Source organism: Pyrus communis, chromosome 11 (genome assembly GCF_041283825.1).
Source record: "Pyrus communis isolate YQ-2024b chromosome 11, ASM4128382v1, whole genome shotgun sequence".
In the NCBI taxonomy this organism is placed as follows: domain Eukaryota; kingdom Viridiplantae; phylum Streptophyta; class Magnoliopsida; order Rosales; family Rosaceae; genus Pyrus; species Pyrus communis.
The window spans coordinates 31,435,210-31,561,372 of record NC_142575.1 but is presented as its reverse complement, the minus strand read 5'-3'; the positions used below and the strand labels follow the sequence as shown (position 1 = coordinate 31,561,372).

The window sequence follows — 126,163 nt, the reverse complement described above, 5'->3', positions numbered from 1 at the left end:
TGATCCTTACATACTTCCCTTTCACTACTAATTAACTATTTACTAGCTAACTCACTTATGCTATTTAATGTTTGGTGTAACAAAATGAAAAGCAAATAACAAGGAAAGAAAGGGTGGTGTTATATACACACACCTCTTTTTATCTCTCACACAACCCTATTAATTTATATCATTTGATCTACTTCAATTCATTTGATCCGTCAGTCAAAAATTTAGAGGTGTGTGTGGAAAGTAAAAATAGTGTATGGATGAAAAGAGTTTGACTCCTTAAGGTTAAGGCGGAGTTCATCTTCAAAATACTTTGTGGCCTATTTATAGAACTCTAAACAACATTTACAGAACTCTATGTTTAGATTGAAACTGTTCATATTATAAATTACTATATATGCAAAGATAATCTCTACAAAAAAAATCAATTAAAAATAAGATTGTTTAGTTAATAAATTGTAGCAAAATGAATAGATAGTTTGTAAAGCTTTTATTGAACATGTCAATTGATTTTTATGAAGTTCGATGACTAAAAGATTTTAATTTTAATTGATTTTAGTAGAGGTAATCTTTACGTAGTGATTTATAATATAAAAAGTTTCGATTATAAGCATAAAATATTGTGAGTGGACCACAAGGTATTACAAAAAGGGTTTCTCAATCCTTGAGGACGCAAGTCTTTCTTGTATGGGAGAGATTTTTCAACGTGACTGGTATACGGGGTGCATGGTACACCACATGTCACTATACAAAAGGTGAGATATGTATGCTAAAAAGTTAATAGTTTAAAAAATAAACCCATCATTCATATTAAAACATATGATGTACCACTTGTGTTCCTGTCACAACTAAAAATTTATCCTTGGATATATAGCACCACCCCAAAGAAATCACTCTCAAAATATAGTACTTTATAACTCTGCTGTACGATTTGAAGAAGTAAGAAATTGCAAACCAACCACATCAAATTTCAACTTTTCCCTTGGCACGTTCTATCCCCAACAATCCATGCAGACACTGAATATTCTACTAACTGTAGGAGGTAAAAGCAGATCCAAAGCCAAAACCTGCCCTTCCTTCAACAAACCAAACCCTAAACCTACACTGTCAAAAGTAAAAGTCAATTATTATCTGTGTTTTTTTCTTCATATATGTGGGATTTTCCATATCCCTTTTGATGGAGAAGTAGTGTTTGTTATCTTGGTAACTTTCTGCTTCACCTGCCTTCTTCTGGTGTTATTTTCTTCAACACAGTTATCCACTTTTACCACATCAACTCTTACTATATGATGATCTGATGTTCCTTTGGAAGAAAACACTGAGTATGATCCAGGAACAAATTTGTAACGTGAATTTGCAGATGCCAATATATAATCGACTCTCGTTCCGTACTTGCATGTTCCCTGCACGCCTGCGTCAAAGTACAAATTTAGGCATTTAGAAAAACAGTAGTGCTGAAGTGCAAACCAGTTAATAAGTTAATGTTAGGGTTTCGGGTTGGTTTACTTTGGCCTTTGGCAATCATCACTACTGACTCATATTCTCCTTCAAAGTCCTTAGCATCTGTGTATTGCTTGCTCTTCAAGTATCTCATTACTTCAACCTTAGGCCTTGGTTTCCCCATATCCTCATAATACTGCAGCCAAAACAAATTAAAGGGTTGTTAAGTATATAATTTGTACAGTTCTTCTCTCAACATGACTTTTTTTTTCCTTTTTTTAAAAGGACGAATTGCTGAAAATATTGATAGATTAGATGTCAATAACAAAACGGATAGACATGTTATCCATACAAAATCGATCTTTTTGATAAAAGCCGGATGTCCTGCACAGAGAATTTCTGATAATTTGGAAGTGTAATCATTTCTCACCTTTACAATATCTGTCCATCTTTCTTGAGAATAGTCTGACTCATCCAAAGAATTGAGGCCTCCAGCCAAGATATGGGGCTCATTGCTTGATTGGATTATAGCATTGATCTGCCTCATCCTCCAGCTCTCATCAAGATGATCGAGGTGGGTGCAATGGAAGTTTACTTCTCCAGCTTCAGGAACATCAATGGTGGCCTTCAGGACATTCCTGTGTGTCGTTTTCATCAAGCACCCAAAATTCAATTAATCTTTTTGCCTTACACGATAATATTCTAAACTACTTCACTTTATAGAAATGAGACTCCAACTCAAATGTAAGGAGTTTGACACATTGTCTTAACTAACTGACCTAACCTAAATCAACATATTTTTTAATTACAAAGCATATTCTAAATTATGATCATTTAAGTGAAGACTCGAACATATATAGATGCAAGAGAGCGACCATCCTAGAGTAACCTACTTTCATCTTTATGCCTGATTTTCACTTTTCACTTAAATGATTTAACTTGGCACTAATCATGATGTTCTTTGCTAACAGAAAAAAATGAGTATAATTTTCTTCTCTTCTAGTCCTATTTTATTTGAACGGTCACGATTAATCTACGTAAACATCTGACATTGATTTTTTAATTAAAAAAATAATTAAAAAAAAGAAAAAGGAGAAGGAGAGGAGCGACTGGTGGGAAAGAAGAAAATCTTACTCCGAAAAAATAAATCACAAATAGTTAAGGGGAATGCTGCCCTTTCAATCATGCAAATTATTTAATTAATATAATCCACCTATATCGCAGACTTGCAGGGACGCCAATGCACTCCTTAGTCCTTACCTAACATTTACTTTTATAATACTTGTTAACAGAGATATTTCGCTTTCATTAAAAGGGGGCTTAAGATTAGCTAAGTAGGATTAAGGCCTTCTGAAATGATTTTCCCATCATTTCAAACCTTTCCCAAAAGAAACCTCATCAGATAATAATGCAAGCAATTCTCTCTCTGGTTCCAAGTTCCAATCCATCAAGTACAATCTCAACTAACTTCTCAGCCAACAGTTACATCTGTGAACTCGAAATTTTAGGTACAAACGTGAGTTCGGTCAGTTAAAATTGAATGAATGAATGTGGAAGTCATGAGAAAAATCAGAAGATAATATTAAAAATTTACAAATTTGGTTGACAACTCTGCAGAACACAGCTGTTAGTGAGATAATTACAGACCCAGTAAAACACCAAAAGTTTCTACCTAATACATAAAATACGTAAAGACAACCCAGACAGGCAATTCAAGCACATAAACAGATAGACCATCGAATTTATTTAAAAAACTGGTATCAATTCTGAGTGAAACATTTCAGTCTGCCAAAAGTACGGTTCAGTATATTGTCATAATAAAAGTAGTTCAATTTTTATTTTCAAGTATATAATACATTGTATTATGATATTTGTGTACCGTATTATGTTCTCGGCAATAAAAAAAATGAAACTTTAATGAAAAGCTCTCGGTACTATTCATTTTAACGAAAAATCACATTTTTACTCTAAAAAGTCAATCCTAGTACTATTCACTTACAACACATTTTTTTTATTTTCGTTAAAACTCAAAGTTTTCAAGCCATTTTCATTAGTTTTCCTTAAAAAAAATTTCTCCAATTCTGATATGGGCAAATATGCCCTGGCCTTTGAAAAGTTACCCAAATAATTTTAGACTGTAATTTGTAGTAAAGTTTGGAATTTTATAATAATTGATGACCTTATGAAAGAAAGGAAGAGATAAAAACAAGTGAAAATGTCTTTAAATTTGTTTTTGTAAAGTTTGGGACCATAAACTTTGCATTCAAATGAAAGATATTTGCTTTGGAATTAGACCACTTTAATTAGTCAACATAAAAGCAGTATAATTATCATCCCTATCAAAAGACACAGGATTTTAATGAGAAATTAATAATCCGACTACAAAACGGACGTTCGTAATTTAATAAACTGTTAATATATGGAGAATTTTACTTGGTCAAGTTAATAGTTCGGCTATGGAATAAAGATTCATATTTTGACAAATGGACGTTATGCGCAGAGAATTTCTAACCTGAAATCGGTGTCGTCGAAGATTTTGACGATCTTGGACCGCTTAATTGGCCATTTCGACAAAATAGCGTTGCCGTACTCCGGCGCCCAGCTCTCGGCAAAAACATAATTCATTCCCAAGGCCGCCGCCAAGTCAGACAGCGGCTTCATATCCTTCTCCTCCTCCGCCTTCACATCCTGCAGCGCCAAAACATCAGCATCCATCTCTCTCAAAACTTCAAGAACCGTCCGATGACTTGTGTACAAATCTCCATCCGCCGCAGCCCCACTTCTTAAAACTCCAGAAAATCCCAAACTCGACGATCTAAGAGTCGATTTTCCGGTGACCAGAGAAAAAGCATCTTCCTTTGCTCTGCCTTCCGAAAAGCTCAACTGCCGGTTTTTTAGCAGCGAAATCTCGTTATCCGGCAGATTGATCGAAACCCTTAACTTAGATTTCGAAAACTTCTGCTGTTTCGTGAGATTATCCGAATTGTTCATTGGATTCGGATGCAGGGGACTCTGTTTCAGAATGCTCTTCGGACGTTCGCTTCCCGAAGACTTTGTTCGACTAACGTGCTTATGAAGCTTCAAGCTACTACCTCCATTTTCGCCGTCCAAGTTCCCGAATTTCTCGGCTTTCGGAACCGCCGGCGCCATTGAGAAGAGAGCGGCGTTGAAAGTCGCCACCCGAATCGGCCGCTCTGGTTTTGAGTCGGTATTGGGGTGTACTGCCGCCAACGCATGAGTGGCATTGGTTTCATTTTCGGGTTGGGATTTTCTGGAGCTTGTTTTTCCGAACTTTTTTATGACGACTTTAGGGCGGGAACGGCGGCGGGCCGGCCAGCGGAGGTGGGAGCAGAGGCGGAGGAGCTTCTTGTTGAGGATTTTGAGCATTGTGGTGGAGTTTTTGTTGGTGGGAGTTTGTGAGAGCATGGGGATTTTTAAAGGGAGGAATTGGAGAGAAGGGAAGGTGCAGAGTTGTTTTCTACTGTGGCTCTGTGAGGGTTGTTTTGGTGTGAGATGAAAATGTTTGAACTTTGAAGGAGTCTTCTGAGAAATGGGTTGGTGACACTTGGCAGTCAACCATAGCCATGGTGATTTTAGCCTAAGTTAGTCACACCAATACGCTTTCGTCTTTGCACTTAAGTTTGAATCATTTATCAGCACTTAAGAACATGTTTATTTACAAAAAATAAAAATTAGAATTATTTTGATTTTTTTAAGTTTCTTGCGTTTACTGAAATATAAGTAACGAAATTACTTGACAATTTTAACTTTTTTTTGCGTTTACCTATACGTAGGAAATCGAAAAAGTGTAAATTTTCTTTTGAAATTCGTAATCAAATACCTAATAAATGAAGAGAATTGTTATTAGCACTCCAAAAATCTCATTCTACACTCTAAACTTTCTATATTAGGAAAGAAAAATACGCTTGTGAGAAGTGTAAAATGAGATTTTTGGAGTGTCAATAATACTTTCCTAATTAAAAATTAAATTAATTAGGGGACTAGTTGATATGATTCCCTTTTCTTACTTCTCTTATGTTTAAACTTTCTGATTGTTTCCTCTTTCCATATTTGTTAAGTAAAAGAGCCCTTAGTTTAATTTATAACACGTTTATACTTACTGATGTTAGAAATCAAAATGATTTTGATTTTCAGTTTCCTGCGTACGTTAAAATACGGGTATTGAAATCATTCCAATTTCTAACTTCTCTTCGCATATGGAATTGACGGGATCTAACTTGAAATCCATAATCAAATACTTGAAAAATTAAGAATCAAATCAACTATGAGGACTATAGTTCGAATCACATTACTTTTTCCCTTAACTAATTCATGACTTCCATCAGACCAAGTAAATAAACATATAGTGTAGACTACTGCTCAAGTCGTTGTACTAAAGATTCGAGCCATAGAATTATGTCGAACTAAAATACAATAACGAGTTATAACTAAGTCACGCATTATAAAATGTGTGGATTAAGTTATGCATGTGTAAGCATGAAAAAAATCAAATAGTGAAACTGTGAATGACTCATTAAATTAGTTATAGTTTGTTTAATGGTATTTGCTATCCGGATAACCGTAGTAATTCTAGAGTTAATGTATACATAAACCCCAACTTTTGAAAGAGATGCATTTATTAGATAAAAGGTCAACACTGGCTCTACCCGTTGTTCTAATGATTCATGATAACTCGACGGATCGCACATCCATTGTGCTAGCAATGCCTCATTCAAAATTTGCCCTATCAACTTTCGTGGTAGGATAGTGGCCTACCATGGTGGTGACGGGGGATGGGGAATTAGGGGTTCGTTTTCGGAGAGGAAGCCTGAGAAACAGCTAACACATCTAAGGAACATAGCAAGCACACAAATTACCTAATCTTGACACGAGGAGGCATTGAAACAAAAATAACAATATCGGGCTTTATAAGTCTGGTAATTGGAATGAGTACAATCTAAATCCCTTAACGAGGATCCATTGAAGAGCAAGTACTAGCCAGCAACTGCGATAATTCCGGCTTCAATAACTGATATTTAAGTTGCTGCAGTTAAAAAGCTCGTAGTTGGACCTTAGGTTGGGTCAACTGGTCCGCCTTTTGTGTCCACCTGTTGGCTCATCCCTTCTACCGTCGATATGCTTTTGGCCTTAGTTGGCCAAGTTGTGTCTCCGATGTTGTTACTTTGAAGAAATTAGAGTGCTAAGCAAGATCCCTTATTTTTTTTTTTTTGTTGAAAAGATGTTTTTATTCAAATAGAAACCTAAAAAGCAAAATTAAATTGGCTCTAAGCTTTGTAAAAACCAAAATAACCACCACTATAAAAGATTTAATGCATACTTTAAAATGAGATACATTAACTCTATCATTCTTTCATGTATTAATATGTGACATATTGTACCACGTGATTATATTTAATTCCAATTCCATACAATCCTATTCCCAACTGCTCCAGGAAAAGAAAGAAATGGTGATGCAATTTTTACCATTTGTATATAGCCTGCCTAATTGTTTATTGGACTCCAGAGCAATGTCGTTTTTGGGATTTTGATTAAGATAATGTTAATTATTTTTCAAGTAACGACGTCCAATAATAAACATGGAAAAATAAATGTAAATAATTATTATTTGAAAGAGGGAAGAAAAAATTAATATGAAAATGGAGAACCGTACAACCACAGACCATGCATGCAATGCAAGTAGGATTCTTATTGCGAAAGCCACGTCACCTGAAATTCCGCGTTTCCTACTCTCCTGTGCTAGCTTAATGAAAGAGATTTTTTAATATACTGGAAACACAGCTCGACATACCAACTGTAATAATACAAATGGTTAAAAACTTAAAAAAAAAAATATTCAACAATTTATTTTATAACACTTATTGTATTAAACCATATTCCCAACATATTGAAAAATTTCTCGCGTAATAGGAGCTGGACTGCTCCAAGTGGAGCCCAATGTTTTGAGAATGAGGTGTGTGTATCGCCTGTGGGCTCTCTTCTCATCATCCTAAAATCTGAAAAGGGGCCCATTATTCTAGAAGTATACGCATACGAAAAGAACATCACCCTCTTGTTAAAACATATTATTATGCTGTCAAATTATTAACTTAAGTTATGCCAATTCTCTTGTTTTAATATTTGGTGTCAGGTTAATGGATCTGACAAAGTAACACGTCAAATATTTGAAATGGTACATACAACTATAAGGATCTTGGTCTGACTAAGGGCTTGTTTGTAAGTACTTTTAAAACGACCAAACATTATTTTGAAGAAAAATATTTCTAGGTTCTAAAAGCACTTAAAGTGCTTCTTGTAAGAAGTATCAATTATGTGTTTCTTGTAAGAAGCACTTCAAATGCTCTTCCAAGATCCACTTTAAGTGCTTACACAAGATTCACTTACATTTTTACTAAATATTGATTTTAAAAATATTTTTACAAAAATCAATTTCAGCCATTTTAAAAGCAGTTTCAAAAGAAGTATAAGTCTCTTAAAGTGAAATTCCTTTTATATATATGTAAGTGTCACCTCGTCAGCAATTGACAAATGGGGCAATACCTGAAAACGAGAAGAACTTAAGTACAGCTTAGATGCCTTTGTCGATACGTGAAAAAGTTAATTCATAATAATACTTAGTTGATTGCTTAAGATACCGTCACAAAATATCCCCGAATAGAGTCCCCTCCTCCACAAGACGCTCCATTGACTAAGACCGGTATCATCCTGCAATACAGATAAAATGGTGACAATATATCAGAAAAGCCAAGGGTGCTGGACAACAAATGTTGACAAAAATGGAATCCGCATTCTCTGAAAGATGGAAGAATTATTAAATGGGGGCAGGGAGGCACAGATAATTACATATTAATTTATGAATTAATGGGGTGGGTCTAGCCGGATTTGATGCATCAAGAAAGATGCCGATTGCATGGCCATGGACACTGTAAGCACTTATAGTTACGCACCTATGTTTTCAGCAAATTGACAGCTCTTTTCTGATGTCCCCACGTATAATTCTCATCATTCATATCATTCTTTTCCATTTAGATACACTGAAACATAACAGCATTTTCGATCGTGCAATATCAAACAACGTTTTGAAAAGCAAAGATGAAGCCAAGGCATTTCATGAATACCCTGCCTAGGAGAAAGGCTTAAGGTATGAGGCAAAATCTTACGGAACCTAAAATTATTAATATATATTATAAATATTTATAATATAATCAATAATAGTGTCGAAATCAAACATTATGGTAGAATAATCAACAATCAAATAAAAAATTTCTTCACCGTCGGAGAGAAACCTAACCTTCAAAAAAAAAAAAAAAAAACGTAACAGCATTTTTGATTGTTCAATATCAAACAACGTTTTAAAAGGCAAAGATGAAGCCATTTTAAGAATACCCTGCTTAGGAGAAAGGCTTAAGATGTGAGGCAAAATCTCACGGAACCTAAAATTATTAATATATATAAGGAAAACTAATGAAAATTGTTTGAAGACTTTAAGTTTTAACGATAAGGACAAAATAAAGGGTAAAGTGAATAGTACAAGGATTAACTTTTTAGTATAAAAATGTGGTTTTTCGTTAAAATGAACAGTACATGAAGTTTTTCGTTAAAGTTCCCATATATATTTATATTATAATTAATAATAGAGTCGAAATCAAACATTATGGTAGAATAATCAACAATCAAATAAAAAATTTCTTCACCGTCGGAGAGAAACCTAACCTTGAAAAAAAAAAAAAAAAGAGGCCCCAACTAATGCCTCATGCGTCTAGCGAGAGTAGGGCAAGTTTAAGCCTACTCTCGCTAGGCAGAGGCGTCTTTTCACTACCCCTCCCCGAAGGCCGGCTAGCTAGGCGCGCCTCAAAGGCTTGATTTTAAACACTGATATCAAATAATGCAGTTTTAGTATTTTCGCTTTTGAAAGACGGAAACGAGCAGTGAGAATATATATAAGTGCCTCTCCTTGTCCTTGTCTCTCCTACGTATAGAGAGAGAGAGAGAGAGAGAGAGAGAGAGAGAGAGATCCGTGAGTGTGGAATTATTAAAGATGTTCTTGTTGTCTGCTAGAGATCATGGGAAGTAGGGTTTTTCAGTTTTGGTTTTTAGCGGAAGGTCAGCTGGCTACTGGTCTTTCTAACATGCATGTAGGGTTTACTTTCTGGGCACAATTTCATCATGCATATGACATAGCATTGAAGGTGCTATAGTGCTTTGGTGCCAAACGTTTGGGGTCCGAATACTCCTGGCTCTTTTGAGTTTTGGCATATTTTTTTATGACTTCGGCCGGTTATGTTGCACCGACAGCTATCGATTTTGAAAACCGGTTCGACGTCCAACTAGATCAATTCAGTTACAAAACCGAACGAAATTAGGCAATTATACTGAATTTGTGGCAAACCAAGCGGGTCAATCTGGTCGGTTTGGGCTTTAGGGTTTCTTTCGACGATTTAATATTCTAAATTATTTTATTTTTATGATATATGAGTTTAATTAAGAGGAATGAACAAACTATTCTGATCAACTGATCGAATTCGGATCTGCTTAAAATATTTAGGTTAAACTATAATGAAATTGGCATGATGACAAAATGCATCTTAGTGTCAGATCAAGAAATATATTCGATATTCTTGTGTAAGAGAATAAATATTGATTGGCACTGTATCATGCTATGCAATTAGGAATCTGGATCCTCTTTTGAGAATCCGGAGGATTCGTGAATCGTGTCCGTTCATCATACATCGTGCGGTCAGAAATTATTTTCAATATTTTTATTTAAAATTAAACACAAACTATACATGATAAAAATTGATCGCTTGATTACGATGAACGAACACAATTCACAAATTTTCAGGATCCTCTCCAAAAGGATCCGGAAAGGATCCTGTTGGTGCAAATAGTAGGTGGCTTTTTATGAGACAATGAACCAATCATTGGCCTATTTATGGCCAGAGCTTTCAATGGTGTATGGATTTGTTTTTCCCACCTTTAATTTGATGGGTATTTTTAGAAGCCTAATTCACATGGCCAGATGCCCCAAAGATTTGCATTAAACATTGAGTGGTGCGAAAAATGAATGGTTAAGGTTGAAAATAAAAGATTTAATAGTTGTGGAAATTAAATCTAATGACTAAAACTGTCACATCCCGGCCCGGGACGGATCACTTCCTGGCCCGGGACGGATCACTTCCCGGGCCCACTCCACTACCGTAGCACGATATTGTCCGCTTTGAGCTTACCATTCCCTCACGGTTTTGTTTTTGGGAACTCACGAGCAACTTCCTAGTGGGTCACCCATCATGGGATTGCTCTAGCCCTCTTCTCGCTTAACTTCGGAGTTCCTACGGAACCCAAAGCCAATGAGCTCCCAAAAGGCCTCGTGCTAGGTAGGGATGGAAATATACATATAAGGATCATTCCCCTGGGCGATGTGGGATGTTACAATCCTCCCCCCTTAGGGACCCGACGTCCTCGTCGGCACACATGCGACCAAGGTTAGGCTCTGATACCAAATTGTCACATTCGGGCCCGGGGCGGATCACTTCCCGGGCCCGCTCCACCACCGTAGCACGATATTGTCCACTTTGGGCTTACCATTCCCTCACGGTTTTGTTTTTGGGAACTCACGAGCAACTTCCCAGTGGGTCACCCATCATGGGATTGCTCTAGCCCTCTTCTCGCTTAACTTCGGAGTTCCTACGGAACCCGAAGCCAGTGAGCTCCCAAAAGACCTCGTGCTAGGTAGGGATGAAAATATACATATAAGGATCACTCCCCTGGACGATGTGGGATGTTACAAAAACACATGTAGCATTAACAAAGTTCTAAAAGGTGCTAGACGTTAGTCGGGCAGTGGATAAGGGTCTAGTGCCTAGGTGGTTTTTTTAATTTAAATTAAATTTATTATATAACATATAAATAAATGTCTACTTATATTTTAAAAAATACATAATTGTATTGAATATATAAATTGCAAAATAAAATGTCAAGAATTATTAAGTATTAGAACATATGGAAAACATGAGGAACAAATATATAATGAGTGTTCATCCAAGTATTAAACAATTCTTTTACAATTTGTTAAAAAAATAAATTGCGAAATGAAAATTATCTATTTCCTGTCTACGTGAGAGTCGCGACCTAGGTGAGCTCGATGGGCGCCTAAGCAGATCTAGACACATTTTCTTAATTTTCAAACGCCTAGGGTTTAATCAGGACGGTGGTCAGTCGTTTAGTGCCTAGGTGGGGCATAAGTCGCGCAAGACAGAGACTTTTATTGACTCACAGAGGCATTTCAGCCTTCCCCTGGCCACAAGTCTGGCTTTCACATCAGTAGCGGGTTTCAAACCTGAGACCTCCAGTTTTTAGTTTGAAGGAAACCTCGCAATCCGCTCTTTATCACTGGATCACCAGCTCATGGTTGTAGTGTTATTGATCGATGAGTTATAATATTGGTGATCTTACAACGACCGATAGAAGTTAGTTTCAACTTTTTTGGATGAATCTTCTGCATTTGCTTTCAAATAGTGCAGGTTAAAAAGTGTGGGTGGATGCTTGTGGAGTTGTCTTCTCCTTTGATACGAGCGTTATTTTTCTGTAAGTAAATAATTTCATAAGAAGGAATTATTAACTTGCTGATATGAAATTTTGAGGCTTTGAAATATGTAAAGCAGAATTAAACCAAAATTAAAAATTAAAAAATTAAAAATAAAAAGGAAGTCGTCGACAGCAGGGTTCGAACCTGCGCGGGCGAAGCCCAACAGATTTCAAGTCTGTCTCCTTAACCACTCGGACATATCGACTTCGGGTTAATTGTTTTCTAATTATTTAAAATATGTTAAAAGACCATATAAATTACAACCACATGGCATCACAAAAATCTGCGGTCAAAGATAGAGGTGAATGATATATTTTTTTTTCCATTGCAGGAATAGAAATTCATATTGTAGTTCATCCTGAAAAAAAAATTTCTTTATTTCTTCCTTCAACGTAAATGAAATTCACGGTAAACTATCCAATCCAACCCAATTCCGGGCACCAAACGAGACGAAAACTGTAACAATTAAGTTCTTTTTATTTTGTTTTAGGTCAGAAAAATCAGGTTGAAAAGAAACAGAATGAAGGGGCACTGCAGAAGGCAAATTTCATAAAACGAAAAAACCAACTTCCTACCCTTTACAAACTCTTCTGTATCTGTATCTTTTTGGAGCTAAACTATTTGAACAGTGACCCAGAAAAAAAGGAGGACAGATTCCACCATATAGCAGGAATGAGTTTAGCACTGTCTCCTCCATTGATCCAGTCACCGTTCTCGCTAGAAAGTTTACACGCTAAGGATGAGCATACCGCACATTGATCCTCCGCTGAATCGGGGTCCTACAAGAAGGGCAATCCTTCATTCCTTGTTTCTTGTGAAGCTCATTGCAATCTGCACAAACAACCTGATGTGCACACGGAAGGAACACCACCGACATCTCCTCAGATAGGCACATCACACACTCGCGGTCCTGTCTCAAATCCGGGGAATTCCTTACCTTCTTGGAGCTTGCAGCGTTTTGGTTTCCCTTTGTTGCCAGCCCACCTTTTCTGTCTGACGGGGAACCTCCAAAGCTTCCGGCAGCGCCCCTTCTTAGTGCTGCAATTCTTGAGGAGTCGGACTTCAACTTAAGTTCTGATAACTTGCTCTCAACTTTTCTAATGTCTTCCATATACTCCCGCATATCATATTCTGCGCTCAGTTTGATCCCGTCCTCCTCCAATTTTGTCAAAGCTTCACATTGTTCTCTTTCTTTTCTTATGGAGTCAGCCTGCGCAAGTATTTTCTCCTTTTCTATCTTCTCCCTTTTCCATCTAGCCTGTAAAATTTAGTAATACTAGTGAGAAATAACAACCAGAACAGCAATGTATATTACCAAATATGCAACGGGCCATAAAATTATACCAGCACAAAATTGACTAGAAGAAAGCTAGTATTACACGTGTGTTTGCCTCTCTACTAAATTTTCTTTATTTCTTCATTCTGAAAAACTAGCTTCCTTATTAATTATTATGCTCAGTGAGAACAACTGTTGACTTAGCAGCACGGCAAGCAAACAATTTTCTGAAAAACAAGGCCCCACGATTCTTATCATGAATTTATGCCCTTGTTCACCTGTTCACAAAACATAATCTTGAAAGGTAACTGTTATATCTACACGTTGAAGTTGCATACCTCGATTTGATGATGGACATTTTTTGCCTTGCCTAAATCCTGTTGCAGTTGAGCCACCTTCTTCTTTCCTGTCTCAAGCTCTTCCTGCAATGCGCTCCTCAGCCCCTCCCATACCTGGGCCCTTTTTAGTTCCTTCTGCTCCCTCTCTAATGCTTCCTGGTTACGTGCAACGGACTCTACAGCCATTCTTTTGGCAGCACTCAATTCCTCTTTCAGAGTGGAATTCTCCAACTCAAGCCTACAGATTTTAGAGGTAGCTTTCTCAACCTGGTCAGTTGCATTACTTAATGCATTCTTTAACTCAGAGATTCTCTTCACCGTGTTCTCCTCCAACATTTGTTTCTCCTTTTTAAATTTCTCTGCTTCTGCCTTCTCTTGCTTCAGTATTTTAAGTTCAGGTCGTTCTTTACCAAGCCTATGCGAAACCTGCATGACCTTCTCATTGGCCCAATTAGTCCAGCTTTCTAGTTCATTGTGCAGCTCCTCCAGCCGAGGAACTAGATTCAAAATCAGCTCATCCCTTTCATCTTGCGCGACATACTTTCCTAGGGACTTATCATATGGGATGCCAGCACAGTAATCAAGAGGAACAAGATCCTTCAGCTGAGGAACTGACTTCAAAAACAGCTCATCAATCTCATCTCTTGGGATATCCTTTCCTAGAGACTTGTCATCACATGGCAAGCCAGCACAGCAATCATGATTCTTGGGGGATGCCGGGGTCTTAGCCTTAGGTCCAGATTTCTTTTCCAAACAAGACTTCTGCGAAAGCTTGGGATCTGTGGGTCGCAAGTAAGATATAGGTAATGTTACTGTGCCACCTGTTGCTAGCGAAGCAGATGAAATCTTGGTTGAAGCATGATGTCTTCCATCAGAAGAAGGGATGGTGGCTCCAGCTTTGGCACTTGACTTTGAGGATGAAACTGTTGCTTGTTCCTCGGGAATTTCAGGAGGAGGCTTTAGCCTCTTCTCTAGAACAAAACCACCAATCGTGACTTTCCCTGATTTGAAGCCTCCTCTTTTCTCATAAGCGCTGTAATTTCGATCCATATGGACGGACTTCTTCCGAAGTGCTGCTAATTCTTTCTTGGTGCGCCCCTTTAGAGCTCCTGACTTTTCTTCAGAGGTAGATGTCTGAGATATTGATTGGACATTTTCACCAGTGAATCCTAAGCATTTTTCCAGACTATCTAGCATAGATGACAAACTATCTTTCTCAGAAGTTACCTCTTCGGGTGCATGAGAATGTTTACGGAAACTTCCAAATTTGAGTGCTTCAGGAGGATTCTTTTGAGCATGGGCAGGTGGTGGCTTTGAGGAATTTGCTTCGTCTGCCTTTGAGCTTAATTGGGGAGAAGAAGAATCAGAGGATTCTTCAAAACCAAGAGCACTAAATGGATCACCTTCCGATGTACAGGCTAGCAAAATGTTCAAGTCACATATCAGCAGCCACCACATTGCTTCTGCAACTGATAACGATGGCCTGACCTCCCTAACCACACTGATCATTTCTAGCATTGTGTATTCCACCAGGTGCTGCAAATTAAAAAACTGATCATTTGAGGCATCAATATCTTTCTCTTTCTTAAGAACCTCCAGAGTATCACTAACAATATTTTCTAGAGGGTCTTTACCACCAATGTAAAGGCCGCCTCTTGAAACAGCCTTTTCAGCAACCTCCTCACTGTACCCATGTTCAGCTACCTGCTTAATTGCACTCCGGAAAATTGCTTGCAAATAAGACAGCAATAGTTCTTCAAGCTGGCACACAATTGGGTCATCCCAATCTGCACACTCAAAATCTCCCACTTCCACTTCTTCTTTGGGCTGAACCACCCCAGCCTCCGCTGACTCATTGTCACTCAATTTTTGGCATTCCTCCAAAGGTAATTCACTCCGAGGGGTTACAGTTAGGGGTGAACCGGGTTTAGTTGCATTCTCTGGAGAAGGGTCAGCTAATTTTCTCTTGTTCTTACTTCCTTTTCCAAAGGATGCCCCTCGGCCTTTCCGGGTACCACTGTTGACCATTTTTTTCTTACTACGAACAACAAGAACTAACTCCTCAGTATTTTCACCGGTCCCTTCTAAATCAATTAACCCTACACGACCCAACCAACAAAACAAGTAAATAAACAAAAACTGAGAATCTTGACCAAAAACAATAATAAATAATTTGTCAAAAGAGAAATGTGCAATCATATTCTAAAAAATTTCACAATTAATCCCTACAATTTAAATTCTTCGATTTATCAAATAAATAATCACAAGCAAGATATGCATTCCTCCTTCTTCAAGTTCAATTAAAAATTAACACGAAATACTATCAAATTTCATACCTCTCAGCTACTAAGACAGAACAAATAGGTACAGGAAGCACTTCACCTAAAAGCACTTAAATCGTACGAAAGTTGGAGAACAAACAGATTAACCGCACAACCCAGCAGAAATCAAACAACGCATGCAGCCACACAAGTCCAACTACTGAAATACCAAAACATCACCGACAACCCATTTCTCCAAAAGCATCAGAAACTCGATGCCCAATTCACAAAACCCACCAAAATTTGATCCCGGTGGGTGCAAAATCTCTAACGTACACAGCAAAAGTAAGAACCCATATGAAAAAAAAATTGGAACTTTATACCCAAAATCGAAGAGGCGTACCGGGCGAGCGCTGCGGTTTTTAGGTCGCCTGAAAAAAGCAGCAGCGTAACGATAAAGACGAGGAGAAAGTTGGGGGCGAGTGGCGAGGAGAGAGAGAGAGAGAGAGTGAGAGAGAGAATGAGCTTCTGTTGTGAACAAGCGTTTGGGGTTTTGGGGTTTTTTACTTTTTTTGGTCAAACGGAGTTGGTTTGGCATGGAGTATGTAGGAGTCACATAACCAAATAAAATTTGATCCTTTGCTTTTGCACATGGCATCTTTAGGCCCAATTTTTGCTTTTTATATGGAATAAGTTATAAAATACAAATACAGACCCTATGTTAATTAGGGTAGCGATTTTTACACACACATTTTTTTTTTTATTTTGCACATTCGTTTTTGTGCGTTAATTTTCTTTTGATTGTCAAATACCAACTTACATATGTCAATTAATTCAACTCAATCATTTCCCTTCATAATAGTTCGCTTCATGCGTTATTTTAATCAATCAATTCATGTATTTTAATATGTAAATTATTGATTTCCTCTACAATTATTACAACTTGTAATTTAATATATGAAATTCATAAATATATTAATTAAGGGGTAGTTGAGATCGTATTGGTTTCTTCTCTTTTTTATTTGTAACTTTTTTATTCATGACGTTACGAATTAAATTGTATTAATATAAACAAATATGTTAATGGATGACTTGGACTTTCACTAACTTGTTGAATGGGAAAACCACATTCAATGTCAATTTTATAATTAGGTACATGCACTAGTAACATTTTATAATTAAGTATAGGCAATGAGTTTTGGTTGCTTCATAAGTAACATGGATTCATAAAACATTTTGAAACAAATATGAAAGCCAACACTAAATTTTGGATAATCAAATCATGATTAGTTTACAGTTCTTTTATTCATCCTAATATAATAAAACGAAATGCTAAATTCAAAGTCGAGAATTTCTATTGTACATAAAAGATCCATTTAGTTAAACGAGACCCATTTAAGTGTGGATATGTGTTCATTGTGGTAGTGAGTAATGTTTGTGATTGTGGTGGCGACAATGATGATATATGGAGTATTCATGGGCACCAATCTTCAAAATTTTAGATTTTGAGGGACCAAATGAACTTAATTTACAGTAAGCATAAGCAAAACACACAAATTTCGAAAGTTAACATTTTTGGTAAATGTTAGGTTTCGAGGGACCAAATGAACTTAATTTAGAGTAAGCATAAACAAAAACACAAATTTGGAGAGTTAACATTTTTGCTAATTTTTCGCATCCATGTATATCAAGATACAAATTTGGAAAAATTAAATGCTATGGAGGTTAAATTTTAAATTATATTTCGCAAATTAAATGATGTGATTGTTTATGATTAGATTATTACTTAAGTGTTGAATAATGTGTTTATTTCAAATTAGTGACATGTTATTTAGTTCGCAAATTTGATGTACATGGCATTACCCGAATAATTAAAGGGAATCCCCATTATACACTTTTGGATAATGATCATTTAAGGATAGTAATTGCTGGTTTTTACTTTTTGACTTATTTTGTGTATTGTTTTAATTGTCGAGATTAAAAAAATAATTGATTTTTTTTTTAATTTGATTTAAAAATAATAATTTCTTGCAATTATGATTTTGGAAAATAATCTCTATTAAGTCCAAATGAAGCAAATCTCTATTAATAATCTCTATTAATTTCTTGCAATTTTGATGTGGGTGCATTTACAAAAGAAATGAATTATTGCATGTAGTCTAATATGCTAGTGAATAGAATGTTTAATTTATACTCATGCGTACCGGATTCAAAAAAAAAAAAGATTGTTATCCTCTAAAAATCAAATTGACACACTGTTTGATACAAGTTAACATTTGTTTTTTAATAAATGATATTATTTAAACTAAGAGGATGGGAAAGCGGATTAAACCTTGTAATTAACTAATAACAATGTGATTTAAATTCGCATTTAGTGAGAATCAAACCTAATACCTTTCACTTACAAATGAAAAATATCACGAAACCGTACTACGTAGCACGGGCAACGTTTCTTATGTCATAATTCATTCAATTATTATTATTTTTAATTTTTAATACAAGAGGTAGACATTTAAAGGGTAAAACCGTCATTCTGGTCCAAATATAAACGGAGGAACCGAATTGAGCACATATGGTGTCATCCTCCTCCTCCGGCTGTTCGGCAAGATTCGGAAAAGGGGAGAATTTTTCAGCGGCCGGCGAAGCACGAAATGGACGGCCGAGAAACGACTAAAACGTCGTCGTCCAAGGTATGAATAGAATCCTCGATCCAATATTTTCACCCTCGTCAATATCTCATCTGATTTTCGTTCGCTGCCGGTGAAATTTTAAAATCGTGATCTGTTTGGTTGCCGAGAAAACGCGGGAAAATGAAAGAAACTGAGAAGAAAATAAAAGGTCTTTTGTTTTTTCATTTATATTAGTAATTTGGGAGCTGAAAGAACATAAATTTAAACTGATTCCAGCTCAATGTGATTGCATTTCCAGATTAGTTTGTGCTTGAATTTTCTTTTCATCGGAACCCAGATGGAAAATCTCTCGAAATCGAGCTCGAAAAGGCTCTGCATGTCATTGGGAATTGCTCATCGGAATTGGGTTTCTGAGTTTTTGAAGAATAATTAACTGAGGATTTAGTGCTAATTGACCCAATTCACATTAATTTTTTAATGTCAGTAAAATGTTAAAATTTAGCAAAAGATAGAATTATGGAACTTTTGTTAAGGGGGATGGATTATCATATAAGCTTAGATCTTAAAATAAATTTTGAAACTTTTTTGAAGCATGCGCGTAATTTATGTGTTAAATGTGCTTCTTCAATTTACTGGTAAGTGATGAGCAATCTGTTGTTGTTTTTGCTGAATAAATGTTGTTGAAAGTGTTTAGCTCAGAGAGTCGGCGAGATTCTTAAGAAGTTCAGTTTGGAGTAACTGTGATTATTGCACAATAAGATGGATTATATCTACACTCATGCCAGGGAGCCTTTAGCAATTAGCGTAGCATGAAAGTGGGGTTGGTGTAGGAGTAACTACGATTATTGCACGATGACATGAATTATAGATGAATGCTCATATCGAGAAGCCTTAGGGCTCGTTTGGAAGTCATTTTAAATTGACTGAAAGCGCTTTTAGAGAAATGTTATTGGGTTACAAAAGTACCAAGTGCTTTCTGCAAGAAGTATCAATTATGTGCTTCTTTCAGGAAGCACTTTTAAGTGCTTTTCCGGGATTACTTTCATTTTTACTGAGGATTGGTTCCAAAAACATTTTTACCAAAAGCGCTTTCAGCTATTTTAAAAGCATTTTCAAATGAGCTCTGGCATAACATTGAACTGGGGTTGGGATACATTGCACACTTTCTATTGTGTTCTTATAATTGTATGCTATTTGGTACATATGCTTCTTTTAGGATTTTGAATTTCATTTCAATGAGTAGTTTGATGAAATGCTATTGTTGGGTTTTGCATTCGGTAGTGATTTGGAGGACTAAATCTTTGAATGTGCTAAATCCATTTGGATTCTCTTGACAGAAACCAAATATAGCGACAAGTTCGATTGATGTATATGCTGCACAATGTGCAGAATGCAAGAAATGGAGAGTGATTCATTCAGAAGAAGAGTTTGAGGAAATCAGGAGCAAAATCAGTACGCAACCCTTTTATTGCAACAAGAAATCTGGTGTGACTTGTGACGATGTTGCCGATATTGAGTACAACGCTACTAGGACCTGGGTCATTGATAAGCCTGACCTTCCGAAGACCCCAGAAGGTTTCAAGAGACACTTGGTGGTTAGAAAAGATTATTCCAAACTGGATGCGTATTATATTACACCCACGGGGAAAAGATTGAGATCACAAAATCAGGTGGCAGCGTTTTTAAAAGAAAACCCCATGTTTGAAGGCATATCCGCTTCAGATTTCGACTTTGCAGCCCCAAAGGTAATGGAAGACACCGTTCCTGAGATTTTTGGTAAAAAGGGTTCTGATAGCAGCCGCAAAAAAATTAAAACGAAAAAGAATGAGGATCAAAGTGCTGATATCGCTGGTGAAGAAGATGTTGAGTAGCTCATGTTGAAAGATCACCGGAGAAAATTTTGTTGGGAGGTTTTGCTTTGTGCAGAAATGATGTCTCTTGTCCGTCCTGATAGCGCGTTGAAATTTTGATACACTCCAGCCCCGCTCATGCTGGAATTCTGTTGTACTTCAGCTGCTAGGTTATTCGGATAAATGTCTTCGGTCTATTTCTGAAAAGGATCCGAAAATGATACTCGCGGAGTTGTATTTCTTGGGTTTCCATCGTGTTTTGTTACTTTGGTACTGTTTTATGTAGGAAAATTAGTCGAAATGCCCCTATTCGGCTTTTAGATTTTTCGTGTATTCCTTCTCGTTTCAAGAGATTCAAGTGATATATAGTCTTTGTGTTACAAGGAGAACAAAAGTTTACTGGAAAATCTTGTTCTGGAAATACTGTCCACTATGCCCTCTGCGATTAGGCGAACCTGTGCTAAAAGTGAAGAACAAGCACGACTGCCGGCGTTTTCCACGGCCGGACTGCCGGCGTTTACCATGGCCGGTTTTCGTGTATTCGAGAAGCATGTGTGGTGACCTGTAAATCTTCACCAGTGTAGTACAGGACCTCTTCAACTCGGAGCTCACCCTCTGCTCCTGCAGCATATGTATCACAAATGGTTATCAACCTATGGTCCTATGCACCAAAAAGTATCATACAAAACCCATGGCGGACAAACCCGCCATGTGAGGGCTGTTCGAAAGTGCTTTTATAATGGTTAAAAGCGCTTGTAAAAGTGATTCTAGGTTATTAAAGATTTCAAAATGCTTCTAGTAAAATCGCTTCTAATAAAAGGAAGGATAAGTTTTAATAGAAAAGTATACTTGGCCCGGTTCTCTTAGCGATTTGATTCACATTCCTCTTCTATACAAAATCAGAATTTGACATGTACGTAGATCTTTTTCATTTTGTGTAAATTGTTATGTGTATAACGTTTTAGACTTAATTTATGAGTTAATCAAGAATTAGCCAATCAATGTTTATTTTTAAGGAAAACTAATGAAAATGACTTGAAAATTTTGAGTTTTAATGGTAAGGACAAAATAAAGGGTAAAGTGAATAGTACCAAGATTGACTTTTTAGTGTAAAAATGTAGTTTTTCATTAAAATGAATAGTAGTGTAAACTTTTCGTTAAACAAATATTGTGTGCTTGAACGTATGCGAACCGCACCCAGGCATACCCAATGTATTATTGTGCACGTGCCAATATACTTGCTCACTAGACTTTTTTCGTAATTTTATTTAAAAAATATATATATGTTGTACGTCTTTTCTCCATGTAATTTCAATGGAGAGAAATAAAAAAAAAATAAAAGAAGATGTTTTGTTTTGAATAATATATGACATACATTTCGGATATTTATGTCCGGAGTTTATAGATTGAGTGATCCAAACCGTTTAAGAGAGAAATAGATTCAGACCGTTTAAGTTTTTAAGTTTTTGTGAAGTGAGTTAGTGTCATAGTAAGATGAGTTAATGAGAACCGTATGATTGAAATTGAGTGGTTTGAATCTTTCAATCTGCAAGCTCCAGACACAGATCCGAAGCGAAGCTCAATCACTCTGTACCAATAGCAAATGGTCCATTCTATACAATTGATTTAGGGTAGCCCTATTCACACATCATTTTTATTTTTCACACATCCTTATTTATTTTTGTTCATTGATATTTTTCAATTCATTCGATCAAACGGCTTGAGAGGAGTGTTTGAGAGGTAAAAATGAGTGTATGGATTACACCACCCTTGATTTAATACTGTGATCAATTATTAGTATAATGCTCAAATGTTATCTTAACATCTCATCCCCAGCTAACTATTATTTTTGAATTAAAACCTCGGGAGGTGTTTGTGTGATTTTATAAACCTAAAACGGTTTTATGAAAACACGACAAACCTCAACTAGGCGGGGGGAGATGTTAGTGTAATTAACCAAAAATCTTATTCTTGAAATACAGTTCTATGGTTTTTTTTTTTAATTTTTATCAAACTTGTATTGAACTATATATACAAAGACTACATGACAGATCAAAATCACTCTTGAAATAATACATTGTGTACATGTAAACCACTAATCCCTCTGCGATTAGGCAAATCCTGTGCTAAAAATGAAGAACAAGCATGAATGCCGGCGTTTCCGATGGCCGGAAAAAGAATTTGTGTTGCATTCCTCCAACCATAAAGGGTGTTAGTGAAGCCTAATGTCAGCAAGTTAAACCGAGAGGATAACTAATCCGGTTTCGTGTATTCGAGCAGCATGTGTGGTGACCGGTAAATCTTCACCAGTGTCCAGTATAAGACCTCTTCAACTCCAAGCTCACCCTCTGCTCTTGCAGCATATATATCCTCACAAATGGCTATCAACCTATACACCAAGAAAAAACATACAGAACCCATGTCAAACAAACCGACCATGTAAGGGCCTGTTCGGAAGTGTTTTTAGATAAGCAAAAGCACTTGTAAAAGTGATTCTGGCTTATTAAAGATATCAACGTGATTCTAACAAAAACGCTTCTGATAAAAGGACCACTTTTTATGAAGTTGTGTTTACCTATCACAGGAAGGAAGGTTCTCGTAGGGGATTCTCATTCGTAAGTCGGAACATTGAAGTCTGATGAAGCGGCCGACGGCAAGAACAAATGTTATGTAGAGACCCCAAATGCTGAACTTGCTAAGGGTGTCACCAAGAATACCCTCTGAATTGGACACCCGAAAATGAGGAATAAAAGCAATTTTAGCCGAAAATGAGTTAGTATGCCAGAAAAAGAACATATGAAATGACATTTTGGTAAACTTACGTGGCGGTGTTTCCTCAGATACGATGATGGCCATCGGTCCTGTCAAACCTCCACATCCATTGACATCTGATGAATTGATGTCGCGGAAGGACCACCACTCATAATTTGCACGATTCAGAACAAGGTCCGCGCTAATGAAATTATCCTGTAAATTAATCATAATTCAGTAGTTTTAACAAAGAACTGCTATAAAGATTACTGCAGAAACACAACAGCAAGAAGCAGATATGAAGTACTCAAATTAGTAAGACATGCACTCGCGAGAAAGGGTACCTCTAGTTCCAATGGTCTGACATCACCAGAACCAGTGACACGGAAGTATCTTGGATAAATGTTGTACATCCTAAAGCTGTTAATGGAGCCGTTGAGAACTTTTTGGACATCTGATTGTTTCGGAAGATCCTGAGACTCCAAACTTCTTTCATATTTCACAGTTTCCTTGCCTTTGGGTCTGTCCCTGGAAAGTACCCAAGTGAAAGATATATCCATGTTGGGATCCCAAAGGGACCGAATGAATCTGGTTTGGACTACATCGGGGATAAGCCACAAAGTACTAGCATCAGATTCGCAACATATCAACTGGACATCTTTCTTATTATAGGTATCCAGGTAACCTTCAGGATCGAGATTAACATCAGAGCTGAGTTTGTCCCATTGGAGCTTTTCACAGAGGGTGGTTTGATACAGGGTCAGTCTTCCACTCGCTGTCTTAATGTCAACCTGAACAATGGCATCTTTGATGGGATTTTCAATGTTTGTCGGGTTACCACTGCTGTACATCTGCGAGGAGCAAAGGAGTTTTTGATGCATGATTCAGAAAAGCAACCAACTGTTTCTTCTACTCGATGGTAAACTTAAAATTAAAGCACATGTGGGCTTGTCTACTTGTTTGTGTGTGCCTGATCGCCTAAGACTCAGCAAAACCAATTACTTTATTAACTTATGATTATGATAAAAATATCATTTGGTAATCAGTATTTGAGTGGCGTACGTTACTTACCAGCATTGGAGCCCAAATAACACAAATCAATATGAAAAACAGACATATCCCGTTGCAACATTTGGTCATTTTCGTTTGCTTTTCTCCTTGTTTGTGCGTTGCTCTGTTCAAGACTGCGTCACATTTGACAAGGTACAAGCTTGCATGTATGTCCTCCAGCTAAACAGAAAGCCATTTTTAGTTACAAGAACACAGTAATGATAACTGATGGTACTCCACTGATAATTCAGTGCATAGTTCTCAACAGTTGAAGTTTTATGCACGATTAAGTATGATGAAATGTTGCAGATAGATTAAGAAACTTACTTTCAGCCAATCATACATGGTCAAAGATGTGGTTGTGCATGACCAATCAAGTGCACATCTCAATTCATAAAGGAAAGGCAGAGCACGATATAGTCGATATCCGAAATAATTAATTCTTGAAATCTCACTAGTCAAAAACTGCCGGTACAAAGTGTTTTTATGAGGAATTCCATGTCGGAGTTGTATAGCCTGCAGTGCTAAAGAAACTGCTTTCGCAAGAAATATAGCACGGAGTGCTAATCCTCCAGCATGTTGGTGGGAAGGTTCCATGTTCCAAGCATACTCTGTTACTGAATACGTGAAGAGGATGAGATTGAAAAGGTAGAAAATCACTTTTCCGGTGGCAAATGAACAGAGATAGATTATACGGTCAAGCACAATCAAGAAAAAGATAATCTGCATGAAAAATCATTTAACCTTTTAGCAATTTAGATAATATTATACATTTCAGTCTTATTAACCATAAAATGAAATAAATTCATGGACCGAAAAAGAAACAGTGTAACGAATTCCTCTACCATAGTTTCGGTATAGTGAGCCAAGAACAAAAGATGAGTTATTTAACTTCAAACTTGTAACTCCATGCTTTTTGCAATAGATCTTAAAGTACTTGATTTTTCACTACTTAAAGCATGACAGAAAATGATGAAAAATAACTAACCATTAGGATGAATACAAACTCTTTCGGAAACTGATCTTCAAGCTGATACACGTCAAGAAATTCACTGTTATTTTTTATGACGGATTGGTAGAATATGGCGACTAAAAAGAAAAAAGTCAGATCGGCACCAAATACATATGCATACAGATCAATGTCCCTCTTGCCTCCTCCAATTACAGAGAGTATGGGGTATGGGAATCCTATTTCTTCAACAAACCCAGCATCTTGTGCTTTAAGAATTTCCTTCGCGACATCAGCTGCTGGAGTAAGTGACTTGTACCATTCTATCGAATCACCACACTCTGTCATGGGAGAGGCATATACCACCTCAAAAACAGCCAAGGCTACATTTTCATTTTCTTGACTCCTTTCTATGCTTTGGACATGCACCCTGCTAGCGAAAGGGCAGAGATTAGGGTTTTTCTCCTTGCACCTTTCATCATGAATGATTTTAAGCAATTGATTTACTCCAGACTCGATCTTTTCTGGCTGAATCCCGTCCTCTGGCCATGAGCGCACATCCATAGACACCTGAACAAAGTAAGGAGGGGAATCTGCTCCCTGTGTCAGTGAATTCCAGTACCTGAAGAAGCTTCTGACTACCGATTTTACTGCATTTTCCATTATTTGCAGTAACTTCTTTGTTTTCTGACTCCAGCTATAACTGACAGGAATCTCTTTTCCATGCAAAGCACTCCTCCTATAGAAGTCGAAGTCTGTAGACGACATCCACTCACCATCTTTTGCGGTTATAGAGCTCTGTAAGAGGGTAAATAAGTAGACAAGAAAGAGAGGTAATGAACTGACCACAAAAGAAGATGTGATTTTATGTTCAGGAAATCCCCACTCACGAAGCAAGTCTGAAGCAACACTAAAAGCCCAGTGCTGGATCATAATCTGGTACAGATACTGAAGCAAAATATAGACTTCTGTGTAAATCAGCATAACAACCCAGAAGATGTAACTTGGACCGGAATTTACACATAGTGCGTACAAGAATAAAGCTGCCAGATACACCATAGAAAGCAAACTGAAGTTCCACAAAAAGACAAGGATAAAACAACAATAACACACAATATCATTGTTGGATCGCATTTGGGACCATATGTGACGGAGGATCCTTCCTAACTGCAGACTTGTTGCATCAGAACTCGTGTCAGACTGCAGGGAAGATGAACGGTCAAAGGACACTTTAACTTTCTGGCTCTCCATCTCATCATACACCCCATCCTCAACAGAAGAGTGCTCATTGACATCAAACTCATGATCAATGTTGAAAAAGCTTACAAGGTTGTTAACTGCCTGATTTCCAATCGACTGTACCTGGGAAACACCATCACCTAGCAGAGATATTAGTGGGCTTTCCTTTGCTTTCCCTTTAACTTTGTCCTTTTCTGAAGAAGTGAAAAATATGCCATCAGCAACATCATCTTCAACTTCAGTGATCTCACAGTTAAGAGATTCTATTGAATCTCTTGCACACTCCATCGCTGTTGGATTTTCCATATTCACTGGTGCAGGAGATTCATGCAATTCACTAGGATATAATGAATCCACTCTAAGTATCTGCTCCTTTTTCAGTTGTAATCCTTCTTTATCAGAGGTCCCCCAATCGTTGTTCGAGTTAAGAGAAGTATTCCTCCTCCTTCTCAGGCCTTCACTGACAGAAGGAGAGTCACCGCAATTAGTAACCGAGTTCGTGCTGTGGAGTTGGGTTTGCAGGTTGAGCATCTCTGACTTCATTTTCTCCACTTGCAGGTTACGCTGGTGTTTCTTCTCCTCAGATTCACGAATATGTTTTAACTGTGCAGTTTTCCATGCAGCTTTCTTTTCTTGCTCACGCACAATGGCACCAATTTGCTCGGCTTCAAGATACCGAGAAACATAATCAAACTCTGGGGAGGAGAACATATAGGACTGAAGTGATACCAGCATAAAAATGATAATCTCAACAAGAGCCGATCTTGCAGTAATCCGAAATCCATAGTCATACTTATAAAATCCAATCATCTCAAATACGTAATCTACTGTCTCACACTTTCCAGCACAAGACTCCCCCACAAAAGGAGATTGATATGCAAGAGAAAGAACAATAAGAGCAAAATTGTATATGCGCAAGAACTTGAATATCTTATTCCTCTTCTTTAAGATTTTAAGTCTCACCCGAAAGAAAACCAGCGCAAAAGCAAGATAACCAAGGTGCAGAATGTCATACTCAATTGTTCCAGTAATCAAAACCAATGCTAGCACAAGATCCAATAGATGACAATAGCAGTAAAGCCTCAGGTAGTCAAAGAAGGTCCACATGCTTTTGGTTTCAAAAGAGAGGTCTCTCCACACAAACAAATTTTTACTTTGAGATACCATTTGTCGGTAAGTAGATGACACCGAGAATCCGGACAATTGATCAGCACGAAGTTTGAAACAAGCAAGCATGAAGACAGCAAAATAGCTGATAAGCATACGCGGATCATCGACAATAAGTCCTAGCATAAGTGGTACACATTGTTATAGTTTAAGGAATAAATTGATCTACATAACAACTGAAACATAAAAGAAAACAAGATATAAGGTCAGAGAAAGAAAAACTAATTCGTCTTAAAACTTGTCTAACAATGGGCCAATAATCCATATCAATTTTCTGCAACACTCTCCAATTCAGCAAAGAAACTAAAGAAATTTAGTATGCACGTGTATGTTTCTGTGTGTACACGTGCACACCTGTGTGTGTATGCATCAGATGGCTAAGAGAGTAATACCTAACCAGCAGTACTTGCAGTAACTGAAATACATGGTTGAGCTTTGCCAGCAATCATGGCACTGTGTATTCGTCTCATCAGGTTGATTTCGAGTCCACACACACCTCCAGATGGCAAAATACTCAAGGATGAGAATGGATGCAAACAGGAAAACTAATACGGGCCATAGTTTACGTATACTCTGCCGATTCATAATAATGCAAGTAGCAAGTAACGCAATGTATACCATAGATATGGCATTCAATAAAGCAAAGCTTGCAAGAAGCAATGCAATCATGTTTATCTCAAGACCAAAGAGGTTAAACATATTCTCCATCCAGAATTTCAAATAGATTTTTGCGATAAGCTTCTGTGTGTCAAATCTCTCCTTTCTCAAGGCAAGAATCCGCTTCTTGTTCCACTTATGACTCTCTTTGGTGCTGCCCCAAATGTACCCAAATGAATATTTATTACTGCTACCCTCAGAACCTCCTGCTCTAGGGGACACATGGTTAGGTGATTGCGATGAACCAGGGGGAAAAAAGGGCCATGATTGGCTCCTAACCCCTTCTCGTTTCACTGAAATGGCTTCAGAATCTGTCGATGGCTTGTTATCCTCCCTTGGGATGGAACCATTGATATTGGCATCTTCTGTTGAGACAAACAATGGACAAGGCTCTTCCCACTTTCCATTGTTTAGGATAGTACTTGGCATCTTTTCCAACCAGCGAAAAACATTATATTGAAGAGTGCATGCAGCAATCACCAGAACTTTTCCTCTCAAGCCAGATTCTAGACTACAAAAGCCCGGTTTAAATACACGGAAACCCAAAAAAAGGGAAATATAAGAGTGCTTTTGTCCAGGAAACATTGCAGCCTGTCTACCCCACATCTGAAAAAGGTACTCAGACGTTACTAGGAGTCCTGTGTAAACCAAGAATGATTTAGATGGGAAATGTGAAGCTTTAGGTAAAGTTGAACACAGGACAAGGCCAAGTAGATAAAAGAAGCCAAAGGCACTTATTGGAGATAAAGATGCATAGAATACTGCAATAAACAAGATCTTGTTGCTGTGCCAAATGACAAACCGCCTTACAAACCCAAGCACTCCAAATTCTAACACATGGACATCATCTGACCTGTTATAACTGCTCTGTCTTCTCTCGTAGCTATAAAGTTGCATCACAATCAACACTGCAAGGGATTCCCAAATATTTTTCAAATATGAAGCTTCTGAGTTATAGCCTAGATAAAAATAAAGGTCTATGAACTTAGACAACCAAATCTCAATGCTCGGGAAACTGCTCAAGCTATAGATAAAGATAAACACCACAATTGCATATGCTTTCAATGGGAACCAAAGGCGTTTTTTTGTTCTCTCCACAAGTTGTCTTCCAATGATCCAAACAAGGAGAAGGAATATGTATCCAAATGATACATAATTGGGTCTCACCAAGTATACAGTAAGGAGAATCGTTAGAAAGGCAATGTAGGTTCCACATGATCTGTACACAGATAAAAACTTCTGCCCAATTGCACTGAGGAATAATGCGATTCTTCTCTCTGGAAAGAGAGAACACATCAGAAAATATAAATGTCAACAGTAATTAAAGGAGAGTACCAGCGGTAGCAGAAAAAGGTCTGCATTGGGTCAACATCAAGCATATATGGTCCTAAAATACAAGGTTGATTGTAGACACCTTGATTCATAAAACCAAAAACATATAATTTGGAGAAGGAAACCTACAATATCTAGTTTCGATTAGTTTTATTGGATCTGTTTCCAATTCATCAAATATTCATTGCATACTTCACCACATGCCTTTGTAGCATTCCAAAGTATATTATCAAATAACTAGGTAACTAGGCATTCACTAGATTATCACTCGGGACAAATTGAGAAGGTTCAGACCAAATTTCAAATTCTGCAATCATCAGAGACCAGATTGGCCCAATTCACGAAAATAATAAATAAATATAGCAAGGATGAATATACCATAAGAAGGATTATCATGTCTGTACTGAATGGCTGAGGACGCATACACTGACAACAAAACTGATTTATTCAGACCAGCTTTCAAAATGCTAAATCCAAATGGACGGCTAGGTGTATGCTGCACAATTGCTGAGAACGAAAATAGCATTTCAAAGCCATGGTTATGAATTGCACAGAAGCAAGCGAGCAAAGCTATTTGCAAAAAGTCCCACGAGCTTTCATGTTGAAGAAGACCTGCACCATTTACAGAAAAGATAAATCACTAGACATTTAATTTTTCCTTTGACAGCGGTTTCTGACAGTTGCATACCTAATTGTGATAAGATTTCTGCACTCAAAGAGCCTTTTTGCTCCAAAGTATCAGAGATCGGATTAATCTGAATGATATACAATAGCGCAAAGTGAACCTCACATAGGAGAATCAAAGACTTCCGCATCTTTCTGTTAATGTTGTGGCTCAAAAGATATATCAAAAAGAATATCACTGAATCACAGGTCAAAAATAAAACTAATTAGAAAATTGTGCTACGGTGTAAATTAAGCATTAATTTCATCATTACAAGATAAAAAAATATAAGAATGAACAAGGGGCAGCTTGCTAAGTTTGTCAATTTCATGAGTTAAATTTTAGACACATACCATATACAGCATGGATGAAACCAGGTTTCATGGCAATGAGCAATATCAGTGCCAGCATGATAGCTCGAGAGCTTTTGCGCAGTCCCCAAGCAATTGTGGCCACTATCAATACTTTGGTCTCTCCCTCACCTATGATAAAGGATATAACAGTATTACATCGATGAAGGAAGATAGAATCAGAAATGGCCTAAGTATATACGCAAATTAAAATCAATGGTACAAATCTGCACAAGCGTGGAGAAAAAGACTAGGCAAACATATAACTGAACCCCCCACCACCACGAAAAGGAAACAACGAGAGTTACCAGTTATTCAATCAATTGGTTTGATATTGTGTATCTCAATACCTTCTGCGGTACTCTTGTCATTTGAAGATTGTCCATCCTCATCAGACAACCAAAGGAAAACCGATTTGTTCACAAGATTACCCAAGGCAACCAATATACCAAGACAAAATTGTGCAAGCAGAAAGAATCCAGGTATGGGATAATGCCACAACCCAATCATCTCCCATATGTCCATGTTCTGAACATGTAACCAAAACAGTCAACTTCCAACCATTTTCTGTTAAATGCAGATATGAAACATCACTGGAAAGAGAGTACTACCTTCCCGATTTTCCGATTCAAGAATGCGAATGCTACATTGAAAATATATGTGCTAGCAGCCCACAGGAGAATGAAGACAAGAAGCAGCCCATTCAGTCGATGCAAACGGAATAAGGAAGGGAAGACATATATGATGTAGCCAACATATGCAAGTAGCCCAAATGCGCAAATACTTGCAAAATGAAAACTCCAAAAAGAAAGAGCAAACAAGGAAACCTGCCAAATTCACCACAAATACCAATTAATATAACTAAACTGAAAAGAATATAGATCTTGGAACAACAATTTCAGCCAGATGCAAGTAAACGAAAAACTGGAAGCTCATAAGTCAAAAATGTCACAACCCAGTGTTCCTCCACTCACTTTACATGGATCTTCAAAACGTTATTATACAAACCCTAAACAAGTCACCCACCAACTCAAACTAAAGAACTCAAGCATTCAATAACATTGACAAAAGATATATGAAATAATTGCAAAACTACAAAATACCAATTGGTTCAAATTTCCTCTAAACTCAGTTTTATTTTTCAGTTTCTAGATTTGCGTGCATGAAAAAGACGCCAATACTTTATTTGTATCATCATCAGTTCATCATCGTACTTGCCTTTGTCCTATTCGTATGAGGTTACACAATATCTCCTATTAAGTCAATGTGCTTTAATATTTTTGTGCTACTTCTGTCCAGTCACCAGTGTTAGCCACCTAATTTCCAACCTGACCACTTTATCTACCTAAACTTTTTAAATTTCCAGTAAATCTTAATTAATGCAACAAATACTTTATCTAAAGTTTCCAAGTCCAAAATTTTTAAGAGAAAAAGGAGCATATCCATATTATTACAATGAGTTTGTTTTTGGAAACCAAAAAATAGCAACAAGAAATTTTTTCTCACTGGATTGGAAAAACATGAAAACTAAAAGAACACTTCGGTATGGCAAGTAAGATTCCTACACGATGGTTTGAACTAAATAGATAACTAATGCCCCATGCATTAAATTCAAGCACTGAAATTCACAACTACCTCATCTTCTCCTTCAAAAAGATGGCATGAATGGGTCAATTCAGCCTCAATAAACATCATAATGTTGTTCAGTCAAGAAGAAGAAAGTAGAGGAATACATACCGGGAAACCATATGTGAAGAAGTTGATACTAAAGGTCCGGAAAACCGCTCCCTTCAATAAAACATTGGTATGCCTTACACCAGATCTGAATACAATAAACAATTACTTAAGCTGCACGCATATACACTGATAATGATACAGGCTCCAACGGAGAGAAGTAGCCAGTTACACTGGATACACCAAACAAACTGTAGTTATGCAATAATTGAAGGTAATACAAAACATCAGAACAGATAAGAAGATATTGTTTGTTTGGATGCAAAGCATTTTATGCTGGCATATACATAGAGTGTCTGTGAAAGTTGGCCTCAATGATCAACTAAAGCTATATCTAGATACTAATCCACTATGTGACTGATGGGTTATCATCACACTCTCTCTGACAATCCCAATCTTTGTTCTTTTTCACAAGAAAAAATTGAAAGCAGTTGGTAGGCTTGATGAAGAGTCCCCCTGCAGTCTACTAAAGCTTTTATCTTGACATTTTTTAATGTGCTACCAGAAAACTACAGGCTCTTTTTCTTTTACTTACAAGGGGAAGATTCTAAGAAACTGAACTCTAAGAGTTTGTTGGGTTGGATTACTCTAATTTCATCCACCATGTTCTTTAAAAATTTCTAGCCTCTGATATGGGGTTGCAGCTTTAGTACGATTGGCTCCAAACTTTCTATATGTTGTTAAATGATCCCAACATTATCATGTTCTAATCTTATATCGAACAAATGGTTTTACTTTTACACGTACTTATCCTGCTACATATCATGTTCTATTCGAAACTTTGATTCAGCAAGATCAAAGATATGGACTTAGACTAGGATGACAGAGGTCTTCCTCCCTCTGTGATAGAACTTAGAACAAAATCAAATAGTAAACTTATACGCATTGAAGGCAATGATTAAAGGAGACAGCATACTGTAAACCAGTGGAAAAGATGTTACAACATCCAAGAATATTACCTAGATTCACGAATAAAAAATGAATGCTTCGAGGGAAGAAGTTGCTCCATCAAGTTGTTTTCTTTCATGGATAAAATAAAATCCATTTCCTCTAGATCACATTTAACACAGGATAGCTGCATTAGAAGGAAGAGAATGTAAAGAGAAACCACAAGTACGCACTGAAGCACTTGGGTTATAAAGTACAATGGATGACATATACGTTTGATAAGTAATATGGGATTGGTGCACCTATCACACATTTTAGCCGTATGACAACTTTGAACTATAGTTTACACTTTCAAACACAAATTATTTCATTATAAACCTGCAGAACCTACACTGTAGATAAGCTGAAATCACTGGTTTTCAAGTATCCTACCACATAAACTGTGTTGAACTTGTAGAAGACATAAAACAAAGGGGAGTGCTAGCAACCTTCTCACTTCTACTCATGCCACGTGTATTCCACTAGCACAAAACTAAAATTTTAATTACTTTTTGGTTGACAAACTAAAAATTTAATTACTTTATGGTTGACAAACTAAAATCTTAATAATACTAACAAAGGAAGAAAAATAGTGGGAGACCGTGGCATGAGAAGAAGTGAGAAGGTTGAAATGAGAAGGTAAGTGAGAAGGTTGCTCGCATACATATCATGATGTAGAAAGTAAAAGAGAGTACGTACCATGGTGTAGAAAAGTAAAAGAGAGCAGCTCGAACAAACTTCAGTCCAGTCAGAATGTAAAGTTATTTTGAACAGACCAATGAACTTAGCTACCCATTGTAACATATCCGGAAACTCCACAGGGAGCTGATACACATAAAGCAAGACAATGTTGAAGCCTGCATACAAGTGAAAAGGCTTCCACCACCTTCAAACCCATAGGTGCAACCATGAGCAACAGAAGCAAAACTAACTACAGCAGATGTGTACATGGATACATAGATAGATATATGGACAGTAAGAGAGAGTGTGTGTATGAGAGAGACGGAGACAGAGACAGAGAGAGAGGCAACAATATCATCGAGTAACAAATGATGGATTGCAAGGAAATCACCTGAAAAGTCCTAGAAAATTGCTTGTCAGAGACCAATCTACAAGACCAATGCAGCTCCCAATAAAAAAGGGTAGAGAAACCCATGAAGGACGGCTAATTCCGACAACCAACTGAATGGCAGGCAACAGCAACAAGGCAGCAACCCTAAGATGAGAACCTTCCAGAAGGAACAACGAAATAATTCCAAATCAGTTGTTACTTTTGTATGATTAATTCTGGTATCTTCAACTTAACCAACTCATAACTAAGATTGCACACAGGCATGTATATGTCATTTTAACATCTGATTAATAAGGTGAATAAATCAACTGCTAAAAGCATCTTTAAAAATTTGCAAGAACATCATCCCAAGAGAAAATCAAATGCATAACAAGAACTGTATCCAAGATTTATACATTAGAATTGGATTCTTTATGTATATAATGTTATATGGCTTGATAGGAGAAATCATAGAAAAAAAACCGAAGAGACAAAAAAAATCAGGCAATTAATTACTTACAAATTGGTCGTTCAATGGCTGATGAGAAACAACCCCAACATGAATCGCATGATGAAACAAGACCAAATCTGTTTCCATACAAATCAACTAATACAACAGCAACTACTGATAGTTGTAAGAGTAAAAAATATAGCACGAAAGGAGATTTCCATGACTGCAATCTGCAAAAGCACACACAAAACGCTGTATAAATGTATGCGTATAAAATAAAGCGATGTGAGATTAAATAGAAACAAAGCAAATTCTTACATCATGAATCCAATAAGATTTGCCCACCAAGCATCTACTCCGCTCCATTTATTTCCCTCAATAGCCCATATAACAAGATATATCACTTGAGAAAAAATAACAAATAAAGAAAATATAACAATGATCCATGACAATAAAAGCTGCCTTCCGAGATGAAATCCTACAAAAAGAAAAACACTGTCAGAAGTAGTAAGGTTCAATTATATAAGTAATTCCAGCATTTAGGATAATAAGAAGCAGCATATAAAATACCAAAATCATTTTTCTTTTCTCTCATAAATTGCAATGATAACACCAAATTCTGCATGAATCCAATAAAACCCAAGGTTCGACATTGAGTGAGATCTTACATAAAACTCGAGTGGATCTCCAAAAATTCATGTTCTTTTGTTGTTTAAAAGAAGTTCACACCACTTATGCATAAACTTGGCATCTAAGTGGGTGGACATAGCTACTCAGGAAAACCAAATCTGAGCACTCATAGATGCATAGCTAAAGGAATCATGACAATTATATTATAAACAGTAGTCGAGCTTAACTAAGCGATTGTGATCATCTCACAATTAACATTGTTTTCGGGGAAAATCAAAGAACTTTAGCTACTCTCTTGTACACAGCCATAACAAGAAAACCCTTTGCATATGAGACATTACATGTCAACCCGCTAACAAGAAAGTAGTAATCCATAAGCACATCTTGCACATAGTTTCCTAGTATCTCACAAATACATTTTCACTTGGTACCATGTCTACCTAAATTCATTCGAAACGTCGAAACCAAGCTTGAAAATTCACAGAGCAGCTAGCTTACCTAGTTTTGGTGCATTAAATAGAATAAGAAGAAACGCTATCAAATCGACAAGAGAGAGCACGCTCCAGTTGATAACAGCAGCTGCAAGAAAAAAGATGGTAACTTTTAAGAGTTGCAATTTGATTTTCTAAGAAAACACTGGCAAAAGACAAAGGCATTTGCTTTTGAATTTGAATACCAGTTAGCAGCAGCAGAGGCAACACGAAACCGCCAAGAAGTCTCCCCATTAGAGGCCCTTAAAACCCCAAACCAATCACTTCAACTTCAAGAATCCATCAATGGGTTTTCGATCAGAATCAAATTCACGAAAACCCATTTCCCAAAACCTTCAAATTTCCTCAGAAAACTCCCAATTTCCTCAGAAACTCCCAATTCGAATAGAAAAAGGAGAAACTTAGCTGTTGCTTTCTTCTTTGTTTGGCACACGATAACGGAACGAAACAAAAAATAGGTACGTTGGTCCTCCAAAATTCGCGGCAACTCAAACAACCGTAAACAATCGTTCAAACTCCAAAGTAATAATTAATCAGAAGTACTAGTCTCTGGAGCTCCGATAACTACCAGTCTCCTAAGTCGGAGCTGCAAGTCGCACACATTTTATGAGATTGGCAAACAAGCAAGAAGCTTTCAGAAGGAAAAAAATAAATAAAATATATATAATAAATAAATAACATTTATTATATTGCAAAGCCTGCAAGTGATTAGAATGGTTGGTGGAATTCGCGCGGAAATAAGTAGAGTCGTACAAGTGTTCGTTTTCTGTTTGGGCTCTACTCTGTATTATCTGGGAAGTTATTGATTGGCCCCACTTATGTTGGCCCACAAACCGATGAATAAGGACAATATCTAGTTATTAATGGATCTTCACCGTACACATTAATTAAAATGGTTCATTGATTCTCTTTGGCTTCGGGTTGTGCTCCCGTTCTTCACAAAAAATAAATAAATAAAACTAATAAAAAAGATTTTAAAATTTTGAGTTTTAATTAAAAATTGTATTATAATTTTATTTAATTATAAAGACAATAAAAAGAAAAGAAAAAAAACCTAACTAAAGAAGCGTGAAAAGAGCATCCAATCAATCATTCAGTTGCATAACCCTTTGATATAATCTAAACATATTTCATCCCTCTAAAATTAAAATTTCAAATTGAAGTAAGTTCTGTTCGATTCAGAACCACATCTGGGACGGTATGGTTGGGGAGGAGTCAGTCAGGTGTGGGCGATGACGTTGATCTCTTTTATTTTTTTATTTTTATCTTTTAGTCATGCATAATTTTAACGACGTAGACGTTAATCTCTATCATTTTTTTTTAATCTTTTTATTGCATTATAGTAAAAGAACTTGAAAATTTGGGACAAGCATCTACTGTTAAATTTCATAAACAGTGTAGTACTATTAAGTTTCATAAACAGTGTAGCACCATTAAGTTTCACAAACAGTTTGTGTGAGGGGCGCACAGGTTCGCACGTCAGTTTTTTTTTTTTTTTTTTAATATTAAAATTATGTTTTTCATTAAAATTTAAGTTTTTTGTCCTTTTTATTAAAATTTAAGAGTTTTTCATTAAAACTTAAGTTTTTTTCATTAAATAAAGTTATAGCATGAATTTTTATTAAAATAAACTTAGTCCAAGCGCTTTTCATAAAAGTTTCAAAAAAAAAAAAATGGTTCATTAATATCACCATGTATTACTGTATAATATTATTCCTCTTCGCTTGTACTCAAATGTCTCAAATTCGATTCTTACCAAAAAAGAATTTAAACCATATTATTATGGTTACTCCAATGTAAGGGTTAGCGTAGTCCCCCATTCCTAGTGTATATAATATTATTTATTAAAAAATAAAAATAAAAGACTCAAGCAAAAGACGGTTATGTATATGTACCCAACAAATTGACAGCAAACACTTTGACTATTTTTTTAGGATAGTGCTATTTATGCATTTATTTTTACTTTTTACATACTTTTCTTCATTTTTATCATTCATCTTCTCGATTCATTTGATCAGACAACCGAAAACTGTGAACATCACTGCTCTTTTCAATAGAAATAAATTTTAAATAGTGATTTGCTAATTAGTTATTACACTTAAGTGAATAAAGAGGTGTACCTTTGTAATTCTTGAGTTCGATAGCTAGAGCCTAGACTAGGTGGGCTGTCCGATTGATCTGCCTACAAAGAAATAGGCCCCTTTGTATTTGTATTTAAATGTAACTTTGATGTGTAGGAACTTGCATACAAATATACTTACACCATATTGTTCCGTGCTAGTGACACAATAGCGATATACTCGTGTCATATATGTTGCTGGTACGACGTGCACCTAGTTGTTCAATGATGATTGAATAGCGTGGGCTCAAAACCCTAGGATTTCATACCGTTTTACTCTCTTTCAAATAGTATTTCAACCTTTTTAGCTCGTGCTAGTGCCCCCAGGAGAAGTTCAGTCCGTATTCGATGTGGGCGTTAGAACAATGCGAGGACCTTTCCTTAGTATAAGCGGACCGGGAAGAATGCATCTCTGGTGTACCAGTTATCGTATACACGGAGTCAATGATATTGGTCGGGGACATTTCCTTAGTGCAAGAGGACTACAAAGAATGCACCTATGGTGTACCAATTATCGTACGCATAGAGTCAATGATATTGGACGAGGACGTTTCCTTAGTACAAGAGGACCGAGAAGAATGCAACTCTGATGTACCAGTTATCGTAAGCACAGAGTCAATGATATTGGGCCAGAAAATTCTCCATTTAAGTGAAGCCCAAATGCTGTCCCCGTCCAACACATCTTCTTCCCTACCTCATATTTCTTATCTCCCTCTGTTTTTCCTCTGTTTCCTTTCTGTTCTTGAATTCTCAGTGAAAATCTTATCAGCGGAGAGAGAAAGTGTTCAACCATGAACTCCTTAACTTCAACCTCTCTCTGCAACTTCCAATATCCTTTCACCGTTTCGAACCCGAGAAACGTTTCACCCTGCAATTCTCCGTTTCCCACCAAATTTTTTTTCAGACTTTATGCCAATGCCAATGAGCTGGATGCTCCGGCAGCAGTGGAGGAACCAAAGCCAGAGCTAGAAGAAGCCGAGCCACCGGAAGCCAGAAAGTCCACCACTTTCTCTGCTGCTGCTGCTGCTGCTTCTCCACTCGACAAGGACCTCAAAAAGGTTGGATTTTTATACCTTTTTTTGTTCATATGGGTGTCCTGAATTGCAATTTATAAAGACTTTGTTTGTAAATTTTATTGTGAATTGTGAAATTGGGTAGTGAAAACGGAATCATTATGTTAGTGGGTTGTTGAGAGTGTGAATCCCGCAACGAGAAAAAGCTTATGCTCATATTCTAATGCGGTGTCAGAGCAGGCTATTCAGTACATATTTTTTCGTTTGAGTTGAAGAATGTAAAGTCACATGTCCGAAACTTAAAAAAAAAAGATACGGCATACAATTAGCGCTACTAATGACATCGAAGCCTTTTGCATAAAACCCCACACCTTATAGAGTCGAGTCACTGGCAATTTGCAAAAAGTTATATTAGAGTTAGTTTGTGTGCTTTAGTGAGCCTAATGTGGGCTAATGTATTGGATGAAACTTAAGCCAAAAATCAACATCGATTTCTACCCGGAAAAGCATTTCACTTGTATCTGACTACCAAAAACATGAACAAAGAAATAAACTAGTTGAAGAAGCTAATAGAATTGTATCGACGTCTCTTTAACATCAAATCTGTAATGAAAGTAATCTACATTGAGAATAGTCCGATTTCGGCTATGTTTCCAAACATAGTTTACCTAACGGGATGGATGTTGAGAGTATGAATCCCACATCGGTGAAAGAAGGGACCTCGCATGTGAGTTGGTATGATCGCATCCTCACACGCCCCAACTTTCTTCAACCGGATGGATTCCTTTTTGTTTAGCATATCCACCCCGTGTAGTGATAGATTGTTTTTCTCCGATAGAAAACTGTCATGTAATCAATTTCTCACAACGCTATGCTTCCATGTTTTTTGCAACAGGTGGTTCAGAAGACTGCTGCAACCTTTGCACCAAGGGCTTCGACAGCTTCCAAAAACCCCGCTGTGCCCGGTAGTACTCTCTACACTGTTTTTGAGGTTCAAGCCTATGCCTCCATGCTGCTAGGTGGATTTCTGTCCTTCAATCTCATCTTCCCATCGAACGAACCAGACATATGGAGGTTAATGGGAATGTGGTCCATTTGGATGTTTAGTAAGTTATCCCCCTCTAAATGTACCTCCAAAGTTTCCTCTTGTAGCAAAGATATAATGAACAAAGAATTTAACTTTCTAATTTTGCAGCAATTCCTTCACTGCGTGCACGAGACTGCTCGAAAAATGAGAAGGAAGCTCTAAACTATCTCTTCCTCCTCGTCCCGTTACTCAATGTTACAATCCCATTCTTTGTGAAGTCCTTTGCTGTCGTTTGGTCTGCTGATACTGTAGCCTTTTTCGCCATGTATGCGTGGAAGGTATGCGATCACAGATTCAGATGTTTGAATTAGGCATTCCTTTTTATAATTTGTGATATTTCTCTGCTAATATAGCAAGTAACATACGTTCTGTTTCTACAGCTTGGGTGGCTAGAAAGAAAAGACTAGGAATTGAAGTTGCTTGCTCGTTTCAAATCAATGGATAGGCACATGATTTATACCAAGTTTCTAGATGCTGATGGCTTGAAAGTACAACAAGAGCTTGTACGTTTACACGAAAAAATGGTGCTTGCCTCACTTGCAGTCTGCAGGAGCCAAAACCATTGTCGATTTTTGGGAAATGTCGAGAGAAGGGATGCATTCGATCATGTTCAGGCGATCTTGTTTATATAGGATGAATATTGACAAGTGAAAATATAGTTGAACAAAGTAATGCAGTGATACATTTGTACATAAAAATACCGAATCGTTTCCCTGTTGTTCTTACTTCTATTTGTGATACCTTTTTTACTCTCCCTTGATTTCTCTTTAATTTCGTTCTACGTTTCTGGAATCTCAATGGTTACTGCATCAATTCGCTCCCTCATCCTCACTAGAAATGTGTTCCGCTTGAGTTCACGGTCAAAATCAAGATGAATTTGCTGTTTAAATAGAGACTCATAAATTTACCTGATCAACAACGAAAATCCATGGCTGAACTAACAAAATGCCCAATCAATGGACCAAAATTTCAGTACAAAATTTGAATCATCATTGATTTGTTTGTTTTACAAAATTAGAACAAAAATTTCGGTAGTTGATTACATGAAGATCATTCTATACATAATCTTCATCGCTGTCATCATCGTATTCAGAACCTGAATCGTCGCTCCTTGGTTCTGTGAGCGTATTCATATCAAACGATGGCAATGATTCCATCTCCTCCATGTCAATGGTGTCGTAGTCCATCCGTTGTGCAAACTTTTCATCAGAGCAATTGAGAAGCCATCCAAGGGAGCATTTCAACGCTTTCTTTGAAACCATCTTATGTCTTGGTTTTATAGTCGATTCCAGACCATAAGTAAAGAATGCTGGGAAAGCAACCAAGTCATCCAAAGGCCTTTGCATCTCTGTTTGAAAGAAATCAAAGCTGAGTTTCATGATGTCCAGATTCAAGGCAAGCAACTGGGGACACCCGACGACCATCTTCCTCACTTGCTCCAAGGAAAATCCACAATTCTTAAGGAAATCGACATGCTTCATCATAGGTCTATCACTGAGGCTAACAACTTGAGGCATCTTCTCAACAACTCTGCCAAAGTCCTCGGGATCCAAATCTATTACTGACTTGAGTGAACTTTGTTGACTGAGAAGCTTAGGCTTGAGATCAATTCCTATGATCTCAGGATACTGTGCCACTACAGAAGCAAGTGATTCTTCTCGAACACAAAACTCCAAAAGGGATTGAATATTCGGTTTCACCCTCTCCTCCAATCCAAACCCAAGGATGTGAGGACGCTTCTCTATCAGTCTAGCCACTCCCAGTCTAGGAATACCCAGCTTTTCGAGATACTCAACAAAAGGCTTGATCACCCTACCTACACGCATCCCTAAAATCTCAGGGTATCTAGTTAAAACTCCTCCAATCTCCCTTCTTGCAACCCCAATTCCAACTAAATAAGCCACCGAAGTGCTCATGGTCCCCTCGAGCTTGAATCCCAGCACTTCTGGATATTTCTCAAGAACCCGAGGAATGTCATCCGGTTTGATATCCATTCCTTGAAGATACTTGACCACTGGTGAAAGGTCAATAACAACACTAGCATGCAGGACTTGTGGATATCTTCTCAAGAACTCTGCGAATGTGGATTTCCTAACACCCAACTTCCCAAGATAATCGAGCACAGGAATCATGTTTTTCTTCACACTACAGCCTAGAACAAGTGGATAGTTGTTAATGTCTTCGACTGTAAGTCCCAGATTGTGAAGAAAATCCACACGTTCCCTCATAACTTCGACTGTAACAGGAAGCTCCAATCCATCAAGCTCATCAGGAATAATACCAATTCCTCGCAAGAAATCATAAACCCGGGCACGAATTTCCATCCTTTCATTCTTCATCTCTAAGAGACTAGGACGACTATATAAGGATGAAGAACCTCTATCTCTCCTACCTGCACGACTGGTGTTTGTATTTGAAACCGATGAATCCTTATAACTGGTTGCTGACCTTCTACCAGAAACAGAATACTGACACCTTGTCATCAACCCTATCAACTTCTCTCGATTGCAAAGCGTGGATATAGAAGTGAATTGGGGCTTAAGAGATGTAAGTACCGGTAACTCTGAATGCACAAGCAAAAAGCTGGGTTTCGTAATACCAGTATAGCATCTGATCTTCATACTTCCAGATTCAAAACTACCAACGCGCCTGCGAAAAACGAAGGGCTCAACTCAAATACATAGTAGTACCAATGCAGAGAACAACATGATAATCTTGTTCATCAAGGCACATCTACTAATACAAGAAGATAATAACAGTGAGTTATCATAGGCAAAAATTACTCAAATCTACTAATCCAACATGATTTTCTTACTTTCGAATGACGGACTAACAAACAAGATTCTAAAAGACGCTAGGTGCTAGTTAAACAGTGGGCTAGGGCTTAGCGTCTAGACGGATTTAAGTAAATCTATTATATTTTGTGTAAATAAGTGTTTCTTTATACTTAGAATATATATAATTTTATCATAAACTACAAAATAAATTACAAAATAATATAACATATATAATATGAAGTACTGGAACATAATGAAAATATGGAGAATAATCATATAATGTGTGGTTAATTAAGTATTTAACATGTTTCTTACAATTTATTGAAAAAAATAAAATGCAAATGAAAGATATCTATTTTCTGTCTAAATGAGTCGCAAGAGGGTATGGGCGGACTAGACGGACGCCTAGGTGATCTAGGCGTCTCGGCAGATTTAGGTGCCATTTCTTAATTTTTAAACATTTAGGCATTAACCAGGCCGGTAACCAGCTGCCTGGTAATTTTTAGAACAGAGCTCACAAATTCTAATGAAATACAGCAGCCAAAAGACGGTTAATTTTCATTTCTGAGACAAATTTCTACAAAAATACATAAAAGAATACAAATTTCATATCTTAGGCACCAAAGAAAATTTGGGTTCTACCATTTACATCCAAACATACATAAACCGAAGAATTTAGCTTTTTTTTCAGTAGGAAAAGCCGAACTGCAGAAAGTTTAGCTTCTTTCAAAAGCAGATAGTAAAAAGCCACTCATTACACAAAGTTGCAGAGAAGGAAGAAGAGAAAACTCAATTATCCATTTCTCGTATTTTCTCCATTTCGTCGGTGAAATGCTTGTTAACTTGAACAAAGTTGCAGAAAAGAAGAAGAAGAAGAAGAAAGAAGAAGCTGACCTGTTCGTGGAGTTGGCTCAGGCTGAGAATTGCTTAAGCTGCTTATCCAGAGAGCCGCTAAGATCAACCCATCAATGGCAGACAGCTCGAGCAGCAGCTGGGCAAACACTCTCGTCTCCTCATCCGGCTAAAGCTTAAACCTTTTGCAAGAGGATTTGGTCTTGGACTCTTGTATGCCTCATCCCTCATAAAAGTGATTTTGGGCCTAAAAGTGCTTTTGGGCCTGCTGCAACCCAACAATAAATTAAAGAATAAAGTTACTCGGCGTTCCTCATGAAAGAATCAGAGAAAGTGGAAGTTGTGGAAGGAGCGAGAAAATGGCAGGGCCTTCTTCGCTTACTATCTTCTTCTTCAGCTTGCTGTTCTTCTCTGCAGTATCTGAAGCTTCCAAATGCTCACTCAAAGGTAACAGGTCCTTCTTAATCTTTCATGAATTTACACAAATCGTGCTTCAAATCTTTTTTTTTTTTTTCATCAAAGAGTGTTAGTAGTTGTTTTCTTGATCATTGGTTTATGGTTAATGATCGTTTGATTCATGATTAATGTCTCTAATGGTGTTTGATTCTGTATTTTCTGGGAATTTTGAGACTGCCCAAGTGGTGAAATCTTCCATCTTCATATATCCTTCGGATTGTGGGTAATATGCTTGTTAATGATATAGATTAAGCTAATTAACTATTAATTGCTAGTGTATATGAGTTTGTTTGGAAGTGCATTTAGAATGGGTGAAAGCGTTTTTGGCGAAAATGTTTCTGGACTCAAATCTTAATAAAAATGCAATTGTTTTGGAATCCAAAAACATTTTCTTTAAAAGCGCTTTCAATCATTTTAAAAGCACTTCCAAATGAGCATTTGATTCATAATTAATGTCTCTAATGGTGTTTGGTTCTGTTTTCTTCCCTTCTTGAACTTGATGTTTTGGTTGTTTCCTGGGAATTTTGTGCTTGCCCACATTGTGAAATCTTCGACTCTCTTATATCCTTCGGGTTGTGGGTAATATGCTTAATAATGTTGTGGATTAAGATAATTAATTAACTATTATATTGCTTAAAATCTATATGTTGGATGCAGGATTACCTCTAGTAAGAAATATAAGTGAGCTTCCACAGAATAACTATGGAAGGGCGGGTTTGACACACACAACTGTTGCTGGTTCACTCTTGCACGGGTTGAAAGAGGTATATCCGTTCCACCATTCGCTTGAGAATTTATTGTTCTTGTGATCATAGTGGCTTAGAGGACTATAGTCTACACCATTTGATTTGCACAATGACCTCAAGCAAGATTTCACTGAAAGTTGTCCGATAATATACTCGTGTATATGTGCTGTCATCTTAAACCGTCTATATCTAAAACTTCTTGTCCTTCGATGTGCCTTGGACATTGTAGATCATACTTTGCGATGAACAAGTTATGAATTCGAGAATTTTTTTGGGGGGACGTATATATGATAGAGTTATCGGGTTCACAGGTTGAGGTATGGCTACAAACATTTGCTCCAGGATCAGGCACACCAATACACAGGCATTCTTGTGAAGAAGTTTTTGTTGTCCTAAAGGGAAGTGGAACTCTTTACCTTGCACCGAGCTCGCACGAGAAGTTCCCTGGAAAGCCACAAGAGTTCTCTATCTTTGCAAATAGCACATTTCACATACCTGTTAACGATGCTCACCAGGTAAACCTAAGCATTCTACACTTAATATGTTTTATTTTTCTCCGATAGGCAATTCACAACTTACTCGTTGCTTTGCAGGTCCGGAATACAAATGAACATGAGGATTTGCAAGTGCTTGTCACCATATCTCGTCCGCCAGTTAAAGTGTATGCAATCCACCTTCTTTCATCTTCTATGTTTAATATCATCTATTACTTCTTCAACTTCAGTCCGATATCAAATAGAGCACCATGATATGCAGATGCAATTCTTTCGCGTTCTCATGCCAGGTTATTTGTTTCTTCTTTTTCGGATTGTAAAGAACGGTGAATGATACTTCCACCCTTGGTTTCAACATTCAGGTTCATATATGAGGACTGGTTCATGCCTCACACTGCTGCAAAGTTGAAGTACCCCTACTATTGGGACGAAGAATGCCTCGAAGTTGAATCGCCGCCAAAGGATGAGCTATGATATCTTAGAAACGTCGCATAAAACCGTTGTAAATCATCTAATCTTGTTATCGTTCGCAAAAAGACATGGAGTTTGTAGAGTTTTAAGTTTTCAGATACACACTGTATTTGTACTTTGTAGCAAAATCTCACAAATGTTAATTGGGATGATAGCAAGCGAGGTTCCGCAATTCGCAAGTGGCAAACAATTGGGATGATAGACGGACGGAAGTTATGACACCCGTAGCGATTTCGAACGATAAAAAATTTCTGTTTACTGATACAAAGGTATAAGATATGATGAGATGAGAACACAGTTACAGGAAGGACTCCTCTTGACCACAGATTACATAAGTTAGACAACAAATCGTCACTTCTTTTTAGTCATGCTTCGCCGTACAGCCTCCTTTTCTGCAACCAGAACACAAAACTCTGCGCCGAGCATTTCATGTATAGCAACATTTATAGAACTGCTCAAATCAACCGTCTCCATGATCACTTCTACGGTAATACTGAAGCCTAATGTAGACAATGCGCGGATAGCATTTGCAGTTCTGCATATGTTCTCTCTTGTCTGTTGCGGAGTGTAGTTTTTCTCCTGATCTTCGGGACTAATGGAACTTTTATCGGCTTTGGTATCATGTTGTTCAGACTTGTGATCCACTAGCATATCGTCGGTAACTTCAACATGTTCACCAACCCAGATGAAACCGTTACAGCCAAGTATCAGGTCAATGCCATAGTTTTCTAGATGATGGAAGTGCTGCTTTCGTCGTTTCACTAGATAAGAAGGAACTGTGAGCAACTGACCCCTTCCAAGCTGCAAAGCAGGTTACAATCATTGTGAGAAATACTAACAAATAACGGATAATGCCTGAACAAAATGTTCAGAAGCATCCTTCTAAAAGTTAACGAATTATATAGAAGACAAACCTTTCCATACTTCTGACTTCTTGCTTGGAGATGTAAACCATCATGTTGGAAACCACGAACTTCAGCCTGGAAAAGGGAAAGTATTTGTAACAATGGATCAAGTCTTAATTTGTTCCTTTTTTCTATTCAATTAGGCCAGTAATACATGTTACATGACTTACACAAATGACATCATTCTCTTCAAAAATGCTGCGCATGTTGAGTTCATCCAGGGCAGTTCGGCGCCTCTAGCAATTGAAAGAGTGAAACTTAAATGAGGGATTGTAACGCAACATTTACAGTAGTGGAAAATCCAAATTGAATCTGAACATGTTTCTATTTCAAGAGTGGATGGCGGAAATACGTGACTTCTATTGAAAAGGGGTTCAAATTATCTAAATAAATAGAATATAACGAATCAAAGGGTTCTGTAGTGTTCAGAATGATAAACAAAAATTCAAACAAAGAAAATCTAGATCATCTAACAGATTTATATACAGCTATATGAATCCATAGAACAGAATTCCACGCTCTGTGTCAAATATGTCCAACTGTAAAATTGGCATTCCCTTGTTCCATCTCACAGTTATCTTTGTCACTAATCAACAAAACTGTAAACAGTGGACAATCTACTGAACAACGAACCAGTTAGCATTCTTCTTGAAAGTGTTTTACACCACTCCGACTCACTTATTTAGCAACACTATGAATTGCATATCTGGTAAAAGAAAGTTATCACTACTGATGCATGCTGCCAACTTGGGCTAACAGTTATACCTGTATGCCGTCAGGTAAGTTCATCGAAGAAAGCATCAACACTGCATCATGGCTATAGTTTATCTCCACTCTCCAACGCTTCGGAGCAACCTAAACCATAATTTATCACAAGATCACAAAACAGACTCATAAAACCAAATGTTTCTCAACAAAGAAAGCAAATCATCAATAATCGAACTTTCGATAAAATTAATCGAATTGTAGTTCAGCATTCCTGTTTTCACCTCAATAACACGCCCCACTATGATATCTCCAACCTCTGGTTTGTACCTTAATTTATTTTCAAAAATTCCATAAGCGCCAAATGATTAAAATTTCAACAAAAATTAACTAAAAACCAAAAAAATTAAACACTTAATTAGTAAGTACCTGGCCCTTAAAGAACGCACATAAACCAGCTTATTGACTCTCTCGACGACGCCGCAAACCGTCGCAACAACTTCCCCATTGACCTCAGAGGTCCCATGTCCCCTGAATTCACAAAAATCCGAGACACCCATAAATTATTTTACACTTAGATAAAATTTGAAGAAAACCCAAATCGAAAATCCCAAAATCAGAGCATTATAGAGAGAGAGAGAGAGAGAGAGAGAGAGAGAGAGAGAGAGACGTACTTGAGAAGGCCGTCTTCGTAGTTAACGGGGATGGAATCAGCGACGGTGACGGAAGCGTTGGAATTGGCCTTTGAAGCCAAAGATTCGAGCTTTTCGAGAGCTCTCTGCAGCCGGACCTTCTGGGTTTGGTTCAGCGAAAGCTGTAAATCTTTCATCTTTCTCGCTGTGGAAGAGAGAGAGAGTGAAAGGAGAAAAACCCTGAACCCTAGCCTGAGTTCTTAGATCATTGCATGGATTTGGGAAGCAATGAATGGGGCTAACATTTTAAGGCCCATTTAAAAAATGATGAAAGTAAGCCCATATTAGAATGGGATCATTGGGCCTCGTTTTTTTTACGAAATACGACCACTAAACTAAGTGTAATAATACAGTTAGTTAGAAACTTGAGAAATGATTCAACCAATTATATTATGAAAATTAGTGTACCAGACCGTATTACCGACATCAAAAATTTTGCAGATCCCAAACTTGGAATCGTGATCTTAAGTAGAAGACCTAAACAACTATATAGATCACAGCAGAAAATATAGGGTCAAGATTCGAGTTCGTTTACTAACTTGTTATACTTGGGAATTTAGCATGCAACTTGAAAATTTGCCCTTTCGGCAAACGGGGAAAAAAAAAAAAAAAAAAAAACTTGAAAATTGCCTTTTCTTTGTTCACATCATTGAAGAAACTTGACGTCCATGAATTTAATGTCAATTACACATGAAAAAAGAAAAAAAAATGCAAAAATTTGAGTTCAAATATTCTGCACTCAAAGTTTTTGGTGGCTTCTCTCTGCCCTATTTACTTGAGTGATATGTGTTCTTTTTAACTTAATTTTTATTTATTTATTTTATTAAAGAGATAAGTTGAAGAGTTAAACATTGTTGAGTGAACTTTAAATAAATAGCCAGATGTAAACAAATAAAATAGATCATAGAGAAACCACATAGATTTTTGAATGCGGAAGATTTGATCTCCAAAATTTCCATTAAAAATATATTTCTTTTTTTTTTAACAAATGATATTTCCCTTTTAAAGAGGCAGAAAAATATGAAAGGTAATATAAAACTGCCTAAAATAATATCAAGAAAGTGAATCCATCAAGCAAACAATAATAATTTTGGATAATATAATAGTATAATTGCCTTGCTATATTTTGTTACATGGGGTCGTACGTATAACCTAATTACCTAACCTTGTTACAAAAACCAAATCCCCCTCTTTCTCTTCCTCCGAGTAATCTTCTCTTCCTCACAATCCCACCGACCTGCCTCCTTCCCCCAAATTTTTGTTATATCAATCATTAACCTCTAACCTCTCCCCTAAACCTTCTCTCAACCAGCCTATGGCCACCACTCTCCCTGGTCCTCCTCTTCTTCCTTGATCCCCTCCACCACCTTTTTCTACCATCAAGGGCAGGATGGCCGTCTCATCGACATCTCATGGCCTCCTGTCTTTCCTCCTCCTCATCCTCATCCACCTTCTCATCTTCCTCCATTGCCCCACCCATGTTGCCGCCACCACAGGCATCCGGCTTGGCATCATCCGGAAACCTTCTCCGAATGTTGCCATCTTTCGAGAAGCACCAGCTTTCCAAAACATGGATGCCTGTGAGCATGCAGAGAAAATTCACATTGCCATGACACTAGACTCCAATTACCTAAGAGGCACCATGGCGGCCATGCTTTCAATACTGCAGCACTCGATGTGCCCAGGGATTGTCGAGTTCCACTTTCTCTGGGCACGGTTCGACCCCGAGGTGCTCTCCAACATCCAATCCACCTTCCCCTACCTCAACTTCAATGTCTACCGCTTCGATTCGAATAGGGTACGTGGGAAAATATCAAAGTCGATACGCCAAGCCTTGGACCAACCCTTAAACTATGCACGTATTTACCTAGCCGACATACTTCCAGTTGATGTGAAGAGGGTTCTATACCTAGACTCGGACCTTGTGGTTGTGGATGACGTGGCAAAGTTATGGAAGGTTGACTTGCAAGGCAAGGTATTGGCAGCGCCAGAATATTGCCATGCAAACTTCACCCAATATTTCACAAAATCGTTCTGGTCCGACAGTGAAATGTCCAAAACGTTTGAGGGCAGAAATCCTTGCTATTTCAACACAGGGGTGATGGTGGTGGACGTGGATAAATGGAGACAAGGTGAGTACACTAAGAAAATGGAGGAGTGGATGGTGGTGCAGAAGCAGAAGCGAATTTACCATTTGGGGTCTTTGCCGCCATTTTTGTTGGTTTTGGCTGGAGACATCACAGCCGTTCATCACAGGTGGAATCAACATGGACTCGGTGGGGACAATCTCGAAGGCAAGTGTAGGAGTTTGCATCCTGGCCCTATAAGCCTGTTGCATTGGAGTGGGAAGGGCAAACCCTGGTTGAGGTTAGATTCAAGAAAGCCCTGCACCGTTGATCATCTGTGGGCCCCCTATGATCTCTACCGTTCATCAGCTCATCATTTTGAAGAATGAGATGATGAGATCAATGGTGGGAAAAGCAAGAAGGTGAAAAATAGTTTTGGACTATGAAATTTGGGTCAGTGGGGATAAGGGAGTTTGATTAACTAGAAGAGCAAGAAGGTGAAAAAATGGTCAATGGGTAGGTTGCTATCCTTTTTCTTTTTACCCTTTGATTTTTATCTTAGACCAAGTAAAAAAAATAAAGGAAAAGTATAGAAAGGAAAGTAAAACTTTGGGGAGTAAACTAATTTGGGTTAAGGCTGGTTAATTGCAAGTAGGGCATATTTCGTACTTAGAGGAAACACATGGAGGAGGAAGAAGACCACATAATGTTATCAGCATAGCTTTTGACCGCCGGAAGATCCTCTTACCGGAGTTTTATGGCGGCCCTCAACAGTATTTGTTTAAATACGAAATTATGTCTCCAAATCCAGTTTAGTGTATAATTAAGTTTATTTAGCCTAACAATTTGTTGATACATTGTTTTTTTTTCATTTTTGGTATAGTTTTTCTTGTACTTCTTGTAGCATCTTATAGTTTGATGAGATGAAGCAATTGTGACTCCAAAATTACTTAAAAAACTAACTCTTTCTACCACCAAACAAGTTTACCAATGCCGAAATTTTGATGGAAGTCTCTTGGCAATTTCAAATTATCCAGTCTCGGATATCCCATCCACATCAATTTTCTGATTTTTTGTTTTTTTGTTACATATGATTCTTTTTCCTCGCGGTTTCAGAGACCCAATGGTCACACTAAACAGATTTAACCACACCTTCTTATCGAGAAATTTAAAAAATTTCAATGTAGGTGACAAAATCACATAATGTTCTTAATTCAAATGTTATCATTTGAGTGGACGACCAAATTGACAAAACTAATTAATCAAATTAACATGTCATGCAAACATGAGTTTAGCTGAGTTCGTTATAGCAATGTACGTCACCCTCTGTGCTTAACTTTGAATCCTCTTCTTCATAATTTAGATAAAATTATTGTAATCAGTCTATCGTTTGTTAAAAAAAAAAAAAGACATCAAATCAAACATGTCATGCTAGTTATACGCAACAATTTCTCCTAATTGAAAAAGTAATGAGTTATATAATCCACATTATTCTCCCAATTTATCATCCTATTTTGCTCATCGCCAAACTCCTTTTAATAAAAACTTTAATTGCAAATGCTGCTCTTTACATGTACAAATTTACTTTTTTTTCTTCTTCTTAATTTACATGTATAAAACTACTTTGAAAAGCTAAAGTGCATAATAACCAGTACAGTACATAGTTTTGACAATAGCCATTCCAACCTTTAGGAAGCTCTTTGCGACTACCTAATAGTCTCAGTAATTGTAAACTTGCAACTCCGACGAGCCACCGTGCCAACCGCCACATGACATATTTCTCGGGCTAAGACTTCCTCGGCTCAATGCCATAGTTCCTCCTCATAGCTTCCTTTCTGCTCTGAATAAACGCTTCTGATTTTTCGTTTATGTTTGGAGCAATGTGAAAAAGTGGCCTTACGCGCCGCCTTAACGCAATCTTTGATCCTTTATCATCATCTTCTATCTCCATTGCTAGTGTCAACTTTTCGCCACCCATTACACCCTTTCCTTTCTTCATACTATTTTTCTCCTTATCTGGTTTCGGTACATCTTTAATGCTCAAAACCTTCGTCAGGTTGCCCTTGTGTTCGGAAACATTGGCCTTCACTGGATCACCTAACTTGTCAATATGCGTCCACGATTCAAAGCCATCGGTTTGCTTGTAGTGAACTTGAATCTGAAGACCAGAATCCTTCTCCGGCGTCTGGCTAGCCTCATGATGGTCCATTGTCTCAACCCCTTTAGGGTTAGCAGCTGGAATCATAGGCTGTTCGTCTTGATCAGGCATCGGATGGCCTAACATTACTTGCTTAACAAGGAGTCTACCGACCAGGCTATTCACAATGAAGGTGAAGATCCTGTGGCAAATGCCAGTAGGCTCGGTGCGGTTGAGCTTCTCCTGCATTGCTTAATTTCGAATGAGAAGCTAGATTTAAAGACGAGCTCCGACGGAGGCTGGGGAAGAAGGTTTAGATGGAATGTTTGGGGATGAAGATTATTTATGTGCACCGAACAAACTGCAAAGTCATTTGGATGTGTGATTCCATGCTTGGAAATGTGGTAATGAAAAGTAGGAAAGAAAGAATGTTATAACTTTGATGGAAGAACTAATACTAGTTTTGTCTTGTAATCCAATCCAAAGGGCGAAGATAAGACAAACTTTATCTCACTAAGCGGGGTTCGACTGTATGAGTCCTAAAACATCATTACACTGGTTTTATGTCAAGTATTCTGTTAGCTCCAATTGGAGGAAGATAAAATAATATGTTAAATTCCTTCGATAGGACTTTGGTACGAAGCAAAAGCAACTTGCAAGAATATCATAGGGAAATTCATATGATACCATGCATTTGGAGAGAGCTAGTATTTTACTTTGCTTGCAATCACTTTTATTCCAAAACAGCAACCCCTCTTGATTTTTACACACTTCAGGATGAGTTTTGATAAACTTGAATGAACGTCACCGGAAGCTCATGTGCACCGGCAAATACTAGGATAAACACTTACAATACTCCGCCGTAGTATTCGACATTGGAGCCCAAAACTTAGCCAAAACGAAGTGCATGCCTGAACATCTATAGAATGTCTTGTATAATTTTTAGGAATCATATAAATGAAATGAGACATGGACGGAGCCACTATAAAAAATATCGAGTGTTACCAAGAAAACTTCAAGCTCATATTGGTCATGGGTCGAGGATGAAATTGAACTCTATGATATCTCCCATAACCCACAAACATATGGGAAAGATCCGACATGGAGGTCTCACGTCTTCGTGTCGATGTGAATTTCTACTAGCATGTTATTCATAGAATTACTTTTAAATATTGTTTTTATTTTTTATTTATTTTTTAATATAGTGATGTGTTTACACAAAGGAAGTAGGGGACTTGGCTAAAGCCACACATTGCCATAAATAACTTCGTCCAAATTCACCTTTGATAAAAATCGAATCTAACACAACTCATTTACAGTGAAAAACAATACCCATAATCTATTGGGCGATGACCGTTTTAATCGGAAAGGGATCCTCTCCGGATCCCTTCTTCCTAATCCACTAAGTCCGAGGATCCGGACCATTGAAATTTGATACAAGGACTATAAATAAGGGCCCACTTTAAAAGATATAATAACTTTAGCTGTTGGATCAAATTTCAATAGCCCAGATCTCCGGACTTGATTGACTAGGAGGAAGGGATCCGGAGATCCCTTTCTGTTTTAATCGGAAAGATCACTACTGATGTTCGTCCCTGCTTGACACGTGGGCTTGCTCAATGTTGGGTCTATAACAAAGTATTGGGCCAATAATCCATACTTTATTTTGGGGCCATATCCATAGTTGAAGCCCAAACACCAAGCTAGACATTGACCACCCACCTCACTGATTCGAACTACACTTCAAGCGCACGTTAACGTCCCTAAATTTCCAGTTTCTCACTCTACTCCAACCCCTCTCTCTCTCTCTTCCAAATTTTCTGGTAAATCCCAATCCCTCTGCTTTCCCAATTTTTCCTCCATGAATTTCTTCAAATCCGTATTCTCCGACGACCCAGATCCCCCAAACCCCGAATCCGAATCCGAAACCGGGTCTCCCAACAACCCAGAACAAGAACACCCAGATCCGAAGTCCCCACCGACACAACCCAATCCCAACCCGACCGGCAACACCGGCGGGTGGATGTTCGGCGATCTGATCAAGACACTATCGACCAGATCCGAGTCGGTGATCGAGACCTACCGCCGCGACCTGCAAGAATTCGGGTTGGGTCTGAAGAAAGAGATCGAGGTGGCTCAGGGGTCGTTGGAGACGGTGGGGCACGTCATCGATGAGTTCGGGAACACAGTGCTTCAAGGGACGGCCCAGATCCTCGCTGGCGACGAATCGGATTCCTCCGACGCCAAAGACCAAAGCTTTAGCTCTCAGCAGAGCACGAATTCGAAGCGGTACAGTAGGTTTGACGCTCAGGTGCGTGCGATTCAGGGTGACGCTAGCACTTACTGTGAGGAGCCAGAGGATTTGGATGATTACGGAAAATGGCAATCTGGGTTTGGTTTGGAGGAGAAAGGTGAAGAAATTGAGAGGCTTTTAGAAGAAAACGGAGCTATGGAGGGGATTTACAAAAGCGTTGTTCCGAACAGCGTTGAGCACGAAAGCTTTTGGTGTAGGTACTTTTATAGGGTTTATAAGCTGAGGCAGGCTGAGGATGTGAGAGTGAATCTCGTTAAGCGGGCGATTTCGATCGAGGAGGATGAGGAGTTGAGTTGGGATGTTGATGATGATGAGTATGATGACAATGTGAACAATGTGGTATTGAAAGCGAATTCGGTGAAAAGTACTGAAGTGGCTGCAAAAAGTTCTGGCAAAGATGGGAAAGTTGAGTACTTGAAGGTTGGGAAAGAGGTTGGAGAGAAGAGTTCCAATAATGTGGGAGAGGGGAGCTGTGTTGTTGAAGAGGTGAATGTGGCGTCGAAGAAGGATGATTTAGCTGCGAATAGTGAACTGGTCAGCAAAGGTTCTGAGCAGAAGGTTGTTAAGGAAGAGAGTAGCTCCGTTGGGGAATCTCAAATTGTTGAGAAGAAGGGTAATGATGTGGAGTTGAGTGGTGATAAGGGGTCCGAAAAGAAAATGCAAGTAGAAGGGGATTCTGGGAAGAAAGATTTGCCATCGAAATTGGAGGAGAAAGGGGCAGTGGAAGGGAAGAAGAATGTAGCTGCCGGTAAAGGCAGTGTTTTTGAAGAAGCGAATGTGGCGTCTAAGAAGGATGATTTAGCTGCAAATAGCGAACTGGTCAGCAAAGTTTCTGAGCAGAAGGTTGTTAAGGAAGAGAGTAGCTCTATTGGGGAATCTCAAATTGTTGAAAAGAAGGGTAATGATGTGGAGTTGAGTGGTGGTAAGGAGTCCGAAAAGAAAATGCAGGTAGAAAGGGATTCCGCGAAGAAAGACGTGCCATCAAAATTGGAGGAGAAAGCGGTAGTGGAAGGGAAGAAGAATGGGGTTGCTGAATCCGGTAAAGGCAATGATGTTCCGGCGGTTTCAATCAAGTCCTCGACGCCGGAGGAAGAAGACCTTGGATGGGATGAGATTGAGGATCTTAGCAGCATTGATGATAAAGAAGTTGGCCATGGTGGTGGAAGTGGAAGTGGAAGTCCTACTAACAAAGCCGAGCTCCGAAAGCGGCTCAGTACTGCTGCTGCTGAAGAAGAAGAAGATTTAAGCTGGGATATTGAGGATGATGATGATGTACCGGCTCAAGCTTGAGTAGCAAGTAAATTAGAGGGTTCTTGGTTCTTAAATTTAGTGCACGAAATTAGTATGTACTCCCCCAATTTGTTCTTGGAAGTGTGATATATGTAAAGGGAGATTCTTTTAAAAAAATCCCTGTTATTTTATCAGTTGGTTTAAAATGCAAATAGATTCCTTTATATCTGTAATTTGTGATGTTAAAGCCAGCCTTGTCTATAAAAGTATTCAATTTCATTAATTTGTGGATTTTTACCATTACTTAGCAAAATCTTAAGATGTTGTTGGATAATAACTTGGGGTGGGAGTGTCTAACTACGTCGGTCATAGTGCAGAAACATGAGACTTTCTGTGTTTCGGTGCCACCTGCTCACTCTTATTCCACCCGGTATGAGAGATGCTCTAATCAGAAGTCCTCTAACAAACATCATCAACCAAAAGCACGAGACTCCTTGCGTTGCAGCCGCACCCCCTCACTCCTGTTCCATCCAATGTGAGAGATGCTCTAATCAGAATTTCTTCGACAAACCTCATCAACCAAAAGAATGAGACTTCTTGCGTTTCGGTCTCACCTGCTCACTCTTGTTCCACCCGGTATGAGAGATGCTCTAATCAGAAGTCCTCTAACAAACATCGTCAACCAAAAGCACGAGACTTTCTGTGTTTCAGTCCCCCCTCCTCACTCTTGTTCCACCTGGTATGAGAGATGCTCTAATCAGAAGTTCTCCGACAAACATCATCAACCAAAAGCACGAGACTTCTTGTGATTCAGCCGCACCCCCTCACTCATGTTCCATCAAATGTGAGAGATGCTCTAATAAGAAGTTCTTCGACAAACATCATCAACCAAAAGAATGAGACTTCTTGCGTTTCGGTTTCACCTGCTCACTCTTGTTCCACCCGGTGTGAGAGATGCTCCAATCAGAAGTTCTCCGACAAACATCATCATTTAAAGACAAACACGTCCGCAGAAGATCAGCAGGTTTCCCGAACCACAGACACTCCGAATCACGTGCTAGATCTATTTGTGAAGCGCGGTTTTCACGTTTTGAATGTGAATTATATGCAGTTCCCTCTCATCCAAAAGAAAGTCCCTTGCATTTGCATATGCTTGTAGCTTTTATACGCCTAACGCCCCTTCTTCTGTTGACTCCTTGGTGCAGTTCCTGTAAAAGAAAGTCTCATGTTTTGGTTTCAATGTAATGGCTCTGAATTCGTACGAGACTTAAAACTTGAGTGGTTTAGTGCATTAATCCTGTCACCGAAAGTCGTGTGTTTGTATCCACTTCACCTAAATATCGCTTGTATAAAAAAATTACCACTACGTATCACTCCATTTTTCGGAAACTGAAAATGTAGTACAAAATAATTCAACCTATCTATGAAAAACTTTTAACACAATACAAAATTCAGCTCCTTTTACTTGAGCTAAAATTCACACCCCACAAACTTGATACTCTTACTAACTACGAAAGCCGTACACCATCCAATAAAAAAGTACTGTAATCACCCCTGCAACCTTAATCTTACTGAGACAAAAGAAGCGAAAACAAATCGAAAAAAAAAACCGACTCTTCTAACAGCACCGAGGCTCTGTTTGTACATCAAGAAAAGACTCGTGTAGAACACAAATGCGAACGTGAACGCTATGCTGATTCATATCGTTGTTGGACCCAGGGCTGCCTCTGACTAACTTCGGATTTTCGTTCTTCCATTAGACACTGATGCCGGGCTCAGAACTGGACTCTGCAGGGGAAGGGAGTGCCATAAGCCGTCCCTTTTGGGCGCGAGGTGGGAGATGCTTTGCTGGTTTTCTTGATCCCATGGTCCAGGGCAAGAAAACCCCTGTACCACTTTGAGGGACTTTTTGAGGGCTCAATACCATAGGACGAACGGGGGCTACCATGACTACTGGAGCACGAAGGACACCCCATTTGGGCATCACATCCATTGCCTCATAACCATTGGGAGCTGCTCCATCTGGCATCGTGTATGGGCTTACCATCCCGGGTTGCCATAGTGTCATGGCACCATTGTTTGTTGGACTTTGGGGCGACTGGAACTGGTTGGAGTCTACTCGGACTCTGAAGAAAGTAATGCTCACCCTTCTGTTAGGAGATGGACACATCACGTGTCGTGACATGTCAGCACTGTTTCCCCTCATGACTAAAAGGGACCTGCAGAAGTTAAACATTAACGTTTGCGCTTTTCAACCACCGTGAAAAGATAAGTAAGCTGAAAGAACTAAGAATACGTACCCTTGTTTCAGTGATAGCATCAGCGGCCCCTTGTAGTTCCCATCATTATCGCTCAGAAGGGTGCGCCCGAAAGCCATTGCTGATTCAGAGAGGAGAAGAGTGGCGATGGGCTGGTCCAAATGCGGTGGTTTCAGGAATGGCTGTGAATATTCTCCCTACAAAATAAATGATTGCCATTAAAACCGTTTCTCTCTTAAATTAAAAAGAAAGTGCATAAACAAAGACTTATAACACAAACTAATGCCACGAAGCGCCCTCTTTGCAGCTATGTTGTAGTAAACAATAACACAGGCGGTATCATGACAATGCAGCAAGCAAAACATAGAATACCTCCTCAAAGAAGTTGATCATGCAACCATTCGGTCGTTTATACTCCGGAATTAGCTGCCATAGTACAAAGTGATCAATCACATCTTCGAGAAGAGCTGGAATCGGCACTATATTGCCTATAAACACAAGAAAACAAATTAAAGTTAGTTTCGGTATTTAGTATGCAATGCATAGAAATGAATCGCTGATAATAAGACATTGTCCAAAATTTGACAAACTAAACTAAATGACATAAAATAGTTGAAGTATGCATTACTAGTTTCGGTTATTACTTGTAGTATCCTCCTTGATCTGCCCGAAAATTGGAACGCCAAACTGAATAAGCTCTCTCCTGTTTCCCTTAACCTGCTTGTTGAACAAAATGAAGGTCTCGCCTGTATTCAATCAAGAAGATAACTTATAGTAGCCTTTCCTATGTTAAAAAAAAACAAGTTAGCCTCAATAAAGCTACATGGAAAGTTTCGCATTCAAACTTCGGAAGCCAATTTTTTTAAGAACAAATGAATTACTACAATTATCTCCATTACACAAAACGACGTAATAGAACAATATATGAGACCAAAATAAGATACAACCCAGGATGAGACAAGGGTTCCTTTACCTGAGAGCTCTCCATTAATTCCAGCCGCGTGGAGATCATTTACAAGGTCAGTCAATTTGCAGAGCTCAGTGTCAGCGAATATGTCCTCATATAGCTTCAACCCTTTCACAACATTCACCTGCCAGTGCGGTCATCTGCTAGTCAGTAATAACTACCTGATTTTTTTTACCAGAATATACAGCATATCAACTCTTTGACTTCTATCTTACAGAGTGACATTAGATTGAGGAAGAACTCACCATATGCCCTTTGACCGACTCCTTTGCTGAGAAACCTTTAGTCAATTTGATCTGGGTACGACGTGCCTCACACTCATCATGATTAGAGCATATTTCCTCGTTTACTGAATTGAGCTGCGCTTCTTGTGAACCTGCAGTAAAAGCAGAAGGTAATCAAATCGTTAAAAAGAATGCATTCTATAATCAAATGAGTTCACTAGCAAAAATCTATGTTAATCTGATGGATAACTGATAAACAATAGCCTGTCAACTGATCCAAAAAACAGTTGGTTATATTGTACCGAAGTCAGCTAGCGTATAATTAACGAACTAGCATTTATCGAACTATGCCAAAATAGCTATCATACAGAAATGATGCAAAGTTTCTATCAAATCCGAGTCTACGAACATTGGATTTGCAATAAATCACTGATAAGCATGTATTGTACGCAATCCTTTTGAAACAGAACAGAACAAGAGTGTTTTTTTACTGTCAATATCGTAAATTATGCATAATCTTCTCTACATATCGATTTAACTGTTAAGTACTGTGAATTAGGAGGTACATAAAATTTTGAATAAGCTTCAGATGATGCATTTGTGGAATGTAAATCTTCATCACAATTTCTAAAACATAAAAATGGAGATATGGGCATTTATTCCCAATATGCCAATGCTTCCACCTGCCGCTCATAAGTGCTTTTACAAAAAGCAAAAGCTATCCCTACTCACCGCGCACAACCAAATAGGCCGGACACAGTAACAAACAATTAAACAGTAAAGCTACACACAACACACCACTATAAGCATAGAGAATATCGGAACCTTAAACAGCTGATCCGGCTGTCCAAACATAATGATACCCCAGCCGGTTGGTAATTCGGCAGCATGATACACTACTCGAAACTTATACGACTATAAGAAACGAGGTGTGCAGATTAAGACCTGGTTTGGTATTGAGGTGATTCTGAAAAAAGCTGCTATCAAAAAAAGCTGGGAGCTGTTTTTGTGTTTGGTAAACACTCAGCTTCAGCTTTTTTTCACAGTTTTGGATGAAAAAAAAGCTAAAAACAAGAAGCTGCAAAACCTAGCTTTGAAAAACTGGCTTTTTTTCACATCTGTTTTACATAAAAGTTTATCAAACATTCTAATACTGTTTTTTTTTTTCAAAAGCACTTTTACAAAAAAGTTTACCAAACACTCTGCTGCTTTATTTCACAGCTGCTTATTCTCACAGCACAGCAGAAACAGTTTTTTTTCAAAGCACAGCAATACCAAACCAGCCCTAACACACGTCGAATCTAGTTGGTATGTCCAAATAAATAAATAAAAGGGTACAAGTGGGTACATGTAGTATTACATTACTATTTCATATCGTTTTGTGTGTTAATCAAAAGTGAATTGGCACAATCATAAATAAAAATTAAAGAGAGTTTTAACGAAATACTTTCGATACTGTTTAATTTAACGAAAAATGACAATTTTACTTTAAAAAGTCACTCATGGTACTATTTACTTAACATTTTTTTGTTATTTTGATTAAAACTCAAAATTTTCAAATTCATTCCATTAGTTTTCGTAAAAATTAAAATGCTAAACCCAAACGCAATTCATTGCCAACTTAACCCCTGGCTTGCCCCGAAACTCGGTATTATCAACCTAGCCGGGCCCATAGCAAGCTGGGCCCCACACCATAATAATTAATTTTAATGTTGGGATGACCACCCAAACTTTTGTCAAAGAGCACCTGCCAACCCAGATTGAACCAACAAACCAAACGCAACCCGTGACGTCAGCGGCTATGATCAGGCGCCGCCTACCCTTGAAATCAAACGGCACGCTTCTCGAGCGCCCAACTAACTCTCACACCGGTTGCATCCAAACTTTTTCCTTCACCACTCCACCTCGAAAATCTGAAATCCCCGCTAAAACCTCGGGAAAACGATTCCAGCCACACTAAATTATTTTTTTACCTTTTAATTTTTAATTTCTTCAAATTATTATTTTTTTTTTTGGAAATTAAAAAGGTATAATTAATAATAAAGAGAGATTAGTTAAGCCGGAAAATTAGAAGCATCACCAAACAGACCCTATTAAAAATCTGACTCTCTACCACCTTTATTTTTGACATAATTTTTATGATAATATTATAAAATACTGTACCAAAATATGTAGTAGTTGACAATCTTAAAAAATTCTCACATTAAGACAGTCTCCTTAATGTTTTCTTAAACGTAAAGAAACGCAACGTTGAATTCAAAGCAGGGTTTTCAATCTCCAAGTAGAGGAAATGGAAAGCGACGTTTTGAATTTTACCTATTTCCAAAAATAAGTCTTGAATCACGGATCTGGGGGAATGAAAAAATGTTGCTCCTAAAATAATGGACAACAAAAAAAAAAATAGTAGTTTTCTTTATAATTAAAATAATATATCTTTTTGTAATCAGAAAAATATCTAATAAAATTATATTTTTATTTTCTCGGATACCAAACAGCATAGGAAAAGCCCTTTAGATTCCAAACAAGTTTATTTCTTTTCTTTTCTTTTTTTCTCACTAACCAAACGGACCTAACGCTTCGTAAAACCAGAAAAATAGAACTTTCTCAGCTACAGCTACGTAGCTTAAATTGGAATTTCAAACACAACTGAATCCCGATTAAAAATTTATCAAAAAATCGAATTCGATTCATATCAAATTTCAGAATTTAATATTAAAAATTCAACCGTGGAGGAAATGAATCAGATTATTTACCTGCATCAGTAATCTCGCTATCCGGCGAAGCCTCCTCATCGGCTACCTCGTCGGCGGCGGCGCGAATTCCATTACTCTCCGCCACTTTCTCGTCACTTTCCTTCACTTTCTCTTCGTCCAAACACGATTTAACCTCCTCGCTCTTGCAATTTTCCTCTGTTCTCGAAACGTCGCCGTTCTCGACGCAGGCCTTCTGGTCCTCCATCTCCACCTTCTTCGACCCGACGTTTCGGAGCTCCACCATCACATCGGCAATGGAGTGGTACTTCTGCATCTGGAGCACCGGGATCCAATTGATCCTCCTTCGGTGTATCGCCGCGAAAACGGAGGCGTACTCGTCACCTCCTCCGCTGAGCTGAGCCAGGTGCCCACAGAGGGCGTCGATGATCGCGTTTGCCGCCGCAAACTCTCCTTTGTACCAACCAATAATTGCGTCCTTCGCCACCGCGTCTGATACCACCGTCACCGGAGTCGGCATCGGCATCATTGCGGGTCCCAGCACCGGGGTGGCTCCATCAGTCAGCGACACCGCTGGCCCAACCGCCATCGACATCTATGTCACCGTTAATCCCGAAATCAATTCCCTTCTCTTTTTTACACACTCCGAACCGAATTCCGGTATTTTTCCGGCGTTCCTCTCTGAAACTCGGGAGATTTGAGGAGGAGGGAGAGGAAGGAGAGTAGAGAAGGAGGCGGAAGAAAATTTCACATGGAGGGCTTTGGGTGGGGACAATATATATACTCCGGAGAAAGAGTGAGAGTGGCAATGTCTGTGTCGGTGGGGACCACCGGTTGATGTGGCAATTTCGAGGTGGGATACGTGGCACTATTTTGGGGTTGTTGGCTAAAATGGGTGGAACGATAGTTAGGGCACAGTTGGCCGACTGCAGAGGCGGGGACGGAGGGTAAGTAGAGGTAAAATTACAACTATACCCTTTCTCTGAGTGAATTAGGTTATGGCACGTGCAATATTTGGCTGGCGGGGATTTTCACGTGCACCAGTGTACATGTATAAGAAAATGGCTTTCTACTTTTCATTTTTGGACCGTATAGATAAATCCAAGACATCGATCGATTAGCTGATTTAATTAATAGTATTTGTTTTCGTTTTATTTGAGAGGTTTTAAATTTGATTCGAATCAATATATTTGTAGTACTTTGTTGTAATTAGTTCGGTTACGGTAGCGTAATTGTATTATGGTATTTTTTATCGTTGTAAAACTCGCGTCAAAATTGGTAAGTAACATTAGTTTAATGGTGATGATCGATACGATAATGTAAAAAAAATGCAGACTAGGTTCGGGTTCAAAACGTCTAAGAAAACCTATCTTATTTGAAAAGGCTTTTAAAATGATTGAAAATATTTTTGATGACAATGCTTTTTAAACCAATCCTTAATAAATCAAAATGAATTTTGAAAAAACACTTTAAGTACTTTCTGCAGGGAGCACAAGATATGTGCTTCTTTTAAAAAAAAAAACATTTAAAGTGCTTTTGAAATTCAAAATCAATTTCACTAAAAACAAATTCAATTATTTTAAAAGCATTTTTAAACAAGCACATATATGATAAGTTCATAAAGTCGCTTTGGCCATTTACATTTCCAATTTTTCTGCATTTTCATCTACTATTTTTGTCATTATTTTTCCATAAACTTTGGAATTGTATTACTCATGAACCGTCTAATATTTTTATACGGTACCAATGTCCTAATTTGGTAATTTGGATGTGAACTCAGCTTTATATTCTAACCAAGTTCATAATTACAGTTTTATCAAATTAAATATTGGGTGGATTTTTCAATAATCTCTTAACATGTATTGCAGAAGCGCGTATTAGTTTATGATTTAATTCAAAGAATCCAAAGTTACGATAGCGTAATTTTATTATGGCGCTTTTTATCGTTGCAAAACTCGCGTCAAAATTGGTAAGTAACACTAGTCTAATGGTGACGATCGATACGATAATGTTAAAAAAAGCAAACTAGGTTAGGGTTTGAAACGTCTATGAAAACATATCTCATTTAGAAAGGTTTTTAAAATGACTGAAAATATTTTTTATGACAATATTTTTTAAACCAATCCTTAATAAAAATTAAAAGGAATTGTGAAAAAGCACTTTAAGTGCTTCCTGCAATAAGCACAAGATAAATGCTTCATGCAAGAAGCACAAGATATGTGCTTCCTGCAATAAGCACAAGATATGTGCTTCTTTTAATTAAAAAAACATATAAAGTGCGTGACGACCAGCACGTCTTGATTTTGATCCGGGCGTGTCACTTTTGGAACTCAAAATCAATTTCATTAAAAACAATTTCAGTTATTTTAAAAATACTTCCAAGCAAACGCATATATGGTAAGTTTATAAAATCGCTTTGGCCATTTACATTTCCAATTTTTCTGCATTTTCATCTACTACTTTTGTCATTATTTTTCCATAAACTTTGGAATTGTATTACTCATGAACCGTCTAATATTTTTATATGGTACCAATGTCCTAATTTGGTAATTTGGATGTGAACTCAGCCTTATATTATAACCAAGTTCATAATTACAGTTTTATAAAATTAAATATTGGGTGAATTTTTCAATAATCTCTTAATATGTATTGCAGAAGCGTATTAGTTTATGATTTAATTCAAAGAATCCAAAGTATATTATATTATTGATGCTTAACTGCCCTCTCATGCCGAGTGCGGATTTTAAGCTCACCATTGATATCGACACATTCAAAATCGTCAAATATTCGGAGCGTTCTTCAATTCAATTCTTTTTTTTTTCTTCTTGTTGCTGGATATCTTGTCCGTACAGATCTTCTCTTTGTTTTTAGGAATTATTTAATTTAAATATCTAACATTGAATCTAATTAATATGATCTAACTAACGATCATAACGTTGGCAAAAATATATGCAAGTAACTATTCGAGTAATATAATCAATCTAATCATATTATACAATCATATATTTGATCTGATCATTTAATTCGTAAACTTTCCAAAAATAAAAGAATATTAACAGATTAACGGTCATTACTAATTAGCGCACTGCATTCGTGTAACTATTAATAAGTTATTTCGCCTGAAGGGCAGTTACTCGATTAATGAATTGTACCAAGTAATCGATTTGCTCAATCGGTCATTTTAATCATTAACTAAGTTATATGTATAGTAATTTTCTAAGAATTCCATATATGTAACACTTTTAATCTATTTCGACTTTTTTTTTTTTTTTTTTTTTTTTTTTTTTTTTTTTTAGAAGTACGATATTTATTGATGTAAGATAAAATCGTACAAGCTGAGGATAGCATGCTTAAATGGATCTTGATAAAAACCTTGCAGGGGCTTTCAACCCGGTCTAAGGGAAAAAGAGCAAGATACGTTGACTTTATTTGATGAGATCATTTGTTCATAAATACATCAAGGTTAGCTCAACTAGCATGCTATAGTACTAAAGCTTTGATGGGATCATTCACAACGAAAATTCATTAACCTAATGTTAGTTTAATGGTCATATAACTATTGAGGTAACTTCTAGTGAGTTTTGGACTAAATTGTTTAGTGAGTTTTTTGTTTTAAGACTTTGTTTTGATGTACTAGCAATATTCAAGAAGGGGTGTTGAACCAAATTCATGCACCATTGCACACGAAAGATCTGTGCAACTCCAGTAACCTATAAGAAAGCGAATAACCATGATCGGAACGGTCTTGGGTACCGGTGTGGTGCGGATCAAAAGCTCTCCAAACGGTTAAGTTAGTAAAGCAATACTAAGACTCAATCAGTGGCCGGCAAGAGAATAAGGAAAGAATATGCATTGTACTAGTGAATTACGTTACCAGAATTATGCCCCTAGACGGGGGTATTTATATTAGTTGGGAGAGAGACCTTTTAGGATATGAAATCCGTATTAAACCAAAAGAATCCAAGAGAACAAGATTGGATGTTGTTTCCTCTTAGGAGTGTGATTCCTTATGGCGCACGTCAATTCGTAGATTGTAGGAATCTCCAAGAATATAGGAAACCTGTATGATCCTCGTCGTATCAAGTTTTCATGTCTTGTGGAACAAGAATGGTTGATTTCAACAAAATCAGCAGACTTTGTCTACCTTTTCGGACCACACCAGGAGCAACTCCATTCGATCGAAGCTGTTGATTCCAAGACCAGGCTTCTGAAGTACGGGTTTTATGATCCACCTTTGCCCCGCCTTGAAAAATTTTCATGGTCCCAAAAGGGAAAACCGAATTTATTAAGAGCTCAGATACAAGATTGAATACTCTCAACTAACTATATTTATTTAAGCTTTAGAAGAAAAAAAAACAAAGATGTGTTGATGCATCTATCAAAAAAAAAAAAAACAAAAAACAAAATATAATCACAAGAGGTGGTTTTGCCCATAATGCTATTTGACATCACTATAAGTGGCATAACAAATTTTACGACAAGACGACCCAGAAAATGCCATATATGTGGTGTAGGGCAGCAGCCCCGTAATCGGCAAAGTTCGTTTTTGGGTGGTAGGGTCCAATGAGAGAGCTCCATTGTTGGCTTGTAGACAAGGAAGGAAAGTTGTGTGGTTCCGAGAGTGTAGAGCGGTGCCTTAAAGTTTTAGGGTTAGCAGTTTGTGCCTTCTTCTTTGTTGTGTCCACAGACTCCACTCTCCACCGAAGACATGGATGGATGGTCGATAGATTCTCAGCAGGTGCCACTATCCACCACCATAAAAGACGGTAGTGGACTGCCAAACCAAGCCGGCTGGCTGGCTAAAACTAAACTGCTCATAAAAAAAGCCACTTGCAAAGCAATCGGCTTATTGCTTTTCCCCTTTTTGTATTATTTTAGTGCAGAACCTTTCTTATTCTTCAATAATGTTTGCTGTCAGTCCTGTTGCTCTAATTTTGTATGAAAACAAAATAAGCAGCTTCTTTCATAAGCTAATTGATGTTTACCTGTCAATCCATGTGAGTTTGAATCTTTATGCTTACAGAATACAGAGAGATACCAACTATAATGCACATAAAACATTTGATTGACATTACATTCACATGAGAACATATCCCATTTTTGTTTTAGTACGCAATGTAGATTTAATTTCAAACTTAATTATGTGGTCTTTAATTGATATTCTAATGTTATCATAATTGAAAATTAGAATATACGATGCTAGGGATCAGTCACGAATGCAAAACTAAGCCGTGAAACTAAAAAAAACACATGAGGGAGAGGAGGGAGAGAGGACGAGATGATCATCCAAGCCACTACTTGAATTCGTCCTCCAGAGAATATATATATATATATATATATATATATATATATATATATATATATATATATATGACTTAAGTTCTTAGATATTAATTCGTACAATCAATATCTATTAAGTAATGTCGTATATAAATGAACGATACTAAAACACCTCACATCATTTTTGCCACACAAACATCTTTGTTAAATTAGTTAACAAAATTTTATTCTGTGTTTTATTTGAAATTTTTTCTCCAACATATAAAAAGTATAAGAACTTATTTGAAAATGTTTTTAAAATGGCTGAAAACATTTTTGATGAAAATGTTTTTGGAACCAATCTCTAGTAAAAATGCAAGTGAATCATGGAGAATCACTTTAAGTGCTTTTGGAACCTAAAAACATTTACTTTGAAAAGATTTCAGTCAATTAAAAAGAACCTCCAAACGAATTCTATTATATATATTTTTTTCTACGGTATAAGGTATACAGAGCATTTTTAGTCGTGTCACCTGTGCACTTTATGTGTTTGAAAAAGGGTTAGAGAATCCAATTTGGGTATAAATATCTATATATACCTGTCACTTTCCTTGATAGTATGGCAAATGAATAAAATTACGCTTTTAATCTTCCAATTAGGATACAAAGCTCTTGTTTCGAAAAGGAATGACAACGTCTTCGCCTCCTTTAAGCAAATTAACAGTGAATAAATTAAATTTAAAGGGCTTTAACCTTTATTAGATTCACCACTGGATATATGTATAATATTATTGTTTATGTCAATGTTACATAAAAAAATACAATTATATTTTATTATTGACAAAAAATTATAATAACAATGCATTTGTGACATGTAAGTCTTTTTCGTAAAATGGCAGAATTGTTATAAAATTAAAATAACTCTACGTGGCCAAGTTTTGCAAGGAATCCAAGCCTAAGCTTAAACTTTATAGTGGGGAAAAAAGCCATGATTCCATTTGCCTTCTCAGCTCAAAATCGAAGGTGCACACGAGACTTCAGAGGTCCATGTAAAATGGATGTCCAAGAAAGTGTACCATTTGGATGGAGACCCACAAAAGCACTTTGTAGAAAAGTCAAAAATCAATTTCTAACTTTCACGCAATTTGTTATCTTCTAAACTTCATGTACCAATAGAAACTCTACATGCATGTATTCCTTCTACGATGAACATCAGTCTATATCAATATTATATATAAGAGAGAAATGCTAAACGACATCTATCAAAGTATGATTCTTCATGGACTCTATATCACTTCATAATTTAACGTCAATTCACGTGCTACATTATAACACTGTGTCAGAAACGTGAGGTAACAGAGAGTCTATGAAGAATCTACTTTTGAGAGAGTCCTCCTGATATTTATGTATATATAATTTAGCATATACTTAGTTAGAGGGAACCAATTATCTTGATGATCAATAAGGACAAAAATCTATATATCGATTTCGTATATGTACTTACGTGTTCACTGTGCATGCCAACTTTTAGGGTTCCATTTGGGATGTGACATTTCAAGCATGAGAACTTTAGTTACTTATGCTCCAATATCTCAGAGTTTAGGTCAAACAGCTGATGAATACATTGATAATATTATGTAAGTGGTTACTACATATATTCCACATTTTAAAATTAAAATTATGGCATTTAGTCGAAGATTGGTCTTATGTACCTATAGTATGGATCTTACCCAGAAAGGCGGATTCCTGAAATTTTCTCAAAGGTGGGTTATAATTTCTTTTTTCCCGAATCCTGCGGATTCCTGCCATTTATTGATTGGAGTCGTTTTGGGAGCTGCTTTGATGTAATTGGCTAACTTTTGCTTAGGTGAGATTGTCTTATTTTCGTTGAATGAGACGAATTTCCAGTAAATTAGCAATTTTGTTTTTCATAAACGCAATTGGGTTAGAACCCGCCCACCCTAGCCTATATGGTCCTAGGACAACATGAAGATATAAAAGAATATTTGCATTCATCCAAAAAATGAGACCACCCCTTTACTTCGAACGTGTTTGAGCTTGTGACAAGTGCTACTTTTTGTTAAATTTGGATGGTGGAGGAGGAAGATGCACAGAACTCACACATATGTAACGTGGACCATTTAAACTTGTAGCAGAAGTGGTTGCATTTTTTCCCATTTATTGTGAAAACGCAATTAAAATGATCGAACATGTCATCATGTGGTTTGCTCACGGCCGTGAGGTTTGGGAAAAAGATAGTTAAAGAAGAAATCGATTCCTTTTCGTGATCTGTAAAATCTCTATGATATAAGGTGCTCGAAAGAAAAAAGTATTAGTTGATAATCTTAGGCTTTCTACCTCCTTTGTTCTATTCTATTCCTTTTTTTTTTTTTTTTTTTTTTTTTTCCTTTCATGCTAGTATAGGTAGATTATAAAAATATTTTATTAATTTATGATTTTAGTTTGTTTGTAGACGTGAACAAAAAATTTACAAATACTATGGTTAGGAGATACAATTATGAGACAAAAGCTCATGACAAAAGGGATAGAGGAAGATCTACGAAGACTTAGAAATATACTCTAAGAAAAGATATGGAGTACTTGGAGCTAACGGAAGACTTGATACAAAACTGAGCGCAATGACATTCTAAGATTCATACTGACGACCCCACTTGGTGGGATAAGACATAAGACATTGTTGTTGTTGCTTGATTTTAGTTTGTGTAATATTATTTATTACTGCAAATGGAGCTTTACATATAGTTTCATTAAAAAAAAAAATACATATAGTTTCATTAAAAAAAATAAAATTATGTCCCCAATTCGAATCGAATTCAATCCGCAAAAACAAAAAAACAATCATGCTTATGCATTCTGGTGTGGATACGATCCTTATTGATTTCCCTTCTTCCTAACAACTAGCTATTTAACTCAAACTCTACTCAAAATATTATTTATTATAGATTTATATATATGCATGATTCTCATTGCCAACCTCAAAGTTGATATATCTGTTGAGGACAAATGTATAGCATCCCTCTCCAAATTAATAATGGTGTGCAAATGATGTGCTATTTGTTTTAGAAGTTTAAAATCAACACATTTACTGATACATTCTCGAACACATATTAAAAAAAATATGATGTGTATGCAAATAACTTTATCATTTATTAATACCAAAGCTGTGTTTTGTTTTCACCGTTCGCGTGCCGAGATAGTATTAATTGACATAGTCCCGATTGGAATTGTCGGTTAACTGTGGATATATGAAAATCCCTTTTGGACTGGTTCGCCAACTCTCTCTCCCAATGCCTCTCAAGGTCGTTCCAGAAATTAATGTGCAAGTAAGATTTTGTGGACAGGAATGCAAAGTCGTAGTAGGCCATTTGGCTGCATGCAAACCTGAAACTTTCTTTTTCGTATGGACTTGTCACATAATGTATTTTTTCACATGTTATGATATGTTTTAAGTGTTAAAATTTGTTACATGAGTAGACAATATGATTAATATGTATCGTTTTAAATATATTGATAAAAAATAAAAATAAAAACAAATACATATGTTTCAAATTGAGTGAATTTGTACATCACGTGGCGGTTACATTTCTAAACCTAACAAGTGAGAAATTAATCTTAATATATACAGCTACCATATGGTTATGAAGCCTCACAGATTCAGTACGTACTTTTCTGCAACCTCGTGATATTTCACAATCAAAATGTATATTTTTTATGTTTTGAAAAAATATATATGTATTTTTGTTCAACAGTCTACCAAGTAGACATATTTTGTTAAATTAGTTAAAGCAATGTGATTTCTTTTATACATTCGCATAATTTTTTACATGGTTTAGATAAATTTAGTATAAATATCGATTGCATATAAAAAAAAGAGGAGGTATTGGCCGATTTCCCTCCCACCACCCCCACCAACCAAACTTGTAAGAAGCTATCAATTTCTTCTCTAGACTTTTATTTTAGCCTATAACCTCCTAAACTTTTATAATTGGCCAATTTCTCCATGAACTTTATTTTGCCAATTACCTCTGAACTTTAATTTCCTTGCTATACTCTAAATTCAAACAAAAAGTGTATGGAGTGAACTCGCGGAAGAGGAGAAAGAAAAAGAAAACAATACAAAGCTCAAGGGTAAAATTGACCATTTATAAAACTTCAAGTGAGAATCGGCTAAAATTAAAATTTCGTGAGAAAACTAACCAATTACAAAAATTCAGAAAAATAATTGACTAAAATTAAATTCATGAAAAAATTATCAGCTCCTTATTTGTTTAGGAAAAAAATCGACAAATACCTTAAAAAAATAGTCCACCAAAATTTCAGCATGGCTCTTACTGAAACATTCAATATGTGCGTGTGCGTGTGCGTGTGTGAGATGTGTTTGGGTATGCATGTGGGCATTTCTAAACGTGTATAATTTGGTGGTTTGTCACAAATTGAATTGTCAAATCGATTTTCATCAAAATATCATAGAGTATAATTTATATGCAAGCAAAGCAAAAGCCCACATGCTTTAGCATGCTACATGCAATATTGATTATTGTTGTTCATTTGGACGGCTCTGGAGTCCCGGCCCTCTGCCGATTACATATGAAATAAAAAACAAAACAATATAATTAGTTCTCAAACGTGCTTACAAATAATTAAAAACTACATAAACATGCTTTATGTTATATATTCCCTCGCTAATCACAAGCCGGTAGTGGTTAAAAAAATTGAATTAATCTAATAATTAAAAACTACATTAACAACTAACACGGGGTAAGCTCAGTGTTGGGGACGAATTTTCTCGCCTGTATGTCCACAAGAGATGTTGTGGGTTCGATTTCTAGCGCGTGTGATGGTAGCCACGAAGAGACTAAAAATGCCCATGAATCTTTTCAATATTCGAAATTGTAGATTGTCGTGACGTGACACAACGAAAGTTACAAGAAAAGGGATCACAAATGGTCACCCTTAGATAGAATCTGGAACACCAGATGTAACATCCCACATCGTCCAGGGAAGTGATCCTTATATGTATATTCTCATCCCTACCTATCACGAGGCCTTTTGGGAGCTCACTGGTTTTGGGTTCCATCGGAACTCCGAAGTTAAATGAGTAGCGCGCGAGAGCAATCCCAGGATGGGTGACCTACTGGGAAGTTCTCGTGTAAGTTCCCAGAAACAAAATCATGAGGGTGTGGTCGAGGCCCAAAGCAGACAATATCATGCTACGGTGAAGTCGAGCTCGGGATGTGGTGGGGACCCAGGCCGGGATGTGACAATTTTGGTATCAAAGCCTAACCCTGGCCGTGGTGTGCCAACGAGGACGTCGGGCCCTTAAGGGGGGTGGATTGTAACATCCCACATCACCCAGGGGAGTGATCCTTATATGTATATTCTCATCCCTACCTAGCACGAGGCCTTTTGGGAGCTCACTGGCTTCGAGTTTCATCGGAATTCCGAAGTTAAGCTAGTGGCGCGTGAAAGCAATCCCAAGATGGGTGACCCACTGGGAAGTTCTCGTGTGAGTTCCCAAAAACAAAACCATGAGGGCATGGTCGGGGCCTAAAGCAGACAATATTGTGTTACGGTGGAGTTGAGCCCGAAATTTGGTGGGAGCTCGGACCGGAATGTGACACCAGAAGCTTGAGAGAATTAATCTCGATTTTTATCAATAAAACAACCTCCTTGCATAAAAATCAAGGAAGTTGTTGATCAACTCGGAAATATCAAAAAGGGAAACGAAAATATAAAATAAAAAACTATCAGACTTGGTTGCTGTTGTGCTCTTGAGTTTGCGACACTCTAGTTGTTTTTCTATCTTTTCTGCTAGCTGCTCTACATCATGATGAAACCACTAACTAGTTCATTTTCTAAAATAAAAAAAAAAAAAAAAAAAAAAAAAAAAAAAAACTACATTAACATTTGCTTTTTCGGCACTACTAAATTTGATTTATGTACAACTTACTACGCAGAAAAGAACAAATAAATATAATTTTGTTTAATTTTGGATACATATGTGTGTACTATGTACATAACAGATATAAATTAACCTCAGATGAATATTTTTTTCTCCATCAAAATTCCAATGCTGCTAACATCTTACTATATCTTCAGGTACATCTTAAGTTCACAAAACCTTAAGCATTTCCAATTAACCAATACATATATTTATTTTGTTCATTGAGATCCACTAATGAGGTTTTATAATCAGCAATCTGCTTGTTCATTATTAAAAAAAAAAAAAAATAGTAATGCTAGTGACCATCTATTTAAATCATATTTTGTAAATTATATAACGTGATTATTATTGATGATTGAACTATTACTTAAGTGTTGCCTAACAAGCTTATTTTCTACCTAGCATATACCTTTTCTTTTTCTTGTACAAGCAATACAGAAGGGTAATCGATACTTCAGGTGCCAAAACAAACACTCTTAATACTTGAATTACAAACCCTTTATATCATAGCTCTGCTTTTATTTGAACTTTTTGTTTTATAATAAATTGAGATTTAGTTTTTGTTCTTTGACAAACGATAAGTAATTATACTGAATTTATTTAAACTTGAATTTAAACATGGGTGCAAATAGTGAAGTACGCTGCACTGACAAACTTGACTTTGTTCTGGTATGCATAAATTTAGCTTTAATTAACTATTATTTTAGATAATTGATTCTCTTTTACTTTAGATAATTCGTGAAATTATTAATTCACAAACGCATGTTTGACTTGGCTCAGCAAGTGAGGGAACGCTTTAGAGGAAACACAAAAGCCATGCACATCAAGTATTTGCCCAAAGAATTATAGTTAATTAATCAACATATTTATTTATGAACCAACCTGGATGAAGTTTTCATTTGAAGCAAACAAATGTCTTTTCCCCCTTTCCACACGGCAACACCTTTTTCCCTTTCAAGTTAGACCAAATAGTCCATCATCATTACATTGAACATAATCAATAAGCGGTTTTTTAAAAGAAAAAATCGATAATATATCTACTGATATTCATATTCATTTGTAAGTAAAATATTTTATAGTCAATTTTCATCAAATGTGAACTTGAACCACATTATTGTGAGGCTTAACCAGCTCTTTCATCCTTATAGTGTAAGATAATATTGATCATTAAGAAAAAAAAAACAAGAAAAAACTTGTTTTGAGACAGAGAAAAAGCCGAACTAGACTACAAGCCCTAGACAGCAGACGACAAAGCAATGTACTCTTTTCCCCCACTAGAACAATTGAAAAGAAAACACCCCCGATAGAACGGCACTCCCGTTTGTTAAAGTATTCGGAATGCTAATGTTTTAAATAACAGTTAAATGTGAGAAAATTCTTATGTGTTACAATAACACCGGTGTTATATAATATAATACTGGTGACATGAGATCGGTTGTGGAAGGAAGGTAGGGGAATGGGATCGTAATCGTATGACCCCAACAAAGTCAATTGGCTACCCCTACAATCTTATATGTTAGGCTTGACCCAAAGAAGGCATGAAAAGACAAGGGGATAGATTTATGTTTTTATAAGTAGTTAAGGGTACACGTTATATAGGTATTTTTAGCTAAAATGATTTTTAAGATTGAAATTTTTTTTTTTTATTTTGGTCTTTAAGATTTGAAATCGATAGAACTGATTCTGAGTTTGTCTATCGTCAATCGTATTTGTTTTTCTGAGAAAAATCTTTGTTGAATAAGGACCAAAATAATAAAAATACACTCAATTTAATAAACAATGTATCAAAATGATTTGACAAAAATTGAGAGTAAGTTTGTCTCATTTTTCTTATTTAGCGGAGATTTTTCACGAAATGATCAAAATAATTGATGCCGGAGACATTTAGGGACAAAAATTGATAGTTTCGAGGACCATTTTAACTAATAAACCTTGTGTGTGTGTGTGTGTGTGTCAAGAGTCAAATATGTACATGGGATGCGTATCTTGCTTAAATAATGTTGGAGTGAGAACCAACAGCATTCGCTTAGAATGCATTTGCCTTGGATTTATATAAGAAGCTGAATATGAGACCTCAGTTGATAATACTATTGTCCTAAAAAAATTATGATTTCGCCTGAAATAGAAGAAATGATAGTTGTTTTATTCATAATGTTAAGAAAATTAAGACTAACTTGAACATTCTCTGCACTGCTATATTGATAGATAAATGAGATTATATGACAATTAAGAAAATAAATCCAGTCGTGGTATAGTGTGGGAGTTTCAATATTTAAGAGAAATATGGCATATGGAATATACCATTATGCGCATGCTCATGAGCCTGACACAAAAAGAACTTTCGAAGAAGCTTCTTTCGCAAGGCTGCTCAGCTAGCTGCATAATGCACAGCAGTCAACGAAATAATTCAAAATTTGGAAAGCGAAAAGGAGAAATTTATGAGTAGAAAAATCAAATTTAGAGAAGAAAAAAAAAATACGGTCAAATTGATTAATTGGTGAGTCGAATTTAGTAGGTGAAGATGCCATCCAAGATTAAACAAATGCAATGGAACTAAGAAGAATGTCTGGTCTATGCCGTCACGAAAGGGATTCAAAGCATGACAATTGACAAATTCGAAGACCTATTTTCATCGCCTGTTTTGACGGTAATACCATTACGTGACTAAGTTATGAGAAATGACGTTTGAACTTTAGATGCAGTAAGTTTAAGAGGTCTTAATCATTAGAGTAATTTATCACTTACATAATACATGTTTATTCATAATATGATGTCCTAAAAGATAAACTCATCAACTGCATGCAATATGATGTGATGTCTTTTTATTTTCTTTAATTTGTTCAATACAAATATCAAAAATATATAAAATTATAATAAAAATATAAAGAGTGTAGAAACCACTTCTCGTAAATTTTACTAGAGTGAACCGACAATGGCAGCTCCGTAGTAAACATTAGTACATAAAATTTGACCATCCCCACTGGACCCTACCCCTCATTATCTTACCACTTGTATATTTAATACGCAGTGTACCATTTCGTGTTTTCAGCATATTGAAAAATCTCCTTTTCTTTAGAGAAGACTATGGAAGCTTGGAAAAGGATCCTTGTCGGATCCTTCGATCCTTTTCCTGGAGAACCTAGGAATCCCATGATCGTAATTGTTCATCATACATCGTGCAATCAGTTTTCGTTAGGTACTATTTATATTTAATTTTAAATTTAAATTTTAAAATGATTTATGATCGTACGATGTACGATAAACGATCACATCACGGATCCTTTTCCTGGAAGCTTCTTCGTGCACTATACAACAAGATGGGGTCCACTACTTTATTATGATTTATGAAGCAACAAACAGAGTGGGCCAAATAGAAAAATCTGATCATGTTCTCGTAAATCATTGTTAAAAGCCCATAAGAGCCTGCCCAAATGACCTTTTTGTGTTGGAACGTCCAGTCGGTCGGTCGGTCGGTTGGTTTGGTCATATTAACATATCATTCATCTCCATACTGCCAAACATATATAAGTTACGATATAATAATCGCTATACAGCTAACTAGTTAATAAGTTAACATGACATTAATCACTCATTTAAATTACTAAACAACATCGTTTCTAGAATACACATCGTCTCATAGACTAATTTTAAAGGAAACACTCTCGCTCAAGCGCTAACCAATTAATAACTTAATACGACATTAACCCCTCGTTTAAACTACTACACAACATCGTCTTATTGACTAAAATACACACAATCTAATTGCCTAATTTTATAAGAAACACTCTTGCTCTAGCGCTAACCAGTTAATAAGTTAATACGACGCTAACCACTCGTTTGAACTACTACAAATCGTCGTCTCATTTACTAAAATATTGACTAACTTTATACAAACACTCTCGCTCAAATGCTAACCAGTTAATAAGTTAATACGACACTAATCACTCAGCTGAACTACTACACAACATCGTTTCATTGACTTAAAATACACATCGTTTCATTCACTAATTTTACAAGAAACACTCTCACTCTAGTGCTAACCAGTTAATAAGTTAAACGACACTAACCACTTGTTTGAACTACTACACAACATCGTCTCATTGACTAATTCCATAGGAAACACTTGTACTCGTAAACACTCTTAGTTAGAAACAATCCCAAACAGGCCAAGACGTCATTCCGGTTCATAACTACATATGGAAGTTCTTGTCAACATAATATAAATGTAAACATAGCTTGTTTTCGCGTCATTCATTACAGAACGGTCCTGCTGTTGCTTTCCGAGCACCTTCTTTTCTGAAGCACTTCAAGATTCCGTTCAGGTTCTTCTGTTGCTAAACCAAATCGAAAAAACATATTCCGCCAATCCATGGATTGTGACCTCCATTACCTTCCAGTGACTTAAATTTGGCACTAATCAAGAACATAGATCCGAGAGGCAATGTCTTGGACCAACCAATCGAATCCTTCAAGCAGTCCCTCACCGGTGAATGCACTGCAGCCGACAATTTGCCAATGCCGAGTTTTATCCATGGCCTCCAAGTTCAAAACCTTGGCAATTTCTTCCGGAGTAAGGGCACCTTTTATGTCCTGCTTGTTTGCTAGTATCAACAAGGATGATCCAGAAAGCCTCTCCTCCTTCAAAAGATTGTCGAGTTCCGCTTTGCAGTCTTCTAACCTTCTAAGATCTGAACTGTCAACTACCCATACCAGACCATCAGTTTGCTCAAAATAGTTTCTCCAGTACGATCTTATTGTTTTCTGGCCACCGACATCCCATATGTTGAGGGTATACTTTTGGTAAATGATGGTCTTGATGTTGAAGCCGAGTGTGGGACTGACAACGCTGGTGTCCTCTCCATTAATTCTCAGCACAATGGTAGTCTTACCAGAATTGTCAAGCCCGACCATGAGTATACGTATTTCTTTTTCCTTCCTTTTAATTTTTCGAATAATGCTGAGAAGCCCCATTTGCTCACAGACAAAATCAGATTGAGCTTCTCCAAATAGACTTCAAGGTTCGATGCAAAAACCAAACACGAAATTTTTCTCACAACTGAAACTTCAATGAGGCTTTCAAATCCTGAGCTGTTAAATTAGAGAAAATTAAATTGACAAAGGCACATTTGCAGTTCAAGCTTTACGTGCTGAGAATTAGGAGGATAATAAAACTTACTTTAGTCATCTGTCGTTGATGGTAGGCAATGGTTGAGGCCTCAATCCTGGCAGGAACAGGTGAAGTATGAATTGATTAGGGCCTGGCGTACATGATTATTCTGTTTTACCGAAGAATGCACAAATATGAAATTTTCCTTACACAACAAGAAAACTCTAGGAACTTCAAGTGTATGCTATTTACTGCGAAGCACACTTGTGCTGAAAATATTTCATGAGGACTGATGAACATAGTATTTAGGACAACACAATCCCGTGCTCATGATCAGATTCAGTTAGCTAAGAAAAGCCTAAAATGCTAAAACTTAAAAACATGTAGTTACCATGGCGGCGAGGCCTACCAAGTAAACATCATGCAGATAAACACTTACACACATGTTCACAGGAACACGAGATGAGATGCACATATACTGGATTAGTAACAAAACTCAGTTTGAAATTCAAAAAGTCTAAGGGAGAAAACAAGACGGTGTAGCAAACATCGGCTGCAACGTAAAACATTTACTATACTAATTCCTCTTTTTAGCTGTAAAGGTTAAGCTGGTGATGGCATTATAGGGGAAAGAAAGAAGCAAAAAGAACTACACATTTCAAAATTATCAGTCACCGCAATGGTGTGACGCGAAGGATTCATCGGTCTCAAAACACATTATATTCAGGATATGGCATTAGTACCACGGAATTGCCAAAGGCCGGAAAAAAAATGCAGAACAGGCACATAAGCGACCCCAAGCCAACAAGGCTCCCCCGCTTTGTGAAGGTCGGGGGAACGTCTATTCGTAAGAATATCACAACATAAACTCTACCCGCAAGTTGTTCAATTGAGATTAGAAAGCAGAGTCTAAAAATTCACAAGTAGTTCAATTAGGACTATTTAGTAACAAGCTAAAGGCCATGAAACAAATGCAGAACAGATACATGAGAATCATAATATCACAACACAAAATCTAATTGCAAATATAATTTAAAGTTAGTTATCTCAAAGTCTAAGACTTTACAAATATAAATAAAATCAAACAAAACCCATATGTAATCGTATGCTCACAAGCAGTTTAGAGAGAGAGACAGAGAAAGAGAGAGAGAGAGAGAGAGAGGACTACAAGGGTTGCTGTGCGTTCTTTGGGAATCTGATGAAAATTGACGGTGGGGATCGATATCGGGTAAAAACGGCGGACAATTATGGATTGGTCGCCATTGTTGCAGGTTTGATAGCATCAGTTTCAAAGATTAAAGCTTTAACGAGAGAGAGAACTTACCCACCTGGGAAATTTGAGACGTCGGCGGTTCTCGGCGGATCTGCTCGAGAAGGTGGGAAATAATGGCAAAGGAGTCGGCGGGAGAAGAGCTCAACTGAAGATAGCACGAGAATGCAAACGTTTCGACACTTGAGAGAAATTAACTTAAATATTGATTGTTATGTTTGGACCCCGATTGGCAAATTTGATTTTCGGAAACGTCCTGGGGCCAATATGAAAATAACGAAAATACATAATGTCCATTTTGCCCTAAAGAAGTACAAAACAGTAACAAATTGATGGTATGATGTCTGCTATGGAATTTCTTTCCTTTTTCATTAAAATTCTCAAAAATTTTGGAAAAAAGGAAAGAAATTCCATAACAGACATCATACCATCAATTTTTTGTAAATTTTAACGAAAAGTTCTCGGTACTGTTTATTTTAAAAAATCACATTTTAATATTAAAAAGTCAATCCTAATACTATTCACTTTACTCTTTATTTTGTCATTTTCGTTAAAACTCAAAGTTTTCAAATCTTTTTCATTAGTTTTCCTAATTAATTGACATTTTTGTAGTGTTTTTTTTATAAAAGTAAATTTCATTACCAACTGACTAAAGTACAAACAAAGGCCAAAATACAAGATCAACACAAAAGAAGGCGGCCAACAAAACATAGAGGACAAGGTCCAAAGCCAGCTTTGGAGCCCAACCCACACAAAAAACAAGACATAGAAACACAAATCTCCAGCTCCTCCTGTGCCTGCAACAGCCGTCACCGGAAAACCGAACAACGATCTCCACAATATTGTTGGCAACATGAAACTACCATCGACCCTAGCCACAGCACTAGAAAAACTGGAGGAGAGAAAAGCTACTTGCTTTTTTGACGTTTTTGTAGCTTGGGTGCAAAGTAAACACAACATTGTTGGCAACATGTTCCATGACTTGCAGGACAGGGTTTGGGGAATCAACAATCCAAATGGCAATAGTTGGATAACGTTGTAGAAATTGGACGATTTTTAACTCAAGATTACACTTATTGGCTACAAATTACAAGGAAAAAAAAAAAAAGGATAAACCGACCGCTTTAAATAAGAAAAAAAATGAACTGATATTGACATTCTAAAATAATTATATTATCCTTTTTTGAAACCATGTCATGAATAAGGGAAATGTTGTATATCATGAAGATGATCATTGTTTTGCGATAACTCTTTGGTGAATAGAAATCGCTTGAATTGCTTGGATGTAAATCACTGCAAATCGTCTCTAGTAACCCACTCCCGCAATGTATCATTAACTTCATATATTTCAAATACGCACTTGTCCTCCTCCTCGTCATCGTCATACTACACATGAAAGTTAAACCCAAAGGATACAACATACTAGTGAATATATTTCATATACAACGTGGTATGCCAGTGACCACCTTGTGAATTATGTGTGATTGGGCGAAATGTTCGAAATGCAGGACTAACTGTGATGGCGCTGAAGACTTTCTCAGACGCTCCTTTGAACTGATGCTGGTGCAGGAGGATTACTGCCATTATTTCCCATCAAGTAAATATAAATAGGTGATCGAGTTTTGAAAAATTAGTGTGATTTTCTAGAGTGCGGAGAAGGTGGTTGGGTTAAGAATCCAAGATAGTTCGTCTTTCACGTAAAGTACTTGATTTGTCGATTTTTGGTGACATTATGCTCTGGGAGAAATTTTTAATTGTGACGGGAATACAAGTGATACATTATGTATTTTAATTAGAGTGGTGGGAAATTTTATTTTTTAAGTTATTAACTTTTTAGCACACATATCCCACCATTTGTATAGTGACATATGATGTATCATCCCGTGTACTGGTCACACTGAAAAATCTCATGATCTAGGATCATATTCTCAATCACTTTAGGCAACTTTATTTTTTACTAGAGATTTTTCAATCTGACCGACACACATGGTAGTACATCATGTGTCATTATACAAATAGTGTGATATGTGTGTTAAAAAGTTAATAACTTAAAAAATATAATTTCTCATCACTTATATTAAACTACGTGATGTATCGCCTATGTTCCCGTCACAATGAAAATTTTCTCATTTTCTGCAGAAATTAGAATCTAAAAAGTACCACTATAAGAAAGCAAGCGAGAATGCATGCATGCATGCATATATGTACAGCAATACTACAATACTAGAAACACCAACTTATTACATCAAATTTTGGTCACCAACTTCAGTTTCTTATAACGTCTAACATAGGAAAAATTCTTGCGCAGGGGAAGCTCGTGTCACGTCAAAGATCTCTCGAAGACACACATAAGGAGGACCTCTGCATTCAAGTTTACCAAAATGGACCCGTGTGGGACTCGGATGCAAGGGGTCCTCATTTTATGTGTCTTCAGTAGACATGTGACGCGGCTCATGCTTTTCCACACAAAAATCTCTCCTAGGATAGAAGATCTTCCATTCCATGTTACAAGGAGTATTATCGCCCATTATTATCTCTCTTATCATGTAATTAGGAATTGAGAAATGTGTGGGATAATGCGACCAATTGTGATAACTAACAATTTGTCATTTCCCCGCCCAAATAAAAAACAAATGAAACATTGTCGCATCATTATGAAACCAAAAATTAGTGTGATGAGTTGATGTCTCGAAATTAACTTGAGATTTTGAGAAAGTAAATGAAACATCCGAGATGGGCATATGTGTCTATATGTATTTATGTGGAAATATGATCCACGAACAAGCTAAATCTTTTGGTGATTAAAGGAATCTCTGAAAAAGCTTGAAAGAATCATACTTTTGCTTGCTTGTGAGCCGAGATCACGGTGGAAACTTAATTAATACCAGTACTTCAATTAGTTCAAGTAGTTTACTGTGAAGAACAACTCAAATTTTTTAGTTTTGTTAATGTGAACGAACATTTTGTTCACATTTTAAGTGTTTTTTGCGGAATAATATGAATGAAAAGCTAGGGTATAAAGAAAGGAAAATAACTTTCTTTTCCCATAGGTCGACGTTGCTTAAGATATCTTCTAATAGCCCGTCTTTGGAGAGACTTTTATTGTGTCTAGAATACAGACACATGCACCATATGTCATTATATAAGTGAAGAAATACTTGAAAAAAAAAAAAATCTTTCCTAGACTTGTACAATAACACATGGTGTACTATTCTATATTCCAGGCACACTAAAAAATCTTTCTCATCTTTGGTTTCATTTCAGCCACTGACATTATAGTTTAGTGATTTTTTTTCACTTGTGAGTGAGAAATCTTAAATTTCAATTCTCAATAACAGTAAGTGTAGTTTTAAATGCTCTTTAACGGTCCCCAACTTTTAAAAAACAAACGATAATATAACTTGGTGCCAACCATAATTAGTATTTGCAAGTCAATTTACATGTGCAAATTAAGTAAAATCAACTAGTAACCTGCAATCTTAATTCAATGGTAAACAAAACTAACTGAAGCATTACATATATAACCAGATTTAAAGACTAGAATAGAGAGAAAACAATAATCAAATAGAGTAAACTTATTATACATTACATTAAAAGAGGCTGCTAACATCAGTCGTGCATGCATGTAAGCGCATGCACTTCCTGAGCGTAGTGAAATCCTTCATGCACACACATTAATTAGAAATATCATATATGAACTTCCCTCCCAGCTAGCATTCACCAACACCAGCCTTATTATTTTCAATCAGCAAATCCCATCAAACCAAAAGTTAAACAGATTAATCTCCTACTCTCGCTTAAAGGAAGCATCCTTTCGACCACCAAGTTTTGACGGCGTAGATCTGAACTTGTTCTTCACACGTTGAATATAATCAGAAAAATGTTCGTTTCCAGTCTCTCTTTTCTTTCCATCATAATCAACCTCATCTGATTCCGCTATCTTCTTCGATGACATTGATCTGATCTTGATCTTCGCCCGATTGATATACTCCGAAAATTTGTCATTAATATCCAATCCTCCTTGTTTCTTTCCTTCAATATTCCTAGCTTGAGCTTGTGCTTCATGTTTGTCCTCCTCAACTTTTGAATGAGTAGCCTTGGCCAACTCTTCCTTGTATTTGTGCACTAGACCATGATGAGTTGGAGGTTTTTCGGGTTCAATCTTCGCAGCAACCTTGGAATTTGCTTGATCATCACAGCCCTTCCCTACTATTTTTTGGGACGTGATTGGAATCCGAACCACTACCGGTGCTGATTCAGCTGACTTCTTGGGTTGTGGTTGTGGAGGATACGTGCTTCTAGCAGCGGAGGCAGCTGTAGGTTCTTGTGGAAAATGCGTGGCTCGGCGAACTGTTCGAAATGCAGGAGAAACTGTGATGGCGCTGAAGATTTTCTGGCACACTCCCTCTGAATCTGATGCTGCTGCAGCAGGATTATTGCCATTCTTTTCCATCAAGTATAAATATGTGGTCAAGTTCTGGAAAAATGGGAGTGATTTTCTAGACAACAGAGAAGGTGGTATTTATATGCATTGATTTGTCTAGCAAGTCGTTTTTTACGTACGGTTCGTATTCACACCGAAAATCAGAAACAAACGAGCTTTTACCCTACTGCTTGTGTCGTTTTTGATCTAAAGAGAAAAGTACTGTGTCAATTTTGGGATCATATTCTCAAATCACTTTAGGTACTCTATTTTCCATGGAAATTAGAATCTAAAAAGTACCACTAATAAAGCGTATGCATAAAGCATGGCAAGCTATTAACGGATAAATTTTAATATGGTTCCCACAAGGGCCACAACTACTTTTTGACAACCGTGTTTGAGATTCCGGAGAAATTTTTAATAGGACTCTGAGTTTCGTCACACCGCATGCACAGATCCACATGTGATGATATGGTAGACGACAATGTTGGTATTTATGGATTCTGTCTAAATTATGTGTTCAGTGCACGCGATGTAGGATTGGATTCGATTTGAGTGTAGAAATATGACCAATAAAGAAACTAACCCTTTGTAATTACAGAAATCTCGTATGGTTGTGATCCCACTAATCACACACTCAAAAAGCTTGGTATAATCGTACTTTTTGTGAAACGTGAGTGGTGACCAACCAGATGACGGTTGAACACCATTTTTTGGAACACAAATGTACGAATAATTCTAGAAGAAACAAATTTATTAAGGATTTGTAAATTTTATTGTTTTGTTAAGGATAATGTTAGGTAGATCAAAATATTAAATCAAATTTTGTAAACCAAGTGATGTGGTTGTGAATGATTGAATTATTACTTAAGTGTTGATTTAGAAATTTGGTCTCCCTAGCATTATCCTTTTGTTAATGTGAATCAAAGACCTACTAGATGCTCTAGTTAGAAAATTCGATTATAAGATAGAGACTCAAGGCAAAAGAGATAGAGGAAGACCTAGGAAGATTTAAAAAGAGACTTTAAAAATGGCATGGAGTACTTAGAAACGAAAAACTTGACATAAAACTGATGATAGTGACGTTCTAAGATAAGAACACAGATGATCCCACATGGTAATATATGACTTTGTTGTTGTTGATGTGAAATCTCTCTCTTCACTTTACTTTTGTTATGTGGTGATGTATATATGGAATGAAAAGATAGGGTTATATTCGTTCCGTTTGTGTTCCATCTAGATGTAAGAATCAAGTGATACTAAGGAAAGGAAAATTAATTCCTTTTTCTTATCCTTTTCCCATAGGGTCGACATGCTTAGCATCATCTGACCTGTAGGAAGGTTTTATGTTTATGCTCTGATTGGTGGTTAGGTGATGCCAACAAGGACTAGCAGCCAACTAAATTTGTAAATGAATCGGATTCCGATAAAGATCTGGATTCTCTCCTCTTCTTCTTCTTTTATTTAAATGCTTAATATTAAACCACATCATCATCTTGTTTTACCTTATTTGTAGGGAGAGAAGAAGAGCAAACTGAGAGAGAAAGGGAAGGAAAAAGAGAGGAGAGAATTTAACTCCTGCTGATAAGACCAGTCTTAATCAATATCTGATAAGCATAGGATTCAAATCCAACTATTATTGCCGCTTAGTACTATGGTCTAGTTATATTCCGCTTCGCTTATAAGTGAAAAGTCTTAGATTTGATTCTTGCCAAAGACAAAGTTGAACCACATTATTATGGCAAGCCGCTTAACCTACTCCCCCATCTTTTAGTGTGGATACTATAGTTTGTCCAAAAAAAAAAAAATTGGTTCATTATCAATGCTAATTTAAAACCTAAAAATGACTGAAATATCATTGGTAATTCATTTAATATATACAGGTATAATATTAAACCGAATTAGATTATTATCAAATTGAATACACCTTATCTATATTCGAATCTATTTATAATCGAATTATCTTTATTCAAATAGTAATTGGATCATCCAATTAAAAATTTCAGCATCCTATTAATTATGGATAAGATCCATATCTTTTTTTTTCGTACATCTCTTTACTAATTGCGTTACGAGAGATGTACAAACAAGAGGATAGACCCTTAAAATTTTATTTTTTTAATGTACAGTGTCAGTTTATATTTTATACTATCCCTATTCGAGGGGGCCAAAGTATCAAAGGTCAAAACATAGCCAGTTTGACAAAAAATCCATCTCCAACCGAATGGGGCTATTTTTTAGCCCCTCAATAATTTATTATCTTAATTAAATTAATATGGTTAATTGAATTAAACTACCATATTAAAATAAGGTTTTCGGACATATTTTGAGTGCCACTTGTTTCTAAATTAATAAGCCTCCTGATTTTTTATCTTTATATAATGAAAATGATGTGAAAAATTGGTGAAGAATTGAAATAAAATAAGGTAAGATAATTTGGAATAGTGAAAATGATGTGAGAAGTGGGTAAGAAATGGCTTGGGTATTTATAGGAAAAAAAATTAGATTTTTATTTTTATTTTTAAATTTCGTCTTTAAAAAAAAGTCAAATCCAACAGTAACCTGACGTGCATGACGTCAAGTAACATGTGCTTGGGCTGGGCTATAGGGCTGGCTGCTCTTGGCCAACTCGCTGGTCAATTCTACAATTTTTGGCATGGTGGGACCCACGAGCCCTTTGGCCTAACTCTTGGTTGGATATGGTTTTTGTGTCAAAACCGGCTATTTTTTGGCCTATAGCCCTTTGGCCGGGTCAATTGAAGATGACCCCAGTTATATGCAATGTTTAAAATATCCACAAAATTATCAATACTTACGTCGAAATATCTAAAAAATCAATAATCGATATGTAGGGAGGAGAAGTGCAAACTTCACCCTTGTCAACTAAATACAGAAAAATCAAAGAATACCAACGATATTTACTAATTCCCTAAAAAACTTTTGATGAAATTCATTATGGACTTCAAACTTTTGATTTTTTTTTTTTTAAGAAACTTTTTGCTAATTTCAACTAAAACTAAATAAGTTGATATACCCATCCGTTGCAACTTTACATAATTTCCATCAAAGCAACCAATATCGATATATGCATCAATATTTACATAAATTTGCATATTGATATTTCTACCTATATAGATATTTTAAACACTGACCATACGTGGAAACTCTCCAAAGGGGGATTGCTCCCATCATAAAGTCCGACTATGAAAATTGTTACATCACAACAATTTACAAGAATGTCTACCCGCTTAAATCAGTTATGGTTTACAAGAGAGCACCATGCCACAAGATTTCCGGAAAGAAAACTATGTAAAACTGCAAATTTACTCGAGTAAAGTTCATGGGAGCATTGGCAGGGTTGCACCACACAAAACAGTCATCGTTTAATCGCGGGCATGTTTGGAAGTGCTTCTCTAGATAACCTTCTGCTCAAGGCATCAAGATTTCTTCATCTACTACTGCCGCTCAAAACACTTGAAGCACAGCCTTAATGGCGGAAAGTCTTTACAGCCTGATCAATTCGTCGCCGGCAGAGAGGACAGGTGGTCAGGTGCAAGGAGCAAGTTGTACAACAGCACATATGACCACATCTGATAAAATAAATAAAAGAATCAGTGATGTGTTAAATTCGTAAGGTAATAAATTAGACTGGCCATTGTATCATATAATGAAAGGGCAGTTCTTACGGGACAAAAACCGCATTATAATCCTGTTCAAGGCATATCACACATATATTGGGCATCATACGGTCTCTCTTGTTTCCATCTGATGCACTATCATCTTTTTCGTTTGAACCTGGGAGAAAAAGGTAAAACCTCTAAGTACATTTTTGAGCATATATTGCAAATAACATCATAATGGGGTCTCCCAGCAGTATACCTTCACTATCTTCCCCAGATCTTTTAGCAGCTGCAGCAACAACCCTGCATGGAGTCGAATTTCATTATCCATTTGTTTCAGATAGACGGAAGAAACAACAGAAATATTATATATATATATATATATATATATATATATATATATGAGGATATGAGGCCACCATCAAAACATGCTGTTTTTCCTTTACATACTTACTCATAGAAGCAGCGACTTTCACTTGCAAGTTCCAAATGAACAAACTTGGGCTACGTACCTTTTCTGCAATTCCCAAAGGCGCTTCCTCTCAATGATGTATTGGATAGAATGCTTAGCAACCAAATAAACACCAAACACGGTCAAACCCACAGATGCATATTTGTACCACCTGAAAAAGACATTTATATTAATTAGACTACAGAGAAAGCACACCATTAAAGCAAATGAGCAGTGCATGAGTGCAAAAACACCAGCCATGGACATAGACAGCACACAGAATGTTAATATACATTTACGCATTTGTATTAAGTTATAAACAACCTTGCCCATTTTCCAAGGTTTGCAATAAGCTGATCAATGGTCTTGGGAGAGACATAAAATGGCCCTTTCTGAGGTCGTTGAATCCGAATGGTACCAATGTCATCTTTGACAGCCTGATATAAACCAAGCAATAAGAGAAAGTATCAAATGAGTGTGTACAACATAACATTTCAATGCACAAACGTTCCACCAAAAAACATCGTGAAATAAAATGCTAATTATGAAACTAAAGCTTCGAGCCGTTTTACAAGAGTGCAAGTTCTTCTATGGGACAGTGATCATTTTTGGCACAAGGATCATCCAAATTAAGTACATTTTGGTACAATACTAAACAAAAAACATTTGCGTAAAAGTAATTTTAAAATTTGTAATTATCAGAATGTTGCTTCCTACAGTTTAGGTTTATGTCTATTTGAGTATTTGTACTAAAAAAGATACAGTTATTAAACTACAGCATACCTCACCAACAACACTCATAGAAGTACCGGTTGGAAGTACCCTTTCAATTCGTTTGACTCCAAGCATCTGAGACAAAACAGCCATCTTACTAGTTGAACCATTGAAGTTTGCCAGATACAAGTACACAACAATTACTAAACTAAGCAAACCTTGAGGCCTTGGAGATAATCTAATGTCCCACGTACGAGGGATCGTCCTGACTCTTCAAATACCTCACTTGCAACCGGCAATACAAATCCTGTGGCAGCTCGTGCTCCCACCACAAACACACGACCAGTTCCATCATCCTGATTAAAAAAAAAAAAAAAAAAAAAAAAAAAATTCCAGGAACCACCATCATATCCAGTTAGTCAAATTTCAGCTCCAAGTGAACCAAAAATAATATTTACTCAATAAGCACAAGAAGGGAAATGTAGAGAGAGAGAATTCTCACCAAGTACCAGGGAACTTCTTTACTCATTGAAAGCATCAAAGCAGAATCCTGTATCCATGAGCCAGCATCATTGTGTTTCAAAAAATGTTGTTCTGCCTGAAGAAGATAAACAATATCGTTGTTTACCAATCACATGAAAACACAACCAACGAAAGCATCCAAATATGTTCTTTAGAGTTATGATTTGTGTACCGTTTCCTCCACAACTACGCCTCGTAAACCAGTGAACTCACAGTTGATGGGGGTTTCAGAGCTAACTCTCCCCGAAACTGCAACCACCACTGGCAATCTAAATTCGGAATCCAACAATTTTGCTGAAAAGAGAAAGTAGACAGCAACTCTAATTCAGGGAGCAGACCCAAAGAGACTAACGGCATCGCCAGAAAAATAAATAAATCTATAAATATTCTCCCAACAGATGTTCCACATGAAAATGTATTTGATTCAAGCAAGGCACCAAAAGAAAACAATTGAAGCAAAAACTAATCTTTCAGTTTCGAAAAAAGGCGCATACCCAATTCCTTTAACTGATTAATCCGAGTGGCGGATTTAAGAATCTCTGCATCCCTGTGTAATCACAAAACACCAAAATTCAACATACCAACAAAAAAAAAGTAATTGACAACTTAGAAATGTTTAATTTGATCATCAGTAAAGCTAATTCGATATCGAAAAACAGAGAGAATAAACTGACCTGCCACTGCTCCTGCCAAGAAGGTAAAGAGCAGCTCCACTCAGACAACAACTCAATCCACCCCAAGGTAGCATTTTTAACCACCGCAACGATCGATAAACTAATTCCAAACCCTTGCGCTATTGCTCTCCGCCTTGTTACGCATTACCGGAAGCATCAGGGCTCAAAAACCGGACCCAGAAAGAAATCATACGCGAAAGATTGATCTTTTACGGCGAATTTGATGGAAAGATATGGAATTGGAATGGGAATTAGGGATTTTGGGAGAGAAAGAGGGGGAAAGGAGGAGTGAGATTCTAGGGAAATAGGAAGTCGCAAATAAAGGGTTCTGGAAATTTTCTGTTTGTTTTCCGGGAAAGTTGAAAAGGAAGGAAATTGCGAAGGGGGATTAGGGATTTTACAAAGAGAGAGCGGGGGGAGGTGATATTGTCGGGAAATAGGAACTCACAAAGGAAGGGTTCTGGAATTTTCTGTTTGTTTCCCGGGAAAGTTGAAAATGAAGGAAACTGGGAAGGGGGATTAGGGGGAGGGAAGCGGAGGGACAAGAGTGGAATATATGTCAATGTGAAAGTTTATTTATCCAAATCCGAGGTCCTAAATTCAACCATGAACGTGTTTATCAACACATAAGTAATAACACAATCATCAAGTTCAATCTCTCTAACATTGCTCTTTTAATTAGAAGTGAGCTTGTTTAATTAAAACGAGCCTAAAGAAAAAAAATTATAAAATAAGTGACATTAGCTCACAACACATGCCCTCAGGCACAAGGTTAGATAATTCTTACTCGATTGAGTAGTCAAATTTTGCTTCCTTTCACCGTAACTCGGCTGGTTGTGCTTGCAGTGGAGAGCATTTTGTGGGTTTTGGCAATGCTTAAAATATTTATAAAATTGTCGATATATTTATCAAATTATTCGAAAAATCAAGAATGATATGAAAAAGGAGTGAATGAAAACTTCAACTATTGTCGGCAAGATATAGAAAAATTATTGGATATCGACTTATTTACCGATTCACCACAAAAATTTTGTCAGAACCCATGGCATATTTCGAACTTTTAAAATTTTTATGAGAAATTTTTCTCTAATTTCGATTAAATCTGATGATTTGATATACGAACCCATTACAAATTTTCTTAATTTATGTTGAAAACAACCGATATCAAAATCAACATCAATATTTTCATAAATTTTCATATCGATACTTTCACATGTGTCGATATTTTAAGCACTAGTTTTTTGGAGTCCATTAGGAGGGGTGCTCTTAGGCCCATATATAGTATGCATATCCAATTTCGTATTTCTGAATATGACGTATTTACCCTTCAACGGGTCATAAGTTGAGTATGACTGTATGAATGAAAGTATTGTCTTCTCTCTCTAACTCAGTCTAATTCTCTCTCTCCTTCTGGCGGATCTGAATCCTATCAAAACATCTCTCTCTGTTTCTTCCTTCGTTTCAATGGCTGCGGCCGCTCTCAGAAACCCTAGCTCCAAGCGCATCCTCTCCTACTCGCCGCAATCCTACTTGTTCGGCCGAGGATTGATCGCCGCCGCCGGTTCTCCAATCGCCGACTCTGCTGTCGGAAATGACCGATCTTTTAGCCCTAGTCCTTGGTGGCGATCCATGGCCACCTTCACCGGCATGTTAGTATTCACTCGTTGGCTCTGTGTTGCTTAAAGTTTTAAATTTTCATTTTTCGTAAGAAATTAGGACTTTTTGTTGGGAATTAATTGAGAGATTTGCACCGATTGAGTTTTATTTTTATTTTTTTTTATATATATTGGATTTAATTGGCCTGTTTAATTTTTTTTATCTGAATTAGATTTTGCGTCATTGAAGTTGAATATCTATCGATGTGAGTTTTTTGGGTTGTGAATTGTAATCGAATTGTGTATGCCTGTACAGAAAACCTCAAGTGAATGTTGGATTTGATCATGGAAAAACGACGCTGACTGCCGCAATTACAAAGGTCCGCCATTTCGATGTATTGATTGTATTTTTATATGAGATTTTGTGGGCTGTATTTGTATCTCTGCATTTGCTTCATAAAACACAGCGGATGTTGCTAAAGATAACTGCTTCCCCAACTTAGTCCCATCTCCGACACGCGAAATGGGACGGACCCAGTTCATATGGGAGAGTTGGGGGAAAATGGAAACTTTTCGGTCATAATATGCTGTTTGATTCCTTAATGGAAACTTTTCGGTCATGATATGTTGGTTCCTTAATGGAAACTTTTCGATCATAATATAATGTTTTGATCTCAATTCAAGTAAGTTGGGAATGCATTTAGGCACTCATTTAGAGATTCCTTAACGAATTAATCCTAATCCTTTAGGGTATTGACATTTGTTATTTCGTTACGAGAAGTGTCTTAACTTTGGCCTGCAATTTTGTTCATAATATCTAAGTACAGTTCCATTTTAATATCATCGTTGCGGTCTTATACTGATACTATTGTTTTGATCATGAAACTATATTAAGAAGCTTTCCTAGAACAATGACGTGCTTTATTTGAATTGTCCATATTTTCATGTTGCACAGTTCTTTTTTGCCTTGCTCTGTTGCTCTCCTTATTTTCACTGGGTTTTCACTCTTTTATTTTGTGTTGCAGTAGCGGTCAGTTTACTAATTTTTTTTTTTTAATGTCCTGAAGGGTTTTGCAACTGTTGCCACCGGCCATGTTGAACAAGGGACCGTTAATCCTAATATCATGAACCTTCGCCCGTTATCTCCTCATCTTCCTGTTTATACGCCACAGCTGAATTCGACGTTTTCAATTACGAATAGAATCTCAGGGGTTGTCCTAGCTACTGTAGTTCTTCTTTTTTATCTTCTTTATCTGAAAATGGGTTTGATTTGCTTCACCTTTGAAAAATACTACCAACTCCTCTTTTATTCATCAAAGCTCATCCCCATCACCGTCGAGATTTCAGCTTTAGCCCTGGCCTATCATACGTTATATGGGGTTCGCAGCTTTGTTCGCAAATTGTGAGCTGATACAACCGGTTCCTCTTGAACAAGGTTTGTTCACATCATCTCTGCCACAGAAACCTAAGAATTAGCTTTGCTTATTTGTTAATATTTAATACGACTAGTTGTCGAGTCTGAATTGTGAAAAGTTTTGAGGGCTAAACATTCCCTATGTTCATTTGTCAGGACAAAGATTTGCCTGAGGGAGGGAGGTAGAACGGTTGGTGCAGGAGTTGTTCCGTAAGTACTCTGAGAATAAAGATTTTCTGGTGCTGGATCATTTGAATCACTTTCTGTGTGCACATTAGTAGAATAAGGCGTGGTGAAACAAAGAACTCTTCACTTGGAAACATGACATGTCATAATTATTTACATAATCCGCGTTTTATGCGTTTGTTTTAGGTTTTGTTGATGAGATTGTCTGGTGTTAGAATGAACAGTAAATCGAGTCCTTTTTCATGCACCTTTGGGTTTAGTTTGTTCAAGTAATTTATGTTCTTTTGCATTTACAATTTCGCTCCTTGCAAATCCATTTTGCTTTCCTCGAAGGAAAACCCGAAATGATCTGTATGGTTTCGCTGTTAGTTTTCTGGCTTGTTAGCGTCGAAGGACGTTAATTTGAGGATGAGCCGAAACGAGAAGATAACAGTACCGAGGGGATTGGAGAGACCACAATGTTACCCTCCTATGAATTCACATTCTGCATCAACTATTGACAATCGCTGTTAAACTACTACTATCAGCTGACTGGTCATTAGCCAGAGCTCAGGGGAGCTCCGGGTACCGTCAACCGTCGAGTGCTTTGGAATCAGAATTTGATTCGGCCATCGTCTGATGGTCAGCCAACTCGGCCATCGTCACTTTCAGGACATGTGAAAATCAAATGCATATTAGTCACAAAATTATGTTAGTTTTGATCCGGAGGTTTAAAATATTCGTCTTTTTTTTAATACAACAATATTATTTATACTAAAAAAGATGGGAATTGAGTTAATAAATTTGGTCCGAATACGTTTATGTGAGAATCAAATTTAAAACCTTTCATATTTGTTCAAAAAAAAAAAAAAAAAAAAAAAAGTTAAAGACCTTTCACTAACGAGTAACGAGGAACATTACTAGACTATAATATTAAGTCGTGAGTTCTATTCGATCTTGCATAAGTACCAATTCAATGCACATGGTCTCATTCAATGTGAAAGTGGGTTTTAGTAATGGAGACATGTTCTCCTAGATCTCAGGGTCAAAGAAAATGGTGGTCACCCACCGTTCGATCTTAATTCAACATAAGAAAGTACAACAGAAAAAGTTATGAAAACGTACAACAGAAAAAGTTAGTGAGTACATATTAAATTACGATCAAACGGTTGATGACCACCATTTTCTTGAATCTTGAAGTCTAGTCTAGAGAACAGTTCTGTTTAGAAATGAGGTGAGGCTGGTCAGGCTATCCCATCCTTATAACACGGTGCATATTTATTACGCATAACAAAACTGAGACTTCCAGTTTAAGCTATAAGAACACTTGAAGTCTTAACAGATTCCTGAAGAAAATATTATCATATCATCGAGATCTCTTCATCGATCTACCAGACCACCTATCGCATTAAGCGTTCTCTTACGGGCGGAATGTCCTCACCGCCTGAGAAAATGGTTGCCGGCAGAGGGGACATTCGGTCAGCTGCGAGCAGCAAGTTGTACAACAGCACATATGACCACACCTGATACAATAAATGAGTTAAAAGTGTGCTAAGTTTATAAAGGAACACTAGACGATCCATGGAATCAAATATCGAAAGCCAGTTCTTACGGGATGAAAACAACATTGTACTGCTGCTCAAGGCATATCACACACGAATTGGCCCCGTCTGGTGCAGCAGCAGCAGCCCCTTCGCCTGAACCCGGGAGAAGAAAAAAGAAAGTTAAAGCCTTTCAGCACATTTCCGAGCATATATTATCCGATAAATAGCGTTGTAATGAGGACACTCCGCTATATATCTACCTGCATTATCTCTTTGAGATCTTAAATAAACTGCAGCAACGGCCCTTGTGTCCGATGAACCTGGGAGAAAAAAATGTTAAAGCGTTTTGGTACATTTCCAAGCGATATATTTTAAGCGATATATTTTATGAATCATATGACAAGTAGTATTGTAATGTGGATACTCCGCGATATACCTACCTGCATTATGTTGCCGAGATCTTATATCGGCTACAGCAGCAGCCACCCTTTCGTATGAAGCTGGGAGAAGGAAAAAAAAGTTGGAGCGTTTTAGACTTTTAGTGCATTTTCGAGCACATGTTACATGAGAAAAAAGCATTATCTCCGGCACACTCCACATTATACCTATATTATTTATCCGAGATCTTATATCAGCTACAGCAGCAGCCGCCCTTTCGTACGAAGCTGGGAGAAGGAAAGAAAGGTTGAAGAATTTTAGACTTCTAGTACATTTTCGAGCACGTGTTACATGAGAAAAAAGCATTGTCACAGCGCACTCCACTTTATACCTATATTATTTTCCCGATATCTTATATCATCTGCAGCAACAGCCCTGCACAGACGGGAAGTTCAATTTCGATCAGCCTCAACAGACAGATCAAATTATGAGGGGGGAAAAAAAAAAAATAATAATATCTGGGGTTAAATAAAATGCGGTTCTATCCACAGAAGCAGTAATGACAACCAGTGACTTTTACTTGCAGTAAGTTTCCGAATGAACGCAACTTGGGCAAAACTTACCTTCTCCTGCTTCTCAGCCATTCGGAGCGGCGCAGTCTTTCCCTGATGTACTTATCAAGTTCAGCGGCAATCAAAGTAAGACCGATCACAGCCACACCAAAAGATGCACATTTCAAAAACCTGGTAAAGATGTTTATATTAATTGTAGTTTAGAGAAGGCGCAAAAGGACGCCGATGAGTAGTGTACATTGCAAAAACAAACCTTGCCCAGTTCTTATGGCTCGCAATGAGCTCGTCGATGGATTTGGTGGAGACATAAAATGGCCCTTCGTGGGGTTTTTGAATGCGAATGGTACCAACGTCGTCTTTGACGGCCTGAACATGAATTTGAAACCTAAGGATTAGTGTATATATTAAGTAGCCTAACATCACAAGTTCATAGCATTTCAAACATACCTCACCAACAACACTCAGAGAAATACCAATTGGAAGTACACGCTCAGTTCTCTGGACTCCCAGTAACTAAGACAAAATAGCAAAAATGTTAGTTGAACCGATTTGGGTTTTGATCACAAATAGTCCTTTATGTTTTGGTAACTCATCGGTTTGGTCCTTCATCTATTGACTCGCTCATCCAAGAAGCTGCCACCTCCGAGAACCCCACAGCCACCACATCTACCCCCACTTGTGCGCCGCGCACTCCATTGCTTCCCTTCTTACATCACAACACTGGCCGCCCATTCCCCCACTCCATATATTCCTTGAATCCCCATATTCAAACCATGTCTCTCAATCCCAAACGGAAAATCCAACTCCCAGATTCTAAACTCAGTCCCGCAATCTGCAACGGAAACCACTCGCTCCCTGGCAAGTTCTCATAGACTTCTAGGTCCTCAATTCAACTTGAGAATGCAGCAGCACCACCATGTTTTCCTCCCTCTCTGTTTGTGTTTCAATCAACGGGGACGAATCCATCATTGAGTGCTGTTTGTTGTGGCCAGACTCAGAAGTTGAAGATGACAAAATATATTTCAACATTCTAAACTGATCAGCAAGTGAATGCATGAAGAACCAAACTGACGAGTTGCCAAAACATTGAGGACAATTTGTGATAAAAACCCGATGAAGTTTTACCATATATAAATACGTATATTACTAAACAATACAAACCTTGATGCCTTCACGGTCATCTATTCTCTCACATTCGACGCTTCTCTTTGTCTCACATTCGAGTCTGTTCATCTCACATTCGTGGCATCTCCTGGACTGTTCAAATTGACCACTTGAAGCTGGTAATGTAAAGCCTGAGGCACCTGTAGCTCCGACCACATTCACCCGGCCAGTTCCATCATCCTGGTATACAAAATCAAGGAACCACCATCACCATCAAGCACAACAATGAACATGTGAGAGAGAGAGAGAGAGAGGTGAGAGCGAGCAGATACTCACCAAATACCAGGGCACTTCTCTACATTCTGAAAGTAGCAAAGTATAACCCGTCTGCCAATCACCTTTCTCGTCGCGTTTCAGAAACCTTTGTGATGCCTAAAGAAGGTGTCGATATCAAAAATCACCAGTAAAGAAAGCACTCAAAATTCATGTACGACGTTTGAAGTTATCATTTCTGTACCGTTTGCATAACAACTACGCCTCGTAAATCACCAAACTCACAGTGGATTGGATTTTCACAGCAAACGGTCCCAGAAACTCCAACCACCAGAGGTATCCGCCTAAACTCCAACAGTTTGGCTGACAAATGAAACAAAACAAATCAAGGCCGACGAACTAACAGCATCGATAGCAAATAAATCTCTTTCCTAGCAATGTTCCATACAAAAATGCGTATCTGTTTCACATCATTATGTTATTTCTCCTACTGCTGCTATCATCTATCCTCTTACTTTAAAACATGTTGTCCAATATGCAACGGGCTCATAGCTCGAGCGGCTAAAGCATTCACCCTTGCATCCGAGGTTGCGCGTTTTAAGTTCTCGCTCCCTCAATATCGCTTTTATAAAAAAAAAATATACGCATGTACTCCAGTGTAAACTACCCATTTAGTACTCAAATATTATATTCACCGGTTGATTAGAAAATCAAGGAGAGTTTGTGTTACTTTCCAAATCTTAGGAAGTTTTGTGAAAACTCGAAAAATCTCAGGGAGTGTATGTGTAAGTAACCCGATTCATGTCTTTCGAAAAAAAGGCACATACCCAATTCACTCATTTGATTAATCCGAGGGACCGACTCAAGAACTTCGGCATCACTGTAAAATCACAAAACATCAGTTTGTTACAACAATATATTTACGCTAAGACGTGGAGAAATAAATTGGTATTCAACTCACCGTCCATAATATTCGTTTGTAAAGAATACTATTAAGTGATACCTCAAAGAAATTTGACTTCTATAATAATTTGAAAATAGATAATTAATCGTTACTAATTAAGTTTAATCTCTGCTTAATATAAAATCTTAGGTTAATTACTTACCTGCTGAATCTCCATCCGCCAAGGAAAAGAGCAAGTGCACCCAAACACCACCATACTCCCTCCCAAATTCGCATCTCTCCGATCAAGGATTAATCAAAGTATCAAACTGCTGTTGAAGTCTCATTATATATGGAAGAGCTTACGACTTAAGAAATAATGAAACTTATGGACCAAGGAAACTCAAAATATAAAAGGAAACTGAATTTTTAAAAGGGCAAAATTAAATTTGTAGACAAAATTTACAAACTAAATAATATGTCATTAATAGGAATGAACACGTTTATCAACGCTTAAGTAATAAACCAATCAACAATTTCCATGTCATTTTGTTTCCAAAATTTTGTCTACAAATTTTGTCTTCTTAGCATTACCCTTTTTAAAATATTTAATTGTGAATTCACAATATTTTGCTAAACAACAATATAAATACACAAAAATCTTTAGAATTCTCAATTAAATACACCTAAATTTTTTATATAAAGTCTTTTAAAATCCAATTTAATACTTGAAATTATTAATTTCCCGAAACTCTCTCAAAATTATAATTGAATACGTCCATGGGTATAAACAGTGGCGAAGGCATTATAAGGCTAGCATGTACATATGCCTAACCTCGTTCTTTTAGTCTTTTTAAATAATTTAGTATTATATTTTTTTTTGGGTAAACTTAGTATGTGCTATATTTTTTTTTAGTTTACACAAAAATTTTAAATTCTATTTGCTTATAGTTAAAACTATATTTTACATCTTATTTTATAAACAAATTAATAACTCTTAAAATTAAAAATCCAAAGTCTGATTTAGTTTTATAAAAAAAATATTCTTTCACATTGTCAAACCGAAAAATAAACTTTAAGTTTTTCCTTCTCTGATATTTGAAATTTCAGGTATTTTTTCCTCCAAGTTCCAACCCACAACTATATTTAGGTTTATAAATCTCTCCGATGTAACATCTTATTTAACATGAAAGAGTCTGGTATAGTTTAACATCTTATTTTATAAATAAATTAATATCACTAGATCAAAAGATAATTAATTACATAATTCGTAATCATATCGTTTATGTTTAATACGGATCGTTAGACGGGCCGGGTACTGCCCATTGTTCATCTCCTGGGCAATTTTTTTTTAAGGAAAGGAATCTTTCCGGATCCATTCCTCATAAATCATAATCCATTAAATTAGAGAATATTTATCATTGTAATTTGATCAAACGATTGAAGTTATTATAGCTTTTAAAATAAACTTCTATTTGTAATCGTTGAATCAAATTTCAATTGCACAGATTCTCTGATTTGATTAATTAAGAAGAAATGATCCGAACTTTTTTGAAAAGACCGGCTGGGCTTGTTGATGGAAACGGGTGCGCTTTAAATCGTTCTGACCAAAATAACCCGTCTGCAAAAACCCTCGTGAAATCCCCAAAAGCCCTAAAACCCCAACGCTCAAATCTCCGCCACACTGTGAGTAGGGAAGGCTCTGAAGCCAATAGTCCATCTCTGTCTCTCTGCTTCTTCCTTCATTTCAATGGCTGCCGTCGTTCTCAGGAACCCTGGGTCCAGGCGCATCCTCCCCTACTCCTCGCACATCTACTTGTGCGGCCGAGGATCGATCGCCGCCGCCGGTTCTCCAGTCTCCGACTCTACTTTCGGAAATGACCGATCCTGTAGTCCTAGTCCATGGTGGCGATCCATGGCCACCTTCACACGCACGTTAGTGTTCACTCGTTGTCCCTGTGTTGCTTAAAGTTTGAATTTTTCATTATTCGTAAGAAATTAGGACCTTTTGTAGCGAATTAATTGAGAGATTTGCACCGTTTGAGTTTTTGGTATTGGGTTTAATTGTTTTTATCTGAATTGGATTTTGCGTCATTGGATGTGAGTTTTTTGGATTGTGAATTGTAATCGAATTGTGAATGCATGTACAGAAAACCTCATGTGAATGTTGGAACAATCGGACACGTTGATCACGGAAAAACGACGCTGACTGCCGCAATTACAAAGGTCGGTCATTTCGATGTATTGATTGTATTTTATATGAGATTGTGTGGGCTGTATTTCTATCTCTGCATTTGCTTCATAAAACATAGCATAAAAGGATGTTGCTAAAGATAACTGCTTTCCCAGCTTTAGTCCCATCTCCGTCACATGAAATGGGACGGACCCAGTTCATATGAGAGAGTTGGGGGAAAAATGGAAACTTTTCGATCATAGTATAATGTTTCGAGTTTTTCTCAGGTACTGGCAGAAGAAGGGAAAGCTAAGGCTGTGGCCTTTGACGAAATTGATAAGGCCCCTGAGGAGAAAAAGAGAGGAATTACAATTGCAACGGTTAGAAGTTTGTCTTTATTATCAGCTTGGCTTTTTATATTCTTGGAATGGGGTCTGTTTGGTATCCTTCTTGGATCCAATTTTTTGTTTTCAAAAACGATGAATGTAGCTAAATTACTTAATACTCATTAATTTCAAAAACAAGAAATTGGACTCAAGAAGGATACCAAACAACCCCTACTAGTTTCCATTTGTTTCTGGCCTGTCTTCTCGAAATATTATTCCCACCTACCTTAGGATTACCTTTATTTTGTAGGCTCATGTAGAATACGAGACTGTGAAGCGCCATTATGCGCACGTGGACTGCCCAGGACATGCAGATTATGTCAAAGTAAGGTTTGAATTCGAGGGAATGATATTAAGTAGTCTCGTGCATGGATTTAGTCATCTAATACGAATGGTTAATATGCAGAACATGATTACTGGAGCTGCCCAAATGGATGGAGGTATTCTGGTCGTCTCTGCTCCCGATGGGCCTATGCCACAAACTAAGGAACACATTCTGCTCGCCCGCCAAGTGGGTATTTTATTGTTATTAGATTTAAAAAAATTCAAACTGATGTGTTTTATCTCATGCATTTGTGGTGTATGATAATGTGTATACTTTTCTTGTTGTGTGTATTGCCCAGGTTGGTGTGCCATCACTTGTATGTTTTCTCAATAAAGTTGATGCTGTCGATGATCCGGAGTTGATAGAGCTGGTTGAAATGGAGCTCCGTGGTTAGTAGATTTAATCATTTATCATTTAAGAGGTCATTTCATTAGCTGATAGCTTTATATTCAATCTAAGTTCTTATAAATTTGCTTTATATTTCTGGCAGAGCTTCTTAGCTTCTACAAGTTCCCTGGGGATGAAATTCCCATTATCCGGGGTTCAGCTCTATCGGCTTTACAAGGCACAAATGATGAGATTGGCAAAAAGGCAATCTTAAAGTTAATGGAAGCTGTGGATGAGTACATTCCTGACCCTGTACGCCAGCTTGACAAACCCTTCCTGATGCCAATTGAAGATGTTTTCTCAATTCAGGTAAGTTGGGGATGCATTTAGGTATACTCATTTAGAGATTCCTTAATGAGTTAAACTTAATCTGTTAGGGTATTGACATTTGTTATTTCATTACAAGAATTGTCTTAAATTTTGCCTGCAATTTTGTTCATAATATCTAAGTACAGTTCCATTGTAATATCACCGTTGCGTACCTATACTCTTTCTATTGTTTTGAACCATTATTAGGTGTTATACTATTACTATTGTTTTGATCATGAAACTGTTATTACAAGCTTTCCTAGAACAATGACGTGCTTTATTTGAATTGTCCATATTTTCATGTTGCATAGTTCTTTTTGCCTTGCTCTGTTATGCTCTTTATTTTCACTGGATTTTCATTTTTTATTTTTTGGTGTTACAGTAGCTACATTGTAGCAGTCTGTTTACAAATTAATTGTTTTTGATGTCTTGAAGGGTCGTGGAACTGTTGCCACAGGCCGTGTTGAACAAGGGACCATTAAAGTTGGTGAGGAAGTTGAGATTCTGGGTTTACATCAGGTTTGTGTATAACAAGTTTTTATATTTTATTGTGCTGCAATGCTTTCTTATGCGATTCTTCCCCTATTACTCCTTTGGCAGATGATTTAGTATATGCAACTCATTCTATGAGTTGGCATTAACCTTTTGATATGGGTGTCTTTGATAGCTTTAGGGTAAAATACCACTCTACAAATGTCTGGTCCTAAGTTTGTGTTCTTTTTCAGGGTGCTCCTTTGAAAACAGTTGTGACCGGTGTTGAAATGTTCAAGAAAATCTTGGATCATGGACAAGTAAGTGACTTAATCTAAATACCCTTCAAGATACCAATGCTTTTTAAGAGCAGGAAATATATTTCATTGATGGGTTTGTGCACTTGATTAGGCTGGTGATAATGTCGGTCTTCTTCTTAGAGGTCTAAAGAGGGAAGATATCCAACGAGGACAGGTATGTGGTTTTAATTTCACCTGAAAGTTATCAGTTCTTGGTTTTATTTTACTTTATACAACTTGTGGAAATTCTATTAAAATCCATATTTAACCCTTGTAGTTTGCCCAACTAGGTTATACCATGTGGAAATTATCCTTCTATTGGTCATTGTTTATTCGAATGCCCTAAATTTTTATCTTTATTATGGCAACGAAACTATGTATTGGCACCGACTGCTGTAAATGTTGGATGGCTCCGCCTCACTTATTTGTCCCATTGCACAGGTAATTGCTAAGCCAGGAACCGTGAAGACACACAAGAGGTTTGAAGCTGAAATATATGTCCTCACAAAGGATGAAGGTGGACGCCACACTGCCTTTTTCTCAAACTACAGGCCTCAGTTTTACTTGAGAACAGCAGATATCACTGGAAAGGTAGAACTGCCCGAAAATGTTAAGATGGTTATGCCAGGAGACAACGTGACTGCAGTTTTTGAGCTGATTCAACCGGTTCCTCTTGAACAAGGTTTGTTCACATCATCTCTGCTACAGAAACCTAAGAATTTTCTTTGTTTATTTGTTAATAGTTAATACGACTAGTTGTTGTGTTCTGATCGTGAAAAATTTCGAAGGCTAAACATTCCCTGTGTTCATTTGGCAGGACAAAGATTTGCCTTGAGGGAGGGAGGTAGAACGGTTGGTGCAGGAGTTGTTTCGAAAGTACTCTGAGAATGAAGATTTTCCGGTGCTCGATCATTTGAATCACTTTCTGTATTCACGTTAGTGGAAAAAGGCGTGGGGAAACAAAGAACTCTTCACTTAGAGAAACATGACATGTCATAATTGTTTACATAATCCGCGGTTTATGCGTTTGTTTTAGGTTCTGTCGATGAGATTGTTCGGTGTTAGAATGAACAGAGTAAATTGAGTAACTTGGCACCTTTGCATCCCATTAGTCTTTTTTGTTCCCAAGGCTGGCAATAATGCGATCAGGGTTAGTTTGTACAAGTAACTTGTATTCTTTTGTATGTACTGGTTCCTTGCTAATCCATTTCGCTTTCTGGTTTTGATGTTTGTTTTCCGGTTTGCTACTTAGCCGAAATAAGATGTCGCCACTGTTAGTGTCGAAGACGTTAAATTGAGGCCGGCCATGACAAGAAAACAATTAACCAATGAAAATAGCTTATCTAGTCATAGAGGCGATAGCGATACAGGGGATGGGAGAGAGTTCCGTGCACGAAAACCGCAATTGCTACTAAACTACTACTACTACCGGCTGACTGGTCATTAGCCAGAGCTCGGGGGAGCTCCAGGTTCCCGTCTACCATGGAGTGCTTCGGAATCAGAATTCAATTCGTCTTTAGAAGACGGATCATCCTTCACCTCATGCTCACAAAGCTTTTCGACTGTCTGATGATCACTCAACTCGGCCTCCATATGTACATTTACGCTCACCATCCGGTCAATTGTTCTTCAAATCATCCTACCGTTTTCTTTGTCCTTGTCTCATTTCATGCTCAAGCAAGCCTCAACACCGCCACTGCCATCAATGTTCCGGCTCTCCAGTAAATCTCGTTCACGCTTCTATCTACCCTTTTCATTATTTCCTCTTCTTGTAAACCTGGCTTCTTTGAATTCTTCCTGATTTGAATAACTGTGTCCCTCAGTTTATTCACCCCCCAAGAGAGCCAAACTAATGCAAATGCAACTCCGGTATTCAAGAGTTTGGACGCACAAAAGGGTACCCTCCCAGAAGCTACTTTACAGAGGACAGAGAAAAGGACAGCCAAGCCAGTTCCAGCGATACCAGCAGAAAACTGGGTCAGGAGCTCCGGAAGCTCTGGGCCGGACTTTTTAAGTGAGAGAACTGCCAATTTCCCATGCTGCTTTCTGTTCATCATTATGGATAGAAGGCTCTCACAGGCGTGGAAGTAGTTCCGCTTGTAGAGATCTCTATCTTTGCTTGCTTTTTTACCACTCTTCCGCTTGGGCGCCTTTGTCTTAACTTTTTCGGGACTGTTAAGTAAAACAGACATAAATTCAATAAGAATGATGCCCTGATCCAGTATTTGGTGGAAGAATAGGCGCACAAGTGCGGGAAACCAATAATATCAATTACAATAGAACAATTTCTTTCAGTATTGAAACTAATATCACATAAAGCAGGTAGATACGAAGATATTGATAGAAATAAGTTGATGTCAATAAAACGAGAAAAAGCCAATACGGTATCAAAGCAAGAGCCAGAACATGAAAAACAATACCTCTTCAAAGGAGCAAGGGTAGTCGCCTGCATATTGACTGAAGTTCCATCAATGACAACTCCTGCTTCCCGGGTCCCCACACTGGTTCATAGAATTATTGTCAGGTTGTGTTTAATAGGAGAAAAGAAAGAAGCGGGACAGAAAAAATCGAGAACATTTAAATTATAGTTGGAAAGTAGACTATTAATCACATTTGTGAGTAATTTTCTAAGCAAGCATTATTGAGGAAATATTCGTTTTAAACTCGGCCCACAAATCTACCGATGCTGTACTGACACGAGAAACCCATACATGTATATCCAAACATCATTTTTAGAAAATATTCATTTTCAGGAGTAATATACGTATTTCATCCCGTAAAACAAGTGGTGCCATATTTGAGTGAAAAGAGGTACAAGCATCCATGCATACCTCTTAAAGTGCGGAACCAACACAGACTGCTTTTTCCAAACAACTGTGTTTCTCAAGGAGTAAAATTCAGCTACAACTGAAAGGAGATGCTTCATCTCAGCCTCAGTACCTGTGAATAAGACTCGGCCATCTGGCTGAACTGTAATTTTTGAACTCCAGTGAAGATCGCCCACAAATTCTAAGAGAGGCTTCTGGGTATTAAACTCACTTCTCGGGTAGATAGGAGAAGGCATTAATGGTTGTTGGCCCATTTCATATAACCCCATCAAGTCATATAGTGAGGTTATATCTACTCCGCCTCTCTCCACTTCACTTTCTCCTGATCTGAGGAACTGCAACATCTTTTCACGTTTTATGAAGTGTTCGGCAATTCCAATGCTGAACAGCACTGAGTCTGGATGAACATCTGTAATCAGCACGAAAAAGTGGTAATTCAACATATTGCAAAGGGAGAATATTTCAGTATTACAAATTCAACAAGGATATAGCAGTATTTCAATCACTCCCCTCAGCCTTCATAGCATCCCAGTAATTTTGCATCAATTGATAAAAACATAATTCTCCTTTATTCTCAGTGCATGTGATCTATCATGCAAGCATGTACGCAAAACATATATTAACGGCGACACCTTTGCAACAAACAAAATTATGCTCACGCCACTCCTAGTCCAATCTACCCCCAGCATGGTGAGTATACCATATGTCCTTATCGCCCACTACAGTTATTCTACTATTTTTAGGATGCACGAGTCTGTCATTAAACGAAAGTTACACCAGACATGAATAAGAATAAATCAAATAGCACAAATCAAACTTTTTTATTTTACACACTTTAACCACAATAGAACAAGATAGACAAAGTTTAAGTTCACTGAAACAAACAGAAATGGAATCAAAATATAAGTTGGTTATAACTAAACTCATAGACTCGAGTATATCTGCATACAACAAAAAGCTAATGAGGTGCATACCTTGCAAATTAAGTGGAGGTCTTTCAATTTCAGAGAATGTCTTTACAAACCAATTGGCCTCCGGCACTCCACTTGTGAGTTTCCATGGCTCCTCACATTGCTGCGGCACCAATTTCAAAGACCCTAACTTTGTGATTTCCTCCTTTGCTCCAAAACTTGGCATAAGGGGTTGAAAATCCTGTGTTTAATAAAGATTAGTTTCTTTATAAAAAAAACTAATTACTGGCAGGGAGCATGGGACCAGGACAGATAAATAGCAAACAACTACAGCAAATTCTTTATAAACTTACATGCAATTTCTTCCTAAACCGAAACAAAAAAATTGAAACCCAATTAGAGCTAAACATACAAGATAAACTCAAGCCACGTTTGGTACCTAAGATTGGATTGGATTGGATTGGATAACTCACTACATCCAAGGTCTGTTGAAGTAAGAATGAAACTTATCCCTTCCGACAAAAGTTCCTTCTTGACTAATCCAATTTCCACCTTCAACTTAGATACAACTTGGAAGTTGGCCTCCATTTCCTCCATCAACAACCTTCAATCCAATGAACCTTCCAATCCAATCACAGGCACCATATGTAGCTCAAGGAACCGAATTTTATCAATACACAAACAAACCCAAATCACAAACCAAACATGAATCCCAAAAGAACCCAACCAATCACATGATATCAATGAAGAAAAACAAACCCAATGAATCTCCTCATAAAACAAATGCAAAAATGGAAACCTTTAGCTTCAAGTAAACCAACCCAAATCACAAATCAAACATGAATCCCAGAAAAGCTCAAACAATCACAACACCAATCAAGAAAAAGCAACCCAAATGAACATTATTCCAAAATAAACACAAAGATGAAAACTTTCTATAGAAAAAAGTCATAAGCTGAGCTCAAAGGCTTTTTCTTTTACCTTGATAACGCTCATGAGTTGCTCCTGGTGCAGAACGCGGCCGTGAGGGTAACCATGGGAGGCCATCAGGCAAAGCTTATCCGCCATATCCGAGAGAAACCCAGTTGCGAAAAACCAAATTTCTCAGCTAATTAGGGGTCGTGGCCTCCTCACACCACCACAAACTGATCCATCCCACGATCCTCAAAACCCCAAGATTTTCACGATCTGATGGCCTTATTTTTGTTCCGTTTGTGTGGCAGCCACACAATTAAGATCGAAAAACCAAAAACAAACAAAGGGGGATTTAAGCCGTCCAGTTGTTTGATTGATCGAAAGGTTTCTGATCACTTAAGAATTCCGGCTGGATTTCTCACATCGGACAAAAATGTTGTCTGTTTCTTCCAACTTGGACTCTGAAAATATTGGGTTGTGATTCCTTCTCTACGTGTAGTATGTTACGTTCTGGTTGCGGAGAGATTTTTAACGTGACCGGAACAACACGACACGGTTGCATTATTTGTTTATTTTTTTTTAAATATTATTTTAATTGCATAAGAACATACGACGTAGATATATTGAAAAATCTCTTCTGATTGTGATATCTCGGCCGTTTGTTTTGCACACCATTGAGCTTGTGGGCCTTTTGTTGATTTGACTTTTTGAATAGGAACTGTTATTAACATTTTAAAATTTTCATTAAATGCTTTTACAAGTGTATTTTTCTTTCTAATAAAAAAAAGTTTGAAGTGGGAAAATAAAATTTTAGAGTGCTAATAATAATTTTCTTTGGATATTTTGATTAGAAATTACTGCTGATATGTGACATCCCATATCACCCAGAGGAGTGATTCTTACATATATATTCTCATCTCTACCTAGCACGAGGCCTTTTGAGAGCTCACTGGCTTCGGATTCCGTAGGAACTCCGAAGTTAAGCAAGAAGGGGGCTAGAGTAATCCCATGATGGGTGACCCACTGGGAAGTTGCTCGTGAGTTCCCAAAAACAAAAACCGTGAGGGAATGGTAAGCTCAAAGCGGACAATATCGTGCTACGGTGGTGGAGCGGGCCGGGGAAGTGATCCGTCCCGGACCGGGATGTGACATGATAAGTGATGAGGAATGTTGTGGCGTGTGATGAGTACGCACTAAAATAGAATTTGACAAAATAAAACATTTCGTTGTTAGGGAATCCTACGGTGGTAGTTAGAGGAGAGTTAAAATAAGGAAGTTTTAACGAAAAGCCCACGATACTGTTCATTTTAACGAAAAATCATATTTTTACACTAAAAAGTCAAACCTGGTACTATTCACTTTATCCTTTATTTTGTCCTTATCATTAAAACTCAAAGTTTTCAAACCATTTTCATTAGTTTTCCTTTAAAATAATTCTGTGAATCTCTCCAACATAAAAAAAAAATGACTGCCATGATTTGTTGACCAACCGGTAACTTCTTTTGAATAAAAAACCTATGCTAAGACTAGTAACAAGATGTATTTAAACTAACACTTCAGACCACTTGGCTTGGTTGCTGCCTTGAAGTTGTTAGACTCTTCAGGTTTGTAGGAGGGGTTTTTGGAAATTTCCTTGACAGAATTCTTAGCATGGGTGTGGATTAAATTAGCAACCTTGCTTCTCTCTTGTCTTATGTTATGCTTTTCGTGAACACAAATAGCCATGAGTTCATTGAGATCCCACTTTTCCTTTTGAGCATTGTAGGTGCTTTTCAGTTGAGAGTAACTCCGAAGGCAAAGAGTTGGGAGCCACATGAAGTTATGAACCAAGAATGGATCAATAATTGCAACATCCAAAGCATTCAACTTAGTAGCAGTATCAGTCAGCCCCAATATGTGCTCCCTCACACTTCCATCGACAAACTTGGTTGTCATCAATGAGTTCATAAGGTTTCCGGTTTCAGCTTTATCAGATTCCTTGAACTTAGCTTCAATTGATATCAAAAATTCCTTAGCACTCTCCATATCATGCTATTGTCAAGAAAGTTAGCTTACACCTTCGGTCAAGAAAGTTAATATGTATGTGGTACTAAATGCATAGTTATAAGAATTACTTTCATGAAATATTTTCCACACTTATGAGCAAGAAGAAAACCTTCCACAAATTCTTACAGTTTATATTCCATTCCGTGCTATTGTCAAATTGAACCAATTAATATAATCCTTACTTACGAGCAAGAAGATTATTGTAATCGTTATAATTAAAACAACACAATTTGATCAATAGGACTTTGGATTTAGAGACCACTCAAATCAATTAAGCTGCTATGGCTTGCTTAATCGATATCAAACAAGCGATACCTAAAAGCTTGATTAAGCTGCTACGGCTTGCTTAATCAATAGGACTTTGGTTTTGCACACTGCCGGTTGCAAAAACTTTGATTAAGATGGCTTTGCAATTGGTATGGAGATTTTCCAGCTTAAAAAAATATAATATCCTAAAATTATACGGTTAATCATTGATCGTTGGCGATTATATAGTTCTGTCACACTTTTTCCACTTATGGAGTGCCACTTGCTTTTTGTATGATAACATGTGGAGAACACACTTGGGACTGAAACTTGTATTTTTTGTATGATCAACAGATCAAGGATGCTTTATTTCTGTCAGCATTTGCTTTTATACCATGTTGTTGCTGTTTCCATTGAGCTAGCGAATGTTGTTGTGGTTAGTACCATTGAGACTTAGCTTGCAAGTAACCTAGAAATAGTTCTCGATTTGTGCATTGTAAATCTTTATTTTTTTATTTTTAGTATAGTGATAGTGCTAGTAAGTTAGATGTTAGATTAGCCACCGACGAGGTTCAAACTCATACCATCATGTAAGGGCACAACACCTTTCTACTACTGTGATAAAGGATCACTTGCGCGCATTTGTAAATCTTTCACCGTAAAAAATGATTTACAATGAGTCAATTGTTGGAAAAATAATCAACAATCAATGACATCTAGTAAATTCGAATATGCTAGATAATAATGCAATACAATATTTTGGTAGAGTATGAACAAAAACGAAACTAGTATTAAACAAATATAACGATAATCAAGGCTTGCGTACCGCAATGTCTTTCTACTACTGTGATAAAGAGTCACTTGCGTACATTTGTAAATCTTTCACCGTAAGAAATGATTTACAATGAGTCAATTGTTGGAAAAAGGATCAACAATCAATGACATCTGGTAAATTCGAATATGCTAGATAATAATGCAATACAATATTTTGGTAGAGTATGAACAAAAACGAAACTAGTATTAAACAGATATAACGATAATCAAGGTTTGCGTACCGCAATGTTCTTGGAAATCTAGCAATGTTTGGAACCTATTGTATAACAAGTATCCATGGAAATCTGACAATGTTTGGACACAGTAAAGTCCAATCACGAAGCCTCCTCTACTCCTCCGACTGTTACAGATCTCGTAAAGAGTAGAGTTGTTGCTATAGAGAAGTCCGGCGACATTCAAAAGAAGATACAACAATGCCATCAGGGTGCTTCATCGCGGGCATAGAGTAACTGCATTTGCTTATTTATTGTTGACATCAACATCTTACATACCAACAAGTTATATTTGCATAAATGTTTTACTATTGAATAATGTGGGTTTGCAGATCCCACAAGTGTATCTTATCGATTGTGAATACAATGCCCGACTCAAAAAGTATGTATGCTACCCTAGCCAAGTTCTTACAATAGACGGTGCAGGATCGGGTAGTCCTACTGCTTTACGGGTATTCGAATCGATGCGTCCATATGATCGTGCCAGAGACATAGATGAAGTAACAGAGTCACTTTTTTTGCATTGTTGAAAGCTGCATTGGCTGACTCATTCACGGGAGGAAACTTGAACGGTAACTTTTACGTCAATGAAGATTTTAATTATTCAACTATAAAGAACTCAAGGTTATATCATAGTAGTACTATATATCACAGTAATTCATTTTCTTAACCAAAAGTAATGTTGTATAGCTGACAATTATCAGTTTTGTCAATTTTTTTGGGAAGTTGCGAAAGTGACAGCCGAAGGCATTCAAACGATGTTCAAGACCACTGTCCAACTTTGTACGCAGTGGTTTGACACGTTGGAAGAGAATCAGATGACACTTTTGTGATGTACAACCTTGACGAAATTAGCAATCGAGACTTGAGGAAATCAATGCAGTAATCACTTGTCTTTTCCGTGCTGTTGATGATGTGCTTTATTTTGAACTGCTGCTAATTTGTAAAACTATTTGCATAGCACGAGCACGTGCTAGTACAGACCCTTGGACATCCATTATTCTGATTGAAGGGAAATTTCTCGAGAAAATCATCTTCACAACAGTTGACATTACTGGTGAGATCTACGGGCGGACAACAGAAAAAGATAATCCAAGTAACTCACCATTCACCAGAGACTCGACGATTAGGTATTATGCAATTGGTGGTAGACTAACAGGAGTACATCGGATTTACATGGCAAGGTGTTCCCAAACCTTTTTGAAAGATTTGACAGTTGGTAAGGTGAAAGCTCTGTCAAGTTTTATTATAATTTTGAACAGGTGGTGCAAATGATTTTACGTTTTGTATGTTATGATAGACTGTTTATAAAGTGCATGTTATGATTGTCGAATTTGTTTTTGTATGTTGTGCAAATTAATGGATGGCATAAGGAGGTTGATATTTTCTCTTAAATTCAAGAGAAAATATCGATCCCTTGTGTCATCCATTAATTTGCACGATGTACAAAAACAAATTCAACAGTCATAACATACACTTTATAAACAGTCTATCGTAACATACAAAATATAAAATCATTTGTCACCACTTGTTCTAAATTGCCAACAAAGAGACCTAGTATGGATATTTAATTAAAAAAAAAAGTTAAAATTTTTACAGTGCGATTCGGTTTCAGTTTGTTTCAAAAGGCCAAAACCGAAACTAAATCGTTTTATTTCACTACGGTTCGGTTTCAAACCGAAACCGTTTCAAAACCACAAAACTAAACCGTTTAGTACGGTTCGATTTGGTTTGTGTTTTAGTTTCGGTTTTTTGTTCCAAATGTCCACCCGTACTCAGTAGCCGGTTAGCCCATCACACAGATTCCAGAAAGGCAAATCTGATGCGCACACATTGCCAAGTGGCGCGTTATGACAAATCTAATCTCCGCATCATTTTTTTTTTGGAGGTTTAACAAAACAATCCTGGTACTGTTCACTTTTAATGAAAAACCACATTTATATCTTTCCTTAATACTATTCACTATACCTTTAAAAAGAATTTTTCATTAAAAAAAAAAAGTTTTTTTGAACTTTTCGTTAGTTTATTTATTTATTTATTTTTTTAAATCAGAAACGATAGTGATTTCATTAAAGGCGGAAGCCGAAAGCAAACTTCAAGGCCCAATGAAATGAATACAAGACAGTACATGACAAATTACAAAAGGTCTTCCAAGAGGAGATCCACAATGAAAGTTGGAAGACTATCTAACCATTCGCACGGACTACCTATACTCAAGCTCTAACGAGCGAGTCGATGGGCCAGGGTGTTGCCTTGGCGGCGGACATGGGTACACACATCTTCAATGATTGTAGGAAGCCAGTACTTCGTATCCTCCTATCCTCCACGATATGATCGATGACGGATCTATCGTAGGAATGATCGGAGAAGGCGCCAACAATCTGAAGAGAATCACCTTCAATAACAACATTTTGAAAACCATTTACCGCTGCCCTAAGGGCACCATCCCTAACAGCCAAAGCCATTTGGCAGGACTAAATGAATACAAGACAGTACATGACAAATTGGTGGGGGAGAGAGTGTCGGCCAGCTCGAGACCAAACCGATGTGGGTGAACATATCCAGGAGCACCGAGCATAATGACAATCCCTGAAAATATGAAGGGCGAATTCCGCCTTGGAGTTGCAGAGCACACGCGATAGTTCAATTGCAATCCGTTGCTTTGCAATATTGAGTCTCGTAGGAAGGAAGATCTCTACAGAGTCGCCATGTGAACAGACGGACCTTCGGTGGAACTTGGCCTTCCAGATGACATTCCAGAGTTTCGAAAGGGGCCTTAAGGATGAGGAAGAAGCGACAGACGGGGTTGGAAGAAGCAAGTTTCTGGCAATGTGGTAAGCAAACATAACCGAGAAGGAGCCTTGAGGGTCACGGAGAGAGGGGCGTGAGGCTCCGAGATAATACTCTAAGCCTGTTTTGCTAAGAGTGCCGGAATGTAGGCGTATAGGTTGCGGAAACCCAGACCACCTTTCGACTTAGGAGAGCATAACTTGTCCCGAGAGAGCCAATGTATCCGTCTCTCACCCTCACTCCCATTCCACCAAAAATTGGCTACCAATCGATTTAGGTTGTCATAGAAACACTTAGGGAGCATGAAGCAACTCAGAATATATAGAGAAATTTTCTGTGAAAATTAGCCAGTCCCCGCACCATTTGAGCAACAAACCAACGGCTTTAATCTTTGTGTTATGTTGACTTTTTCACATCAAGAAATAAATGGGATAAAATAAAACAAAATAAAATTGCAAGTGTATCGTCTTTTTAGAAGAGCGATGTTAAATAGTTAGGGGTCAAGGAGAGAAGAATTCTTACAATTGAACTTGCTTTATGAAACACAACTGTGATAAAGTGTTATCTGTCTGCAAAGTGTATTAATTTTTATGTTGGTGAACATTTTTTTATTTTTTTGTTACAATGCAAAGTGTAATATTATTGTATAAACAATATGAACAAAATATAAAGATAAAAAATTAATGGTATTTTTGTAATCTCTTATGCTATTCCTAAACATTAAACAAATTGACTGTTCATCATAAATAGTTTACTTGTTACTAAATTCGTCGATTGGTTTGACAGTAACTGATGGCTAAATAATCTCCAACATATTGATTTTTTTACATATATCATCTTATATCCGTATGAAAATATGTTGATCATAAATAGAAGAAGAAAAAAAAATGGAAGAACAAGTGAGTTTCCTTTAGAAGAGACGACCATTATCTACGTAAGAAATGCGCGAGAAATATTTCATTGTGATCAGAACACGAGTGGTACATCGTGTTTTTATAGAAATTGTGAGAAATTTTATTTTTTAAGTTATTAACTTTTTAACACACATATTCTACAATTTATAATGATACGTGATGTACCACTATTGCGCGCAAAGCGCTAGATGGTGATGGTGACGTGGGTTAATGAGAACGCGAGTTGATTAACGATCGCGTAGGTCGGCAAGTGCCGCAGCCGCAGCCGCTTTCTTGTTTTTTTTCCGTCAATAATAATTCCGAGTCAGAAAAAAACAAACTATAAAAAAACACCTTCAAAAGCTCATTGTCTTCCACTTTTGTCATTCTCTCTCTCTCTCCTCTCTCAGATTGTGAAGCCCTGCAAATTCACCTACGAGAAACGAAACCCTAGATTCCCCATCACTTTCCTGAGAAAATCTTCAGGAAAAGATTGAATCTTTCTCTGTCCAAAAGTCTCAAATCTCTCGTTTCCGCATCCAATTTTATCCGAATTCCACATTTCTCATTAAACCCTAGATCCCAAATCCAAGTAATTCAATTGGGTGATGGGTAGGGTTCTCATAGAAACCTCCAGGCCCTCGTCGTCTTCGTCTTCCCCAGCCTCTTCGCCGCCTCCGACCACCACCGCGTCGACGTCGATCACCGAGACCGTCAACGGGACCCACCATTTCAGGATCAACGGCTATTCGCTGTCCAAGGGGATTGGGATTGGGAAGTACATAGCGTCCGATACGTTTAATGTGGGTGGGTTTTCGTGGGCCATCTATTTCTACCCGGACGGCAAGAGCGTTGAGGACAATGCAGCCTACGTTTCGCTGTTCATCGCGCTTGCGAGCGAAGGAACCGATGTGAGAGCGCTGTTCGAATTGACGCTTTTGGATCAGAGCGGGAACGAGAGGCACAAGGTGCATAGCCATTTCGGGAGGACATTGGATAGCGGTCCGTACACGCTCAAGTATCGCGGAAGCATGTGGTGGGTTTGCCCAATTTTCGAGTTCTTGGTTTCTTGTTTATTTGTGGGAATCTTGCTTTTCTGAGTTCTTTCTTTTGTGATGAAACTGTATTGTTGGTAACTTTGGTTTTCCATGTTTATTTTCTGAAAAAAAACAAAAAAGAATCGTGCTTCAATTGTTCTCGGTTGGCTCTGATAGTTACAGTCGATGTGAATATATCGAAAAACGGCTATTTTGATTAAGAAATGTGAAGCGATCAGTTGACGTGAGGGTTGAAAAGTTTTTGTTAATCATGTTAATGCTCCATTTGTTGTTTAAAGTAACTGCCAGGGAGTGTGATTGGTTACTTCTTTTGATGCCGTGAATGTATTAGATAGCAATGTAATGTGAAAAGAATATAATGGTCGCAAATATGCCCAATAGTATCAATCATGTCGTGTGTTGTTCACGGATCTAGCTTAATTTTAGCTCTCTGTATTATTTATGATAATTCATTTTTATAACAGTTTACGTGTAGCAACAATTTAATGGTTTCTTTGGCTGCTGCAGGGGTTACAAACGTTTTTTCAAAAGAACTTCTCTCGAGACATCAGACTACCTTAAAGATGATTGCCTATCAGTTAACTGTATGGTTGGTGTTGTGAAGTCACATACACAGGGACCAAAAATTTACTCTATACCAATTCCACCATCCAGCATGGGCCATCAGTTTGGCAAGCTACTGGAAACCGGAAAGGGAACTGATATTAGTTTTGAAGTTGACGAGGAGATTTTCTCTGCTCACAAGTTGGTACTAGCAGCTCGATCACCTGTATTCTGGGCCCAACTATTTGGTCCTATGAAAGATCAGAACACTCGTTGCATAAAAGTTGAGGACATAGAGGCTCCAGTTTTCAAGGTTTGTTGCATTTCTTCTTTTCTTTGGTTACTGAAGCTGATAAATGTTTGCACTTAGCGTTATAAGTTGGTTACCATATTTATTTGGTATCCATGAGTATGATCTCATGTGCTGCAATATCGCTAGCGGATTGCATGATTGATGTCAGTAATCTGTATTGCATTGCAGTAATGATTTGTTTTTTTTGGTATTAAGTGGTATAAGTGGCCTAGCAAGAAGTAGTAAGATTCAGTTTTTCATGGGGTTTATTATGCTTTACATGTAGTGCTTATCCTCCTTCATTAGAAATGTAAGATAGGTTGACGATGTGGTTTTCTTCTCTAATTTTGTCTTTCTTGTGATGTCATGTGAAATTAGAGAATTGGTGAATCACAACCATCCTCTTGGGACCATTTTCATGTATATTTTATTTGCGCTCTCCCTTTAAGTTTTCTTTACCCACCCAGTGTCTGAAAGACTAATACGACATATACAACTAGTTTCAAGCATATCCTTAGCCACTCATTAATTCTGTCCTTCTGCAGGCGTTGCTTCATTTTATATACTGGGACTCACTGCCTGACATAGAAGAGCTTACTGGAATTAACTCCAATGGGGTTTCCACTTTGATGGCCCAGCATCTGCTTGCAGCAGCAGATCGATATGGCTTAGACAGGCTCAGGTTGATATGTGAGGCAAATCTCTGCCAGGATGTCGCTATAAACAATGTGGCAACGACAATAGCTTTGGCAGAACAACATCACTGCTCCCAGCTGAAACCTGTGTGTCTCAGATTCATTGCAACTCCCGGAAATCTATTAGGTAACCCATTCCTCTATGAAGCTTTGTTTTACAATACTATGAAAACAAAATTTTTGTACGTAATTTGCAAAGGAAAACTGTAATCATCACGAATTCCAGATGTGATTGTCCATGATGATTATGGATGATAAATTTGGTTATATGGAAGACAATTTCGTATTACTTCTGATGTCATTTTGGTCCTTGTGTAGTCTTTGTTTAATCAATGGGTTCTGAATCGAAATGCTATGTAACTCACTAAACGATACGTAATTCTTTTTGTTGCAGGTGTGATGCAAACAGATGGTTACAAACACTTAAAGGAGAGCTGCCCATCCGTTCTGACTGAACTCCTGGAATACGTAGCTAGTGTTAATGAGCATTCTGCATCCTTAGGCAGGCACGGAAATCATCTCGATGGCAGTGACATCCATGGCAGGCGGGTGAAGCAAAGGCTATAGTCAAGTGAACTTTCTAAACGTTTTCGCCGTAGACAATGGACAAGAAGAAAGAACGAATTGAAAAGAAACAAAAAAATTGTGAGGAGAGATGATTTCTAGGTTTAGAAATAACTGCTAGTGTTTTTAGCCTTGCGTAATACAAAAAGCTGTTGATGTCCACGTAGGCCTGTAATGTGAAAGTTGTAGTACTTACTGTACTGATTGATAAAATGAAAAATTCAATTCTTTGCTTTGTAAGTCTCCCTTTCTCTCTCTAAGTTGTAGAAAAAATTCATTTCTCCCATTTGAACTTCCATGCAACAAGATGCCACAATACTGTGGCAACATTTCTGGCCAAACACATACTGCCACGTGAGAAACTAAAAGTACAAGTCATTGCGGCATGTCCTGAGTTTGATCAGGCTGAAATGACTCTGCATCTTCTCGACTTTCAGAAAGGTAAATTGATGTGGCAAAACCATCAGCTGGTCCATTTTTGAACGAAAAAAAACAAATACAGAGAGAATTCCAAGAGTCTTAACATGGATGTAAAATCACACAATTTCATTGATAAAATTTATGAATGCAACAAAAAAGAATGAATGCTGGCCAATTTTTGTTCAAGTAAAAATCTAAAACACAGCAGATATTAACAAGAAGAATGTCAGTATTAATCTCCCAATTGTAAAAGTGGAAGCTGAAGAAAGATTATGAGCACCAATTGTATCTACTCCTCCTGTCTTCTCATTCCCCACTTTGATGCTTGATGAGCAGTTGTAATCGGCCCAACCAATCGTCCGATTCTCCAGATCATAAATCACCAGCTTGTTCGACAGCACCAAATCTCCCAGAAGCGTAATGGAGTCTCCGCCTTTCGATTTCATCCCGCTGCTCTGCCAGCCGGAACACCACACATCTTCCTTCAGCTGGAACAGATAGTCATGGGGATAAACCGTCAGGGAAGCCGAATTCTTGAAGTGGAACATCACCAATGGAAATCCCTCGTCTATATTGCTGGAAAATTGGAAGCATGAGAACTGATCGTCAACTGTGTGCAAGTTCAAGTCAGGCTGCTTGGCTAAAACCTTCTTCATCACCGGGTCGAAAACCTCTTGGGGTAGATAGGCCAGGGTTGTTCCGCTGTCGATGATCGTCCCTTGGTTTGACCCCGTGCCGAAAACATCCGAGGCAAGCTGCAGGACATCGCCTCCTACCTCAATTGCCTCCAATACAACATTGTAATGGGCCTGATTTGGCACCAACGGAGTTGTGTTGTTCACTTGGGGCTCCACAACTTCGCCAATGGCGAAAATCCCACCTCCGCGGACATTGTCCAAACAATGTGCAAATTGTTTCTTCACCTTCCCGGAAGCAGCCAGCTGGGAAAACACGGACGAATTTGACTGCCCGAATCCGAGAATCCCATCAAGCGCCTCGGCAGTCTTTCCCAGCTGCCCGGACTGCTTATCTCCGCAACCAAACACAACACTGCCATTAGTCCCCTTATCAAATTGAATAGTGTCCTGCACAAAGTATCCGGCCGTCTCACTTCCGTCGCCATATGTCACGTCGTACGGGCAGAGCAAGTCCGGCTGGCATCCCTGCAGCCGACCGTTGTATTTCGACGTGCAAAATTCTTGATCACAAGTAACAGCACTATAAGTCGATGAGCTTTTCGGATCATACAATGTGAGCTTCACGCCAATGTCACTTTTCTTGGGACAGTTTGTGCAGCCTACGCAATTGACCCACAGGATATCACTTCCCGTATCCACCTGGACATAATAGTCCTTCGACGGCGACCCAATCCCGAGCTTGGCGAAGTATAGTCCGGTTTCAGACGGATGGCCATTGCCGCCGAGCTGCAGATCCACCGCAGAAGCAGAGCCGGTGAGAATCCGGCCGTGGCGGCGGGAATCGTGGGCTTTGAGCTCGCTCAACGACCGCCCGTCACGGCCCTTGAACTTGTGGCTAACGGAGAACACCAAGTTTGCCGACGCATCGGAAAACAACGTGGAGAGAATCAGAAAACAACCCAGAACGGCGGCTCTTGAATTTTTGTGAAGATCCATCTGAAATTAAAGAAAGCAGAAATCTTTGGGATCGGAATCGAAATTGAAAACAACCCAAAGACTCAATTTTTGGATTTTGGATTGGCGGTCCCGAAATTTGAAGCTTCTAAGATCTGGATTATTAGGACCCACCAGGGAAAGGAGCTGGTTCTTTTGGGAGAAAACCCGGATTCGAAAACGATTCCTGGATTGGATTCTGGGGATTTAGAGAGGTGGGTTTTGTGGGGAATTCATTGGCGAGTTGGGTGGAGAAAGAACAAGGAGGTCGGCGAGGTAGGAGGGAAAGGCATGTGTAGAGAGAGAGAGAGAGGAGAGGAATGGAAGAAGCAAGACGAAGTAAAACCGCAAAGCAAGACGGCAAAGAGACGTCAGAAGACTTGAACCGAGAGAGTTGCGCGTTTTCTTGAAGGTTGGCTTAACACTAATTATTAATTAAACACTAATTAGGAACGAGTGCATCTCGACTTTGAACTCAAATTTTAATTACTTAATCGACAAGTTAAAATTGACAATAAGCCAATAAAAAATAGAGATAACTACCAAGTCAAGATCATAATATATACAGAGTAGTTGTTCTATACACCAGTTCGTCTTTAACCATTCTTAGTACAAGTATGGTTTGGAAAAAAATAAAATTGTAAACTACAAGTCTTATACAATAACACTACACGTTGAGAGCTCGATTGGATGAAAAAAAAAAATATCTTATATATTTAGTTGTCATGCTTTAATTGATCTTTAGCTGCCCGTTATCGAGTTAGTTGAGTTTTTCTATAAGCTATTGAGTTAAAAGTCTTTTTTTTTTTTTTTTTTAATGTTATCGACTAATCCATGGACTATTGATATTAAAATATCTAAATTAAAAACTTACACTCTTTTCTCAAATGATTAGAAAAATAAAATAAAATAACAATTTGTTTCGCTGTATTTTATAATATGACGTGAAACATTTTAATTGCCAATTTGATATTTCTTGGCCAGTGCATGGGAGTTGAATACAAACTCTCTCTCTTATTCTTGTTGGTCATTAGCTACTTTCTTCGGATATTTTTTTGGCCGGCAACGCTGTTTGATTTGGACCGGCTCCTAAAATTTGAAAGTTTTTAGGCGAGCCTTCAAAGTTGGACCTTGTAATAAGAACAATGATTGACTACTCAAAGTTTAATAAGAACTCAAACTCAAAACTCTTCATGTTCGAATCATAGAGTTTTGTGCTTATGATTAAAATCGTTCATATTATAAATCACACTATAAAGATTATCTCTGTAAAAAAAATGAATTAAAACCAAGGTCGTTTTGTTAATCTGCTATTTTAGAAAATACATAGACGGTTCGTAATGCTTTTACCAATTCTGTTAATTTGTACAGTTCGATGATTATACGACCTTAGTTTTAATTGATTTTTTACAGAATGAATCTTTATAGAGTGATTTATAATATAAACAGTTCTGATTATAAAAACGGAGTTCTATAAATCTGACAACGAATAATTTTGAGTAGGAACTCCTACTATTTCTTTAAGTAGACAAGTATTGTTCATGTAATTAAATTTTGGTGTTTATTTGGGAATGCGGACAAAAGGCCAAAAGGTTTAGTTGTTTAGGGTTTAGTGGTTGATATATTGGGGAGTGCAACAGAAAACATAAAACAAGTTTCTTTTTCAAGTCAGTAAGAATATGTTTGAGTCGCTTAACGTTTCACCTTTCACGTACAAAATATGGTAATTGTTTTTTCCCTTACAAATGTTCGGCTCTGCCATTCAGCTCAATAGTCTATTATATTTAAACAAAAACTCAAAGTCTATGAACTTCTTATTCGACTAAAGAATTGGAAGCCCCCTTGGAATAGGACCCTAAAAGAGCCACTATTCCGGCTACCCTCAGGACTGATCTTATACTTGATGTCAAAAGGAGTTGATAAAGTTGACCAAAAATCCATATGAATTCACAAAAGAGAATATTTGCATCTAAAAAGCAAGGAGATGATGAATCCAATGGAAGATGTGAATCTAATAAGCATGTTTATTATGTAGAGGTCTTGTCTATGCATTCAACTAGACAAACTTCCAAAGCTTGTAACAATATATGGGTTTCTAATTATGTAATTGTTTTGAGGATTGATATATTATCATAACTTAGACGTGACTACTTGAACATGCGAGGTACGGAAAAACATTAACCAACCCATAGTATAGTCAAGTCGATCTTTATCATCTCCTTTCCATTTATCAGATTGTTGGAAAAGTGATTTAGATGGATGTTTTGGTAGAGGATAGGACTGAAAATTATTGTCAGTGCCAATTTTATAGATACAAAAATCAAATTAAAGAGTTTTCTTTTTAAATTATTCAAAAGAATTCTAACAGTTTTTTTATATTATTGTGTTATTGTGAAAAATCACTAAAAAAAATGCCTGACGGCTCACGTGGTAATAAAAACTCGCCGTCTTTAGTCCTAACAAAATGTACCCTCAAAACAATTAAACACCTTTGAAAAGAGTGAGAGTTTATGACTTAATTGCGTAAAAAAAGTTTACCAGAAAATTGGTGTAGAACGGGTTATTTATAGGAGCTAGGGCCGGCAGTGAGGGATTTCATGTTATGTTCAACATTTAATTGGCCAAAGTATGTCATCCATTAAATGAAGTAGGAAATTTTCCAAAGATTTTAAGTAATAATATCTTGAAATTATCTCGTAGAATCTTTGATTGGATTTGATCCTGATTCCTTGCTCGAAGGAATATACAAGTCTTTGATAAGGAAAGCTTAAAAATATGAATTAGATACTAATTCTATCTTTAATTCCCCTGTCTTATCTCCCTGCCATGGGTAGAGAAGCTTGCAGCTCAAGTCATATGGGTCTCGACAACTTAGTGAAGGGCATTATTGTTAGCCTGACAGGTCCAAAATTTTCTAAATTATTTTTGGCTCTACAAATGCCTCCACCGAATATATATGATGCACGGATGTGCATGAGGTGTAGAAAATACTCAATTCGCACTCAGTCAAGTGTGTATTTTCCCCTTTGTTGTTATAAATAGGAGTACTCTCGGACAGCTTCAGTTTATCTACACAGTACCATGAAAAATGAATCTTATGTACAAACTTCTCAATGATCACTATACTTCCGTAATATTTGCTTCAAAGTGTTATTTCGTCAACAAATTATTAAGGGTTTATCCATACACCCATTTTACCCCTCACACATTCTCTTAATTTTTGATCATCGGATTAAATGAATTGAAGAAGATCAAAGAATTATATTAACAAATGGTGTGTGGGAGGTAAAAATGAGTGTGTGAATAGCACCGACCATTATTAATTTGAACGTACAAATATTTTATTCCCTTAGAATCATGTCTAAACATGCGATCATGATTCTAAATTAGCATATTCATAACATATCTGTGACTACATATGTCCAAAAATAAAACCAAGCACGAGAAGTAGCAAGTTAGCAACAATAACACTGCAACCACCTTACATTATCGTGCAAGCACTACTAGTGTTATCGTCGCTGAAATAATGGATCATGGAGTTACCAACCGGGGGATCCTTTGGCCGATGATAATAAGGATACATATGTGGCGGGGGCGGCGGCGGACGTGGCATCGGAAACATATTCGAGCGATAATCATCACCGTACTCTTGTGGTTGCATTGGCGGCGGCAATTGCAATACCGGTGGTGAACCTGGCGGTGGCCTCCCATGCATCATCCCTGGTGCCCAATGGTTTTGAAGGCCATATGGCCTCGGAGGTCCAAATTCTGGTCTTGGCTTGGGAAAATAGTCCTTGGCGTGGGGTGAAAGAATTGGACCATTCATTTTGTGCTTACTACTTTTATGTGCCGTATGATCATCGTGGCATTCATCAGTATCATCATCATCTGAATCTGAATGTGATTTTGATTTCGAATCGTGGTGATCAATCTTTTTGGCGTCGTTGGCTTCGTGTTTGTGATGATTTTGAGTTTTCTTCAATTCTTGTGCTTGCTTTTTCTTTTTGGCACCGCGAGGGTCCTTCTTGTAAGACACAAGCTCCGTCATTATCTTAAGCTTGGAAATCGTCACTAAGATTGTGGCCGGATCCACCGCACCAGAAACTGCTACCATCCCTTTTTCATAATCTATGGTGATGGAATTTACTCCTACATACAAAACCAACGCACCCAAAAATTGGCTGTTAAAATTCAGAAACAAACTAATACCATAAGAACAAACAGAACCAATTACAAAGTTATAATCAAATCGTTTCGTAGTTTAATTTTTGTTAAGAATTTTTAACCGGTTTTATCTGTGCGGATATTCCTAATTTGATGATCAACTGCAAGAGGGAAGTAAAAAACAGATTTTGTACCGTTAAGTTTCTGCAATTTCTTCTTGATTTTGTGAGCACATCCTTTGCAACATGTAATAGCCGTCTTTGTTTTTATGAACTTGGGAGGCCACAGCTTAGTGAAGTGGGGTCGCCATAGCTTGGAACCCCCTAAACAACATGTGCTCACCTTCAAAATACAAGTCTGCAAGAACAATATGCTAGATTTAACATTCCAGATTAATCAATATGATCAATGTAAAATGACTAATTAGTAATCATATAATCGTAAAATTAAAGAGGAGGTAGCTATATATATACATACAGGACCATCGTCATGGTGGTTTTCCATTGCAAAAGCAGAGTCTTTTAAGAGAGTTTGAAACCCTAGCTAGCTAATAGTAAAAAGTAGGGCTGATTAGTCGGCAAAAACTTGATAGTTGGTAAGGACTGATCAAGAAAATGGATTTTGGTGAACAGTATAAGATGATATTTATATAATAACTTGATTACAAATTAAGCAAGTATTGATCATGATCTCCACTAATTACAACTTTTTTTAAATTAGCATATTTTTTTGCTATTTTTTTTTCATCATGTAAATATCGTATGCCACACAGATGTGTGTATATGTGAAATGCGAGAGAAATTTTCATGAAACAACCACAAAATATGACATGCATGTGATTTGTCTTTTCACAACCACAAAATATGACATGTGATTTGTATTCTAGCGTTTTAAGAAGCATTTCTTTTAAAATGGGTGCTTAAGAATCAATTGCAAACAAGGAAATTAGAATAATCCAATTGCAAATGCCAAATTGTTTTTCTTGTTATTTTTTTAATTATTATTATTAAGGGAAGGGAAGAGGATTTGAAATTATTACAATAATTTAGGAAGAAGGTTTCGCACCCAACACCTTATCCACTAGGATATTGGACCACATGCAAATGTCAAATTGTTTTAATTATTTCATAATGTGTGTAAGGAAATATAATTTGGATCTTATATTTAAGAAATCAATTACTAGGACGAAATCTTTTGAGATTTTACCTAGTTTAGCTGAAATTTATATCTTGGATTAATCGAATTGATAGGGATCAGATGCATGTATAGCAGCGACATTATACTTGAAATTCTTGTGTTATATGCCCATAGTTTATACGTTTCTACATATTGATCAGTATTCTACTGATCTTCCAGAGCATTATACACCTAACATCTTGCACACTTGTGCAGATTAGCATGATAAAATAAGGAAATTAAAGGTCGCAGCAAATGAATGGTAGCTAGAAATGCACTTTTCTTTTTATTGCAGATATATATACAGCTCAGTTGGTAGAGAATTGCGCTTTTAACCTAATGATTTGATTAATCTACAAGTTCACAACAAACTGTTATCTTCCCTTTAGAACAGTCGTTTTCACGATACGTACCCGAAGTTTCAAAACATTAGTAATAAAACCGAGCAGATACGAATACCATGCAACGAATACACAATTATAAAAAGTTCGTTAATGAACTTGTACCGCTAAAATTCTTCAAATTTCAAGGAGTGGCAAAGATACATACGGGACCAACATCAGGAGAATGGTTCTCCATTGATGAATTGTACTCGGCAGCATCGTCATGGTGGTAGTATTGATCATGGACAAGTGCAAGAGAAGTAGTTCTGTTGGGAGGACCATCATCGTTCCCTTGCTGCAAGATTGCGTTTGACATGCCTAGTTCACAAACCCTAGCTAGCTTATAGCTTAGAACCTTTTGCTCATCAATAATTAGTTAGTCGTATAAATTACAGTTAACTAAGGTTCTTCGAAGAAAGTAAATTTGAATTGCCATTTTAAGATTTTATATATACGTGCATGGAATACTTTGTAAATCAAGTACATATGTCGATCGATATTTGACAATCTTGTGACCTTTTGGGTATGTTAATTAACATTAAATTTAAATTTGAAACTCTTTCACTCTTTTTTCTAGATACAATGTAATTCGGGATAGAGATTTAGGTTTAGCAAACAATGAGCCAATCATAATTTAGTACCAGCCAAACTAATCATCCATGAGAATCGAACTCAAACCCTAATACTAGCGGCATAACTCTTTCCTTAGACAATCTTATGATTTAACCCCGCACATGCATGACACACGTAGTGGTGACAAAATAACTTATTGGGTTGTTGATTGGTACTCATTAAATAGTTTGATTTTACGTTACACTATCATCATTACTATCAATTTCACCTCTATATTATGGTAATATCAATTAAATGAGTCCTAATGCATACCCATAAACAATCCAATTGATTATTGCCACTTCTAGACACATGTAGGATTCATTATAATTAACCATCAAATCCTTTTCGAGATTTTGCCTATGTTTGTAATTAATTGAATCATTAAATGGATAGGGACAAAATATATTAATACTTTCAAGGAAAAGTATTTATTTTAGGAAAGAAAACTCGGCTTAATTCTAAAATCTTGAATTCCCACCACTTAAAATTTAGGAACTCTATGCATAATCAAATCAGGATTTTGAGCTTCCTTCCCTCTTAAGCCCCAATTTCAATTAATCCAAGTGCAAAAAAAGGTAACCCTAATTACCGCCATATCTTATTATTTTTTA

General features: G+C 37.3%; 18 protein-coding genes, 1 long non-coding RNA gene, 1 other non-coding gene and 2 pseudogenes across 37 annotated transcripts; 8 read left to right on the top strand and 14 right to left on the bottom strand.

Moving 5' to 3' along the window:
- Positions 1-864: 864 nt before the first annotated feature.
- Positions 865-4,930, bottom strand: LOC137743748 (uncharacterized). Its single transcript, XM_068483692.2, has 4 exons — positions 3,941-4,930; positions 1,859-2,066; positions 1,495-1,624; positions 865-1,399 (listed from the first exon to the last, which is right to left on the bottom strand). The coding sequence occupies exons 1-4, from the start codon at positions 4,852-4,854 to the stop codon at positions 1,134-1,136; spliced, it is 1,518 nt and encodes a 505-aa protein (XP_068339793.2). The 5' UTR covers positions 4,855-4,930; the 3' UTR covers positions 865-1,133.
- A 7,224-nt stretch (positions 4,931-12,154) lies between these two features.
- TRNAS-UGA (transfer RNA serine (anticodon UGA)) lies at positions 12,155-12,236 on the bottom strand. The gene has a single exon. It is a non-coding gene; the product is annotated as a tRNA-Ser (tRNA).
- A 252-nt stretch (positions 12,237-12,488) lies between these two features.
- On the bottom strand, positions 12,489-16,559 carry LOC137742239 (putative E3 ubiquitin-protein ligase RF4). 8 transcript variants are annotated; one of them, XM_088680012.1, is made up of 4 exons: positions 16,310-16,559; positions 14,873-15,744; positions 13,646-14,779; positions 12,489-13,289 (listed from the first exon to the last, which is right to left on the bottom strand). In XM_088680012.1, exons 2-4 carry the CDS (start codon positions 15,671-15,673, stop codon positions 12,765-12,767), a joined length of 2,460 nt encoding a protein of 819 aa, XP_088536138.1. In that variant the 5' UTR covers positions 15,674-15,744; positions 16,310-16,559; the 3' UTR covers positions 12,489-12,764. The 8 variants fall into 8 exon arrangements, with proteins under 8 accessions (XP_088536138.1, XP_088536139.1, XP_068338157.2 ...); XM_088680013.1 differs by having other exon boundaries at positions 15,982-16,335; XM_068482056.2 differs by having other exon boundaries at positions 13,646-15,744; positions 16,310-16,504.
- Positions 16,560-18,455: 1,896 nt separating this feature from the next.
- On the top strand, positions 18,456-20,754 carry LOC137743708 (methyl-CpG-binding domain-containing protein 4). The gene is made up of 2 exons (XM_068483640.2): positions 18,456-18,596; positions 19,874-20,754. Exons 1-2 carry the CDS (start codon positions 18,558-18,560, stop codon positions 20,405-20,407), a joined length of 573 nt encoding a protein of 190 aa, XP_068339741.2. The 5' UTR covers positions 18,456-18,557; the 3' UTR covers positions 20,408-20,754.
- Positions 20,755-22,431: 1,677 nt separating this feature from the next.
- LOC137741986 (piezo-type mechanosensitive ion channel homolog) lies at positions 22,432-36,210 on the bottom strand. Of its 5 annotated transcripts, XM_068481704.2 has the most exons (21): positions 36,015-36,210; positions 35,837-35,917; positions 35,027-35,186; positions 34,778-34,938; positions 34,279-34,435; positions 33,906-34,092; positions 33,239-33,354; positions 32,283-32,367; positions 31,157-31,372; positions 30,896-31,073; positions 30,549-30,677; positions 30,220-30,393; positions 29,910-30,143; positions 27,935-29,476; positions 25,176-27,661; positions 24,515-24,910; positions 24,209-24,367; positions 23,482-23,988; positions 23,209-23,353; positions 22,962-23,106; positions 22,432-22,775 (listed from the first exon to the last, which is right to left on the bottom strand). In XM_068481704.2, the coding sequence occupies exons 1-21, from the start codon at positions 36,061-36,063 to the stop codon at positions 22,640-22,642; spliced, it is 7,443 nt and encodes a 2,480-aa protein (XP_068337805.2). In that variant the 5' UTR covers positions 36,064-36,210; the 3' UTR covers positions 22,432-22,639. The 5 variants fall into 5 exon arrangements, with proteins under 5 accessions (XP_068337805.2, XP_088535810.1, XP_088535811.1 ...); XM_088679684.1 differs by lacking the exons at positions 35,027-35,186; positions 35,837-35,917; positions 36,015-36,210 and having other exon boundaries at positions 33,906-34,031; positions 34,778-34,914; XM_088679685.1 differs by lacking the exons at positions 34,778-34,938; positions 35,027-35,186; positions 35,837-35,917; positions 36,015-36,210 and having other exon boundaries at positions 33,906-34,063; positions 34,279-34,360.
- A 2,423-nt stretch (positions 36,211-38,633) lies between these two features.
- Positions 38,634-40,802, top strand: LOC137743371 (protein RESISTANCE TO PHYTOPHTHORA 1, chloroplastic). Its single transcript, XM_068483255.2, has 4 exons — positions 38,634-39,006; positions 39,857-40,067; positions 40,157-40,326; positions 40,429-40,802. Exons 1-4 carry the CDS (start codon positions 38,740-38,742, stop codon positions 40,453-40,455), a joined length of 675 nt encoding a protein of 224 aa, XP_068339356.2. The 5' UTR covers positions 38,634-38,739; the 3' UTR covers positions 40,456-40,802.
- A 213-nt stretch (positions 40,803-41,015) lies between these two features.
- LOC137743598 (transcription termination factor MTERF4, chloroplastic pseudogene) lies at positions 41,016-43,954 on the bottom strand (annotated as a pseudogene). The gene is made up of 2 exons (XR_015953328.1): positions 43,720-43,954; positions 41,016-42,697 (listed from the first exon to the last, which is right to left on the bottom strand). The product of XR_015953328.1 is annotated as a transcription termination factor MTERF4, chloroplastic pseudogene (transcript).
- A 21-nt stretch (positions 43,955-43,975) lies between these two features.
- LOC137742363 (auxin-binding protein T85) lies at positions 43,976-46,023 on the top strand. Of its 2 annotated transcripts, none has more exons than XM_068482212.2 (5): positions 43,976-44,124; positions 44,791-44,897; positions 45,191-45,394; positions 45,473-45,540; positions 45,736-46,023. In XM_068482212.2, exons 1-5 carry the CDS (start codon positions 44,037-44,039, stop codon positions 45,845-45,847), a joined length of 579 nt encoding a protein of 192 aa, XP_068338313.2. In that variant the 5' UTR covers positions 43,976-44,036; the 3' UTR covers positions 45,848-46,023. The 2 variants fall into 2 exon arrangements, with proteins under 2 accessions (XP_068338313.2, XP_068338315.2); XM_068482214.2 differs by having other exon boundaries at positions 43,978-44,131; positions 45,736-46,016.
- A 26-nt stretch (positions 46,024-46,049) lies between these two features.
- On the bottom strand, positions 46,050-48,356 carry RRP4 (ribosomal RNA processing 4). The gene is made up of 7 exons (XM_068482211.2): positions 48,129-48,356; positions 47,884-47,985; positions 47,739-47,784; positions 47,515-47,604; positions 46,920-46,985; positions 46,759-46,824; positions 46,050-46,645 (listed from the first exon to the last, which is right to left on the bottom strand). Exons 1-7 carry the CDS (start codon positions 48,281-48,283, stop codon positions 46,196-46,198), a joined length of 975 nt encoding a protein of 324 aa, XP_068338312.1. The 5' UTR covers positions 48,284-48,356; the 3' UTR covers positions 46,050-46,195.
- Positions 48,357-49,453: 1,097 nt separating this feature from the next.
- On the top strand, positions 49,454-51,067 carry LOC137743735 (putative galacturonosyltransferase-like 4 pseudogene; annotated as a pseudogene).
- Positions 51,068-53,939: 2,872 nt separating this feature from the next.
- LOC137741997 (uncharacterized) lies at positions 53,940-56,176 on the top strand. Its single transcript, XM_068481722.2, has one exon. The coding sequence runs from the start codon at positions 54,211-54,213 to the stop codon at positions 55,951-55,953; it is 1,743 nt and encodes a 580-aa protein (XP_068337823.2). The 5' UTR covers positions 53,940-54,210; the 3' UTR covers positions 55,954-56,176.
- Positions 56,177-57,291: 1,115 nt separating this feature from the next.
- LOC137742051 (oxidoreductase, 2OG-Fe(II) oxygenase family protein) lies at positions 57,292-62,806 on the bottom strand. Its single transcript, XM_068481792.2, has 7 exons — positions 62,096-62,806; positions 59,364-59,494; positions 59,125-59,242; positions 58,796-58,897; positions 58,524-58,639; positions 58,194-58,348; positions 57,292-58,112 (listed from the first exon to the last, which is right to left on the bottom strand). Exons 1-7 carry the CDS (start codon positions 62,646-62,648, stop codon positions 57,650-57,652), a joined length of 1,638 nt encoding a protein of 545 aa, XP_068337893.2. The 5' UTR covers positions 62,649-62,806; the 3' UTR covers positions 57,292-57,649.
- A 14,594-nt stretch (positions 62,807-77,400) lies between these two features.
- Positions 77,401-79,831, bottom strand: LOC137743541 (ADP-ribosylation factor-like protein 2). 4 transcript variants are annotated; one of them, XM_088680605.1, is made up of 3 exons: positions 79,713-79,831; positions 78,454-78,553; positions 77,401-78,365 (listed from the first exon to the last, which is right to left on the bottom strand). In XM_088680605.1, exon 3 carries the CDS (start codon positions 78,246-78,248, stop codon positions 77,691-77,693), a length of 558 nt encoding a protein of 185 aa, XP_088536731.1. In that variant the 5' UTR covers positions 78,249-78,365; positions 78,454-78,553; positions 79,713-79,831; the 3' UTR covers positions 77,401-77,690. The 4 variants fall into 4 exon arrangements, with proteins under 4 accessions (XP_088536731.1, XP_068339556.1, XP_068339557.1 ...); XM_068483455.2 differs by having other exon boundaries at positions 78,454-78,499; positions 79,713-79,830; XM_068483456.2 differs by having other exon boundaries at positions 78,454-78,499; positions 79,709-79,826.
- A 3,469-nt stretch (positions 79,832-83,300) lies between these two features.
- LOC137741419 (uncharacterized) lies at positions 83,301-84,183 on the bottom strand. Its single transcript, XM_068481137.2, has one exon. The coding sequence runs from the start codon at positions 84,105-84,107 to the stop codon at positions 83,442-83,444; it is 666 nt and encodes a 221-aa protein (XP_068337238.2). The 5' UTR covers positions 84,108-84,183; the 3' UTR covers positions 83,301-83,441.
- Positions 84,184-87,134: 2,951 nt separating this feature from the next.
- LOC137741291 (E3 ubiquitin-protein ligase SP1) lies at positions 87,135-91,348 on the bottom strand. The gene is made up of 11 exons (XM_088679891.1): positions 90,059-91,348; positions 89,879-89,931; positions 89,557-89,678; positions 89,365-89,460; positions 89,081-89,218; positions 88,932-88,997; positions 88,473-88,585; positions 88,210-88,320; positions 87,957-88,000; positions 87,764-87,872; positions 87,135-87,667 (listed from the first exon to the last, which is right to left on the bottom strand). The coding sequence occupies exons 1-11, from the start codon at positions 90,130-90,132 to the stop codon at positions 87,565-87,567; spliced, it is 1,029 nt and encodes a 342-aa protein (XP_088536017.1). The 5' UTR covers positions 90,133-91,348; the 3' UTR covers positions 87,135-87,564.
- A 17-nt stretch (positions 91,349-91,365) lies between these two features.
- On the top strand, positions 91,366-93,549 carry LOC137741293 (succinate dehydrogenase subunit 3-1, mitochondrial-like). Its single transcript, XM_068481015.2, has 4 exons — positions 91,366-91,707; positions 91,970-92,033; positions 92,721-93,088; positions 93,224-93,549. The coding sequence occupies exons 1-3, from the start codon at positions 91,523-91,525 to the stop codon at positions 93,057-93,059; spliced, it is 588 nt and encodes a 195-aa protein (XP_068337116.2). The 5' UTR covers positions 91,366-91,522; the 3' UTR covers positions 93,060-93,088; positions 93,224-93,549.
- Positions 93,550-94,283: 734 nt separating this feature from the next.
- LOC137741292 (E3 ubiquitin-protein ligase SP1) lies at positions 94,284-98,334 on the bottom strand. The gene is made up of 14 exons (XM_088679890.1): positions 98,210-98,334; positions 97,931-97,983; positions 97,348-97,466; positions 97,167-97,262; positions 96,888-97,070; positions 96,174-96,239; positions 95,980-96,092; positions 95,778-95,897; positions 95,546-95,589; positions 95,382-95,441; positions 95,217-95,276; positions 95,037-95,096; positions 94,845-94,929; positions 94,284-94,755 (listed from the first exon to the last, which is right to left on the bottom strand). Exons 1-14 carry the CDS (start codon positions 98,281-98,283, stop codon positions 94,653-94,655), a joined length of 1,236 nt encoding a protein of 411 aa, XP_088536016.1. The 5' UTR covers positions 98,284-98,334; the 3' UTR covers positions 94,284-94,652.
- A 1,209-nt stretch (positions 98,335-99,543) lies between these two features.
- LOC137741289 (elongation factor Tu, mitochondrial) lies at positions 99,544-103,559 on the top strand. The gene is made up of 12 exons (XM_068481010.2): positions 99,544-99,921; positions 100,137-100,212; positions 100,447-100,539; positions 100,796-100,870; positions 100,952-101,056; positions 101,169-101,259; positions 101,361-101,566; positions 102,002-102,085; positions 102,292-102,357; positions 102,449-102,511; positions 102,778-103,018; positions 103,154-103,559. Exons 1-12 carry the CDS (start codon positions 99,737-99,739, stop codon positions 103,219-103,221), a joined length of 1,353 nt encoding a protein of 450 aa, XP_068337111.1. The 5' UTR covers positions 99,544-99,736; the 3' UTR covers positions 103,222-103,559.
- A 71-nt stretch (positions 103,560-103,630) lies between these two features.
- LOC137741290 (uncharacterized) lies at positions 103,631-107,508 on the bottom strand. Its single transcript, XM_068481012.2, has 5 exons — positions 107,057-107,508; positions 106,139-106,316; positions 105,168-105,573; positions 104,757-104,837; positions 103,631-104,508 (listed from the first exon to the last, which is right to left on the bottom strand). The coding sequence occupies exons 1-5, from the start codon at positions 107,141-107,143 to the stop codon at positions 104,010-104,012; spliced, it is 1,251 nt and encodes a 416-aa protein (XP_068337113.2). The 5' UTR covers positions 107,144-107,508; the 3' UTR covers positions 103,631-104,009.
- A 6,821-nt stretch (positions 107,509-114,329) lies between these two features.
- Positions 114,330-117,403, top strand: LOC137742336 (BTB/POZ and MATH domain-containing protein 2). 2 transcript variants are annotated; one of them, XM_068482179.2, is made up of 4 exons: positions 114,330-115,047; positions 115,577-115,925; positions 116,450-116,726; positions 116,994-117,403. In XM_068482179.2, exons 1-4 carry the CDS (start codon positions 114,620-114,622, stop codon positions 117,164-117,166), a joined length of 1,227 nt encoding a protein of 408 aa, XP_068338280.2. In that variant the 5' UTR covers positions 114,330-114,619; the 3' UTR covers positions 117,167-117,403. The 2 variants fall into 2 exon arrangements, with proteins under 2 accessions (XP_068338280.2, XP_068338281.2); XM_068482180.2 differs by having other exon boundaries at positions 114,388-115,044.
- Positions 117,404-117,688: 285 nt separating this feature from the next.
- Positions 117,689-119,662, bottom strand: LOC137742335 (aspartic proteinase 36-like). The gene has a single exon (XM_068482177.2). It carries the CDS (start codon positions 119,215-119,217, stop codon positions 117,778-117,780), a length of 1,440 nt encoding a protein of 479 aa, XP_068338278.2. The 5' UTR covers positions 119,218-119,662; the 3' UTR covers positions 117,689-117,777.
- Positions 119,663-122,510: 2,848 nt separating this feature from the next.
- Positions 122,511-123,735, bottom strand: LOC137741806 (uncharacterized). Its single transcript, XR_015952959.1, has 2 exons — positions 123,573-123,735; positions 122,511-123,363 (listed from the first exon to the last, which is right to left on the bottom strand). It is a non-coding gene; the product is annotated as an uncharacterized LOC137741806 (long non-coding RNA).
- Positions 123,736-126,163: the final 2,428 nt, after the last annotated feature.

Excerpts from the sequence above, each read along its gene's own strand:
- LOC137741986 (XM_068481704.2), bottom strand. The coding sequence starts at position 36,063 with ATGGGGAGACTTCTTGGCGGTTTCGTGTTGCCTCTGCTGCTGCTAACT. Across the intron at positions 23,354-23,481 it reads TCAGACCATTGGAACTAGAG|GATAATTTCATTAGCGCGGA; the intron begins GTACCCTTTCTC and ends ATTAATTTACAG. Across the intron at positions 23,107-23,208 it reads ATCTGAGGAAACACCGCCAC|AGGGTATTCTTGGTGACACC; the intron begins GTAAGTTTACCA and ends TGTCCAATTCAG.
- LOC137741291 (XM_088679891.1), bottom strand. The coding sequence starts at position 90,132 with ATGCTACCTTGGGGTGGATTGAGTTGTTGTCTGAGTGGAGCTGCTCTT. Across the intron at positions 89,932-90,058 it reads CTTGGCAGGAGCAGTGGCAG|GGATGCAGAGATTCTTAAAT; the intron begins GTCAGTTTATTC and ends GTGATTACACAG. Across the intron at positions 89,679-89,878 it reads TAATCAGTTAAAGGAATTGG|CAAAATTGTTGGATTCCGAA; the intron begins GTATGCGCCTTT and ends TTCTCTTTTCAG.
- RRP4 (XM_068482211.2), bottom strand. The coding sequence starts at position 48,283 with ATGAAAGATTTACAGCTTTCGCTGAACCAAACCCAGAAGGTCCGGCTG. Across the intron at positions 47,986-48,128 it reads TACGAAGACGGCCTTCTCAA|GGGACATGGGACCTCTGAGG; the intron begins GTACGTCTCTCT and ends TTGTGAATTCAG. Across the intron at positions 47,785-47,883 it reads GTGCGTTCTTTAAGGGCCAG|GTACAAACCAGAGGTTGGAG; the intron begins GTACTTACTAAT and ends AAATAAATTAAG.
- LOC137741292 (XM_088679890.1), bottom strand. The coding sequence starts at position 98,283 with ATGCGAATTTGGGAGGGAGTATGGTGGTGTTTGGGTGCACTTGCTCTT. Across the intron at positions 96,093-96,173 it reads CTCTGAGTGTTGTTGGTGAG|GCCGTCAAAGACGACGTTGG; the intron begins GTATGTTTGAAA and ends ATTCATGTTCAG. Across the intron at positions 95,097-95,216 it reads ATCTCGGCAACATAATGCAG|GTTCATCGGACACAAGGGCC; the intron begins GTAGGTATATCG and ends TTTTTCTCCCAG.
- LOC137741289 (XM_068481010.2), top strand. The coding sequence starts at position 99,737 with ATGGCTGCCGTCGTTCTCAGGAACCCTGGGTCCAGGCGCATCCTCCCC. Across the intron at positions 102,512-102,777 it reads AAGATATCCAACGAGGACAG|GTAATTGCTAAGCCAGGAAC; the intron begins GTATGTGGTTTT and ends CCCATTGCACAG. Across the intron at positions 103,019-103,153 it reads ACCGGTTCCTCTTGAACAAG|GACAAAGATTTGCCTTGAGG; the intron begins GTTTGTTCACAT and ends TTCATTTGGCAG.
- LOC137742363 (XM_068482214.2), top strand. The coding sequence starts at position 43,993 with ATGAAAGAATCAGAGAAAGTGGAAGTTGTGGAAGGAGCGAGAAAATGG. Across the intron at positions 44,898-45,190 it reads TCTTGCACGGGTTGAAAGAG|GTTGAGGTATGGCTACAAAC; the intron begins GTATATCCGTTC and ends TCGGGTTCACAG. Across the intron at positions 45,541-45,735 it reads TCTCGTCCGCCAGTTAAAGT|GTTCATATATGAGGACTGGT; the intron begins GTATGCAATCCA and ends TTCAACATTCAG.
- LOC137742336 (XM_068482179.2), top strand. The coding sequence starts at position 114,620 with ATGGGTAGGGTTCTCATAGAAACCTCCAGGCCCTCGTCGTCTTCGTCT. Across the intron at positions 115,926-116,449 it reads TAGAGGCTCCAGTTTTCAAG|GCGTTGCTTCATTTTATATA; the intron begins GTTTGTTGCATT and ends GTCCTTCTGCAG. Across the intron at positions 116,727-116,993 it reads AACTCCCGGAAATCTATTAG|GTGTGATGCAAACAGATGGT; the intron begins GTAACCCATTCC and ends TTTTTGTTGCAG.
- LOC137743371 (XM_068483255.2), top strand. The coding sequence starts at position 38,740 with ATGAACTCCTTAACTTCAACCTCTCTCTGCAACTTCCAATATCCTTTC. Across the intron at positions 40,068-40,156 it reads GTGGTCCATTTGGATGTTTA|CAATTCCTTCACTGCGTGCA; the intron begins GTAAGTTATCCC and ends CTAATTTTGCAG. Across the intron at positions 40,327-40,428 it reads TCGCCATGTATGCGTGGAAG|CTTGGGTGGCTAGAAAGAAA; the intron begins GTATGCGATCAC and ends CTGTTTCTACAG.
- LOC137742239 (XM_068482054.2), bottom strand. The coding sequence starts at position 15,844 with ATGATTGCACATTTCTCTTTTGACAAATTATTTATTATTGTTTTTGGT. Across the intron at positions 13,290-13,645 it reads ATGTCCATCATCAAATCGAG|GCTAGATGGAAAAGGGAGAA; the intron begins GTATGCAACTTC and ends TAAATTTTACAG.
- LOC137742335 (XM_068482177.2), bottom strand. The coding sequence starts at position 119,217 with ATGGATCTTCACAAAAATTCAAGAGCCGCCGTTCTGGGTTGTTTTCTG.
- LOC137741293 (XM_068481015.2), top strand. The coding sequence starts at position 91,523 with ATGGCTGCGGCCGCTCTCAGAAACCCTAGCTCCAAGCGCATCCTCTCC. Across the intron at positions 91,708-91,969 it reads ATGGCCACCTTCACCGGCAT|AAAACCTCAAGTGAATGTTG; the intron begins GTTAGTATTCAC and ends ATGCCTGTACAG. Across the intron at positions 92,034-92,720 it reads TGACTGCCGCAATTACAAAG|GGTTTTGCAACTGTTGCCAC; the intron begins GTCCGCCATTTC and ends AATGTCCTGAAG.
- LOC137742051 (XM_068481792.2), bottom strand. The coding sequence starts at position 62,648 with ATGTCGATGGCGGTTGGGCCAGCGGTGTCGCTGACTGATGGAGCCACC. Across the intron at positions 59,495-62,095 it reads TAGCGAGATTACTGATGCAG|GTTCACAAGAAGCGCAGCTC; the intron begins GTAAATAATCTG and ends CTTTTACTGCAG. Across the intron at positions 58,349-58,523 it reads TGATCAACTTCTTTGAGGAG|GGAGAATATTCACAGCCATT; the intron begins GTATTCTATGTT and ends TTTATTTTGTAG.
- LOC137741290 (XM_068481012.2), bottom strand. The coding sequence starts at position 107,143 with ATGGCGGATAAGCTTTGCCTGATGGCCTCCCATGGTTACCCTCACGGC. Across the intron at positions 105,574-106,138 it reads ACCTCCACTTAATTTGCAAG|ATGTTCATCCAGACTCAGTG; the intron begins GTATGCACCTCA and ends TGCTGATTACAG. Across the intron at positions 104,838-105,167 it reads TTGGTTCCGCACTTTAAGAG|TGTGGGGACCCGGGAAGCAG; the intron begins GTATGCATGGAT and ends TCTATGAACCAG.
- LOC137741419 (XM_068481137.2), bottom strand. The coding sequence starts at position 84,107 with ATGGAAAAGAATGGCAATAATCCTGCTGCAGCAGCATCAGATTCAGAG.
- LOC137743708 (XM_068483640.2), top strand. The coding sequence starts at position 18,558 with ATGGACGGCCGAGAAACGACTAAAACGTCGTCGTCCAAG. Across the intron at positions 18,597-19,873 it reads CTAAAACGTCGTCGTCCAAG|AAACCAAATATAGCGACAAG; the intron begins GTATGAATAGAA and ends TTCTCTTGACAG.
- LOC137743748 (XM_068483692.2), bottom strand. The coding sequence starts at position 4,854 with ATGCTCTCACAAACTCCCACCAACAAAAACTCCACCACAATGCTCAAA. Across the intron at positions 1,625-1,858 it reads GATGGACAGATATTGTAAAG|TATTATGAGGATATGGGGAA; the intron begins GTGAGAAATGAT and ends TTTTGGCTGCAG. Across the intron at positions 1,400-1,494 it reads GATGATTGCCAAAGGCCAAA|GCGTGCAGGGAACATGCAAG; the intron begins GTAAACCAACCC and ends ACTTTGACGCAG.
- LOC137741997 (XM_068481722.2), top strand. The coding sequence starts at position 54,211 with ATGAATTTCTTCAAATCCGTATTCTCCGACGACCCAGATCCCCCAAAC.
- LOC137743541 (XM_088680605.1), bottom strand. The coding sequence starts at position 78,248 with ATGGGGCTTCTCAGCATTATTCGAAAAATTAAAAGGAAGGAAAAAGAA.